General features: G+C 43.8%; 1 protein-coding gene and 1 non-coding gene across 4 annotated transcripts; both read right to left on the reverse strand.

Annotated features, from left to right (window-relative positions):
• Positions 1–975: 975 nt before the first annotated feature.
• SLC7A8 (solute carrier family 7 member 8) lies at positions 976–61040 on the reverse strand. Of its 3 annotated transcripts, XM_032179963.2 has the most exons (11): positions 60048–61040; positions 42909–43113; positions 41852–42003; positions 18750–18875; positions 16153–16306; positions 15107–15230; positions 13601–13704; positions 7138–7234; positions 5323–5472; positions 3691–3868; positions 976–3019 (listed from the first exon to the last, which is right to left on the reverse strand). In XM_032179963.2, the coding sequence occupies exons 1-11, from the start codon at positions 60196–60198 to the stop codon at positions 2853–2855; spliced, it is 1608 nt and encodes a 535-aa protein (XP_032035854.1). In that variant the 5' UTR covers positions 60199–61040; the 3' UTR covers positions 976–2852. The 3 variants fall into 3 exon arrangements, with proteins under 3 accessions (XP_032035854.1, XP_032035856.1, XP_032035855.1); XM_032179965.2 differs by lacking the exons at positions 41852–42003; positions 42909–43113; positions 60048–61040 and adding an exon at positions 31421–31713; XM_032179964.2 differs by lacking the exons at positions 41852–42003; positions 42909–43113; positions 60048–61040 and adding an exon at positions 30518–30681.
• On the reverse strand, positions 32563–32668 carry LOC116456379 (U6 spliceosomal RNA). Its single transcript, XR_004244620.1, has one exon. It is a non-coding gene; the product is annotated as a U6 spliceosomal RNA (small nuclear RNA).
• Positions 61041–126326: the final 65286 nt, after the last annotated feature.

Raw genomic sequence — 126326 nt, forward strand, 5'->3', positions numbered from 1 at the left:
TAAAGTTCCACATCACCAAATCTAAACTAAGTTGTTATCTGACCTTCCTAGAAATCAGGAGAGAGATGTAACAGCCAATTAAAACAGGCCAGTTTCAATATTCAATGGACATGATAATGAAGTTCCCTCTGCTTTAATCTTTACACAAAACAAGGTAGCCTGAAGGATCCTGATATGAACTAATCAGTTATTTTTCTATTGTTCTGTCTCCCTGTCCCCACCTTACAAGAAAAGTAAATTTGTTTTGTTTTTGAGACAGGGGCTTGCTCTTCCACCCAGGCTGGAGGGCAGTAGTGCGAGCATAGTTCACTGCAGCATCGACCTCCCAGGCTCAACCCATCCTCCTTTCGGCCTCAGCCTCCCAAGTAGCTGGGACTACAGGCACATACCACCATGCCCAGCTAATTTTATCTTTTGTAGAGACGAGGTCTTGCTATGTTGCCCAGGCTGGTCTCAAACTCCTGGGCTCAAGAGATCCTCCCTCCTGCACTCCAGCCTGGGTGAAAGAGCGAGACTCCATCTCAAAAAAAAAAAAAAGAGATCCTCCCTCTTCGGCCTCCCAAAGTGCTGGGATTACAGGAGTGAGCCACTGTGCCCAGCCAAGAAAAGCAACTTTGAAAAGTGACTAACCAGCTTTCTTCAGCCCTTCCCTGTCTGTAAAGCCAAACCTCTTCTGCTCAACTCATTGGAACATGTATTCTATTTTATGGAATGAAGTGTTGTCTGATTCTAGAATTACAGTAAACAATTGAGATCTGTAAATTCGTTGTACTTTTGTCTTTTGATGATGTTTTTGGTTCCGAATGAGAGTCAGTGGTTTGAATGCACTGGCACTGAGTCCCTAGGATAGCTAGAAGTTATAGAGAGCGAGAGGTTTTAGGAATGTCATTCTGGAAGGAACCTGGCAAGATCTCCTAAGAGGAAATGCCTGGTGACTCTGTCTCAAAAGGTTACTTAATTATCGACACCACCAACTTCATTTCCGTTTTAAATTTTATTACATCAAAAGAAAAAAACCTCTCCACAAAACAAATCTCTAAAACCTACACCAAATGAAAGAAATTATCATCAAGGTTCTAACTCCACCCCCCAAAACAACCTTACATTAAAAAAATCCAAAAGAAATAGAAATACCAGCTTCAAAAATATTTATCCAAAAAGTAAGGCATCAACTTTACAAAAAAATAATTGAAGGAGGGGAGGAAGTTGGGGGAATGAGAAAAGAGGGAACAAGAAGATGGTCTCCTGACCCTCCAGGGGCCAACCCCAGCCTGCCGGGCATCTACTCTGAAGGGGTCACAACTCAGACCAAACTTGGCATCTCACCAACTATGGGGCGGGCAAGCTGGGCGGGTAAGCTGGGAGACACCATCCAGGCCAGGAAGGGCTCCTGTATATTCCAGTTTAAGCAGACAGAATTCGGGGTGGGGGAGAGAATCTCGATTTGTGATAAAAGGATCCTAAGTCCTTAGTGCAGCAGGAGTGGCTGGGAAGGTTGCAGGGCCCACAGCACACTCCATGGCCTTCCTTTGAAGCCCAGGGAAAGGTCAGAGGCCGCCAGCCACAGAGAAGGGCCTTTTTTGAGGATCTCCAGAGTGGGCGCCCTGCTGCCACTGCCCTCTCACCCTGCCCCAAGACAGCATGACACTGAGACCTGAGAGGAGTGAGGGGCTATTGGAGTTGGGGACAGATGGGAAAGGAACTGGGCTTCAGCCAGTGCTCTCCTCAGTCTCCTAGGGTGTGGAATGGGCACCTCTAGGGAGGGGGAAAGTGCCCTTCCTCCCAGGGAAGGCATCTAATATCAGATCCGTCCTGAGGGTTAGAAATAGGGGATTATTTTTAGGCCAAGTTCTTGGATGGGAGGTGACTTAAGGCTGATCTGGCTCTGATCTCAGGCCTGAAGGGCTTGGGGATCCTTCATACCTCGTCCCAAGCCAAGGCCCAGAGAGGAGAAGTTCATGGTGGGGGCGGTGGTGCTGGCTGTGTGCGGGTGTGGTGGGAGTGGCTGCAGGGATAGCAGGGGACTGCTCCTTCCTGTGGCAGGGAGGTGGAGTTGCTGAGCGGCTTTGTCATTAGGAGAGAGATGCCCACTACCTTAAAAATCAGAAGCTTTTTGGCTTCTGGAAGCTTTGGCACCATGTTGGGGGCAGGATGCAGGAGGTAGGAGCAGGGCTGGGTTTCTGCAATCTGAGCCTTTCTCAATATGTTCCTCAACCGCCTGGCTTGGAGGTGGAGAGGCTGTTCTTCTCCTTGGTCCTTAGCTCTGGGAGTTGGCGTCCTGAGGAGAACCGAATTCTGGACAGGGAGCCCTGGCTGGGGTGGGTGCAGGTATGACAGGGAGGGGCAGGAAAGAGGGCAGAGGGAAGCATCCCCTTGGATTTTGGGTCCCTAGTGAACAGATAGGGTCTTGGGTCTCTCCAGCTGACCCCTTGATAGGGACAGAATTGCTTAAGCCTGTCCCCCCACAACGCAGCCCCTGTGGCCTCTCCTCTCTGAAGGGGCCTCCCTGGGAGGGAAGGCAGTAATGAGCTCCGGTTCCTGAAGAGGCAGCTGAGGGTGTGGCCTGGAGGGAGGTCCTGCGGGGCACCTTGGCATCTCCCCTCTCCTCCAGCAGCTGGGAGTGTGGGCAGCAGTGGAGTGGGGCCTGGGACATGGACCCTGGGGTGAGAGGCTGGTTCTTTGGGTATGAATGTCAGTTTTTGTTTACAATTTCTCACCACCCACACCAAAGTCCTACCACTGCCTGACAAAAGCAGAGAGGGTGTGTGTGTACTCACATGTGTTGGGGGGACCAAGGCAGGGAGGTAGGATAAAAGGGGAGGAAGGAGGGAGTAGCCAGGGAATGGTGATCCTCAGGGCTGGGGCTGCCCCGCCACGTCCTTGTCCTTGGTGGGAGTGGGTTGGTACATAGGCTGCTGCTGCTCCTCCATGTCTTCATTAGCCTCCTCTGTCCCTAAGCCCCGCTCCACCTCGGGGTACACGACCACACACATCTTCTGGCTCGCCAGGGTTAGCAGCTCTGTGGGAAGAGATCATACAGAAACCAGGCCAATGCTGAGTATCCCACCAACCTGGCCAAGTGGCTCCAGCCCTTCCTGGCTCTCCTGCTCCAGGTTCTGCCTCTTCAGAGCAGTCAGTGCCTTGAAGAGAATCCTCGCCACCTGGTCTGCCTCCTGCATCTCCCGCTGGCTACTCTTTGCCTATGAAGGCCCCAGCCTTCCACCTTCCCTGTGCCCACTGACCCCTAAGTCCAGGGTCTCCGCTGGTCTCCACCCAGCCTGGGGCAGCTCTCACAGGATGGCTGACAGGTTGCCTATTTTATTTTAAAATTTTTAATAATAGAGATGGGGTCTTGCTATGTTGACCGGGCTGGTCTCAAACTCCTGGGCTCAAGTGATCCTCTGTCTCAGCCTCCCAAAGTGCTGGGATTACAGGCATGAGCCACTGTGCCCAGCCCAGGTTGCCTATTCTTGCGGGTCTAAGGTCTGTGTGGAAATGCCAGCTGTTCTCCTCCCTCAGAGGTCTCTGGGAAAAGGCATCTGCTTCCCCTGCTCTGGACTCTTCCAGGGCTCTGTGGACTGAGGAGAAGGCGAGCCTAGGTCTCCTGGCCTGGTGGCTCCCCACCCCATCACTGACCACTGCATTCCAGCCCAGGAGGCCCTGAAGCCAGCCAGAGCCTCCAACACTCACCAATGAAGTCACTGAAACACTTGGGCTTGTGTTGCCAGTAAACACCCAGGAAATAGACAGGCACTCCTGTCAGCATGATGGCCAGGCCAATGCCACACACCACTGGCTCTGACCACAGGCTGAAGACCAGCAGGAAGGCCCAGAACAGCAAGTAGATGATGGGGAACAGCAGGTTGATCTGTGGAGCAGAGGCATGAGGCATGTGAATTGTGTAGGCCCCGTGGCCCCCAGGACTAGGGACCTGGGGTATTCTCTCTTCTTCACCCACAGAGAAACACCCTCAAGGGCAAAGGCTGGGCTTCCCTCAACTCTGTAGTCAGACACTCACCCCTGGTAGGGCAGGGGCTATATAAACAAACATTGATGAACATGGTCGGTCAGACAGGAAGAGGATGGGTGGGAGCTAGGGAGGAGACGATCCTCCTTGCCCATGTCCTCGCTCTTGGGTGTGATTAGAGAAGGCTTCATCATGCATGCCATGTGCCCGTGGCAGCCAGAGAAGCCCATAGGGATGGAGAAGCTTGCTGGCATACGGGTGTGTCTGCTGAGGTCCTAGGGTGGAGGGGAGGTGTGGCAATGCACAAGGTGCAGGCAGGAAACGATTCGAGTCACTCAGGCTCCCTGGTCCTCACCCACTTCTATGCAGGGCCCTTATGTGGGCACAATATGGCAAGTGTCAGCTCCTTATGGGCCACGTGTGGGGAGTTCCTGAGAGTATCCTCTTCAGGGCTCCAGGGGCAGTCCTGATTCGGCTGCCTTTCTCTTCCTTGTCTTCCTCGCTGAGAAGGGATGTGTGTGGTGGGGACATGGGGTTATTCTACCTCCTCTTCCCTCTAGCAGATTTTCTAAGTGTGAGAGTAGAAAATGGCAGTAGAAATGCCAGTGAGGAACTGAGAGATTTGGAGAGCCTTTGATTTGTCAGCTGGAAGGATCTTCTAGAAGCATCTAGTCACTGTTTCTAGAATAGGATTGTTCAAATAGCTCTGGAGTACACTCTATTCTTCTAATTTGTCGGAGAACTCACAGTGCTCTAGCACGTCCTGTTCTGAGCAATCCCTTTAATTCCTATCACAGAGTTATATCTTGTAGCAATATTAGGCTCACTGAGCGCCCTATATGTGTAGGGCTGTGGGAGTTTAAAAAGGGAGGATCATGGAAGCTTGCAGTAGACTGGAAAACTTCAAGAAAGAGGAGGTACTTGAGGCGCATTTGGAAAATGGTTAAAATGTAGATGGGCAGATGGGAGGAGGAAAGTCATTCTGGGATGGAGACATCGCACATAGTGAACCCAGCTATCTGGAGGGACAAGGAGGAAGTGTTGGGGAGATAAGAGAACCTTGAAAAGTCAGCTGGAGTTTCAGGCTTAGACTGGTAGGAAACAAAGGAATGTCATGATGAAAGTCACATTTGATCTGACTTATTCCCCAGCTGCAGTCTGCTCTGATCTCATCCCCAGTGGAGAATGGAAATGGTGGTCCCATTCACAAATGGCCCTTGCTTTCCAAAAGGGTCTGCTACCATCAGAGATGATGATGCGTGGTCAGCAGCTAAGAACAGAGGTGATTTAAAAATCTGAACTGCAGCTAGAACCATAGAGGAAGGGGAGGGGACCCCAAAGGGAGGTTCTCTCACCTTGATGGGGCGAGGGATATCAGGCTTCTTCCAGCGAAGGACTATCTGTCCAGCAACCGTGACCCCATAGAACAGGTAGTTGATGAAGCCCACGTAGTTGATGAGTGTGTACATGTCGCTGGTGACCAGCATCAGCAGGGTGGAGATGCACTGGGGAAGTGGGAGGAGCTCATCAGTAATCCGAAAGACATTCAGAGACTGGTATTATAGATTAAGGGCTGTCCCCCAGCCTCCAGGCAGATGATGCCATTGTATAATGGATGTCTCGAAATGGAGACTTTAGAACCTCCCCTAGTAACCCAGAATGTTACAACATCTTTATTGCTAAGAAGTCCTTTCTTATTACAGGGGTGATGATCAAAATATTTAACCACTGGTATGGCATGGGCACTAACCAATTAGAATGGATACCGGGCATAAGCAGCTAGACTGGCCACACTGGTATTACCTGGCTCTGTGTCAGCCCCGGTCTCATTTGTATGTCTCTGTTGGTTATAGCTCAAGCTAACTTCATTTTTTTTTAATCCCTTAGGGAAGATTGTTAACAACAGATTAAGGCTTTATTCCTGCCCTCATCCTTTTCTCCTGGCTGAGTCATCTATTTTTCTTCCTTCCTTTTCTTTATTAATTTCAAAACTGGTTACATAGCACTTACTGTGTGCCAGGTCTCTCTTTTTAGCATTTGACAAAGATTAACTCACTTAACCCTCATAACATCCCTATGAGGTTTTCTTGACAGAGTCTACTTTCCAACTTCAAAATCATCTCTGTGGCTCTCTCGGAACCATGCTCCTCCCCTCTGATAACTTATGAAGGTCAACAAAAGGTTCTGTTCTCTTGTGAGAACCGATGGTTAAAATAATCGAGACGATTTTAGTGGTTCTTGCTGCATCTGCCTTTTAGTCACACTACTGCACCAATAGCTCTAACTGGAAAAAACAAAACAAAACAAAACAAAACAAAAAAATGTGTGTGGCCCACTGGGAGTACTGTCTTCTCCAGCCACCTTCGACAACCAACCAGTCAAGGTGACCTTCATCCTGCATCTGAACATTCTGAAATTGTACAGCAATGCTGTAAAATGCTCTTGGCTCCCAAGAGCTCTGTTACTCTGATTTCTGACTGCTTCGCCAGTGGACCAAAGTCATTTTTAGTGTTTTATTCGGGATCCAGAAGGAAAATAAAAATGACTCAAAAGACTCAATGGGGACGAGTCTTTGTTCCTTCCTATAGCTCTCTCTAAATGATTCTACTCTGGGGATATTTTACTCCCAACTCTTTCCTGTCCCAAGTTTCCTTTTCACAGTTTCCAGTTTATCAGTCTTCCTCTATTCTTTTTCTTATTTGGTGTACTGTTAACACTAACTTCATTTCAGTGATGTTTCCCAAGAGACTGGCAGGCTGCCCTGAAGCTTGATGGGGGGAGTGGGTGTTTGCAGGGACCAACCAGCCAGGAGCAGAGGCTAGTGCTGCAACCCTGTGGTAACAGGTGCGAGGAGAGCCAAGGGAGACGTATTTTTTTGAGGCTGTAGAATCCTGAGGCAGTCAGTTCAGTCTGACCCAAAAGGATGGGAGAATGGCAATAAGTCAGCCTGAGAGCCTTAGGTATTTCAAGACTCAGGATCTTTCCTTGCTATATCTCTTGATATTAACAAAGCTGATGAGTATCATTTGCCAGATCATCTAAGATCCAGTGAGACCTGGCAGCAGACTGCAAGGGTAACAGGGGTGTGTGTGAAAAGCATGAACTCCCAGCTTAGACTAGGCACAAAGAGAGGGAGGTGTGTGGAGAGTTACAGCAGGAAGAGCCCTTACTGTGAAGAGCAGGGCTGGGATTGGGGTGCAGCGCTTCACGTGGATCATGGCCAACACACTGGGAAGGTGGCCCTCTCGGGCTCCAGCGAAGAACAGCCTGTCAGGGAGAAAAGCAGGTCAGCCTGGGTTAACCCAGGGACCACCAAGCCCCAGCTCCTTCATCCATGCCTACCTTCTGCCCACACAGGGGCATCCCCCCTCCAACCAGGCACCCACCTTCACATGCATACTTTCCACCCCACCAGTCACAGAACCTGTGTTCACAAATGCAGGTGCAAGCAAACCAGAGGCAGCCAGTGGAAAAGTGGATGAACCCTGGGTATGTTAGACACTGAATGTGGTATGGGTGGCTCAGGGTTACTGATAATTGTACTGTCACTCAGTGGGGTGCTCCCAATGCCTGGAAGGCTGCAGGAGCAGCCTCTGTCTGTTGCCTAAAGTCTTCATCTCTTTAAAAGCATTCCTCACATCCTCAAAGGATGCAGATTCCCTGATACACTGGGACTGAACTGCATATGGAAAGCTTTAAAAACACTCTTTCTTTTTTTTTTTGAGATGGAGTCTCACTCTGTCGCCCAGGCTGGAGTGCAGTGCTGCAGTCTCGGCTCACTGCAACCTCTGCCTCCCAGGTTTAAGCAATTCTTTGCTTCAGCCTCCCGAGAAGCTGGGATTACGGGTGTGTGCCACCACGCCCGGCTAATTTTTGTATTGTTAGTAGAGACGGGGTTTCACCATCTTGGCCAGGCTGGTCTTGAACTGCTGACCTCATGATCCACTTGCCTCAGCTTCCCAAAGTGCTGGGACTACAGGCGTGAGCCACTACGCCTGGCCTAAAAACACTCTTATCCTAGTCAGAGAGTAGTTAGTTGTCTTTGTGGGAGTGGGGAATTGGTGGTGGAAATGTTCTTTATCTTGTTTTGGGTAGTGGTTGAATTTTGACAACTGTCAAAATTCATCAAATGGAAGCCAGGCACAGTGGCACACACCTATATTTCTAGCTACTTGGGAGGCTGAAGTAGGAAGACTGCTTGAGCCCAGAAGTTCAAAGCCAGCCTGGGCAACATAGTGAGACTCTACCTCTAAAAAACTACAATAAAAAACAAAAACGAACAAACACAAACAAATATACCCCCACAAAACTCATCAAAATGAACATTTATGATCTGCTTTTTTTTTTTGAGATGGAGTTTCACTCTTGTTGCCCAGGCTGGAGTGCAATAGCGCGATCTTGGCTCACCGCAACCTCTGCCTCCCAGGTTCAAGCGATTCTCCTGCCTCAGCCTCCCGAGTAGCTGGGATTACAGGCATGCGCCACCACACCCAGCTAATTTTTGTATTTTTGGGGTTTCTCCATGTTGGCCAGGCTGGTCTTGAACTCCCGACCTCAGGTGATCTGCCCACCTTGACCTCCCAAAGTGCTGGGATTACAGGCATGAGCCACCATGCCCAGCCTATGATCTGCTTTTTTTAAAAAAAATTGAGGCAGGGTCTTGCCATGTTGCCCAGGCTGGTCTCGAACTTCTGGGCTCTAATGATCCTCCCGCCTCGGGCTCCCAAAGGGTTGGGATGACAGGCATGAGCCACCACGCCCAGCCTACATATTTTATTGTATGTAAATTGTACTTAAAAATTTATGTCCTGTCTTGTGAGATTGAGTTAAAAAAATTATATCCTGTCTGGGCACGGTGGCTAACACCTGCAATCCCAGCACTTTGGCAGGCTGAGGCAGGAGAATCATTTGAGCCCGGAAGTTTGAGACCAGTCTGGGCAAAATAGTGGACCCTTGTCTCTACAAAAAATAAAAATAAAAAAATTAGCCAGGCATGGTGGCGTGTGCCTGTTGTTCTAGTTACTCAGGAGGCTGAGGTGACAGGATCACATGAGCCTGGGAGGCTGAGGCTGCAGTGAGCTGTGATTGTGCCATTGCACTCCACCCTAGGCAACAGAGCAAGAACCTGTCTTAAAAAAAAGAAAAAAAAAAAAGAAAGAAAAAATTGGAAATATTGTACATGCCTAAAAGTAGGAGGTCGATAAAATAAATCTGGTATAAGATGAAATGTTATTGGCTAGGCACAGTGGCTCATGGCTGCAATCCCAGCTCTTTGGAAGGCCGAGGTGGGTGGATCACCTGAGGTCAGGAGTTTGAGACCAGCCTGGCCAACATGGCGAAACCCTGTCTCTACTAAAAATACAAAAATTAGCCAGATACAGTGGCACGTGCCTGTAATCCCAGCTACTCGGAAGGTTGAGGCAGAATTGCCTGAACCCGGGAGGTGGAGGTTGCAGTGAGCAGAGATCACGCCATTGCACTCCAACTTGGATGACAGAGTGAAACTCTGTCTCAAAGAAAAAAAAAAAGGAACATTATATAGTCATAATGTTTTTGAAAAAAATTGATTACATGAGAATATGCTCAAAACATAACATCAAATGAAAAAACAGGACTGAAAACTATAGTGCAAATAATTTTTTTTTTTTTTGGGACACGGTCTCGCTCTGTTGCCCAGGCTGGAGTGCAGTGGCACAATGGCAGCTCACTGTAGCCTTGACCTCCCAAACTCAAATGATCCTCCTGTCTCAGTCTTCCAAGTAGCTGGAACTACAGGTGTGCACCATCATGCCCAAATGCCAATTAATTTTAAGATTATTTATGGGCCTATTTGTTAAAATGCTAACTGATTATCTCTGGGTGGCGAAATTATGGTTAATTTTAATTTTCTTCCTTATACATTACAGAAAAAATTTTAAAAATTGTAAAATGCAGCCTGGGCAACATGGTGAAACCCTGTCTCTACAAAAAATACAAAAATTAGCCAGGCGTGGTAGAGCGTGCCTGTAGTTCTAGCTACTGAAGGGGCTGAAGTGGGAGGATGACTTGAGCCTGGGAGGTTGAGGCTGCAGTGAGCTGTATTTGCACCACTGCACTCCAGCCTGGGTGACAAAGTGAGACCCCGTCTCCAAAAAAAAAGAAGAAAGAAAGAAAAGGAAAAGGAAAAGATGAATAAAATTCTAAAACAGATGGAATATTTATGATCAGAATAAAGATTTTTTAACTTAAAAAAATTAAACTTTTTATTTTTCCAATTTTTAGAGATGGGGTCTTGCTCTGTCACCCAGGCTGGAGTAGAGTGGCATGATTATAGCTCACTGCAGCCTCCAATTCCTGGGCTCCAGTGATCCTCCAGTCTCAGCCTCCTGAGTAGCTGGGACTACCTGTACGTACCACCATGCTCAGTTAACTTAAAAAATGAAACTTTTTATTTTGAGATAATTGTAGATTCGCATTCAGTGAATCTTACAACCAAGTACAGTTGTAAGAAATAATAAAGAGAGATCCTATGTATCTTTTGCCCAGTTTCCTCCATTGGTAACATGCTACACAATTATATTATAATATCACAACTAGGATACTGACGTTTAAATCAATTTTATTTTTTACTTATTTTTCTTTGCTGATTTTTTGTAGTGACAAGGTCTTGCCTTGTTGCCCAGGCTGGTCTCGAACTACTGGGCTCAAGCAATGCTTCCACCTTGCCCTCACAAAGTACTGGGATTACAGGCGTGAGCCACCATGCCTAGCCCCAAAAGTTATCATTTAAAAAATTTTTTTTGAGACAGATTCTTTCTCTGTTGCCCAGGCTGGAGTGCAGTGGCATGATCTCGGCTCACTGCAACCTCCGCCTCCTCGGTTCAAGTGATTCTTCTGCCTCAGCCTCCTGGGTAGCTGGGAGTACAGGCACCTGCCACCACGCTCGGCTAATTTTTGTATTTTTTTTTTTAGTAGAGGTGGGGTTTCATTATATTGGCTGGGCTGGTCTCAAACTCCTGACCTTGTGATCCACCCGCCTCAGCCTCCCAAAGCGCTGGGATTATAGGTGTGAGCCACCGCGCCCAGATATAAAAGTTATTTTTAAAAAGAAAAGTTTTAGGCCAGGTGCGGTGGCTCACGCCTGTAATCACGCCTGTGCTGTAATCCCAGCACTTTGGGAGGCTGAGGCGGGCAGATCACGAGGTCAGGAGATCGAGACCATCCTGGCTAACACGGTGAAACCCCGTCTCTACTGAAAATACAAAAATTAGCCAGGCGTGGTGGCAGGCGCCTGTAGTCCCAGCTACTTGGGAGGCTGAGGCAGGAGAATGGCGTGAACCCGGGAGACAGCGTGTGCAGTGAGCCAAGATTGCACCACTGCACTCCAGCCTGGGTGACAGAGCGAGACTCCGCCTTAAAAAAAAAAAAAAGAAAAATTTTAAGAGAATAATTTGAATGTTCCTAGCATAAAGAAAGACAATATTAAAGGAGATGGGATATCTCAATTACTCTGATTTGATTTTTACACATTATATCAATGTACTGAAACATCATCTGTAGCTTGAAAATATGTACGTCTATTATATATATATGAATATGAAACTTGAACATAAAAATCAGCCCTCCTTCCCTTTTACTCTCCTAAGAGAAAAGTGAAATATTAGAAGCTGTCAACAGTAATTTACATGTCAGTGCAAACTGGACCACTTTTTTCTTTTTTCTGGGGAAAGGCTCACCTAAGGGATGACAGGCAGGGTACAGCTTGATAGGAACAGAAACGCACATATTCAGCACACTAGGAGTTCAGAGGAGAATTGTCATTTACTGTGTAATTTGTGTATGGAGTAGACTGAAGCTAATAGCAGCAACTTATCAGAAGTGTGGGAGTTGACTGTATCCCCAAGTACCCATAAGCGGTAACCATCATGAACTCCCTAGGCCAGTGTCACTACTTTCATGCAGCCATACGCATCCCCATCCCCTCTCCCATGCTACTGCCCCTCTACAGGGCAGTCTCATGCACCAGGTGCTCTGTGGGGCTTATCGTGCACATAGCCAGGGTCCTGCATTCACGTCCCTCCTACACATGCAGACAGGACCAAGTGTAATTGTCCAGATCCAACAGCATTTGCAAGTGTCAAGTTCACAAGAGACAGTCCTTGCCCAGCTAGCCGATAACGGAGGAGACGATGACATTAAGCATAACACACACCCACACACTCTGACTCTTCAGGAAGGACCATCCTCTCCCTACCCGACAACACAAAGGAGTGACAGAGAGATAAAGAAGGAGGGAAGGAGAAGGAAGGAAGAAGGAACTTGAAAGATGAGCAGAGGAGGCCTGGGTGGGTGAGGTCTTGCCTCTGAATCGGAGGTGGAGCACACCATGCGCCACCGTTTCCTGCATGCACACACAACTAGACCACATGCACGCAGACCGCTGCTAGGCCTGCCTGAGGGACAAACCCCACTCTAAAGTGACTGTAGCCAGTCACTCTCCTCCAATAGATCTCAGGGAGCCTCAGGGGTCACTGTTCTTCCACCGCTTGGCCTCGGCGGGGGCCTCCGTGTGGCCACTGCTCCTGTGTAACATGCACACGAGGTTGCTGTGGGTGAGCGTCATAGGGTCCCGGGGTACAGGGGACACCCACACCACCTCTTTCCAGCCCTGGGTCCTAAAAACATTGCACTACCTTGTTATTTCACAGGAACTCTTCCTGATGTGACGGCTTTGGAAGGAGCGGAACTCAGGGACTCATCTTTGGAGCAGGACTGTACCCTGAGGGCAGGGGGTGCTTTCTAAGAACCTGGGAGGACCCCTTGAACCACACAAATGGACATCATTCAACATCTGCTAGCCTCGACAGCCCCTTCTGAAGACAGCAAAAGAAAGGGCCGGGTCCTTGGATGCGTGGAGGTAGGACCTGGGACTCATGGACCCGCTCGCACTTCTGGCTTCTGAGAGAGCTCTGGGGTGGGGGTCATGGGTAAAAGCCTCTTTCTTTGGACAAATGTTTGCTTTCCACTTTCCCCCACCCTCTCACTTCACATTCTCCACCTGAGTCTCATGGGTGGCCTCGAAAAGGCCTGTACAGCCACCTCTCTGCTGAGCAGGGAGGAGCTCTGCATTCTTGGGGCAATCAGGGTGAAGCCATCCCACCTGCAGGCTAGTTCCAGAACATTCATGGGAGGCCAGACCCAGAGGCCCCAGGCACAAGTCTCCCTCTTGGTCCCTTTCCAAGTGGGGTCCTTTTCCAGCCAGCAGCAGCCTGTTTCCAGGTAAGTGGAAATGGGGGCTCTGGGACTGCAGCCAAGATACTGTCTTGCTGCCAACCACAGCCCCTGACTGGGGGCTGCATCAGGCAGGCTGGCGGCCTCCTCTGTCTTCTGCTCCTTTTGAAATGAGACAAGCCACTACATGTGAAGCACCTAGGACCCATATGCCACACACATCGCAGGTGACCACGTGAGCAGCACACACTCCTCGGCATCCACACTGACACACACGCCCTCATGTGAGCAATCACCCCCTGCAAGCCCAACATCCAGATGCCCACACAGACCCCTGCTGACAGAGACAAGCCCACCATATACAAACAGCAAAGTGCACAGCAGAGTGGCCCCTGGCCGGGGAAGGGCCCAGGCAGCACTCACCGAGAGGAGGTGAAGAGAGACCCATTAACTCCTCCAAATGTGGACAGGGCAACAGAAATGGGCATGATCCAGGCCATGACTCCTAGGAGCTTCTCTCCAAAAGTCTGGGAGAGGAAACAAGGAGATAAGCAAAGGAGAGGTTACCACTCCCCGACCCCTTAGCTCCCACTTCACTCTGGGAAACCATTTCTCCCATCTCCATCCACCCTTGCTAATTCTCTCTCGCCAAGTTTCTTAAGAGCCCCCACCCTCTCAAGGGTGGACCCCTACACAGGGGGGTTAATGCATGTTTTAGGCTAATTAACTGAAGGAGGTAGTACACACTGGTAATAATAATAATGAACTAACACTTACTAATCTTGTTTTGTGGATGAGGAACTGAGTCACATAGTGATTTAAGTAGCTTGCCTAAGATTACACACCCAGCGAGTGGAGGGGCCAGCATTGGAAGCCAGGTGGTGTGATCCAGGCCTTACATACATTATATGATTTCTCCAGCACAGGGAAGGGCACAGGCTTGTCAGGCAGATCTGTCAGGCAGATCCAGGCTCAAATCCTTGCCCTCCAGCTAGGAGCTGTGAGACCTTGAGCAAAGTTTATGATTTTTGAGCCTCCATTTCCCAACTGCAAAATAGGGATTAATCCAGAATCACAGGGTGAGAATTTCTCAATTCATCAAAACAGATGAGTTGGGGGTAAAATAATAAGAATGAGCCCCTCAGTCTGAGAAAGAAGAGGCTGTGAAGCTATAGATGAATCTTCATGTATTTAAGGACTATTACAATGCAGGGGACCAGCCTTTTCTATATTCCCCGAGTCAGGTTTACAGCACATTACTGAGGAGAGATTGTTCAGAATAGAAGGCTGTTGGTCATAAGAACAGGCTGCCCCAGGAGATGGGAGGACCTCTTTCTTTATAGTCTTTTGAGATAAGGCCAGTGAAGAGACTGGCAGGGTGGGTGGTGGCCCAGCCTGATGCCAGGTGAGGGAGCAAGGTGCCTCCCAGGTCCTTCTTAGATATCAAGGATCCCAACCCCTTGCACCAGCATGGTCTCTTTCCCCAAAGAGCACACCTGACTTCTGCTTCTGGAGGTGAAGGCAGAGAGAAACGGCATGTCTTGTGCAAGATTATGTCTTTCTGAGGAGGGGCCTGTCTGCTTCATACCACTCTCACATTTAGAGCTTTAAGTGCCCGAGATTAGGAGTTGGCAAACTTTTGCTGTAAAGGGCCAGATAGTAAATGTCTTATAGCTTCTCAGGCCACGCGGTCTCTGTGGCAATGACTCGGTTCTGCCATTGTAGCTGTTCTAGGTACAACCCAGCCACCTGTTTGCTCCTGGGCACTTAAAGATACCCCAGCCCATGACATATGTGGTTTCTGCCCTGAGAACTTGGGGGTGATTTCCACTTCCACAAGGCCATGGATCAGGGAAAAGCGAGTGGGGCTACAGCAGCAAGTCTATGTCCGCATTCCTGGTATGAGAGACTGGGACTTTCGTTTCTTACCACAGCGACGGCGTTGGATGCCAGCAGCTCCTGGGGGGACATTGCAGTGACATAAGCGACATTGGCAAAGACATACACAAATGTGACCAGTGGGATGGAGATGAAGATGGCTCTGGGAAGGTTCCTGCAGAGGGAGAGGAGGTGAGGGGAAGGGCTGGCACCCAGGACGCCCGCCTTGCCATGGAGTCCAGGGGGTATCGTCTGTCTTTCTGCATGCGTGTAGCCTTACAGCCTTCTGTGAGGCTTCCTTTCCCTGGGAGGCGGGCTTTGTCTCAATATGGGCAGGATAATTGAAAGGAAATGAGGCTGAGCATGGTGGTTCACACCTATTATCCCAGCCCTTTGTGAGGCCAAGGAGGGAGGATCGTTTGAGCCCAGGAGTTCGAGGCCAGCCCTGGCAACAAGGCAAGGCCTCTTCTTTACAAATTAAAAAATTAACTGGGCACGGTGGCATGTGCCTGTAGTCCCAGCTACTTAGGAGGCTGAGGTGGGAGGATTGCTTGAGCCCAGGAGATTGAGGCTGCAGTGAGCTATGACTGCACCGCTGGACTCCAGCCTGGGTGACAGGGTGAGACCCTGTCTAAAAACAAAACAAAACAAAAGAAAAAATAAGTTAAAAAAATGAAGGCAATATAACAACTCAGGTTGGAAATACGCTCCACACCTGTTGATCTTGACCTGAATCTCCACAGTGCACCTTTTCCCCCTGCCTCAAGACACCAAGACTGGCCTGTCCTGAAACAAGCAGATTCCCAGGAGGCTCTCAGGGCACAATTCATTCTCTAAGGCAGTGGTGTTACTGCAGGACAGTTTTCAGCTTCTAATCTGCTCTGGGAAAGTCACTGGATCCTTTTCTCCTCCTCGTGGGGTGAACGGCAAATGGTTTAAGTGCCTGGGAAATGAACTACGACTTCAGGATAGATCAAATCACAGTCAGAATGGGGCTGAGGAAGGCGAGGTGGGCAATGGACACCTGCTCCCTCTTTCCAGCAGCAGGTGCTGTGGCCCTTCAAGGGAGAGGGAATAGCTGGGTTCTTTCAACTCACTTGTAGGGATCAACAAGTTCCTCAGTCACGTAATTCAGAAAGTTCCAGCCTCCATAGGCAAAGGAGCCCTGAAGGAAAGCCAGTGCAACGAGGCCGATGTCAGGTTCCTGGAAATTCTCAAATGCATTCTTTGGCTCCAGCCAGAAGTATTCTCCTGTGGACACAAGCAACAGGAGGCTGCTCAGTGAGACAAGTCAGGGGCCCAGCAGCCCCTGGCCTGCCCTGGCCCACCTCTCACTCCTCCCTGTGGCAATGACACCAACTCTGTCTTGTCTCCAGTGAACCCAACATATTGGATAAATTGGGATAAAGGGAGCAGGGAAATTCAGGCCCAGGGCTTCCGAGACCCCGGAAACTATGAGTTCAAATGAGGGTTTAAGTGCAGTTCTGAATGCTCCTTTTGTAAAAGGCAAAGTTATTTAAAAGGAAAGGACACGGTAAATTGGGCTTTGGAAATACAGGATTGGAGTCATTGGTAATCTCCTGACCACTTTCTCTAAGTTTCTACATTTTCATGAAGAAAGCATCTAGGGTTGGGCACAGTGGCTCAGGCCTGTAATCGCCAACAATTTGGGAGGTCAAGGCAGAAGGAATGCTTGAGGCCAGGAGTTTGAGACCAGCCTGGGCAACATAGCGAGACCCCCATCTCCACCACTAATTTAAAAAGTTAGCTGGGTGTGGCGGTGCATGCCTATAGGCTCACCTATTTGAGAGGCTAAGGTGGGAGGATCACTTGAGCCCACGAGTTTGAGGCTGCAGTGAGCTATGATTGTGCCATTGCACTCCAGTGTGGATGACAGAGCAAGACCCTGTCTCCAAAAAAGAAAAAAGAAACAAACAAACAAACAAAAAATCAAGCATCTAGAACAACAAACACTCAAACGTAAGTTTCCATCATGCTATATTAGTTCAAGCTTGTTTTGCTGCTTGCTTTGTTGATATCCTCCTGTCTCTTTCTAACGTGTGTGTTTGGTCTCTCTTTTCTGTTTTTTTGAGACGGAGTCTCGCTCTGTCGCCCAGGCTGGAGTGCAGTGGCACGATCTCAGCTCACTGCAACCTCCGCCTCCCAGGTTCAAGCGATTCTCCTGCTTCGGCCTCCTGAGTAGCTGGAGTTACAGGCATGTGCCACCATGCCTGGCTAATTTTTTTTGTATTTTTTAGTAGATACAGGGTTTCATCATGTTGGCCAGGTTGGTCTCGAACTCCTGACCTCAAGTGATCTGCCTGCATTGGCCTCCCAAAGTGCTGTGATTACAGGCATGAGCCACCATGCCTGGCCATCTCTCTTTTCAAAATTCCCCAAGGACAGGAATTTTTAAGCAAAGAGCTGTTTAAACTGCCTTCCTAGCCCCTAGCACAGTGTGCTGCAGTCTGTGGGCCCTTGGAATCGTCTGCTGACTGGCTAAAATTTCAATGAGATAGAGAGTAACTGATCATATGTTACCTATTCATCTGTAGTTTAACCTTGGGACAGGAAATAAGGAGATTAGGGTGACCAGGAGAAAGAATTGAGGCCAGCTTAGGAGGGACTCACTATTTTTGACAAGATAGCGCAGTGATTTCCTTAAGTCTAAATGCCTGAAAGCAATATATAACCTGTTAAAGAACTTAATCCAACTGTTTAAAATAATCAGGCATATTATATAGCAGAAACTTAATTATGTTTCCTGGAGTAGAAGTCCAGGCTGCCCACACTGCCTTCAGGGCTTGTGGGAAATTTCCCTGTTTGTCACCTGACTTTCTCCATGAGGCAGTGACGCTGGGCAGAGCCTCATGGTGCCATGGGTCCCATGGAAACCAAATATAGCCTTAGGCTTGGAAAGGGCCAAATCCAGTGGGGAATGTTGGCAGGGGCCCCGGGAATGCAGAGCTCTCTCTCTCAGAAATTATAAGTAATTTTGAAACATAAAATACCTTTCTCTGTCCTCCACTTTAAGATGTGGACAAGATTCAGTAGAAGATGCAGGGAGCTTCCCTGGGGTTGGGGCAAAAAGACAATAGGAATCTAGAGATCTGGGGTTTTTGTTTGTTTATTTGTTTTTGAGACAAGGTCTTGCTCAGTCACCAGGCTGGAGTGCAGTGGCACAATCATAGCTCACTGCAGCCTCAAACTCCTGGGCTCAAGTGATCCTCCCACCTTAGCCTCCAGAGTAAGTGAGACCACAGCCATGCACCACCATGCCCCACTAATTTTTAAATTTTTTTGTAGAGATGGGATCTCACTATGCTGTTCAGGCTAGTCTCAAACTCCTGGGCTCAAGTGGTCCTCCTGCCTCATCCTTCCTAAGTGCTGGGATTACAGGCGTGAGCCACCACACTCGGCTGATATGTGGGGTCTTTACCTAGCTGTGCTAGAGCCTTGAGGTAAGCATGGGAGAGGTGACCTTTGCAGCCTAAAGGGAACATTTCCTACTCCCAACCACCTCGGGGAAAATGGTTTCTCCTTCCCTTTTGTCAAGCAAGGGAAGAAGAGAAGTCACTCAAGGCTAGAATGGGGGAAATCTCAGGGTGTGCATACTTCCAAAGCTGGGCTGAGAGGGTGTGTACATGCAAGGGGAGGAAAGCTGGGCAGCACCTGTTGTTCCTGTGATACTCACCTTTGCATATCTGTACAATCCCCATGATGATAATCAGGGCCAAGGCCAGGAGCTTCCCAGCTGTGAAGATGTCTTGAACCCGGGTGGCCCACCGCACACTGGAACAGTTGACCCATGTGAGGAGCACTGAAATGAAAGACCCCCAAACAGACCTTCGGGGGCTGTATCTGGCTGCATGATGCCCAAGGTACACAAGCAGAAGTGCTCCCTCATCCTGACGATGAGATTGTAGTAGGTGAGCCAGACATCCAGCAAGCTCAACCCCAGGGACCAGAGACTTTGGCTAGGTTAATGGGTTACAAATGGGGATTATATGTCCCAAATTAGAGCTTGGGCACAGCATGCCCTGCTGAGGGCTAGAAGCCAGGAGTAGGCATGGAAGTGTAGACACTGGCTTTGGGGGTAAGATCGCATCTGATCAGGGCACAAGTATGGGCTTTGTCTTCAAGTTATTATTTGTGCAAGAGAAGCTGTGAGCAGCTGGTGGGATTCAGGAAGCCACCTTCCTGAATCTGATTTTGGGGTAACAGAGGCTTAGGGGACTCTTATGTTACTTAGGTTTATTGAGATATAATCTACATCTTACTAAAACTCACCTTTTTAAAGTGTACAGTTTGATGAGATTTGACAAATGCATTTTTTTTTTTTGAGATGGAGTCTCACTCTGTTGCCCAGGCTGGAGTGCAGTGGTGCAATCTCGGCTCACTGCAAGCTCTGCCTCCCGAGTTCACGCCATTCTCCTGCCTCAGCCTCCTGAGTAGCTGGGACTACAGGCGCCTGCCACTATGCCCGGCTAATTTTTGTATTTTTAGTAGAGACGGGGTTTCACCATGTTAGCCAGGATGGTCTCGATCTCCTGACCTCGTGATCCTCCTGCCTCGGCCTCCCAAACTGCTGGGACTACAGGCTTGAGCCACCGCGCCCGGCCGACAAATGCATTTAATGGCTTAATCGCTTCAACACTTCATATATAGAACATTCCCAACACTCTAAAAAGTTTCCTTTTGCATCATGCTCCCTTGTAGTCAGTTAGGCAAATCTTCTTCCCCTACCTCTACAACCATTACTTTGACTTCTGTCCCTACAGCTTTGTCTTTTTCAAAATGTCACATAAATGGAATCATATAATATGTGGCTTCTTTCGCTTCACATAATGCTTTCGAGATCTACTCATGTTGTGGCATATATTACAATTTGTTCCTTTCATAGAATGCCAAATAGCATTCTGTGATATAAAGGTATCCGTTTGTTTTTCCATAGACATTTGGGTTGCTCACAGTGTGGGACTATTATGAATAGAGTTGTGATAAATACTTGTGGAGATGTCTTTTTTCTTTTTGTGGATTGTAGAGATCTTTGAGTGGGGTTTTCATTGCTCTTGAGTAAATCCCCAGGAATGAGATTCTGGGCCATAGAGTAAATGTGTTTAACTTTATAAGAAACTGCCAAATTGTCTTCCACAGTGGCTGTCTCATTTTGCATTCCTACTCTCATGTCAGAGTTCCTGTTGCTCTGCATCTTTCCCAGCATTTGGTATTGTCAGTTTAAACAAATTTTTTTTTTTTTTTTTTGCTAATAGGCATGTAGTTGTATTTCATTATGGTTTTGATTTGCATTTCCCTAATGGCTAATGATGTTGAGCAACTTTTCATGTGCTTATTTACCATCCATTTACAAATCTTCTTTGGTGGCATGGGGAGTTGTAATTCTCTACAAAAAATTTAAAAAATAAGCTGGGTGGTGTGGTGGCTCTGACTTCACTTGAATGGCTGATCAAGTTTTATCAATACCGTATTCTTAAATGGTACTTCTACTTTCCAAGTATTTCCCAACCTTACTTGATGCTGAGAACATTTGGTTAGGGTAGGATTGTCCTGACATTAACCATCTGTAACCTTGCTTCGTGCACTGTCTCCACCTGGCAAACCCCTTCTCCTCTTTCAAGATCCAGCTTAAATGTCACCTGTTCTGTGAATCTTTATAATTCAGCATGTTATTGGCCGGGCACGGTGGCTCACGCCTGTAATCCCAGCACTTTGGGAGGCCGAGGCGGGTGGATCATGAGGTCAGGAGATCGAGACCATCCTGGCTGACACGGTGAAACCCCGTCTCTACTAAAAATACAAAAAAAAAAATTAGCCGGGCGAGGTGGCGGGCGCCTATAGTCCCAGCTACGCAGGAGGATGAGGCAGGAGAATGGCGTGAACCCTGGGGGGCGGAGCTTGCAGTGAGCCGAGATCGCACCACTGCACTCCAGCCTGGGCGACAGTGAGACTCTGTTTCAAAAAAAAAAAAAGAAAACTAATTCAGCATGTTATTTATTCCTAACAATATGCCTGCAAAGGAAGATGTATCAGCTGTGTTTTGCAGACGAGGAACAAAGTTTGTTCCTTCTCTCTAGAACAATCCCAGACCACTTTGTTTATATCTAATGTTGGGATGTATTTCTTTTTTCTTTTTCTTTTTTTTTTTTTGAAACAGAGTCTCACTCTATTGCCCAGGCTGGAGTACAGTGGTGCGATCTCGGCTCACTGCAAGCTCTGCCTCCCAGGTTCATGCCATTCTCCTGCCTTAGCTGGGACTACAGGCGCCCGCCACCACACCCAGCTAATTTTTTGTATTTTTAGTAAAGATGGGGTTTCACCCTGTTAGCCAGAATGGTCTCGATCTCCTGACCTCGTGATCCTCAGCCTCCCAAAGTGCTGGGATTACAGGCAGGAGCCACCGCGCCCGGCCGGGATGTATTTCTTTGTATTAAAATGACCTGCTTCTGGCCGGGCATGGTGGCTCACGCTTGTAATCCCAGCACTTTGGGAGGTCAAGGTGGGCGGATCATGAGGTCAGGAGTTCGAGACCAGCTTGGCTAACACAGTGAAACCCGTCTCTACTAAAAATACAAAAATTAGCTGGGCGTGGGGGTGGGCGCCTGTAATCCCAGGTACTCGGGAGGCTGAGGCAGGAAAATCACTTGTACCCGGGAGGCGGAGGTTGCAGTGAGCCGAGATTGTGCCACCGTACTCCAGCGTGGGCGACAGAGCTAGACTACACCTCAAAAAAAAAATTTTTTTTTTTTTAAGACACCAAGGGCAAGTAAATGTTTTCATGTTTTTAAATCTCAGGACTTATCATTGGTGCCTGCAAATAGTAGATGCTCAGCAAGTATTTAATAAATGAATTTTAAAATATCACAATTCATTAGCCTTCCAATATCATCTCAGTCTACACATTCCACAACACACATCAACCTCTTCTGCTCCCCAGGAACCTCATCAAAAGGAGACACAATCCCTAGTTGGCTTCACGTTGCCAAAGGGCAACAGGAACTTGACTTCAAGAGTAGAAGCTCCTGACTCCTCATGGAAGAGCTATTATCCAAGATGATGTCATACAAGGAGAAGCAAAACATGTTGTCAGAGGAAGGATTTTAAGTGCCCGAGCAGGGAGAACACTTTGTAAATACTCGAATGTTCCAGATGGACTGACATCCTGATAAACACACATTTGGTTTGTCTTACTCAATTCAATAAGGATTTCAGGATCATGTGCCTGGTGACAAGCCAACCTAAGTCACTCTAAACAACTGGGTCTGTGATCTCAGCTTCTTCCCTAGGCCCCAAGGCATGCAAGGTACAAGGCTGGGCCCCTTCACCCAGGAATTCAGGCAGACACAGCAGTAACTCAAGGATAAAGAAGATTGATAAAAGGAAGGAAGGAAGATTAGGAAACAAACCCCATGAGCCTCAGGGATAGGTAAGGATTACACAATAAGGAACCGGATCTTGATCTCAGGGAAGAAAATCCTTCTCCAAGGGGAGGAGAGGGCAGGGCGAGGAAATGACAGAAAGTGCTTGAGGAAAATAAGGGCAGAACAGGACAACTCAAAGAAATCCCTCCTCCCCCAAGCAGACCACCTCCCTGTGTGCTAGGAAAGAAAACATGAAATCATTTCTTTACAAGATGGACTTTACTGAGTCACAGAAAGACACCTTCAAACTATCAGCTCAGTGGTCTTCCTGGGGTGACAGAGATAGGGATGCTTTGTAAAATAACCTATCTGTGGCTATCTTCTGTCTTGCCTAACCTTATCTCCATCACTTCCCAAGAACTCAGCCCTTGACTAATATTTAACCTTTCACCTTCACAGTAATCTTTCAGAAACAAAAAGAAATTCTGAGAATGAGGTGGGGATAGGCAGGCTGCCTGTGACACCTAATCTCCTTGGAACAATGGCTGCAGGCCCCAGATCTGGCCCTTCACCCTGCAGTTGGGTGATCACACCATGTGACTGAGGGGAAAGAGGGTATCAGTCTCCTGGTACCACAAGACAGCTTCCCTCACAGCAGGCTGAAACCTGAGCCTCCATCCAGAGAGGAAAGGTCAGTGGGTGCTTGCCAAGCTCCTGCCCTGGTCAGGAGCCCTGCTGCTGGCTAGCTACTGCCTGGCACTTGTCTGTTGCTGACTATGATATTCTAGAACCCTCTCTTCTTGGCTAGACCCTGAATTCCGCATTCCTGAGATACAGTGACCTCAGGGAAGCCACATGTAGATGAGGATCATTGGCCATTGCAGCTTTGAAATGTGAGGGGCTTTTCATCCATCCATCCATCCATCCATCCATCCATCCATCCATCCATCTATCATAGATCCATTCACCCATCCACCCATCCATCCACCCACCCATCTATCCATCCATCATCCATCCATCCACCCACCCATCCAACCATCTGTCATCCATCCATCCATCTGTCCATCCATCCACTCATCTACTCATCCGTCATTCATGCAGGGCCTACATGTACTAGGCCTTCTAGCTGGTGGGGAGGTCATTGATAAGACACAAGTCCCTGCCTTTAGGAAGTTGGCAGTGTAACAGGGACGACGGGTGAAGTAAGAGAGGCCCACAAAACAACGAGGTGATGGCAAAGCTATTCACGGAAGCTAGTGGGCATCAATGAGGAACCCCTAACTCAGCCCAGGGGAATCAGAGATGCCTTCTATAGGAGGAGGAGACCCTGGCAATATGGAGAAATTTATAATCCTGGTCGAACTGGACAAAATAACAAGTCATAAGACTGGTTCTTGTCCATTGTAACCTAGTTGTGGGAGTGGTTACTGCTTCTTTAGAGGCCCTCATGGAATTCCAGGCTTGTATGTATTTTTTGGGAATTTCCTCCCCTCTTTCTTTCTTGCTTCCTGGGTAAAAAATAAGATGAAAGACTATTAAGAAGACAAGAGTTCAAGAAGATGCTGAAGTCAGGGGCTGGTTAATTAATCCACCCAGTTTGAAGAACTCAACATCAAGGTGACAGAAGAGTTACAAATAATGAGTCAGGCAGGAGGAGGAAAACTCAGCTTCTAGCAATCTGGAACACTGCCCAGAGTCCAGGGCCTCCCAGCTGCCAAGCAGGAGAGATGGGCTCAATGCTTTCTGCAGGACTGGCAGAGGGATTCAGAGTCCTTGCTGCAGACCTGGAACTGGCTTGCCCACTGTGGAGGGCTGGGCTCCCTGCAGAGAAGGTACCCTCAGCCCCATCCCAGCTCTGACCCCAGACTTTGATCTCCAGGAATTACAGAAGTCTCTCCTTCACTTCCTCCCCTTGGCAATGACAGCAGATCTCTTTGGGATGGGGGCAGTTGAAGGCAGAATTATGGCCATCCAAGATATCAATGTTCTAATCCCTGAGATTTGTGACTATGTTATTTTAAATGACAGAAAGAACTCTGCAAATGTGATTAAGTTAAGGATTTTTTTTGAGACAGAGTTTCACTCTTGTTGCCCAGGCAGAGGGCAATGGTGCAGTCTCGGCTCACTGCAACCTCTGCCTCCCATGTTAAAACGATTCTCCTGCCTCAGCCTCCCAAGTACCTGGGATTACAGGTGTCCGCCACCACACCTGGCTAATTTTTGTATTTTTAGTTGAGATGGGTTTCACCATGTTGGCCAGGCTGGTCTCGAACTCCTGAGCTCAGGTGATCCACCCGCCTCGGCCTCACAAAGTGCTGGGATTACAGGCCTGAGCCACTGCACCCAGCCAAGTTAAGGATCTTGAGATGGGGAGATTATCCTGGATTATCCAGAGGGACCAGTGTTGTCACAGGAGTCCTTACAAGAGGGAGGCAAGAAGGTCAGAGTTACAAAAAGACATGTGATCATGGAAACATCAGACAGAGAGAAAGAGAGACTTGAAGATGCTACGCTGCTGGCTTTGAAGATGAAAGATGGGGCCATGAGCCAAAGAATGCAGGAGGTCCCTAGAAGCTAGAAAAGGCAAGGAATACTCCCCAGAGCCTCCGGAAGAAATTCAGGCCTGCTGACGCCAGAGTTTAGGACTTCTGACTTTCAGGACGAAGATAGTACATTTGTATAGTTTTAAACCACTAAGTTTGTGGTTACTTGTAACAGTAGCAATAGGAAATGGATACCAGACAGACATTATGCAGAAAGACCAGACAGCAGGGACATACCCTTAAAGAGAAAAGCTTTTAAACAACAGCCAGGCAACACACACCAGGAGCCCAAATGAGTGTCTGTCCACAGGCCTTGCGGGACACCAGTTGGTGGGAAGGGATGGCGCTCTCTAGAAGTGGGTAGTGAAGGTGAGGTCACCAGTGTATTCACCTGGTTAGCAAAGTTCCACACCACATAGCCGCTTCCCACTTCTTCCAATTTCCCAACCCTAGTTGGGATCCCACAGCTAGAGTGTTCCTATTTCCTCTTCCTCCATTTGGTAATTCAATACAGTAGCAAACAGCCTTGCGTTGTAACTCTAGCAGTGTTTTTCCTCTTTCCTTTTAGAGAAATCCAGGGCAAAAGACACAATATCCCTCCTTCATCTAATCCAGGTTCTCCTCCAGTCTCCCCTATATTCCTTACAACTTCAGACCCACCCACACAACCCAGATACACAACACTGGCCCAAGAATCACAAACTTCGTGCAAGGCGAGTGGAGTGCCAGGATGTTCACAGACATGAATCCTTTATTTTCTGCCCCCATGATGTTGTTGGTCTCCTTATTTTACTGGCCAGAAGCCACAATCAAAGGCCATAAAAGAAGTCAAGATAGAAAGCCATGAGATTATTATCCCAAGAGTCCCGAGTCTGAGTACACTCTTCACGTTGGAGGGTACAGAGTGGCCCCACCGTGTACTGCCCTGTGGTAGACAACACCAAAACACACCTTGGAAGAGCTTGCCCTGTATCCTTCTAGGCTGAGTCAACCCATTTTTAACCCTAAATCAATATACAGTCATGTGCTACATAATGACATTTTGGGCAACAACAGACTATTTATACCTTGGTGGTCCCACAAGATTATAAGACCATATTTTTACTGTATCTTTTCTCTGTTTAGATATGTTTAATGCACAAATACAACTGCCTACAGTGCTCAGTACAGTAACATGCTGTACAGGTTTGTAGACTAGGAGCAACAGGTTACACCATGTAGCCTAGGTGTGTAGTAGACTATGCCATCTAGTTTCATGTCAGTACACTCTATGATGTTTCAATAATGACTAAATCATCTAAAGATACATTTCTCAGAATGTATCCCCATCATTAAGCAATGCATGACAGTATTATAGATTATAGGTAAAAGAGACAATTTAAAATTAATTTCTTTAGTGCATTTTGAAATAGAACACCAATGAATCATTAGCATAAACAAATAAATCTTCATTTAGAAGGTTTTAAGGATGGGTTGGGGAGTTGTGGAGCTGGTTTTAAGTCCCTGCAATCGTCCAGAGCTGAGGCTGTGATCTTATCACTCTTCCCCTCAACCCTACCTAGTAGCACCTGGTAAGTGAAGGATGATGTGGGTTTCTGGAGTCTTTTTCCGGTGTAGAACAAGTGAGCAGAGCTCAGAGGAGCTTGTGTAAGGTGTGAAGTGGTAAGAATGGGGAGGAGGATCACCAGCAGCATGAAGGGAAGCAGCCAGAGTCGGCTCTCTCAGAGGGACCTGGCAGGTCTGAATCTGAGAATCACAGAACTTTTGAACTTGAAGAACTCAGCGGCCATGGTGCCCTTCCCAGCTTAGTCACGTACTCTCAGTTAACCTCTTTGAGCCTCCCTTTTCTCCATGTAAAACCTATGGTCCATTTGAATCATGTGACGATACTCTGTATCCTGTGTATTGTTGCATAAAATGTTAAATGGTTATTTTTATTGTTCATCTTAAGAGACTGTAGACTAAGAAAGTTAAAAAGAGCACGTGATTTGCTCAGGCTCATGCTGACACTCAGAGGCAAAGCAGAGTGGAGGGGAATGGGAATGGTTTGAAGGATTTTAGAGATCATATCATGCATCAGACCACATTGCACATTGTGCCCCTGACCATTCTCAATTTCTAATCTGTTTCATCTTTTTCTCTGGCGGATGCTCCTTCACAAATGACCTGCTCTGGGGTCCTTCAACCCAGCTGTCTGGAAGCTGGGAGTGGGTCACAGGCACAGGCTGTGGGGCTGGGGAGCACAGGCTAAGGCAATGGACCAGGAGCCCAGATGGTCAAACATATTCCCGTGCCTCAGTTTCCACTAGTGAAGAAAATACCACCGGGTCTTCTAAGTCACGTGCCTCTGTCTGCTAGGGAGGAACACCCTGCAGAAAGCTGAAGAGCTGCGCGGTTGCTGCCTGTGCTGCCCCACTCCTCAGGCCCCGCGGAGACTGTCCACAGCCAGTGGTGCACACGCAGCCATAAACAATCCCCTAGTGGCCGGTGTGGCCCTGAGGTCCTGTCTGGCACACAGTAGGTGCTAAAGCTTACTGAATGGAAATGACAGATAGATACATCTACACAGAAAATTCAGGGAGCGTGCACATAGAAGCCACTGTGCTTCTCTAGGGAGTAAATATCCGGTTTAATATGTCATAGGATGGCCCATGAAGCAAGGCCAGCAAGTGCCCCGGATGCCAGACAGAGTTGTGGGGAGAGGGTACATATTGTGGCTGTCTCTCCTTCCTCTAGGAAAGCTCACAAAGTACAGCCAGGCACAGTCACTCACACCTGTAATCCCAGTGACAGTAGAGGCTGAGGTGGGAGGATCAATTGAGGCCAGAAGTTCGAGACCAGCCTGGGCAATACAGCAAGATCCTATCTCTTAAAAAATAACAGAAAATTAGCCAGATGTGGTGACACGCACCTGTAGTCCCAGCTACAAGGGAGGCTGGGGTGGAAGGATCACTTGAGCCCAGGAATTCAAGGCTGCAGTAAGCTGTGATTGTGCCATTGCATGCTGGCCTGGGTAACCTTGTCTCTTAAAAAAAAAGCAAAAAGCTTGCTGGGCACGGTGGCTCACACCTATAATCCCAGCGCTTTGGGAAGCTGAGGCGGATAGATCACTTGAGGTCAGGAGTTTAAGACCAGCCTGGCCAATATAGCAAAACCCTGTATCTATTAAAAACACAAAAATTAGCACGCCTGTAATGCCAGCTACTCGGGAGGCTGAGAATCGCTTGAACCTGGGAGGCAGAGGTTGCAGTGAGCCAAGATCGTGCCTCTGCGCACCAGCCTGGGTGACAGAGATTCCACCTCAAACACAACAGAACAGAACAGAACAGAACAGAACAAAACCAAAGAAAAAAAAAAGCTCACTAAGAGTACACGTTATTCCCAGAGACAGACCACTTGATAACTGTTTTCTTTTTTTGAGATGGGACCTCATTCTGTCACCCAGGCTGGAATGCAGTGGCTTGATGTTGGCAAACTACAATCTCTGCCTCCTGGGCTCAAGCAATCCTCCCACCTCAGCCTCCTGAGTAGCTGGGACCACAGGCACGTGCCACCACACCCAGCTAATTTTTTGTATTTTTGGCAGAGATGGGGTTTCGCCATGTTGCCCAGGCTGGTCTTGAACTCCTGAGCTCTAGCAATCTGCCCACTTTGGCCTCTCAAAGTGCTGGGATTACAGGCATGAGCCACCAATGTTTTCCTTTTTTTGAGACAGGGTCTTACTGTCACCCAGCCTAGAGTGCAGTAGCATGATGATGGCTCACTGCAGTCTCAACCTCCCCAGACTCAGGTGATCCTCCCACCTCAGCCTCCTGAGTAGCTGAGACTACGGGCGTGTGCCACCAGGCCCAGCTAATTTTTGTATTTTTTGTAGAGACGGGTTTCGCCAGGTTGCCCAGGCTGGTCTAGAACTCCTGGGCTCAAGTGAGCCACCTGCCTTGGCCTCCTAAAGTGCTGGGATTACAGGCGTGAGTCGCCACACCTGGTGATGACTGTTTTCAGGTGCTCCCGTGCTTTGGATACAGGACTCTGGCTTCTCATTGAGCTGGGCCAGCAGGGGGTCATTTTGGGCCTTCTTCAGGGAGCCAGTGAACATTCCCACATGGATCCCTGAACCAATCTCATTTCTTCTACTAAGCCAGCTGCCACTCGATGAGCCACACTATTCTGGTCTGACAGGGTAAAGGTTGGGATAGGGCCACCTGGATATGGGGCTGGATTGGTTGTTATAAGGACAGTGCTAAGAAGAATGAACCATTTGGGACTCTCCTTGTAGCCAACTCTTGGCCCTAGAGGTAAATATTTGAAGCCTGCGCTCTACCACCCAAGGCTTGTGTCCAGCCTCATGGGTGATCAGAAGGCAGGAATGACCTTAGAGATCCAGAATCTCATTTTATTTTATTTTTCTTTTACAGATGGGGGTCTCATTCTGTCACCCAGGCTGAAGTGCAGTGGTGTGATCATAGCTCATTGCAGCTTCCAAGTCCTGGGCTCAAGCGATCTGCCTGACTTGGCTTCCCAAAGTGCTAGGATTACAGTTGTGAGCCACCATGGCAGCCCCAGAACCTCATTTTATATGTGAGTGAACTTAGACCCCAGCTAATTAGCAGCAAAGACCAGACTGGGACAGCCCAATTCCCAGTTGCTTGTTCTGCCTCTGCCCCGCCTTCCTTCATTATACACACATCACTCTGCTTTCCCTTGGCTGCTCCCACATCATCTCTCCTCCTGCTTGGGTCAGTGGTACCCATAGTCACTACTGCCAGTGCCACTTGTGACTCTGGGTCTGTCACCAAGACACTGGTTAGCCCCAGCCTGGACTGCTTTCTGGGCAGCAGGAAGGAAGATGCCAATATAGCAAAAGGGGAAGACTTTGACAGTTATGCCTCAGAAACCAAGAAAGGTGCATCCATTGCTCCCAGGGCTTTAGAAAGTCATTTCCCACAGGGATCTCCACCTTGGGCCCCTCCCACCAGCCCCCTTAATCAATGTCACCGTCACATGTTCTCTCCAAACTCCCAGAACTCCATTTGGATTTCTCGGTCTCGCTGGCTTGCACCTTTCTCAGGAGTGGACTGGACTGGCTTGGAAAGGCTTGGTTTTCCTTTAACATTTCCAGAACCAGGCCACTCCTCCTCGTCTGTTCAGATAAGTGAAAACAGGCAGTAGAAAGGGGGAAAAATGTCCAGACTTGCCAAAGTCCATAAAGACAGATGGTGAAGAAGAGAGGGAAAGAGCACAAGAAACCACAGGGCGGGAGGGAGCAAGGGGAGGACAATGCACATGAGTGGGAGAGAAAAAGGGCTTGAGAGGAGCAGAACAGAGAGAGGCCAGGACTGAAAACAGCAAGATGGAATGTACTAAGCAGACAGCTGCTGAAAAAGGAAGCAGTGACGCCACTTTGTAGAAATCAGAACGCCCTGTTCCTCTCCAAACCTGCAAAACAGGCACCTTTCCGGATGGAGCTCCCGAGCCCTCTGAAACGCCATAAATTTCACCTGGGTCATGGCCTGCCAGAAGGGTTGGCTTCTCAGCCTCACCTTTTGCTGGGGCGTGCACTTCTCTGCCTTCTGCCACGCTCTGGCCAGCTCCCACAGACTCCCTCCCCTCCAGCTGGAGCAAAAGGGGTGAGGCATGTCCCTCCCAGCAGACCTCTGGGTCTGGATGCCCAGGCTGGAGGTTGGAGCCGCGGGGCAGGGGAAGCCGGGCCTGCGGGGGCGTGGGTGTGGCTACGCTTGGCTCTGTGATTGGCTGTACCGAGCTCCTTGGGGGCCGCCTCCCCCGCTTGTGGAAGGAACTGAGCACGTGTTTCTAATTGTGGAAATGCCGCTTTGGCTTGGCCTGTCCAACCGCAGGCGTTTCCAGATCTAGGAGGTAAGCAATGCTTCTGCCAAAAGGCGCTGATAGGCAAAGAAAACACGGAGGCCTGTTTGACCTCTAACGCTCACAACCCAAGACTCTGATAGGTTCCAGTTCTGCCCACGCAGGCCACACGGAACAGTCTTTCCTCGTCAAAGACCCAGAGAGGCCTGGAGGTGTGGGGGAGTGGGGAGACACGGATCCAGTTTCACAGAACCCTCCTAGAATCCTTCTCTATTCCCCGCTAACCCCCACCTCAAGGCCAAGACATTTTTCATAGCAGGTGAGGAGCCACATTATAAAGTCTTTCCGCACCTTGATTATTGTACATGTAACATAACTTGTCTAATGAAGTTATACATATAACTTGACTGGTGAAAGACAAAAACATTAAAAAAAAAACCCGCAAAAAGCCACACAACAGCAACCAAAAAAAAATCAAAGCAGCCCTTCCTCATAAACTGCGCTTTGATCCCAGCTTCTATAAAGTGCACAGTGGGGAGTGTGGTTTTGAAACAGATCTTGCCTATCGCACTATAGTAACATTTCCCCTTCTCAAGCCCTTTTCATCTCGAAGCACTTACAACGTTTTAGAAATCTCGGAACCCCCTCCAAAGGAGAGGAGGTGCTCTGAGCCTTCCGGAAGTGCCTCTCTCTTCCAAGGACACACCGGCAGAGGAGGAGGGTGCAGAGAAGCTGTGAGGGCTGTGAGTGCTCCTGGAGGCGCACAGCTTTTACCAAACACTTCCAGCTAAGCTCCTGCCCATACTGCCCCATCCCCTCCCCTCCTCCCTTCCTGGCTCTCTCTTCCCCTTCCTTCTTATCCTGTTAGCTACTGTGCCAGCTGCTGGAGCTGGGGTTTCTGCTGAATCACCACCCAGCACTTAGCTCAGCCAAGAGGCAGGAATATCCAGCTCAGCATTTTCCAAGAGCTAAGTAGTTCTCTTCAGCATGAGCTAAACATGGCTCCTCAGCTGGCCTGGATAGGGGAGAAGCAAAAAACTGAAGACACCAAGAAATCCAGGGGTGGCCTGCCATGCCACCCTGGGGAACCCTATTTTAATCCTACTCATTACTTTTTCAGCCTGGGCCTGAAAAATTGCTATCTCACACCCCAATTCTCAGGGCTGACATCCCCCAGACATGGAGCAAGGTGGATGAGAACGGGTTCTGTTGAGTCTGCACTGAGCCCAGGAGGGCTAGCCTGACCCTCCATCGTATTTCAGTCTTGGAAGACAGGGTGTGGATCCTGTGAGGTTTAGTTGGTTCTTGGACCAGAAGGCTTATAGGCTCTGTTGGTGTTCACTAAATTCTATAAACCTGGACCCAGGCTGCAAAATGCCCCCAAAATGGTTCAGTTATAACCCAATTCCAAGGGTAGCTTGTACTCAAACTTGCTAAACTCTTTTTTCTTTTCTTTTCTTTTTTTTTTTGAGGTGGAGTTTCGCTCTTGTTGCCCAGGCTGGAGTGCAATGGCGCGATCTCGGCTCACCGCAACCTCTGCCTCCTGGGTTCAAGCGATTCTCCTGCCTCAGCCTCCCAAGTAGCTGGGATTACAGGCATGTGCCACCACTCCTGGCTAATTTTGTATTTTTAGTAGAGACAAGGTTTCTCCACGTTGGCCAGGCTCGTCTCGAACTCCCGACCTCAGGTGATCCGCCCGCCTCAGCCTCCCAAAGTGCTGGGATTACAGGCGCGAGCCACTGCGCCCGGACATTTTTCTTTTTTTAATATGGAACGCTTCGTGAATTTGCATGTCATCCGTACATGGTGCCATGCTAATCTTCTCTGTACTGCTCCAATTTTAGTATATGTGCTGCTAAAGTGAGCACAACTTGCTGAACTCTTATAATAGAGATGCCCTTTTTCCTTCCCCTAAAGCTCCAAGTACCATTGGGCCTCACTCCCATGAGCCTTCTGATTTTATGCTCTTAGGTATGCGATATAAATTTGGTGTGTCACATTAACCCTTAAAAGTTTGCCAGACACAATTAATGGGTGACTTTATTTAAACCATGGGCCCTGGCTCCTCTGAGAAAAACAAAGTGATCCTTGACAGTGAGCAACAAAAGGCCGGAGGAGAATTTAAGTTTCTAGCCTGGTACAAGAAAGTAGGCAAATCTCTACCATACCTGGTGGAAGCCGAACTCCAAAAGAGTCTCCTGTTTCAGGAAACCTCAATCCCATTCACTATTCTCCCAATCAGAAGTAGACATATTCCTAGAAACAAGCCCCTCATTCCTCAATTTCCAGGGTGTGGGCTGCGTAGGCACGCACACTCTCTGAACAGCAGAACTTCAGTCTGAGAGTAAAAGCTGAAGAGCAGAAGAGACACTATGGGAATCAGGAAAGAGGAGGTGATCTGGGCCAGCAGTTGAAGCACATTGAAACGAAGAAGACTGACTTCTCAGGTAACTTACTTAGTCTGCCATTATAGACAGAGTCCAAAAGCACAGGGGATGCTTCCTCAAGTTCCAGCAAGTCTTAAGTGTTGAAGAGTGAGTAGAAATGGTGACAAGGACAGAGGGGTCAACTTGACCAGTCTGAACCACACCAATTCAGACGATACAATACGTACAGACAATACAAACCAGTGTTGTCCTTGATTTACTTCACTTGTATCCCCAACAAGACCATGCAGTCCTTGACTCCTTCAACCTTAATCACCAAGGCCTACCAATTCTACCTCGTAAATGCCAAATGCATCTACTTTTCTCTACTCCCACTGCCCCAAGATGCATATGACGGTCATCTCTAATCTGAATCCCTACAACTGAATTGTAATCATCTTTTCTTGCCTCTGATCTTATTCCCTTCACCAATCCATCGTTTAGATTTGCAGCATGACTCTCCTAAAATACAAATATGATCATGTCGGTCTTCTGTCTGAAACCCTTCAAACCTCATTCCTCCTAGGGGAAAACTCAATCTCTTTATGGCCCATGAGGCCTTTCATGTTTTTTTTGAGACGGAGTCTCGCTCTGTCGCCCAGGCTGGAGTGCAGTGGCGCGATCTCGGCTCACTGCAAGCTCCGCCTCCTGGGTTCACGCCATTCTCCTGCCTCAGCCTCTCTGAGTAGCTGGGACTACAGGCGCCCGCCACCACACCCGGCTAATTTTTTTTGTATTTTTAGTAGAGACGGGGTTTCACCGTGGTCTCGATCTCCTGACCTCGTGATCCGCCCGCCTCGGCCTCCCAAAGTGCTGGGATTACAAGCGTGAGCCACCGCGCCCGGCGAGGCCTTTCATGATGGAGTCCTTGCTTCTATTATATATTTCTTGCCTCCTAGTCTGTGGTGTGGCTATACTGAACAACCGTTAGTTCCCACAAACAGCTGTGATTTTTCCTGACCTCAGACCTTGACACATGTTGATTCCTTCTGCTAGAACATTCTCCCCACCCCATTCTACTCCACCCTCCCTCCATGCTGAACATTGCCTACATCCAACTGGTCTTTCAGCCTCAATTTACATGTCACTTTCTCCAAGAGCTTCTTCAACCCCAGTCCCATCCTCACTTTTCTTGCAGGAGCTGCCTGGATGCTGTCCTCTTGGGGAACTGGAACTCCAGTTTGAACTGAAATTCCCTGTATGCTTGTCAGGAACATCCACTGGACTGTGAGTTCCTTGGTACAAAAAGTTAAGTATCTCCATGCCTGCTACAGTGCCTGGAGCAGAACAGACACTCAAATGTTTAATAACGTATTACTGATTGTGTATTACCTGTGGCAGCAATAGAGGACACACAGGTGGGTGTAGTATAATACGTGTTAAGAAAGAAGGCTAAATCTGCTGCTGCTGCTTCACATGAGAATGAGAGTCTTTTGGTTTATTATTGTCTCCCCTGTGCCAAGAACAGTAACTAGCCCATCATGGGCACTTGATAAATGTTTGTTGAGTGAATAAAGTGTTGCATTTATATAATGTTTCCCAAGAGTCCCAATCCCTTTCTAAGTTATACTGCTCTAGAGCAGGCAAAATTTTGAGCAGGATCCTGGGAGCACCACCCTGGGGAAGATTCTAACCAGAGACCTGCTCAGCACCCCTCAGGGCTCTAGGGAGGACATGGAAGGCAGACATAGAACACATTCTTTGTTTTTTTTTTTTGAGATGGAGTCTAGCTCTGTCGCCCAGGCTGGAGTGCAGTGGCGCAATCTCGGCTCACTGCAACCTCCACCTCCTGGGTTCAAGTGATTCTCCTACCTCAGCCTCCTGAGCAGCTGGGACTACAGGCCCCCACCACCATGCCCAGCTAATTTTTGTATTTTTAGTAGAGACGGGGTTTCACCATATAGGCCAGGCTGGTCTCGAACTCCTGACCTCGTGATCCACCCGCCTCGGCCTCCCAAAGTGCTGGGATTACAGGCGTGATCCACCACGCCCGGCCGACATAGAACACATTCTAACTGCTTGTCATCAATGCTGGGAACATTTAAGTTGAAACATTTCATTTTGATTTGGAGACAAACTTGATTCCTTCCCTTAGTAGTCAATTAATCAATACATCCAGCTGATTCTACTCCTAAATCGTTCTTGTTTTTGTCACCTCTCCATCCTTGTTACTTCATTCTTAGTTCAGGCTACCATCTCTCTGGCCCGGACAAATGCCTAGCCTGCTTGTCTCTCTGCTTCAAGTTGCAGTCTTTTCTTTCCCCAATGTGAACCTAATCATGTTACTCCTCTGCTCAAAATCTTTCAGGGATTCCCTGTTCCTTGGATAAAATCTACTTACCTTTCAACATTTAGCTCAAGCTGGGAGCCTTTCTAAGCACTCTCTTCCCAACTTTGAAGCCCCTTTCTCTGTGTTGCCCACATTTTTCCCCATCACATTGTATTGTAATTATGTGTTTTTGCATATGATTCTCTTCACTAGACTAATCTTTTCTAAGACTCTATAAATCATACCTTATCTCCTCTTAGTGTAGGAGTTCAGTATGCTAATTAGCTGATGGATGTTTTCAGTTTCTCTTTTCCAAAAAAAATCTGCTTACAGAATAATTTTCATCTTAATGCATCATAAAAATGAAAAATGAGATGTTAGTCAAACTGGCCATTGAGTAAAAATCAAGAGATTTTCAATGCATTTAGATTTTAAATGCTGGCTAGTTAGAAGGTGTACAGAGAAAAATAGAGTCTTGGATGTATGGGAATCAAATGTAGGCCAGTCTGTATTTGTCTGAATTCATATAAACAAGGCTGATCGGATACCTGAAGAACTCTCTGGGGACTAGGGAAGGGCAAGAAGGCAGTGCTGCGCAGGTACCTGAAGGAAAATGTTTAGTGTCTGGGGAGGAGAAGTTTGGGGGTAGAGAATGTGAGGGCTCAAGGGAAAATAAACTGAGGTTAAGGGATTTAGATGATAGGAAAGACTATTGAACGCTCTGATGTCAAGGGATTGATTAAATTTGCAAGAGACTTGCAAAACAACTCACGAGTTTCTCTGTGACAGCATTCTGCACCAGGCAGTTGGAGGCTTTCTGCAGAGGAATTGCAAAGCAACTCAGGAGTTTGAAGCAACACGTGAAGTCCTTTCCTTTCCAAATAGCTCAAGGAAAAAGAGATATTTGAAGCCCTGGAAAAAGCTAGCCTCTTAGGAATCTCAGTAGAAAGACAGAAAACGATTAGAAGCATTTTTTCCTTGAGAAATGCATACAGGATATTTCTTTCTCTTGAGGGTGAGGAAGGAGAAGGAGCTTCTTTAGGTCAAGACATTCAGGGAGAAGTGGGGAACTTGAATAAAAAGAATTGATTCCACTTCAGGTGCTGGACATGACTCCAACCCCAAATGAGAGGAAGGAGGCCAGGAGCTGACTTAATGAAAGGTGATCCAGGCTCCAAGAGAACAGGGGGCAAACAGATCCCAAAGGAAAATGCAGAGTTGCACAGATGGAAGCCTGAGAAAGGGTGTCCCCTGGACCCAGTGCTTCTTCTGGATCATTGTGGACACTTTGTTTACAACTAGAGACCCAGGTAACAGCCAAAAGATGTGGCTACAGGATAAAAGGGCAAGCTGTAGGCTGGGCGCGGTGGCTCACGCCTGTAATCCCAGCACTTTGGGAGACCAAGACGGGTGGATCACGAGGTCAGGAGATCGAGACCATTCTGGCTAACAAGGTGAAACCCCGTCTGTATTAAAAATACAAAAAATTAGCTGGGCGTGGTGGCGGGCGCCTATAGTCCCAGCTACTCGGGAGGCTGAGGCAGGAGAATGGCGTGAACTCGGAAGGCAGAGCTTGCAGTGAGCCGAGATCGCGCCACTGCACTCCAGCCCGGGTGATGGAGGGAGACTCCGTCTCAAAAAAAAAGGGCACGCTGTAGGAATAACCTGTCAATATATAGGTCTATGCAGCCAGATTTGTACAGTAATAGATGCACTTTATTTAGAACTATCCGCTATGACTGCAGCTACTGGCCAGGGGCTGATGATAAGGGTGGCTATCGCTGCTGACTCTTTTTATATCTTACTTGGATCTTTTATATGGGGAATATAGTCATTTACTCATGAAATAATACAAAAGGAGAAAAACACACAAGCAAATCACAAAAGGCATCAAAACCAAGTTCTAACACTTCCCAGTCCCCTCCTAACTCCCTCCACTCCCACTAATATACTTGTTCTGGAGAAGAGAGAAAGGCTTTTTATTTAATTAAAATGTAAAATACTTTCTCTCTCTCTCTTTTTTTTTTTCTTTTCTTTTTTACTGCCGGGTGGCTGGGGATATTCTGCTGACTCAGCAGTGAGTAATCAGCTTTGACCTAAATAATAGAATAACTCCAAGTGGCAGCTGCAGTTGCATAAGTGTGATCCAAGTCTGCAGTTCCTTCCCTCTCCCTCTCCTCTCCCCAACCCGCTCCAGGATCCGGCAGGCAAGCCAGTTTCAGCAGGTTCTTTCCACCTCTCCACCCCCACCACCTGGCTCGTCCCAACTTCATTTCTCATCAGTTCTCCTGCAAAATAGCCCCACCATGGAACCAGACTTGGCCTCATCTCCTCCCTCCCCCAGCAAACCCTCGTCACGGGCTTTACCACACGGGCTCTCCCTGCTGTGCCCTCTGCCTTGTCCTCCAGTGTCTCCATTATACACCAATGACCTCTCCACAGAGGGTGGCCTTTCCTCAAAACCTCTCGCTTCACAGTCATCAGCATGTCACCACAGGACAGCAGGAAGCAGAGTTCCCCATGTGCATATGTTCACGCCACACCCGAACTCTCTACTGCGTCTGTCTCTCGAAAGAGACACAGGCTGGGCTTATTTTATGCAGCTGGCTTGCCTGGCACCTGCTAAGAGGATGAGGAGGGCTGAATGATGGTGTGGGTAGGTGGGTGGGTGGTAGGGGTGCTGGAATAAAAAGTGCCAGCATTTAATGAAATATAGCATCTACCAGTCGGGCGCAGTGGCCTCACTTTGGGAGGCTGAGGCGGGTGGATCACTTGAGGTCAGGAGGTCGAGACCAGTCTGACCAACTTGGGGAAACCCCATCTCTACTAAAAATACAAAATTAGCTGGGCGTGGTGGCTCATGCCTGTAATCCCAGCAACCTGGAAGGCTGAGGCAGGAGAATTGCTTGAACCCAGGAGGCGGAGGTTGCAGTGAGCCAAGATGGTGCCACTGCACTCCAGCCTGGGTGACAGAGTGAGACTCCATCTCAAAAAAAAAAAAAAAAAAGCATCTACCAAGCCTTCCTGACAGCTTGGTTCTTGTTTTATTGAATACCTTATGAGAGGATTGGATGCTTATCTGGTATGGCCTGCCATAAAATTAAAAAAAAAAAAAAAAGAGGATTTGAGGGGCCTATAGAAGTGGATTAAAAAAAAAAAGTATTCAACAAACCGGAAAAGAGAACCTCTGTACACAGACTCAAAGCATCTGGGAGTGTCAGGCATAAGGAAAGGGAGAGAGGAAGTTTGTGTACAGCTAATGCATGTACGTGTGCACCCTGCTGGGCAGAGGGATGGCAGCTCCACATGGCCTTCACAGCTAGGAGGAAAGGGACACTGCAGCAGGACAGGTGTGGAGCTGGTTTCCATTTCCCCTAAAGGAAATAAGGAGGAATACGCTTGGGAATAAGAAGGATTTAAGATTTTTCTGCTTATGAAGGTAGACAAATATTTGAACACATATTTCAAGGACATTGAAAATTCTTATCTTTGGAGGACAAGATTGGCTACTGTTAAGTTGGAGACAATTTCCTTGCAGTTCTGCTGAGAAGGCAGAGGACAAACTTAGATAAGCTTTATTGAATCTTTGACTACAGGAATAGAGGAGGGGGGTCTTGTCATTTTTGTCATCAGCCGGTTTCTAAATTTCTCCTTGGCTTGGTGCTAGCAGTGTCTAGGTGAGGGGAAGGCTGTGGAGAGGACTGTGCAACCTGTCATTCTGGAGCAGGGCTACCGGCAGGTGCCGTTCTTATCTCCTAGGAGGGTTTGGACCTTTCTGGTCCGAGGGGACACCCAAAAGGCTACACTACTTTGGAGGGTCTTTGTGCAAGAGGTCAAACCCTTGGCAGATTTGGGGAATGCAAAGGAAGCCATGGGGTCTGGCTGCCCGGGAACTTCTTCAACCTGTGGCCTGGCTCCTCTCCGAGAGTGCAAACTGAACAGCCTCGGGGGTTCTTGATTTCTAGTAGGAGGGTAAGGGTGGCCTCTTGTCTGAGACACTTTAGCAGCATCAGCAGGAAAAAGGAAGCTGTCTGTGTGCAAAGAAACACCAAAACAGCAGTGGCCAGCACTTCTGTGGCCTTGCTTCCCACCCTCCCGTTAGCCGATCTGATGGCAGAAACAGCCCTCTTCCTGCATTCCCACGCCCTCACTCTTCCCCGCTCCCCATCTCAACTCTGGATCCAGCTAGGATGCAAGGATAAAGTGGCCCCAGCATCTTGCCCACCCCCAGTGACTGATATAACTGGGGTGCTGGGTGTCTAACACTGTGCTGAGGGTGTCCCCTTCCTTCTCTCTTGCAGTCCTTGTGACCACGACCTCTTGAGGCAACTAGGATTACACTCCCCATCTCACAGTAGGGTGGGCGAGTGATTTTGCCCAGCACTCACCCCTGCAGTTAGAAATGGTGAACTGGAGATGCAGGTGCAGGCAGCCTGGTTTTGGAGTCTGCATTCCTCTGCCTCCAGATCTGTGAGCAGGCCTGACCAAACACGAGGAATACACCCTCAAACAAATGTCTTGGCCCCATATTGCAAATGGCCTGGGTGGTGGGGCTCTGTCCCAGGGTTGACCAGCACTGCCAAAGAGGGCTCACTTGCCAAGGAGACCACCTCTTGGGTCCCAGCTGCCTGCCCTGTAAGAGGCTACTGAGGTGGGTGAGTGATCTCTTCCTCCCCCATCCCATAGCAGGACAGAAGGAAAAGTGTCAGGACCTGGGAAAGCATATGGCCAGGATGATCACTACCCTCAGCTAAGTGTATGTGTGTTAGAAGGTATGGGAAGGCAGGGACCGAGTGAACTCTAGAGGTGGAGCTCCTGAAACATATCTAAGTATTTACTTTAGAAATTAGTTTTTGATTAAAGATGTAAAATACCCCAATCCATTGAGATGACTAATATCAGAGATAAAGCTTTGAGACTTCCTAGAAATACGGCTCTGCAGAACTTCTCTAGAAAGCCTCTCTAACCTATTCCAGCCCACAGAGATCTTTTCCCCTTCTCTGAATTTTATTGTTACTGTTGTTTTTAATTTTTTTTTTTTTAGAAACAGGATCTCACTATGTTGCCCAGGCTGGAGTGCAGTGGCTATTATTCATAGGTGTGATCATAGCTCACTGCGGCCCAGAACTCCCAGGGTCAAGAGACCCTCCTACCTCAGCCTCCCAGGTACCTGGAACTACAGGTACCTAGCTCCCTTCTCTGAATTTTTACTGCAATTGAATCTTAACCACAGTATCTGTCTATATGACTTTTCTCCTAGTTAGAAAACTCATCGAGGGCAGGGACCATGGACAAACCCTTCTCCAAGAGAGTTAAAAGAGTGTGTGTGACTTGACAAGTTGAGGTAGAAGTAGATGTGGACCTACTGCCATGAAGCCAGAGTAATCTTCCTAGGAGCAGCTGGGAGTAGCCAGCACAGTGCAGTGCACTGGACAGACAAGAAATCAGGAGCCCTTGCACTCCACGCGGCCTGCCTCCCTGGGCAAGTCACTTGCCTGGCTCTCTGTTTCCTTATCTGTTCTGGGAAAATGTTAACACTGGCCCAGCTTACCTCATGGACTTGTCATTAGGCCCAAATCAGATAATATAGGTGAAAGTGCTTTGCGTAATGTCAAGAACCCTGCCAGTGAAAAGTACAGTGCCTCCAAGGAGCTACTTAAGTTACTTTCTTTTTTTTTTTTTTTTTTTTTTAACACCAGCCAATTGTATGCAGAATCCATTCATACAAAACACACTTGTAGGAAATGGAAAAGTAATGGGGAAAAGAAAAGGAGGCAGGGTGAGGTGGGTCAGGCCTGTAATCCCAGCACTTTGGGAGGCCAAGGTGGGCGGATCACTTGAGGTCAGGAGTTCGAAACCAGCCTGGCCAACAGGGTGAAACCCCATCTCTACAAAAAATACAAAAATTAGCCGGGCATGGTGGCTTATGCCTGTAATCCCAGCAACTCGGGAGTCTGAGGTGGGAGAATTGCTTGTACCTTGGAGACGGAGGTTGCAGTGAGTGGAGATCACGCCACTGCACTCCAGCCTGGGTGACAGAGTTAGACCCTGCCTCAAAAAAAAAAAAAAAAAAAAAAATGGAGAGAAGTTAGGAGAGTCAGAGACATGTAGACCACCAGGGAGGCTAAAAGAGGCTGTCCCTCAGACCGGGTGCAGTGGCTCACACCTGTAACTACAACACTTTGGGAGGCTGAGGCAGGAGGATCACTTGAGCCCAGGAGTTCAAGGCTGCAGTGAGCTATGATCATGTGGCTGCACTCCAGCCTGAGTGACAGAGTGAAGACTGTTTCTAAAAATAATAATAATAAATATAATAAAAGAGGCTGTCTTGCTACCAAGACCCAGATGACACTTACATAAGCAGATGGCAGCCAGGAGCCGAAGGCCAGACTCTGGGGGGAAGCAGGTGGGGAAGAGCGGCTGCAGCACGTAGTTGGAGAAGGTGAGGGCGATGACAGCCTGGTTGGTGGGGTAGATCACCAGCACAGCAATCCACAGCCTCAGGAACCTGAAGGAGGAATGGGACATCCCCGCCGACAGGCATGGCAGGGATGCAGAGCCATCAGGGGAGAGCCCGGGCAAGTCATGCATCTCTTTTTTATTTTCAGGGATGCTGAAGAGCCCAGCCTCTGCCCCCGCCCACAAATGAGACACCCAGCCCTCTGCAATGACAATAAAATGGTTTAATGATGAAGAGCTAAATTTCCACAAGCACTAACACAAGTCTCGGCATTCTTTCTTTCTCTCCTCTCCTTTCATGATCTCTTCTCCATCACTGTGGCCACCAGCATCCAATGGTGGAAAAACAAAATTTGCAACCCCAGAATGTTGATAGACAGGACATACTAAGGGTGTGGTTATGTAAACAACAATCAGGAGAGGTATCAAGTGGAGGTTTGCGGGGAAAGTGCCTTCTACACCCTTTGGCCCATTGGTGAGTGTTTACTAATGGCAGGGATGCAGAAATTGAGGAAATTTAAGATTAGGGCCCAGCTCTAGAGGGAGGCCGTTATCCTCGGTAGTGTGAGAAGAGGGTACACCCTACCTTAGGTGGCCACTCTCACTTGTCAAGATAGAAGGGCTTTGTTTCTGTGATTTGCTTTCTCTGGGAATCTGTGGTCAGTGTTGTTTTACAGTTCTGTTTGCTCTCACTCATAGAATCCTTCCCAATAAGATCAACATAGAGGTTAAAACTACAAACCTGGTCCCTCCGTCATTCTCAGGAGCCTCGAGAGGACACAAGGCTACACTAGCAACCATGGCAGGAAAGCAGAAAAGACATTCCATTCTCTAGCACTCCGTGGCACACTGGAGACTGGAAACCCCTGGCCTTGGCTTTTTACGATCTGACCTCCTTCTGAATGTCTTCTTCCTTTCCCCCTAGACCATTCAGGTCTCCACAGATCCTCTTACCCAGCCAGTCCTCCGAAGATGTCCTTGACATAGGAGTAGTCACCTCCAGATTTTGGGATGGTGACCCCGAGTTCAGCATAGCAGAGGGCTCCCACAACTGTGATGAAGCCTGTCACGATCCAGACGATGAGAGCAAGGCCCACAGAACCAGCATTCTCCAGCACTCCCTTTGGCGAGACAAAGATTCCAGAGCCGATGATGTTCCCTGCATAGGGCACCAAGGATAAGGAGGGGAGACAGTAGAGGCAGGACGGTTGGCAGGATTGGCATTTGGAGGGTGGTCTCATCTCTGATCTGATTCTGAAATGCCTTGGAGATACGTAAATGATCTGCAGAAAGGAGTGCCTAGCAATAATTCTCCCTGAAGTAGGGGAAAGAGGAGCAGAGAACTGACACATATTGACCAGGAACTTGGTCAGGTACTTTCCACATCTCATTTAATCCTCAGGATGACACTATGGAATCAGATATCATTTCTCACATTTTACAGAGGAGGAAACTGAGTCTCAGAGATACCAAGTGAGTTGCCTAGGTCCACATCGCAGTAAGTGATGGTGAAGTATTGAATCTCAGGACCCTCCAGCTGAGCAACACGTGGTCCACCCAAAGTGACAAGGGCCTCAAGACTCTCTGAAAATGGCAGGGCTGGAAAAGTGGGCTGTTTGCAGAGACCACCTGCCCGCTGGAAGGCTTCAAAAATGAGCCAAAGGGCAATATTTTTTGGACAGATTGTGGTCATACCCCAAGACTGGGGGCTTTCAAGACTTACAAGTGTGGAAAAGACTCCTGGAGGCTGGCTTCTACCCTAGACATGACGGCCCCACCCTTGGTGAAGAACATAAAATAACTCTAATAAAACAGTCCTAGTAGTTTAGAAGTGGTGTGTAGGAATGCAATACGTACAAAGCCTCAGTACTATATTCTTTCAAAGGTCATTACCCACCAATGTTTCATGTGACCCTCAAAACAACCTATGGAATTCAGGGAGAGGAGAGGGGCAGGTACTTCCCTCTCTATTTTACAAACTAAGAGATTAAGACATAGAGGGGTTAAGTGGCTTTCTCCAAATTCCACAGCTACTGATGGGTAAAATTGGATCTAGAAGTCAGTCTCCTGATACTTAATCCGGCGCAGTTTCCACTAATCCACTTCTGCTTGTGTGCAGGGGCTGGTTTTCTCCTGAGAGGTGAGGCCCGCAGCCAGTACTGAATGTCTGGCTGCTGGGTTGTGTGTGTTACGCAGAGGAGGAGTAGGAGTGTGGAGGCCGTTCCTGACATGCTTCCTCCCAAAAGTTCCTCTGTCCACTTCTCGTGGTAAGATAGGTCATCAGGTTCCATTGGGTGGGTGCTTTGAAAGTGCTGCTTCATGCTCTGCCCAGCTGCACCACTAAATGCCTGAGGAAAGGAGCAGAGACCAAACGGATCCAGGTGGAAAGGCAGAGCTAGAGTATCCTGAGGTCAGCTGGATTTGACTGTGTTCTAAGGACGTCTCAAGCCTCCATGATCTCTCTGTAGTGGTCTGGAACCAGTGAGATGGAGATTGTAAGGTCCTATGCTCAGCTTTTAAAAACTGACGTTCAGATCTCAACCATAACTCAACCTCAATCTAGCCCTGAGACTGAAATATAGAATTAGAGGGCACAGGCTGAAGTTAGATGCAGATGAAAAGGAAGCACATATTTGTCTCAAATATGTCTTCCTAATTTTGCTGCTAGCAGTCTTTCCCAACAGAATAGGGCTGCTTATAGAAATGAAACTAAGAGAAATAATTCCTCATCATCAAATTAGTGATAATAATTATCAGGCAAAGAGAAGATAGAAAAAGGAGATTCTGAGTGCCACCAATCCTTACAGACTTTTCCTCTTCTTGTAAGTTTATGTAAAGTTCTATGATAGGACAACAGGACACCTTTCAGCCCTCCTCTCTCAGACAGTCCCCATATGCTCTATTCAGAAGTACTGGGTTAGTAGAGACTAAAAGACCTGCTTGTAGTATTCCAGGACTTAGGACATGTTCCCCCTGTCAAATGATTCTTCCCCTGCCAAACTGCTGTTCTCTGGACGATATCAAGTGCGATATCAAGTGCTGGGAAATGAGAGATCTAGAGACAGGTTTGCTAATAGTGCTGAAAGATGATAGTAAATTCCTTGTCTAGCAGGAAGTTATCAAAAGAGTGATCTATAGGGAATTTCAAAGCCAGCCAAGACTAGAGCAATAAAACTAGGGTTATAAAACCAGCTCAGGGGGTTAGAAAAACAATCAATAGCAGCAGAAAAACAAGGTTTGACTTTGGTCTTTAAGGTACTGCAAAGGGAGGAATGTATAGCTAGGTGCTTCTGAGAGCCAAGAATAGCTGTTGCAAGAGGGAAAATGAGGATGGGTGTTATTTAATAGATCCAATATTCTCAGGAATGAAGAGTGCCAATGTTCCACTAAGGGTTCGTAGAAAACAAACACTGCAGCAGGGATCAGTAAGTGCTTCTCTTCTGTTTTCACTCTGACATTTCTAGTATGTTCCCTTGTTCTAGGCCACAGGAGCCACTGGAAGATGGGACGTGCAACACTAACTGCCCACTTCTTGCCTTCACTTCTTCTTGGAGGCCCCAACCTTTAAGAACTCTGGCAGAGAGCTGCCAGAGTGATTGCGAGGGTCACAGTAGATTGGCATTGGAATAAGAGTCCTCACTTCATGAAAATTGGGTTTCTGCCCCCAAAACCTTATTTTTGACCAAATTAAAATTACAAAGATAGGCCAGGTATTGGTGGCTCATGCCTGTAATCCCAGCACTTTGGGAGGCTGAGGCAGAAGGATCACTTCAGCCCAGGAGTTTGAGACCAGCCTGGGCGATATAGGGAGATCCTATCTCTAAAAAAAAATTTTTTTTTTTTTAAATTACCCAGACATGGTGGCATGCGCCTATAGTCCCAGATACTAGAGAGGCTGAGGTGGGAGGACTGCTTGAGCCTGGGAGGGCAAGACTGCAGTGAGCTGTGAGTGCACCACTGCACTCTAGTGACAGAGCAAGACCCTGTCTCAAATAAATAAATAAATAAATAAATAAAATTACAAAGATAAAAGCTAAAAAAATATTGAGCTACACTAGTATAAACTAAGTGCTAGGGAACAGCCTGTTGCCCAGGCTGGAGTGCAGTGGCACGATCTTGGCTCACTGCAACCTCTGCCTCCCAGGTTCAAGTGATTCTCGTGCTCAGCCTCCCGAGTAGCTGGGATTACAGGCATATGCCACCACACCTGGCTAATTTTTGTATTTTTAGTAGAGATGGGGTTTCACCATGTTGGCCAGGCTGGTCTCGAACTCCTGACCTCAAGTGATCCACCCGCCTCGACCTCCCAAAGTGCTAGGATTACAGGCGTGAGCCACTGTGCCTGGCCTACCATCTCCAACTTATAGGGGAAGAAAGTAGGACAATTATTATTCCTATTTTTCAAGTGGGGAAAATGAGGACGGTATTATTATCCCTATTTTATGGATGAAGAAACTGAGACCTAGAAAGGCAGCTATTTGCCTAAATCATAGGGTAAGTTTGTTGTAGCTGGACTGGAAGCTAAATCTTCTGTCACAGCCTCCAGCTTTTCCCTGATAATAAAAGGTCTTCCTAATACACTGGGGTCAGTCTTCCATGCTGTACTTTATAGGCAATGGGAATGGTTCACCGGAGGCACTTATTAAAGAGTCGGAACACAGATCTGATTCCTTCCTTCTATTGCAGTACCACCTTCAGTGGGGATTTATAAAACATTGATATCCATTACCTTACTTGATCTCCTAAATACTTTCTTAGGTGCACAGGGCAGGTCGTATCATTCCTATTTTACCATTGCAAAATCTGAGGCTCAGAGAGGTGAAGGGACTTTATCAAAGTCATGCACTGCATAAGTAGCAAGGCCTGGATGAGAAGCTAAGTCGTTGGACTCCTGGTCCAGACTTTCCTCCATGATTCCATGCTGCCTCCCCTCTGGAAACTGCACAACAGACACTTTAATAGTTGGGCTTTTCAACTTGGACACTGTCTAAGTGAGACTTTCCTGGAGTGGCTTTGAAAAAGACGAACTGGGAAAAGGCTTTTCTACTTTGGCTATGAACCAACCTTCCTTCCTTCCTTCCCTCCCTTCCTTCCTTCCTTCCTTCCTTCCTTCCTTCCTTCCTCTCTCTCTTTCTTTCGTTCTTTCTTTTTTTGTTGTTTTGAGACAGAGTCTCACTCTGTTGCCAAGGATGAAGTGCAGTGGCGCGATCTCAGCTCACTGCAACCTCCGCCTCACGAGTTCAAGTGATTCTCCTGCCTCAGCCTCCTGAGTAGCTGGGATTACAGGCATGTGCCACCATGTCAGGCTAATTTTTATATTATTAGTAGAGATGGGATTTCACCATGTTGGCCAGGCTGGTCTTGAACTCCTGACCTCAGGCGATCCGCCTGCCTCGGCCTCCCAAAGTGCTGGGATTACACGCTTGGCCGTGGGTCTCACCACTCTTTCACCCAAGCTGGAGTGCAGTGGTTTGATCATAGCTTACTGCAGCCTCAAACCCCCGGGCTCAAGTGATCCTCCTGTTTCAGCCTCCCGAGTAGCTAGGACTATGGGTGTGTGCCACTACACCCAGCTAATTTTTATTTTTTTAGATGGGGGGAGGGGGTCTCACTATGTTGCCCAGGCTGGTCTTGAATGCCTGGCCTCAAGTGATCCTCCTGCCTTGGCTTCCTAAAGTGCTGAGATTACAGGCATGAGCCATCCCGCCCGGCCGACACACGTTTCTTGATAAGATATAGGAAGAAAGTTGATTACTATGGGTTTTTTCCTCCAATGTTTTAGCTTAGACTCATCGTCCGTAAAGCCACTTAGAATGAGACGCACATCCATCTGGTATTGCTGAGGTATTCAAGGTTAGAGTTTTAGTCCTGCTTCTATCCTCCCCAACTAATAAAGTAATCATCTTATCACACAGATCTTCTTTAGTGAAGAATGAATTCTAGGATGCCTGGACAATGAAACCCAGTTTGGCTTGTTCTGTCAAAGAAAAACCAAGCAAATCATTTCATTAAAAAGGAGCCACGTTGTCTCAATGGGCAAGTCTTCACTAGAAAAATTGCCGGAATTGAGAAAACCTACATTTGCGTTAATAATCACTAACTCCCCCATCTGTAGACCAATACCCATGTGACTCCCATTAAAGCATTACTCACATCTAGGCTTGTCCACACTAGAATGTTACAGCCATCAAAGAATTTCCTAAGGCATAGAATTACAGACTTCTGACGCCCAACAGACCCTCAGATCCAAAAGGCTTTGGCCTTCCTTACTCATGCCAGCCTTAAAATCTAGCCACAGCCTCCTCCTGGGGCTTGGAGGTTTTGGCCACTTCCATGATGTCCAGAGAAAGCTAGGTGAACCTGCTTTGTGTTTCTTCCACAAAGTGGCTGAGAGGATCTCAGAGCTTTTCAGGACTAAGGGAACAGTGTGAAAGCAGGTCTGGCATGCGGGGCCCAGGCTTTGATCTTCACGCCAGGCCTGGAAGCTCACCATGCCTCTCACCCTGTTTACACTTTCCCATCGGGACTGTACAAACAGCTCCTCAGGGGTAGTAGCAGGTCAAGACTTTGACACATGCCCTGAGGAGTCAACATCTTCTGCAGATTGAGATGTGGAAGGCACTGCAGAACTCTGCTGTTCTGGATTCCTTATTGAAAACATGAAAAGGGCACTAGACTTAGAGCTGGAGCAGAAAATTTGTCCGTGCTTTGCTGTGTGACCTGAATTTTTCTGAAAATCACTCTCTTCATCTGCAGAATGATAGTAATTGTTCCTGCCCTGCCTACCGCAACAGGGTTTTGTGGGGAATCAAGGGAGAGTCTATATGTGAGGCACTTTATAATTTGTGAAATGCCAACAAATGCAAGGAATGGCTAGAATTTGTAGCAGTAGGGACAGAGACCAGCCCTAGAAGAATTCAATGGACTTGCTTTGGAGGCTTGGCTCCAAAACAGCACTGTACAGCCAGGACTATGAAACATTCTCTGAGTCATTTGTCTGCTGGTCTAGGTGTAATTTTTAGATGCCGCAGGTGGGCGGGCAGCAGGTAATTGCATCTCAAAAGGTATTTATTGAGCGCCCACTCTGTAATGCTTGTTTTGGAAGGTAATTGGGAAGCACTTGTTCACACATGGACTTTTATTGAAACGGATGGAGCCAACTACCAGCTACTGAAAGACAGGCATCGTAGCCTGGGGGTGGTGGGCGGCTGAGTGTTGAGCCCTCAAATAAGCCCATGAAGGACCCACATCTTGCCTCCAGCATTCCCAGCCCAGCTGGGGAGCCAGGCATCCACAGTGAGAGGCTTTGTCTTCCTCGGTGGTTTTCAACTGAGAGCAACTTGTCTACCACCTCCAGAAGACAGCTGGCCGTATCTGCAGACACTTTTGGTTGTCACAATGAGTGGGAGAGCTACCAGCACCTGGTGTGTAGAGGCCGGTAATGCTGCTAAACATCCTACCATAGACAGGACAGCCTCCCACAACAAAGTATCTGGGCTTCATTGAAGTTTGAAGGTAGAACAGGGCCTCTCAACCTCAGCACTGTTACCTTTTGGTTAAGCTCTAATCCCTTTCAAATTTGAGCCTGGATGATTTTTTTTTTAAAGCTAAGCACAAAAATGTATTATTCATGGGAATAACTCATTTTTAAACAGAACAAAATTTTCATTGTGGTAAAGACATGTAACAAAATTTACCATCTTAACCATTTTTAAGTCTATAGTTTAGCAGTGTTAAGTATATTCACATCATTGTGAGGCAATCTTGAATGATGATTTGTTTTTGACTGACTGCTATTATTCAATACTCACCATGTACTAGGTTATAGGATGTGAAAGTGAGACACAGTGCCTGGTTTCAAGGAACTGTGTGGAAAGGGAAGACACATGTGCACAGACACAGAACTGATACCACCATGCAGAGCAGAAGCTGCATGAGGGCTATTGCAATATATGACAAGATTTTAATGGGTGGAAAAAAAATCACTGGCTTGGGCTGTTCAGAAAAGTCTTCCTGGGAGAGGGAAGTGTCAGACTGATGCTGATGAGTGAGTAGAGTCAGCTCAGCAAAGAGAAAAGGAAAAGCAACCAGCTGGTTGCTAAGCAGATCAGACTTGGGCTGAAAAGGTCAGTCTTCTTACTGGATCAGTCCAGTTGAAATTTCAGAACCAAAATTATTGAGTGTGTGAGTTGGGGGTGGGAGCCACTAATCATCAATGGTTCCCCCCATTCTACAACATACTGATGCACTATGGTATCTTCCAATAAATATTAATTTCTTTCTCTCCTTGAGTTAAAGGAGTGCAAGGGCTTTGTTTTATTTTTTAAATTTTTACTTTTTTTTTTTTTTGAGACAAGGTCTCACTCTGTCACCCAGGCTGGAGTGCAGCAGCATGATCACAGCTCACTGCAACCTCTGCCTCCCGAGCTCAAGCAATCCTCCCACCTCAGCCTCCCTAGTGCTGGGACCACAGGCGTGTGCCACCCCACTCGACTAATTTTTAAATATTTTCTAGAGGCAGGGTCCCACTGTGTTGCCCAGGCTGGTCTTGAACTCCTGGATCCAAGTGATCCTCCCACCTCAGCCTCCCAAAGTGCTCGAATTACAGGTATGTGCCACCCCACCTGGCCAGCTTTGTTTAAATACTCCACAAGAAACTTCCATTGCACAGCTAAGTAAACTGATAATTCGCTTGCTCAAGGTTACGAAGATTGTAAACAGGGAAGCAGTTTGCAAACTTAAGACTATCTCTAAAGCCCATCTTTTCCTAATCAGTGGTTCCTCCCAGTCTATGGCATGCTGATGCAAATCATGGAAAAATTCACACTAAACTTTCTGCTTTCAGTATCAGGGTCCAAATACCACCTTAAGTCAACCTGACCTGTCTTTATCAGCTGCTTACTAAACACTCTTTGCAGAACTGTACTCTTAAAAAGCACTGAAGTATTTGTGCATTTCCTAAATGTACAAACAAGCACTTTTAAAACATGGAAACAGACGAGAAAAGTAATAATTCTGCAGCAGTAGTACTCTTTCTGAGTAGTCTGCTTTTGCAATGTGCAGTTCAGTGTGAGGTTGCCTGGTGCATCTTCAGACATTGTGAAACCTTCTCCCCAGAAGTGATGTCACTGCTAATGCTGAGGATATTTAAAGCAGGGAGCAAACCAATGGGAAGACATGTGACTGTGACAAAGATGAGGGATGAGATGTGATCAATAAAGCTTTTCAGCTCAAACTTCACTCATTCTATAAATAAAACAGCTTAAAATAGACTTGAGGGATTATTTTGCCTCCTAGAAATAAAATTCACCAGTGCTCAGGACAAGGCCTAGAATATAATGTGCTCGGTGAGTGTTTGTTAAAATGTGGAATAATTCTGAATCCTACGTCCAGCTGCTCCCACTCCTGCCGCAGACAGGAGCCTGCAGTTTGCCATTTCCAGATCTCCAGGGAGAAGGGATCTGGGGGCCTGCTCTGTAGACGTGTTCTGGAAGGGGAAAGAAGGCATGGTTCTCCATGCTCTGTATGCTCAGCAGGGAGTTAAACATTGGAAAGGAACAGTTTCTAGCCCCCTGGGTTCCTGAATGGCTCTTGTTTTCTGTAGTTTGGGATATACTTCTGGGGATCATTTGCGTGTGCCTGCTTTTCTAGATCCGTCTCCCTCTCCTACAATAACAACAAAACAACAACAGACATTCCTGAGGCATTTCTTTGAAGGCAGCTGTGCTGCTGGATTACCCATCAGAAAAGACAGAAAACTTCGGTAGCCTGGCAACTTGAGAAGCCCCAGCCAAGATGCCCCACACCTCTACGCCACTTCAATAAGCTGATTAAACTCAGAAAAGTGTGTATATGGTGCTGGCCACTCTGAGAAGGTTATTTGGTTTGGGTACAGTGGTGTTTTGTGTTTGTGGGTTTGTTTGTTGTTGTTTTGAGACAGAGTCCTGGAGTAAGCAATAGTGCAACTTGGCTCACTGCAACCTCCATCTCCTGGGTTCAAGCGATCCTCGTGCCTCAGCCTTCCAAGGAGCTGGGACTACAGGCGCCTGCCACCACACCTGGCTAATTTTTGTATTTTTAGTAGAGATGGGGTTTCACCATGTTGGCCAGGCTGGTCCCGATCTCCTGACCTCAAGCGATCCACCCGCCTCCGCCTCCCAAAGCGCTGGGATTACAGGCGTGAGCCACCGCACCCGGCCGGTACAGGGTGTTTTTAACTGTGATTGTTTAAAATGGCTGTCTGGTGTGTCTCTTGGACATAGTTTCTTAGCTGCCGGGTTCCTACTTTCTTTCCTCGACTCTAAGCATCTCCTGCTAGTCCATCATTCTGTGTAACTCTGCTCTTTGAAGAAATGTATTATCACTCTGACAGTAGCAGATTCAACCAAATTATTCCTTGAGCTCTCTGGTTCCTGGAGTCAGGAAGCGTCCAACAGGATCCCTGGTCCCAGCCACCTTGCACTCCAGACTGAGGAGCATTTTAGTTAAGCCCAGTTGCTTCAGATTTTAGTGACCTGGGTGGGAATCTAGGCTCTACCATCACCTAGCAATGTATGCTCAGTAAATGGTAGCTACTTATTATTATTACATTGCTGGATATATAGCCTTTCCCTACTCAACAAGATGTGTTTGTTTTGAAATACCTCCTAGCTGGCTTTTGTCCCAGAATTTTATTTGAGAACAATGAGGGTTTTAATCACATTTTCATCCTGAATGAACCAAATCGTAATCCTTCTATATTTTGTGTGAGTGTATTTGTATTTTTTAATTGAAGTACAAACTCAAGAAGCAGTTTTCACACTCCCTCCCTCTGGTCAACATCCAGTAGACATTTTTGGGATTAGAAGCTAATACATCATATTAGAGACTAAAATGCAAAATCTTCCAAAGTGGTATAGACCACATGGGTGTGAGATCTTTTATACTTGAAATTTTTCTAAGTCAGCCCAGAGCCATTTCAGTACAGTTATACCCATAGCCACACTTCCCTGTTGACAGAAACCCTTTAAATTTTTTTCCCCCAATTTTTTCAGTATCAGACATCCATGGTCTTTCTGGACCCCAGTCTCAGGGTTGTCTTTCTCCATGGCCAACTGCCCCACCATGCAATATATATCAGCCTCCTCCTGTCTTGGTTACCAATTAGAAATGAGAAATGGCTAAGTGTTTTGGCTATGGAGTCATCCCAGTTATCAGTGGTGTGACCCTAGGAAAATTAGCTACCAGCTCTGTGACTCAATTTCCCCATTTTTAACATACAGGTAATTATAATAAGTACTTTCTTAGGATTGTTGTGAAGATTGAATAAAATAATATATGTAAAGAGCTTGTAGCTCAGGAATTGGCATTTAGGCCGGGCGCGGTGACTGACGCCTATAATCCCAGCACTTTGGGAGGCTGAGGTGGGCAGATCACTTGAGGTCAGGAGTTTGAGACTAGCCTGGCCAACATGGTGAAACCCTGTCTTTACTAAAAATACAAAAATTAGCTGAGCGTGGTAGCTCGTGCCTGTAATCCCAGCTACTCAGGAGGCTGAGGCAGAAGAATCACTTGAATCTGGGAGGGAGAAGTTGCAGTGAGCCGAGATTGCGCCACTGCACTCCAGCCTGGGAGACTGAGCGAGACTCTGTCTCAAAAAAAAAAAAAAAAAAAGAAAAAGAATTGGCATTTAGTAAGAGCTCAATAAATACTATTTTAAAAAATCATGTTAATTGGGAGATAGTGGTCTAGTAGCTAAATCAGCATCCAGTATTGCTTTGTAGCAAATATACTAAGATCCCCCATAAACATAAATTGTGCTGAAAACAAAATGGTCTGACATTATATACTTTTTAATTTTATTATTACAGCTCTCCCGCCAGCTTCTTCACCTTTGTTAAGTTTAGCTTAAAGCTGCCTCCTTACATATTTTAAATTCCATTTAAAGGTTTCTCCATATGTAGTGAAACGTAACCTAACTGGATGTGTAAATAGACTGTAACCTACTTTTGTACCATTCACTGAGTTTCAGCCAATCAAAGGCAGCCAACTGTCCAACCCTTGTTCAAATAAGGCAAATGTAGAGCTGTAACCAATCCAGCTGTTTCTGTACCTTACTTCCATTTCCTGTATGTCACTTGCCTTTTTCTGCCCATAAATCTTCTTCAACCATGAGGCTGCCCCAGAAACTCTGAACCAGTTCTGGTTCAAGAGGCTGCCTGATACACAAATTGTTCTTTGCTCAATTAAACACTGTTGGCCGGGCGCGGTGGCTCACGCTTGTAATCCCAGCACTTTGGGAGGCCGAGGCGGGTGGATCACGAGGTCAAGAGATCGAGACCACGGTGAAACCCCATCTCTACTAAAAATACAAAAAAATTAGCCGGGCGTGGTGGCGGGCGCCTGTAGTCCCAGCTACTCGGAGAGGCTGAGGCAGGAGAATGGCGTGAACCCGGGAGGCGGAGCTTGCAGTGAGCCGAGATTGCACCACTGCACTCCAGCCTGGGCGACAGAGCGAGACTCCGTCTCAAAAAAAAAAAAAAAAAAATTAAACACTGTTAAATTTAATTTGTTTAAGGTTTTCCTTTTAATGCCTTCAAGACATAGATTCTGGTTACATACCTAGATATGTGACTGGTATAAAGTACCTAAATGGCCAGGAACTCTGTGGGCACCTCTAACATGGCTGGGAAGAACACTTGTCCATAAAGGAAAGGTGTGCACGTGCAGGAATGAATGCGAGCATGGTCTGTGCTGGCCAGATGCCCCTCAGGCTCACCCAAGTCTTCCCGCAACTGCACTGGGAATATTACTTTCTTCCACTCCCAGCTGACAGCCCAGCTCCCCCCTATACTGGGAACCTTCCTCACTGGGAACACAAAATTAATTGTTATACAATAAGTATTCATTCATCTATAAAAATGAATAAGGACCTCTCTCCAGATTCTAAAAGAAAATACTCCTTTAGGAGATAAAAATAGAAATAGCAAAGAATAATGCTTACAGGCTTGATTCAGGATTCAGACAAGCTCTGGGTTTGAATCCTAGCTCCAATATTTTTTAGTTGTGTGACTTTCAGCAAAGTGGCTTACCCCTTTGAACCTCTATTTCCTATCTAGAGGAAGAGATAATAAAGTGTCTACTAAATGAGTTATTGTGAATGACAAATAAGTTCAGATACGTTAGGTAATTGGATGAGTACCTGGCATATACTGAGAGTTTAATAAACACAGCTATTAACAGTAGCTTTGGGGCCGGGGGCGGTGGCTCACGCTTGTAATCCCAGCACTTTGGGAGGCCGAGGTGGGTGGATCACGAGGTCAGGAGATCGAGACCACAGTGAAACCCCGTCTCTACTAAAAATACAAAAAAATTAGCCGGGCGTGGTGGCGGGCGCCTGTAGTCCCAGCTACTCGGAGAGGCTGAGGCAGGAGAATGGCGTGAACCCGGGAGGCGGAGCTTGCAGTGAGCCGAGATCGGGCCACTGCACTCCAGCCTGGGTGATAGAGCAAGACTCCGTCTCAAAAAAAAAAAAAAAAAAAAAAAAAACAGTAGCTTTGGTATCATTAATAAATGAACTTTGCTGTCCTCCACACCCCCTTTCAACTTTGGGGGGAACTCCACATTCATAGTGAAATCTAAATTAATATGTTGCCAACAGGTTTCCCTAGCCAAGTACATGGAGAGCAAAAGCCTGGTTAGGTTGGGACAAGGGTGATGTTAAAAGATTAAAATGGGCCAACCTAATTGTCCAGGTTGATAAAACTACTCCTAGCTTAAAGATTTTCAAGCCAGGTTCCCAGCAGCCCTGCAGATAAATGTTTCCTCTTCATATTTTTGTGCTAGAGTCTGTTAAATTCAACAATCATTTGAGTAAGTATTCCTTAGCAGGCATTCTGTTAAACACTAAAGATTCAGAAATATATAAGACACTTGCTTTTTTTTTTTTTTTAAGAGGCAAGGTTTTGTTGGGCACGGTGGCCCACACCTGTAACCCCAACACTTTGGGAGGCTGAGGCAGGAGGATTGCTTGAGCCCAGGAGTTCAAGATAGCCTGGGCAACATAGGGAGACCCTGTCTCTAAAAAAAAGTAAAAATAATTTTAAAAATTATTAAGCTACTTGGGAGGCTGAGGTGGGAGAACTGCTTTCGAGGCTGCAGTGAGCTATGATTGCACCACTGTACTCCAGCCTGGTTAACAGAGTGAGATCTTGTCTCCAAAAAAAAAATGAAGATGAGGTCTTGCTCTGTTGCCTAGGCTGGCCTGAAACTCCTGGGCTAAAATGATCAAGTAGATGGGACTACAGGTATCCACCACCACACCTGGCTCAATTTTTCTCATAGTTCAATTTTTTTTTAAGGACACAATCTTTGATCTAGGAAATAGCAGTTTAGTCATTATGCTTTTACCTACGAAAACTCCCAGAATCAGCTTTTCTACTTCATCTTCTCAAACCCTTCAAGATGCTTCTTAATCCAGTTCTTAGTAAGAACCTCTCTCTCCTTGCTTCCCACCATTCACATAACTTTGCCCTACTTCAGCTCTTACACAACTAAACCATGTCATTAATTTTGAATGTTCTCTGTTTAGTACATCTGCATCTCATCTTAACAATCAGGATATAAGGAACTTTCTGGCATAAATCTTCTATTAATTCATTGTATATTTCCATAACACCTACCATTCTGTTATCCCTGCTTTCAATCATCCATGATGATTGTGAATGAAATTTTACAAAACATGTAGTTTAAATTATCCCTCTTAGTCAGTTAGGTATGAGAGAGATAGATTTAGGGCAAATGTAACTTTGCCACAGTCCCTGAAAAAAAAAAAAAAAGATCTGGGGGCCGGGCACGATGGCTCATGCCTGTAATCCCAGCACTGATAGGCCGAGGTGGGAGGATTTCTTGAGCCTAGGAGTTGGAGACCAGCCTGGGCAATATAGTGAGACCCTGTTTCTACAAGACAAAATTTAAAATTAGCTAGGTGTCGTGGTGCATGCCTGTGGTCACAGCTACTGAGGAAGCTGAGCTGGAAGGATCGCTTGAGCCCAGGAGTTTGAGGCTGCAGCGATGCAGTGAGCACGCCACAGCACTCCAGCCTAGGCAACACAGCGAGACCCTGTCTCAAAAAAAAAAAAAAAAAGAAAGAAAGAAAGATTTAGGACAAATTCTACTTTTCCATACCATGTCTCCTGATTCACTTAGAAAATCTCCTTTCTCTTTTTGACTTCTTTTTTTTTTTTTTTTTTTTTTTGAGATGGAGTCTCACTCTGTCACCCAGGCTGGAGTAGAGTGGCGCAACCTTGGCTCACTGCAACCTCTGCCTCCTGGGTTCAAGCAATTCTCCCGCCTCAGCCTTACAAGTAGCTGGGACTACAGGTGTGCGCCACGACGCCCAGCTAATTTTTTGTATTTTTAGTAGAGACGAGGTTTCACCGTGTCAGCCAGGATGGTCTTGATCTCCTGACCTCGTGATCCGCCCGCCTTGGCCTCCCAAAGTGCTGGGATTACACGCATGAGCCACCGCACCCGGCCCTCTTTTTGCCTTTTAGTTCTCTTTTTTTCTGCAGTGTTGACATTGAACACCATATCCCTGAAATCTACACAGAAAATGCCATTTCTATTTTTGCATTTGGTCTTGAAAACACTTGAATCACGATCATCCACTGAGAAACTTCTCCAGAAGAGGAAAGGGCAGTTCCTCAGCACATCTGTGACTCAACAGCAACTCAGGAGGGGAAGCAGAATGGATTTTGTCCCCTGTATCATCTTAAAGGGGAAATTTGTGTCTAGCCTAAATTGGGGTAGAATAGTGTCTATTAACTCTACAAAGATTCTCATGCTTTGCAAAAATATCCCAATTTCTCTGAAATCACATATTTGGAATCTCTTTTCATCACAGAACACCAGAGCTGCCATTCTTGTTACTGTAATGCCACCATGGGGAGCTTTGAGATTATTCTCCCATTGAAGTACCATCCATAAGGTTGTGGACAAATCTGTAGTAACACATACCCACAGAAATTGTACTTATTATACCCGAACACTCCCATTTCTTCATAGTCTTAGAAAAAGATGCTAAAGGAAGAGACAAAAACATCAGTATATAGGAAAATACCCTCTACCCTTGAATACCTGAACCTGGAGATCGAGACCATCCTGGCTAACACGGTGAAACCCCGTCTCTACTAAAATACAAAAAAAATTAGCCGGGCGTGGTGGCGGGCGCGGTGGCGGGCGCCTGTAGTCCCAGCTACTCGGGAGGCTGAAGCAGGAGAATGGCGAACCCGGGGGGTGGAACTTGCAGTGAGCCGAGATCGCGCCACTGCACTCCAGCCTGGGCGACAGAGTGAGACTCCGTCTCAAAAAAAAAAAAGAATACCTAAACCTATGTTGGGAAGGGCGAGCCAGGCTGAGGCTGGAAGAAGGATGTTTAATTGTGCTTGTATGCCTGTGGGCGTGCGCATCTGTGTATAAGTCAGAACTTTCCTAGAGGGGGAAAATGCTTAATTCTGTCAGTCAAATTGGTGAACGAGGTATCAGCCTCTGGGTTATTTATAGGCCTTAAACTGGCATGTGCTATACATACTGAATACTCGGCTGTTCTCATTTCTTTTGAGCAATTGAGATAAAGTAAAGGAGAGGCAAATAAAAATGTCATGAGAAAAAGTAAAGAGAGATTCAGATCATGACTATAATTTTTCTTATAACATTATCTTTCTTATAACTGTAGATGGCCTGGAAAACTTCCCAGAGTCAGAGAATCACATAAAATAGGATTCCAGAGGGTGGGAGGAGTTGGGGGGGGGTGGGGGGATGGGATTTCATTTTAGAAAGAGACTGAAGAGAGCTTGGTCACTGAAGTTCCGGGTGTAGAGGTGAAGAGGATTATCTGAATACTGTACTGATTTTATCTGATTTCCAGAGTGCTCTCCAGTGTCACTATTGCTCAGATGCCAAAATATCTCTGAGCTATTACATAGAACATGGCGTCAGCCAGAGAAACTGGTTCAGGGGCACCCGGACACAACGAGCTTTCATAAAGGAACTCTGGAGAGATGACAAAGAAGCATATCCATGCCTGACCGTCCTGCACTCCTTTTTCTGGGAAGAAAGTAAAGCCCTCTACCAAAGATAGCAGAACAATCTCTCACTCTGAAGTGAGGGCAGGAATAGTGAGCTATTGCCTGCCATCCATCTCCAAGGCTTCTGTGGAAAGAGGATGTGCCGTCTAGAGAGGAAGCTGTATTTGGGACTCCTGCCCTGCAAAGTACATTCAGGGGGTCTGAGTGGCCTGCACTGGCACTCTTGGGGCCACCCAGGTTCCCCACCTTCAGCACCTCCCAGCTAGGACACATATTTTACCCATCAGTTCCTCCTCAACTCCACATTCTAGTTACTCCTGATTCCCTCTGAGAGCCTCACCGGGTCTTCCGTGGCTGTTAAGAAATAGGTGGACCCCACCAGGCAACTGGAGAAACTGCAAACTCTCCACTTACCGAGAGGCACAATCTGTCCCCTCTTTTCTTCCATAACTTCCCCATCTGTGAAATGGGAATAACAGCCCTGTCACAGCTACTTCACACAGTAAGAGTGCTGCATAAGGTGGAAAACGCTAAAATAAAAAGGCAGGGCATTGCTGTTGCTATTTTTAATACCTATCCCATAGTTTCATTTAACATAAAACAGCAAAATAGCTACCAAATATACCTTAAAAGCCCATCCTCAGCCTGGGAATAATAGCTGCATAAAAACTTGTTCAGTTCCCTCAGTCCCTCCTTAAACCTATTGAACTAGAACCTCCAAGTGTAGAGACCAGGATCTGTACTTTTAAGGAGTTCCCAGGCAATGCTAATCATCAGCCGGGTTTCTGACCACGATTTGCTCCTTTCTACGAACACTGGGCAGAATCTTTGCCCGGTTTGGAGGAAAAGATATATGATGTATTTCCTATGCCTCTCAAACTTGACCAGTGGAGGTGGGTTACAGCTCAGGTGACTGACAACCTTTTCTAAAGAATAGGAAGAACAATAATGCTTTCGAAGGGTTAAGACCTCACAGGAGGACCACTAGAGGGGAGAGGAAGGGTCGGCGGGGAGGAATGGAACTCACCTACGATGATACCACAGGCACTGACCAATCCGATCTCTTTCTTCAGGGCTACTCCGCCCCCTCCGGAACCAGCCTCGGGGCTGGCGTCCGACTCGCCCCCACCTGGGTGTTTCTTTTCGGTGTTGTTTCGGTGCCTGGCTCCTTCTTCCATCCTTCTCGGTAGGATTGCAACCTCAAAAGCTGCCTCCCTTTCTAAATGCGTACTCGTGTAAATATATTGGGAGAGAGCTTTGAATTAGAACGTCCTTTTCCGAAATAGGAACCACTCCTACCCTCTAAAAAAAGGCAAGCAGATAAGAGAAAACGAAAAATATTCCTACTCCGTATTCACACTTTCTGATCACTCGTGTTGACAAACAAGAAAAGTGTTGCTTAAAAAAAAAAAGAAAAGAAAAAAAAAGGCCAGGGGAGACATACATTTAAATATAAAAATAGAACTGTGCCAGTGACTCCGGCTGGAATTCTGCTGAAAGGGATGTGTGTTCAGAAACCAGGATGGTTCTGCTCTGTGCACCAGGCAGTGGCTTATTCAGACAGAGAGCCTGGATTTCCCTTCACCTCTCCCCCTAATAAAACAGGAGATTGCCTTTACCTCCCCTTAGTTTTTTCTTTTATGATGAAGACAAAAGTAGTTTTCATTAAAGGTAGGAAAAAAGAGCAATCCTCAGGTACTTTCTTCTCTTCTAGAAAAAAAAACTGTGGACCTGACCGTGTTGCTCTAGATCTGGTTTCCACCTGCTATGGGTTTCTTTTCCTTTCCCCGTCTTCTGCTTCCGCCTTTCCCAGATGTCCCCTTCTTTCTCGCTCGTCTTCGTGCCCTTGTTGTCCTCTTTTCGATCCCCGTTCTACTGCACAGCCGGCCCCATCCCCCTGGGTTTCGGGAGAGTGGCTTCTCCACACGCTAACGTGCTTCTCTTTAGCGAGGGGTTTTATTCGCCCGCCGAGGCTCCGCCCCTGCCTCCTCTGCTCCCCTCCATCCTCAGTCCCGTCTCCTCCCTCCTCTGCAATTTAAGTATTAGCACAGAGCCCCCAAACAGCACTGAGAAAATGGACTAAGTTATTTCTTTTTGCAATCGTCTCTCGCTTTCTCCATCTTTCTCCTTGCAACCAAGTGGAAGTAAACTCCTTCCACGTCAACTGTTCCGGGAGAGCTCATTAGCTAGTATAATGTTACAGGTCATACAGCATCTGTGAGCTTTATAAATAAGGGAACAGTTGTGCAGATACTTTTAATGCCATCAGAAATAAACTAGCCAATGTGTTAAAAAATATTTAGGACTGGATCATTTGAGAATACAGGAGAGAACGTTGAAGGGACATCATCTTCGAGTTTCCTAAAAATAGGGGGAATCGACGGGTGGGGGAGGGAAGTGGAAGGGAAAAATGGGAATGAAACAATGAAACATGTTTTCCAATGAAAACAATGGGAAAAAGCTTCTTTCAGCGTAATTGTGAGCTACGAAGAGTACAGAGGAAACAAAATCGCCAGGCGCGGTGGCTTACGCCTGTAATCCCAGCACTTTAGGAGGCTGAGAGGGGAGGATCACGTGAGCCCAGGAGTCTGAGACCAGCCTGTGCAACAGAGCGAGACCCCGTCTACTAAAAAATTTAAAATTAGCCGGGTGCAGTGGTGCAGGCCTGTAGTCTTAGCTACTCAGGAGGCTGAGGCTGGAGGATTGCTTGAGCCCAGGAGGTCAAGGCTGCAGTGAGCTATGATGACGCCACTGCACTCCAGCCTGGGAGGTAGAGCAAGACCCTGTCACAAAAACAAAATGAAACAAAAAGCCAGAAAAACCACATGCACATACAAAAAGATAAAAAACAAAATTACCGGGTAGCCTTGTTGTTCACAGCTCTTATTTAGGGCTGGCTGAAACATGAAAAAAAATGACTCAAACCCTGGTCCTGCAACTTCTAATATTTTTGCACTTATAAACTATTTGAAAAGCACACATGGGGAATTATCAGTACATCGCTGATCATGAAACAGACTTGTTGATGTTAGAATAACTAGCTTATTACCATATTGAAATGATGCCTCTACTTTTTTGAAGAATTTCACTCAGAAACTGCTGCCTTAAGGTGAGAGCAACAATGTCTATTTATAATTGTCAAGTATTTTGAAAAAACAGCATGAAGCAATATAGTGGACAACACTATAAGTCTAAAATAGTTATTTTTAGCCTTATTAAATATATTATGCAAAATTATTTAATTTTAAAGTGGGCCTAAAAAATAAAGTTCCCCCAAACTGACCCCTAACTACAGAAATTTGGCCTCACTTTCTGGAAAATGTCCCAAAAGATTTTGGGTTTTAAGGAAAATAAATACTTAATTCCTTAAAATGAGGTTGGTTGAGCTATCATAGCGAAAGCTTTTTCAAATGGGGTAAAGTCCAATCAGCAGTCATCTGCCCCCTTGATCACTCAGCAAGTATTAAGAGGTTTCAAAGGTTGGGAGGAACTTCCTCTCCTCCTTTTGCTGGTTCAAGATATAGCAAATTGAAAGACTCAGCAAAAAAAAAAAACAAACATACAAAAAAAAACCAGACAAGGCAGGGAATATATAGCACAAAACTCCATGGGAGGGAATGAGTCATGGGAAATGAAAAAATGTTGAATTTGCCTCTAGCCTTTCCTAACAATCTCAGAAAACACTGAGGGAAAATTTGATAGATTCATTTGTAAACATTCAGATTTGAAGACTTCTGCTCCGATTTCAACATCACCGTATAAAACAAATAATGTTTCTGCTTCTCGAACGTGAGTTCTTTCAGTAATATTTGGTAGTTCTAATTTATATGATGCAGACTTAATGTGGGATAAAACATGAATGTGATAAATTTGAGGTCTCTTGCTAAAACCAGTGCAAACTGATAACAATATGGTAAGCTTTAGCCCTCTCAAATTATAAACTAAGAAGCTAAGGGGGTTATGGGATCAAATACATTCTTGGAATACAGTGGTACTAGGTGCACACGTTGGAAAGGAAGAGTTGCTGAAGATTAGTATTTCTATTTCTTTAGCACTTGGAATTTATAAGTGGCTTATTACCATCGATTACTGGTGCGATGTAATATCCAGGAAAGGGGCTGGGCATGGTGGCTCATGCCTGTAATTCCAGCACTTTGGGAGGCCGAAGCAGGTGGAGTGCTTGAGCTCAGGGGTTCAAGACCAGACTGGGCAATGTGGTGAAACTCCATCTCTACAAAAATTACAAAAATTAGCTGGGTGTGGTGGCTCATGCCTGTAGTCCCAGCTACTCAGGAGGCTGAGGTGGGAGGATCGTGTGAGCCCGGGAGGTTGAGGCTGCAATGAGCCAAGATCGCACCACTGCACTCCAGCCTGGGTGGCAAAGTGAGAACCTGCCTTTAAAAAAACCAAACCAAAACAAACAAACAAACAAACAAACAAAGCTAGGAAAGGAATCTCCCCACTTTCAAAGGGATCATTATATTAAGTGCCTCTCTTTAGATTGGAATCTTTTTGTAACATAAACTCTTAAGTGTGTCAAAATTCCATGTGACTAACATTGAACACAAGAGAGAAAGAAAAGCCTTGGTGTCATATGTTGACAAAAATCTGTAAAAAATTACAAACTAAAGGCCGGGCGTGGTGGCTCAAGCCTGTAATCCCAGCACTTTGGGAGGCTGAGGCGGGCGGATCACGAGGTCAGAAGATCGAGACCATCCTGGCTAACACGGTGAAACCCCGGCTCTACAAAAAATTAGCCGGGTGTGGTAGCGGGCGCCTGTAGTCCCAGCTACTCAGGAGGCTGAGGCAGGAGAATGACATGAACCCGGGAGGCGGAGCTTGCAGTGAGCCAAGATCGCGTCACCGCACTCCAGCCTGGGCAACAGAGCGAGACTCCATCTCAAAAAAAAAAAAAAAAAAAGAAATGTTAAAAAAAAAAAAATTACAAACTAATGTTTATTAAATTTTGAGCTTTTTTTTTTTTTTTTTTTTTGAGACTGAGTCTCGCTCTGTTGCTCTGGCTGGAGTGCAGTGGTGCGATCTCGGCTTTCGGCTCACTGCAACCTCTGGCTCCTAGGTTCAAGCGATTCTCCTGCCTCAGCCTCCTAAGTAGCTGGGATTACAGGCACCTGCCACCATGCCTGGCTAATTTTTGTGTTTTTAGTAGAGACGGGGTTTCACCCTGTTGGTTAGGCTCGTCTTGAACTCCTAACCTCGTGATCCACCCGCCTCGGCCTCCCAAAGTGCTGGGATTACTCTATTCCGCATTTGCCTTTATATTTTTATTCTATTCTCTACGTTTAAGTAGTGCTTTATAGCCTACAAATGGTTTTCTGAACAATATCTCAATTTTTTTCCTCGTCATGTAGTATCTTGGGCAGATGAGGCAGTTATTTTAAAGATTTTAAAAATTAGAAACCTGAGGCTTAAAGAAATATTTTATCTGAGGTAAAAAACAAGACAGTCTATTCAAGGGCAAATGGGAGATTGATAGTTTACACTGAGCACTTTTTCAGGATGCTATAGCTACTGGTCGAAGCCCCAACTTCTTTCACCTGAGGGAAACTCTGTGTTTTTGCTTTGGTGTCTTAATTGTGCCTTTTAGAAACTCACCTTGATCCTAACACTCACCTGCTCAGTGAGATCCACAGGACTTCACCTGGGCCCCCCCAACATTTGTCACCCCCTTCGCACAGTCCTCAGTGTGGCCATATCCCAAGTACGTAGTACAATTCTGTTTCCAATATCGGAGCCACTGTTTCAGTTGTTTTGCATGCTTCAGATCAGAAGAAATTGATCCCTTTAACTAGGGAAAATTATAGATGAAAGGCTGTTTTCTTACAACTATGGATTTAGAAAGAGAAAGGCTGTGCGTGGCTGACACCTACTGGACAGAAAGGTTATGGCTTGGGGTCATGCTGCTTGTGATAGTTAAAACACAAACACACACACAAACCCAACGCAGTCATATTCTAATATTCCCCTACTTCCCCTTTTTTTAGAGACAGGGTCTCACTCTGTCACCCAGGCTGGAGTGTAGTGGCGCAATCACAGCTCACAGCAGCCTCAAACTCCTGGGCTCAAGTGATCCTCCCGCCTCAGCCTCCCGAGTAGCTGGGACTACAGATGTGCGCCACCACACCCGGGTTAATATTCCCTTTCTGAAACAAGTTAGACGTGTCTGCTAATGCATAAGAATAGAGCACAAAGCTCATCCACTCCATTCCTGATTTTTTTTCTAGATCCAATAGACAGCACTTTATTCTTTCTTTTTGTAACAGAGCTGGGAAGTCTGAGGTTACCAACAAAGGACCCAAATCTCTCCCTGGAGTCAACTCACAGTCCATGCCCTCACTCCATCCTTCTTCTCATATCTATGTGCCCCATATCTATGTGCTTTAGTTTAAAGCAGAAGGAAACACTGCTTTAAATTAAAGCCAACTTTCTTCCCAGAGTCCCAGGGATCACTGCCTATGGTCGATTTGATGGGGGCTTCCTGAGCCAGTAGTTTTAGAAGACTTTACTTCAATAGAAAATGAAAAGCAGATGAAAATTAATGAGAAAAGAAGAAAAAAATAAAAAAAGAAAAGGCCAAAATAGGTCAGAAAGAAAGGAAGATGAAATGAGGATACTCGGTCAGTGATTAAGCTCTTTTTAGTGTATGCTCTGTTTGCCTTTTGGGCGTGTTCATAAGTTCAAAGGAAGTTGTGTCTTCTAGTGTTTATGCAGTCCTGAGAATTTGGATGCAGCAGACCCTGCTTTGTTATGATGGTTAATTAATTCAGCTCTTCTGGAGATAATGATGAATCCTTGCTCTGACACCAGAGACAAAAATTCCAGCAGATTACTCCTCTGTCTGCTGCACTTGGTGGGAATTCCATCGAGCCAGCCCAGCACTAGTGGGAAAGAAATAAAGAGGCACTGCCTGTGGCAGGCCAGATCTCCGCATTTTCTTGATTCTTTTGCTGGGCCCAATCTGTCATGGGGCCTTAACAGTCTTCTTTCTAAGGATTGAAGTGACTCCAGTTTTGAATACTTAAATATGGAAACTTCCCCTTCCTAATTGGTTTTCATTATGTTTAACAAAGATGAGGGTTTTTTTTTTTTTTTTTTAGAGATAGGGTCTCACTCTCACTCTGTCACTCAGGTTGGGGTGCAGTGGTATGATCACAGCTCACTGCAACCTCGAACTTCTGAGTTCAAGTGATCCTCCTGCCTCAGCCTCTCAAGTAGTTGGGACTACAGGTGCACACCACCATGCCTGGCAAATTTTTAAAAAATTTTTAGTAAAGATGAGGTCTTACTATGTTGCCTAGGCTGATCTCAAAGTCCTAGCCTGAAGAGTTCCTCCAGCCTCAGCTTCCCAAAGTGCTGGGAGCCACTGTGTGAGCCACTGTGCTGGGCCTCAGGTTTTTAAAGATGTAAATGACAAGTTCCCTGAGGACAAAGACCTGCTTTGCTCACTGCTATAACCCCAGTACCTAAAATGGTGCCTGGCACTCAATAAATATGATCGATTGAATGAATTAATGTATAAATAAGTGTTGATGTACATTAATGCATGATAAATAAAATAATTACCAAATGACTCCTTGATATACCAACTAACTGTAGCAAGACGTAGCCCTTGGTGCCTGTACAGGGGCTGGACCACAGAAAGAGAAGAAAAAGACAATCAAGGTTTTGACTTTGAAGATTATTTTATACAGAGCACAGATCTCAAGCAGGCCCTTAACACTGCCAGCAATCCTACCACAATCTTGTAGTTAACTGACCTTTCCACTTACCTGCTCCTCTCTTCAAACCAATACCACACCCCAAATCTTCACTTCTAGTTGACATCTTTGACTATTGTTTCATGGAGAAAATGGGAATAGGCAGAAGAGAACTTCCCCATCCTCCATTTACTAAATCTGTCAATCTACCTGTAGCTTTCCCCACATCCTCCACCTTCCCTCCCATTGAAATGAATGTGCTCTCTGTGATCCTATGTATCTCCCCTATTTGTGCACTAGCTTCCCTGTCCTATCTCCCTGGTCAGGGACTTTGCTCTTGAAATTATTCTGTTCTCTCCTACATCATCAGTTTTTCACTGTCCCTTGGATTATTCCTATCAGTATACGACGTGCTGTAATAACTCCCATTGAAAAACAAACAGGCCGGACTGGGTGGCTCATGTCTATAATCCCATCACTTTGGGAGGCCAAGGCAGGAGGATCACTTGAGTCCAGGAATTTGAGACCAGCCTGGGTAATACAGCAAAACCTTGTTTCTACTAAAAATTAAAAAGAAAATTAGCCGGGTGTGGTGGTGCATGCCCGTAGTACCAGGAACTCAGGAGGCTGACGTGGGAGGATTGCTTGAGCCACGGGGTTGGGGCTGCAGTGAGCCATGTTCGTGCCACTGCACTCCAGCCTGTACAACAGAGTGAGTTCGTATCTGAAAATATGTGACAAAATGAACAGAACTTCCCTTGATGCTACATTCCTTTCAGCTACCACCCAACTTCTCTGCTCCCGTCTCTACTTCCTCATCTACATTGGTGCTTGGAATTACTACATCAAAGCTTTTGTCCCCATCACCTTGTGGAATCCATTGTTGTCAAGGTCACCAACATCTACTCTATCAATTGTACCACTGGTGGTCTAATCTAGCAATCATTTCTCAGTCCTTATCTTGTTGATCTTACAGCAGCATGTGGCCAGCTAACGGCTCTGGAGCACCCACTCTCCTGGGTTTCCCCAACCTCATTTGTCTCTTTTTAGGCTGCTGGCTGGACCCTTTCCTTTCCCCAATCTCTTCTCTTCTCTATCCTCCCTCTCTAGCTGTGTGATCTCATCCAGTCCCATGGCTTTCAGTAGCAACTCTACACTGATATTTTCCAAATTTATAGATCCAGTTCTACTCTCTTGCATAAACTCTAGAATCAGCTATCTAGCCACCTAATTGATGTCTCTGTTTTGGATGTTTAATAGGCACCTCTAGCCTAATATGCCCAAAAGAGAGTGCGTGCTTTCCGCTCCAAACCTGATTTTTGCCCAGTATTCCCCACTTTAGTAAATGGCGCTAGTTGGTCAGGCCAAAATATCTTGGAGTCAACCTTGACTTATCTTTTTCTCATATATCCTACATTTGGTTTGTCAGCCAATCCCTGTTAGCTGTAGCTTCAAATCAAATCTCGCAAATATCGAGAGACTGATCACTTCTTACCATCTCCACTGCTACCACCCTGGTTCATCACCACTTCACCATCAGCTCTCACCCACGCTGTTTCAATAGCCTTCTAATTGGTCTCCCTATTTCCACATGTTTCTCCTACAAATGTTCTCCTACACTTTATTCTCTACATGGCAGCCAGAATGATCCTTCGTAATTATAGATCAGGTCACGTCCCTTCCCTGTTCAAAACCCTCCAACGCTGCCTGTCACAGCTAACTAGAATCAAACCTGCAGGTCCTGGTGGCCACTTGGACTTCATATCCTTCTCTTCCTTTCATGTGGTCCTCCAGTCTCATAGACCTCCTTCCTAGTCCTTGAACACTAAACTCTGCCTCAGGGCCTGGTAGTAGCTGAAGCCTCCGTCAGGGTCAGTCTTCCTGCAGACCGTCTTGGGGGCGTCCTCGCTTTCTCACATCATGCACATCCCTCTGCAAATATCACCTCCTCACGGGGGACTTCTCTCACCACCCAATAGAAAGTCCATCTCAGGCTGCGTGCAGTGGTTCACTCCTGTAATCCCAGCACTTTGGGAGGCTGAGGTGGGTGGATCGCCTGAGGTCAGGAGTTCAAGATCAGCCTGGTCAACATGGCAAAACTCCATCTCTACTAAAAATACAAAAATTAACCAGGCGTGGTGGCGGCGCACACCTGTAGTCCCAGCTACTTGGGAGGCTGAAGCAGGAGACTCGCCTGAACCTGGGAGGTGGAGGTTGTAGTGAGCTGAGATCGCACTGCACCCTGGGCGACGAAGTGAGACCCTGTCTCAAAAAAAAAAAAAAAAGAAAGTCCACCTCCATCCCATCACCTGTACCTTGCCTTTTATAATATCTGCCACTACTTAACATAATTTGTTTGTTTGTTTGTTCCTTGTTTGTCTTTCCTATTAAAATGTAAGCTCTGAATTATTGATGTTGTTAGTTGGTTTTTCTTGGGGGTAATGATATTACAGTTATTGTTAAAAAGTTTTATCTTTTAGAGATATATGCCAATATATTTATGGATGAAATAATCTGATATCTTGGATTTGTTTCAAATAATATAGAGAAAGAATAGAGGGAAGGATAGGTTACCAGTGAAAAAAGGCTGGGTTTATATTGTTTAAGTGGGATGATGGGTAATAGTCCATTAGACTGTCTTCTTTTGTATATGTTTAAATTTTTCTGTAATAAAAAACAAACAAATAAAACCTTTGCTTGTTTCTTCACCATTATTTCCCTAAGGCCTAGAGCAGTTCTTAGCATATAGAAGGCACTCAACAAATACATACTTATTTGATATTCATTGTATATTGAATCTTTGGGAGAGTAAAGGTATATTTTCAAGATAAATTTTATTCAATTACTGTAAATTATTGGAAATCTAAATTCTTGTTTCCAAAGGAGGATTTTACAGAGTCTGCCCTTTCAGGCTATGTATTCAAGAATATTCTAATTAAAAAGTCAGGAAACAACAGGTGCTGGAGAGGATGTGGAGAAATAGGAACACTTTTACACTGTTGGTGGGACTGTAAACTAGTTCAACCATTGTGGAAGATGGTGTGGCAATTCCTCAAGGATCCAGAACTAGAAATACCATTTAACCCAGCCATCCCATTACTGGATATATACCCAAAGGATTATAAATCATGCTGCTATAAAGACACATGCACACATATGTTTATTGCGGCACTATTCACAATAGCAAAGACTTGGAACCAACCCAAATGTCCATCAATGATAGACTGGATTAAGAAAATGTAGCACATATACACCAAGGAATACTATGCAGCTATAAAAAAGGATGAGTTCATATCCTTTGTAGGGACATGGATGAAGCTCATTCTCAGCAAACTATCGCAAGGACAAAAAACCAAACACCGCATGTTCTCACTCATAGGTGGGAATTAAACAATGAGAACACTTGGACACAGGAAGGGGAACATTACACACCGGGGCCTGTCGTGGGGTGGGGGGAAGGGGGAGGGATAGCATTAGGAGGTATACCTAATGTGAATGACGAGTTAATGGGTGCAGCACACCAACATGGCACATGTATACATATGTAACAAACCTGCACATTGCGCACATGTACCCTAAAACTTAAAGTATAATAATTTTAAAAAAAGAATATTCTAATTATGGGAATGCCAGAAACTATAGTCACTAATTTGGTGATAACTATGCCTTTATGCCTTTAATTATCTTCATAAGACCAATTTTTTTTAAAATATAGCTTTATGGCCAGGTGCGGTGGCTCATGCCTGTAATCCCAGCACTTTGAGAGGCCGAGGTGGGCGGATCACCTGAGGTCTGGAGTTCGAGACCAGCCTCACCAGCATGGAGAAACCCTGTCTCTACTAAAAATACAAAAATTAGCCGGGCATGGTGGCACATGCCTGTAATCCCAGCTACTAGGGAGGCTGAAGCAGGAGAATCGCTTGAACCTGGGAGGTGGAGGTTGCTGTGAGCCGAGATCGTGCCATTGCACTCCAGCCTGGGCAACAAGAGAGAAACTCTGTCTCAAAAAAAAAAAAAAAAAAATATATATATATATATATATATATATATATGTATATAGCTTTATTTGTCTTACCTCTTTTTCACCAAATCATAATGATCAGCTGTACTCTCCTGTACCAGAAATGTGTGACAAAGTTGGGGAGAAAACCCAAAAGTTTAGTAAGGGGAAAATTTATAGACCCAGTCACTTGAAACTTTGGCCGGACTATAGTTTGGAGATCACCGATACAGAATATAAAATCCATGGTAATAGAATGTGGCCTTTTTGATTTCTAGTACTATACAATTTATCAGACTGACAGAGAAAGCTATTCTACTAGAAAGTGGATTACAAACACCTGGATGTATTCAGTTAACTTCATTAACATATTCAGTCAATAGTGATCTACTGTTTACTGTGCTAGACACTGGGGATATTACGGTGAACAAAGACCATCTGCCTTCAAGGACCTCATAGACCTTAAATACAAACACTTTTGATCTTCTCTTTCCTCTTGAAGACCAGGTATAGCTTAGTTACCTAGAGTCCCCAACAAAGGAGCAGTGCACATTTGAGGTAAGCTCTGGCATGAAAGCCACAGACAATAACAAACATAGATGACGCTGGGGTGGAAAAAAACCTCTCTCAAATTGTACTTTTTATACTTAGAGGGGTAAGAGAAAGTGTTACTCCATAAAACAAAACAGGAACACTCATAAAACAATAGAAAGCTCTTAGAAATTAAAATACGATGAAAGAAGTTAATATTCTGTAGAAGGGTTAGAAAATAAAGTTGAGAAAACTCTAAAAGATAGGTTAAAAAGATGAAAAGACAAAATATAAAATTAGAGGACTAATTCAGGATTTTCCAACATCTGACTAATGGGAGTAAAACAACAGAAAACAGGAGAAAACAAAGAAATAATGCAAATAATGCAAAAACAATTCTGGAAGTGAAAAACACAAGTGTCCACGTTGAAACGGTACACTGAGCACCTAGAACAATAAAAGATAAAAAAAGAAAGTCCCACATCAAGGCACATCATGAGGAATGTTCATACTACTGAGAACCAAAGAGAAGATCCTGAAAACCTCCAGTGAAGAAAAATGGGTTATACATACAGAATGTTACCAGAGGCCGGGCGTGGTGGCTCACACCTGTAAACCCAGCACTTTGGGAGGCAGAGACAGGTGGATCACCTGAGGTCGGGAGTTCAGACCAGCCTGACCAACATGCAGAAACCCCGTCTCCCCTAAAAATACAAAATTAGCCGGCGTGGTGGTGCATGCCTATAATCCCAGCTACTCAGGAGGCTGAGGCAGGAGAATCGCTTGAACCCGGGAGGCGGAGGTTGCGGTGAGCCGAGACTGCGCCATTGCACTCCAGCTTGGGCAACAAGAGCGGAACTCCATCTTAAAAAAAAAAAAAAAAAAAGAATGTTACCAGAATGGCACTGCCTTTCTCAGCAGCAATACTATTATAGAAGTTTAAATAGAACAATGTCTTCAAAATTGAGAAGGAATATGATTTTCAACTTAGAAAATTATACATAGCCAAAGTATCAATCAAAAGTGGGTATAAAATAAAATCTCTATCAAAATATAAGATCTTACATTTACCTCTCTTGTGTTATTTTTCAGAAAGCTGTTGGAGAATGTGCACCATCAAAATAAGGGAATAAATAAAGGAGGAAGAAGACCCTGGGTTCAGGAATAAGGTACCACAACTAGAGACAGTCAAAGAGAATTCCTAGGATAAGAGGGTGAATTAGGACCAGACAGCCACCCCTTCAGAGGGAGGGCAGAATGGAGGACTCAAGAGGATGTCTCCCAGAAAATAAAAATGCAGCTGAGGATTACTTGATGTTTGACAGCCTGGAACATAGTATCCAGGGGGTGGATTTATGTTTTTATCAAATGAGTCTAAGAAGAACTAGCGATAGTGACAAGAAAAGCAAGCAAATGAAAACATGAGGCAAGTATTACCTTCAAGGAATTGTTTGATTTGGCTCAGCAATAAAGAATACATAGATAGTCATAATAATGCATAGTAACAGAAGATTTAACCAAAAAAAAGGAAGGATGGAAAGAGAAGAAGAGTGGGGGTAGTTATTATAAGTTTTATAGTACAATATGACTTTTAAAATCATATACTGTCTTTTTTTTTTTTTCTGAGATGGAGTGTCACTCTTGTTGCCCACGCTGGAGTGCAGTGGTGCGATCTCGGCTCACTGCAACCTCTGCCTCCTGGGTTCAAGCGATTCTCCTGCCTCAGCCTCCCAAGCAGATGGGATTATAGGAGCCTGCCACTACGCCTGGCTAATTTTTGTATTTTTAGTAGAGACAGGGTTTCACCATGTTGGCCAGGCTGGTCTGGAACTCCTGACCTCAGGTTATCCACCTGCCTCGGTCTCCCAAAGTGCTGGGTTTACAGGCGTGAGCCACCAGGCCTGGCCTCATATGCTATCACTTAAACATTAAAAACAAAAGAGGAAAATAGGTAGCAGACAAGCACTACATAAAAATGGCAGCAATGGTATTATCAGTCACATTAGAATTTAAGGCAAAAAGCATCAATATATATAAAGGAGGCCAATATAAGATAATTAAAAGAACACTCAAGAAGATATGACAATCTTGAACTTCTATGTACCTAAAAATAAGGCTTGAAATATATGAAGAAAAAATTGATAGAATTGAAAAACAAATTTGAAAAATTTGCAATCATTGGGAGAAATTTTAATGTATCTCTATCAGAAGCTGATAAATCAGCCAGGCACAGTGACACATTGAAGGGGTGGCCTGCCCCTCCACACCTGTGGGTGCTTCTCGTTAGGTGGGACGAAAGACTTGAGAAAAGGAATAAGACACAGAGACAAAGTGTAGAGAAAGAAAAGCGGGGCCCAGGGGACTGGTGCTGTGCTTACAGAGGACCCACACCGGCACCGCCTCTGAGTTTCCTTAGTATTTATTGACAATTATCTTTACCATCAAAAAGATAAGAGAGTGACTGGACAATAGGCCTGGTAACATCAATAAGTTTAAAAGAAAATGCTGTGCCTTTGAGATGCATATGCAAACATCTCCATAAACCTTTTAGCAGTATTGCTCCAGCAAGCCCCACCTTAATCCTAAAGGCGGGTTTTCTCCTTACTCAGTAAACAAAGCACACAAAGGGTTTTACCTGGAGATGTTCCATCGCCCAGGGACGGGCAGGAGACGAATGTTTTTCTTTTTCTCTAGATTTAAGAGAATGGTGATGACCTTTAACCATAAGCAGCCTTTAGGCACTTGTTTAACAAAGCACATCTGCACCGCCCAAAGTCCTTTTAACCTTAAGTCACCACAGCACATGTCTCTTGCAAGGACAAGGTTGGGGGTAGGGTCACAGATTAACAGCATCCCAAATACAGAACTAAATGGAGTCTCTTATGTCTACTTCCTTCTATATAGACACAGTAACAGGCTGATCTCTCTTTCTTTTCCCCACATTTCCCCCTTTTCTTTTCAACAAAACTACCATTGTCATCACGATACCGAGATTACATACTTCACAAGGTAATAGAATATCACAAAGCAAGTGGAGGCAGGATGAGTTCACAGGGCGGTGTAAAAATTGAAATTAAAATTGCCAACGAAATTTTTGGGCACGCATAGTCATTGATAACATTTTATCAGGAAATAGGGTTTGAGAGCAGACAACCTGACTGGCCAAAATTTATTAGGTGGGAATTTCCTCATCCTAATAAGCCTGGGAGCACTACAGGAGGCCGGGGCTTATTTCATCCCTTCGGCTTCAACCGTAAAAGGCGGCACGACTCCAAGGGGGTCGTTTATAGGCCTACCCTCAGAGCGCATTCTCTTTCTCAGGGATATTCCTTGCTGAGAAAAAGAATTCAGCAATATCTCTCCTATTTTTGTGCAAAAGGAGAAAAGATATGGCTCTGTTCCGTCCGGCTCACCGGCGGCCAGTTCAAGGTTACCTCCCTTGTTTCCTGAACACCGCTGTTATCTCGCTCTTTTTTCCAGATGCCCAGTTTTCGTATTGTTTAAACACACGTCCTCTACAAACAATTTGTGTAGTTAAGGCAATTATCACAGGGTCCTGAGGTGACATATATCCTCCTCAGCGTACAAAGAAAATGATGGGATTAAGAGATTACAGTAAAGACATAAGAAATTACAAAAGTATAAACTTTGGAGAACTAATAAAATGTCCATGAAATCCTCATATTTTATGTTTTTCTGCCGTGGCTTCAGCCAGTCCCTCAGTTCAAGGTCCCTGACTTCCCGCAACATTCTCCTTCCCTTTCCCTCTATATAAATGTGCCATGGCGATGAAGGCTTGTTCGTTCTCTCGATTTTGGCGCAGGATTTTTCGACTGGTCCGGCACACTAAAAACAAACCGATTAAACAGAGACACATAATTCCAAAATTTACTGTAGTAGAGTTTTCAATAGACTTAATCCAAGTCGTGGGGTTTAATCCATAAAGATTTTTTGCCACTTGATCTAACGCCTCAGCTCCAGGCACAATATTTAAGTGACTCTGAGACGCTTCAAAAATTTGTTCTTTTAATTTAGAAATGTCTAAAGTGAGATTATCTTCTCTTCCCTGTAAATGGCGTCTTACCATGTCCCAGTGATGTCTAGACTCATTATAAACTTGGGGTGTAATACAAAAATCTGACGTATTCCAGTCACACTGTAACTGGAAACGATGTTCCAAGCTCATGAGCCTATCTCCCATCCAAATGACAGTTTGTCTAAGGTCATTAATTTGATTAGCCAATTTTTGATCGATACCAGATTGTGAATTCCACAACCTTGTGGAATTCTTTTGCCAATTGTCAACAAAGCTTACTGTCTGAACAGAAGAGTGCAATGCGACTCCTGCCACAGCGGCTGTAGCTGTGACTGCAATTAATCCCATAATCACTGCAATTAAAGTAAAAATGAATCTTTTGGATCTATTTTAAATGCCTTTTAATACTTCAGTCAAAATATGAATGGATTGCGAGGCCTCCCATGGTCGATCCATGGACACAGGGATCCACACGCCTTCTCTTGACTTCAATGGGATTATCCATCCAAGTGACTGCCCGAATTAAGGGCGGGAAAGGCACATAGGCCCAGTAGGTATAATTAGCTGCAGCTGCTCCTGCAGGCATGGGGAGACTTACCACCGTTGATACAACCATTAAAGCTGCAAACAGCATTTTTTCTGAGGTTTGTGTCACCTTTGTGCTAGCTAGGCTTTTTCTAGCTAACAGTGTCAGCTTCTTTAACTGTGCCCAGGTTGACAGCTCCGCCTTCTTGGTGCGTGGTGACTTCATCTGTTTTTCTAATATCACCACTTGATTCATCCTGCGAGTCAATGGTGTCCGATTGCGGTGTTTCCGTCTCCGTGAAGGCGCTTTTCTTTGCATCTCCGATGGGTTCATTGTAGAACTTCAAATTTCTAGTGGGTATCCAAACAGGAAGCTGATTTTCTCCTGGTGAAACACAAGCAAAACCTCTTCCCCAGGTTATCACCTTCCCTATCTCCCATGTCCTATTTTTGTTGTCTTTCCACCAAATCAGTTTTCCTTCATGTGGACTGTTCTTTTTACCTGTAAGATGTTGTTCTGCAGAAGTAGTAGTCTGATTTCTATAAATGTTTAAAAAATTTAAAGTATAGAGTGCTAGATTAAGCTGCATCTGAGGAGAGGTACACTCCTTACTGTCTCCCCCTTTTTTTTGTTTAACTAACTGAGTTTTGAGTGTTCTATTAGTTCTTTCAACTATGGCCTGTCCTTGGGAATTATAAGGAATTCCTGTTGTATGTGTAATATTCCACTGATTTAAGAATCTTTGAAAAGCTTTACTACAATAACCTGGTCCATTGTCAGTTTTAATTTTTTCTGGAACTCCCATCACAGCAAAACAAGATAATAAATGTTTTTTTATATGGGAAGTACTTTCTCCTGTCTGGCATGTTGCCCATATGAAATGTGAATAAGTATCAACTGTTACATGAACATATGATAATTTTCCAAATGAAGGTACATGGGTAACATCCATTTGCCATAATGCGTTAGGACACAGACCTCTGGGATTAACTCCTGCCTCTTGGGTGGGCAGGTGTAGTACTTGACACTGGGTACAATGTTGTACAATATTTTTTGCCTGTTTCCACGTGACATCAAATTTGTTTTTTAACCCTGCTGCATTTACATGAGTCAAAGCATGAAGTTCTTGTGCTTTTATGAATGCAGAGGATACTAGTAAGTCAGCTTTTTCATTTGCTTTAGTTAAAGGTCCTGGTAAATTAGTATGTGCTCGAATATGAGTAATATAAAATGGGAAATTCCTTTTTCTTACAGTTTGTTGTAACAAATTGAACAGCTGGTTTAACTGATCATCCATGCTATATTTAATTAGAGCTGTCTCAACATCCCTTGTAGCCTGTACTACATATGCAGAATCTGATATAATATTAACAGGTTGATTAAAATCTTCTAACACTGTAATGACTGCAATCAACTCTGCCCTCTGAGCTGATTGATATTGAGTTTTGATTACTCGCTCCTTTGGCCCTGTGTAAGCCGCTTTTCCATTGCTGGAACCATCAGTAAATACTGTCAGAGCATTTTCTAAAGGTTCATGTCTAGTAATTTTAGGTAAGATCTAAGTAGTCAATTTTAAAAACTGGAAGATTTTTGTTTTTGGGTAATGATTATTAATAATTCCCACAAAATCAGCAAGGCCAATTTGCCATGCACCAGAATTGATAAAGGCTTGTTTAACTTGTTCCTTGGTTAAAGGAACAACTATTTTGTCTGGGTCGTTACCACACAATTTTATTATTCGTAATCTTGTCTGACCAATTAATGTAGCTATTTGGTCCAAGTACAATGTAAAAGTCTTAATTGTACTGTGAGGAAGGAATGACCACTCCACAAGATCAGTCTTTTGAACAATGATGCCTGTTGGAGAATGTGCAGTGGCAAAAATTAAAAGTTGGAGTGGAGCTAAAGAATCTATTCTATTTATTTGCGCTGACTGAATTTTTTTTTCCACTAATTTAATTTCTTTTGTTGCCTCTAGGGTTAATATTCTTTTACTATTTAAGTCTGGATCTCCTCTTAGGATAGAGAACAAATTTGACATGGCATAGGTAGGAATGCCTAGAGTTGGCCGAATCCAATTAATATCGCCTAACAATTTTTGAAAATCATTTAGTGTTTTTAACGTGTCTTTTCTTATTTTTATTTTTTGTGGCTTAATTTTTCTATTTTCTATTTGCATCCCCAAATAATGAAAAGGATCAGAGGTTTGGATCTTATCAGATGCTATTGTTAGTCCTGCGTTGGCAACCTCTGCTTGCAGAAATGTGTAACAGTCAATTAATTTGTCTCTTGTTTCTGCAGCACATAAAATATCATCAATATAGTGAATGATATAACAATCTGAAAATTTGTCTCTAACTGGTTGAAGGACTTGACCTACGAAAGTTTGACAAATAGTTGGACTATTAAGCATTCCCTGAGGTAATACTTTCCACTGAAACCTGGTGGCTGGTTCTTTATTATTTATGGCTGGTATAGTAAAGGCAAATTTTTCACAATCTTGCTCTGCCAGAGGAATGGTAAAAAAGCAATCCTTAAGATCAATTATAATTAAAGGCCAGTCTTTTGGGATCATGGCCGGAGAGGGCAATCCAGGTTGGAGAGGCCCCATGGGTTGAATTACAGCGTTTATGGCTCTTAAGTCCATTAACATACGCCATTTGCCTGACTTTTTCTGAATTACAAATACAGGAGAATTCCAGGGTGAGAATGAAGGCTCAATGTGTCCCTTTTCTAATTGTTCCTTTGCTAATAAGTGTAAAGCCTCCAGTTTTTGCTTTGGTAGCGGCCACTGATTTACCCATACCGGTTTTTTTGCTTTCCAAGTTAATGGAATGGGTTTAGGAGGCTCTACAGTGGCCGCCCCTAAAAAGGATACCCTATTCCTTTTCTTTGTTGATTTTTCTTGGTCTCAATTGGGACTTTAATGCCATTTTCATTTTTTCCTAATCCCTTCCCTGGTATATATCCCATCTTAGTCATGATTTTTTGACTCATGGGGCTGTATAATGGAGCGGGCATAATGATTTCTGCACCCCATTGTTGTAACAAATCTCGACCCCATAGATTAACAGGAATTGAAGTAATCATTGGCTGGACAGTACTTTCTTGATTATCTGGCCCTAAACAATGTAAAATCATTGTACTTTCATACACTTCTGAAGCTGTGCCTACGCCGACAAGTCTTGTTACAGCCTTTTGTTTAGGCCAATTTTTTGGCCACTGATATAAAGCAATTACAGAGATATCTGCTCCTGTGTCTACCAACCCTTCAAACTGTTTTCCTTGAATAATGGCCTTACACACAGGTCTGCTCTCAGAGACCAGACTTGCCCAGTATGCAGCCTTTCCTGCCAGATCAGTGCTTCTGAACCCTCCTGTTCTTTTTATCCCACTGTTTCCAATTTTAATATACGGTAGGGGTAATAATTGAGCGATCCTGTCTCCTGGACTGGCACTCCAAGGAATTGAGGAACTAATAACCAATTGAATTTCTCCTTCATAGTCTGAATTAACCACACCAGTATGAATTTGAACTCCTTTTAGATTTAAACTTGATCTTCCTAAGATTAGTCCTACAGTCCCCTCAGGCAATGGGCCGTATACCCCTGTGGGGATTTTTTGTGGAGGCTCCCCTGGAAGCAGAGAGACTGCTTGTAAAGTACACAAATCTACTGCTGCACTGCCAATTGTGGCGGGGGATAATTGCTGTATTGTGATAACTGGCTTATTCCCTGAGACACTTGCGACAGTGGGGGTTGTTGTTCCTGAAAACCCTGAGGAACAAAGGGTTGAATTTGGAACGCCCCAGTTTGTTGCAGGGCCTGAGGCTGGCACCTCCTCTCGTTTCCCAACAGTGGTTGCCCATTTTTATCAAATTTAGAACGACACTGATTACCCCAATGTTTTCCCCTTTTACATCTTGGACATAGGCCAGGTGGCCCTTTATCTGTTGTTGTAGTAGCTTGAGTAGTTACATTTGGCTTATTTGTGACTAGGCAATTCTTTTTTAGATGACCAATTTGACCACAATTATAACATTTTCCCCCAAATGTTTTCACTTGTCCTCCTAAAGCAACTCCTGTGATTGCCTGAGCCATAAGCATAGCTTTATGCATAGCTCCTCCAATTCCATCGCATGCTTTAACATACTCTGAGATTACATCTGATCCTGCGGGAACCCTTCCTTTTAATGGCTTAATGGCTGATTGACAATCCGGATTGGCGTTTTCATATGCCATCAACTCCACTATGACTTTACGGGCATTCTCATCGGTAATTGACTTTTGAGCAGCATCTTGAAGTTTTGCTACAAAATCAGGGTATGGCTCTTTAGAGCCTTGTCTTATTGTATTAAAGGAATGGCAGGCGGTTCCTGGGTCTTGGATTTTCTCCCAGGCCCTAAAGCAGATAGCCCTGATTTGCTCAATGGCCTCATTTGGCATTATTGCTTGTTGGTCAACAGTGCTCCAATTTTGATCTATTCCTAATAGTTGATCTGCATCTATGTTAATTGGAGGATTGGCAGTCCTATTTCTTCGGACCTGTACTTGTGCCCCATCAATCCACCAAGTCTTAAATTGTAAAAATTGAGAGGGTGAGAGTGATGACTTTGCCAGAATCTCCCAATCATAAGGAATGAGTCTATGTCCATGAGCAATGGAATCTAATAATGTTCTCATGTAAGGAGAGTTGGGTCCATACTGTTTTACTCCTTCTTTCATCTCTTTTAGCATTTTTATAGAAAAGGACTGATATCTGGCTTCAGCTACGGGAGGCTCTCCCTCTTGGGCCCCTTCTCCAGGTGGTCTTGCTTCTAATATTACTGGGAATTGCCACGCCTCAATATCTCCCTGTTTTCTTGCCTCATCAATAATTTTATGTATTGCACTACCCTGTGTACTAGGCGGTGCTGTAGGATTAAGTCTCATGGTGGGTGGCTGAGGATATGGCACCCTGCCCTGTGGCACTGGAAATGCTCCTGGCTGTCCATACGGATTTTCTGGAGGCTGCCGATACTGCAGTTCAGCTGGCGGCCAGTATTGATAGGCTACTGGCGGCTGGATCTTACTTTCTACCTGCTGATATTGTGAACACTGTATTTGGATTGGCATTGCCGCGACAGAGACTCTATCTTTTTCTACTTGATCTTTTTTTGGAGTTTGTACTTGTTTAACCTGCATTTGAGGTTCTAAGGTTGCAGGCATCTGAGCTGTTGTAAGAGGAGTTGGCCCTCGTGGTTTAGACTCTGATGGCTCTGTCAATTCTGGATCTTTTTCCTCTAATTTTAACGTTTCAGGATATATTGCCTCCTGTAATTGATTATTGTCAACATTTTGCGTTGACCGAGCCATTACCGGCTCTGCTACACATTTACAGTGTGAACTTCCTTTTCTTTTCCGGGACTCTATCCCTGCCTCTTTTTCACAATCTACTGCACAGCTTTTAGGGACATCGGAAACTGGAACGCTATCTTCTTCTGTTTGCAGCGGTTCTAAAGCTACTTTAATAATGACCCAATCATTCCATACTGTAAGTGGAATGATTTTACCTTCCCTACTTGCTTGTTTTAATTCTTTACCAATTTTTTCCCAATCTTTTAGATCTAAAGTTCCCTGTTCTGGAAACCATGGACAAAACTGTTCTATTGTTTGAAAGAGCGTATTTAGATTTCTCGTAGACACTTTAACTCCCCCTCTTTTTAAGAGAATTTTTATAAAGCTGCGATAAGAGGCATATTTACTTTTAGTTTGCCCCATTGTTACCCTAGGTTCTTCCGAGCTCACAAGCTTACCGCAAGGCTGACTGTAGACGTACTCGGGAGTCTCTTATGTCTACTTCCTTCTATATAGACACAGTAACAGGCTGATCTCTCTTTCTTTTCCCCACAACACATGCTTATAATCCCAGCACTTTGGGAGGCTGAGGTGGGCAGATCATCTGAGCTTGGGAGTTTGAGACCACCCTGGGCAACATGGTGAAACCACATCTCTACTAAAATAAAAAAAATTATCTGGGCATGGTAGTGGCCCACCTGTAGTCCCAGCTACGTGGGAGGCTGAGGCATGAGAATCGCATGAGTCTGGGAGGTGGAGGTTGCAGTGAGCCGAGATCGTGCCACAGCACTCCAGCTTGGGCTACAGAGAGAGACTCTGTCTCAAAAAACAAAACAAAACAAAAAAAACAACGCTGATATGTCAAACAGGCCAGAAAAATTAGTAAACAGATAAAATATTTGAACAAATTAGCAAGCTTGATCTAACAGATTTCTAAAGAACCATGCATTAAAAAATAGAGACTATACATTATTTCCAAGTACGTATGGTATATTTAAAAACATTTCGATTTACTGGGTCACAGAGGAACTCTAGAAATTTCAAAGATGTGAAATCATACAGCATCACACAGATTCCTGGGTCACAACGAAATTAAATTAGCAACCAACAATTAAAATAGGGCCGGGCGCGGTGGCTCAAGCCTGTAATCCCAGCACTTTGGGAGGCCGAGGTGGGCGGATCACAAGGTCAGGAGATCGAGACCATCCTGGCTAACACTGTGAAACCCCGTCTCTACTAAAAATACAAAAAAAATTAGCCGGGCGTGTTGGCGGGCGCCTGTAGTCCCAGCTACTTGGGAGGCTGAGGCAGGAGAATGGCGTGAACCCGGGAGGCGGAGCTTGCAGTGAGCCGAGATCGCGCCACTGCACTCCAGCCTGGGCGACAGAGAAAGACTCCGTCTCAAAAAAAAAACAAAAAAACAAACAAAACAAACAAACAAACAAAAACACAATTAAAATAGAAAATAAGGTAAAGACTTTTGGGAAATTTGAAAATGAACTAAATACCTCAGTTAAATAATAATAATGGAAATTATGAAATAACTAGAAGTTAACTGACAATGAAAGTACAGCATAAGGAGCCAGGTGTTGTGGTGCACGTCTACAGTCCCAGCTATTCGGGAGGCTGAGGTGGGAGGATTGCTTGATCCCAGGAGTTCAAGACCAGCTTGGGCAACATAATGACACTCTCTCTCTAAAGAAAAAAAAAACCCTTGGCTGGGCACGGTGGCTCACGCCTGTAATCCCAGTAGTTTGGGAGGCCAAGGCGGGTGGATCACGAGGTCAGGAGATCGAGACCACGGTGAAACCCCGTCTCTACTAAAAATACAAAAAATTAGCTGGGCGCGGTGGCGGTTGCCTGTAGTCCCAGCTACTCGGGAGGCTGAGGCAGGAGAACGGCGTGAACCCGGGAGGCGGAGCTTGCAGTGAGCCGAGATCGCACCACTGCACTCCAGCCTGGGCGACAGCGAGACCCCGTCTCAAAAAAAAAACAAACAAAAAAAACCCCATGAGATGCAGCTAAAGTAGTATTCTGAGGTAAATGTAAAGTCTTACAGATTTAGAAAACATGAAGTATTTATAATAAATGAATTAAGCTATCAGAGGAACCAAATGGAATTATAAGTGCTTGACTCATAGCCCATCTTCACCATGTCTCTTGTCTACCCCTAAGGCTTTGATCTCCTTTGTTCCGATGATTCACCCTCACTGCTCTAGGAGCAATTGTTTCGTAATGCTCTGCCTTGATTATAGTCTCATTTCTATTCAGTAATTCAATTTAGTGCTAATTCTCCCCTACTTCATGCACTCATTTCATGTGCTATCTTCTTCCAACACTCCCTGGACCTCCACACCTCAAATGAAACCTGTGCTCTCCCGACAGCACATCCACCCTCCTAATACTCCTCAGTAGAGATGGGTCCTTGCCATGTTCTGATGGCGCCTGGACGGTGGAAGGGACTAGCATGTATTGAGCAATCACTATGTGCCAGACACTTCATGTAACAAGGAATTTCGTCATGTTTAATCTCATGTAACCTTCCAAACAACCTTTCAAGGTAAATGTTGTTTTGCATTTTACAAAGGAGGAAACGGGTTCAAGATTATGTGACTTGCCAAGGACACACACAATGGCAGAGCTGTAATTGGACTATAAATCTTGATTGACCTCACTGCATTTGCTCTTTTCACTGTGCCACAGGAGAAAAAAGGTACATTCTTTTCTATCTCAGTTGCTTTCAATCATTACATTGTTATTTCTCAATTCTTCTCTGGATGCTTTGTACCACTTGGTCACATCCTCAATTGCTGCTGTTTACTGACCTCTGAAAACTTCCTTATGAACGGGAGCACCTGGCTTAGCATTTACTCTCCAAATCAGAGCCTAGACACTTAGCCACCATGGAAAAGTGCCTTTTACCAGGTGCCGAAAAATTTCTTTCTGATTGTAACTACCAATCCTCTGAGCGCCCACTGTCTCTCTGTCATTATTCTTTCTGCTCTTTCTCCAGCCTGCCCCGCTCTGCCATTCTTCACTCTGAGGCCTGAGTAATCATGCCAAAATGCATGGCCCAACCTCCGGCTGGCTTCCAAGCCCACACTGCGTCACCACTGCTCTCTGTGCCACAGCCACACCATCCTCCTTTCAGTCCTCAGATGACCTACCAAAGGGCTCAAAAAAAAAAAAAAAGAAATAGGGGCTTGCTCTGTCACATGGGCTGGAGGGCAGTGGAGTGATCATAGCTCACTACAGCCTTGAATTCCTGGGCTCAAGCAATCCTCCCGCCTCAGCCTCCTGAGTAGCTAGGACTTCAGGGCTGCACCATTATGCCCAGCTAATTTAAAAAATATTTTTATAGAGATGAGGTCCTGCTATGTTGCCCAGGCTGACCTTGAACTCCTGGTCTCAAGCAATCCTCCTGCCTAAGCCTCCTAAAGTGCTGAGATTACAGGCATGAGCCACTGTTCTAGGGCCCAAAGGGCTTTGTGTCCATGCTCTTCCTTCTGCCTAGAGGCTTCTCTTCCCCCTTAGCCTAGTTCACTGCTATTCATCCTTCTGATCTAGCACAAGTGTTACTTCCTCAAAGAAGCCCCTACCCACTCCATTCCCGGCCCTAGAGTGTGTTCTTTGTTTCAGAATCCTCACTTGTGATAACTAGAGTGATTTTATGATTAATGTCTACCTCCCCAACTAGACTGCAAACTCCATGAGTGCAGGGACAATGGCGCTTTTTTTGCTCACTAATGTCTCCAGGGCCCAGTACAGTGCCTAGGACTAAGTAGGTACCCAATTTAAAATTGCTGAATGAATGTATATAGGACATGTATGTGGTAACACTTGGTGGACAGTTGGATATGTGGTATCCCTAGCCCAGGAGAAAGATTTGGGCTAAAAAATCAGATTTAAGAATTATTAGTACATAAGTGGTCACTGATGTTATCATCCAGAAAGGGTGAGAAAAATATAATGAGAGGCCAGGCATCGTGGCTCACGGCTGTAAGCCCAGCACTTTGGGAGGCTGAGGCAGGTGGATTTCATGAGGCCAGGAGTTTGAGACCAGCCTGGCCAACATGGTGAAAACCTGTCTCTACTAAAAATACAAAAATTAGCCATGTGTGGTGGCACATGCCTGTAGTCCCAGCTACTTGGGAGGCCGAGGCATGGGAATTGCTTGAACCCAGGAGGAGGAGGTTTCAGTGAGCTAAGATCATGGCACTGCATTCCAGCCTGGCAACAGAGCGAGACTCCATCTCAAAAATAAACAAACAGACAAACAAACAAACAAAATACAAAAATTAAGCTGGGAGTGGCAGTGCATGCCTGTAGTCCCAGCTACTTGGGAGGCTGAGGCAGGAGAATCGCTTGAACCTGGGAGGCAGAGGTTGCAGGGAGCTGAGAGGGTGCCACTACACTCCAGCGTGGCCACAGAGTGAGACTCTGTCTCAAAAAAAAAAAAAAAAAAGGTTAATAAGGAAAATATGCCACGCAAAGGGAAACCACATGCACAGAGGCACACGGGTGAGACAGTCTGATTTAAATTTAATGTGACTGAAGTTTGGCAAAGGCTTTTACCAAATATTGAGAGATGCAAAAAGAAACGTAGATTATGAAGAGTTTAGTGCCATGCTCCTTAAATTGTCTTTAAAATGTTGGGTAATTTTAAGCAGAACAGTGATTGGATCTGGCAGCAGTGGTCGGATGGAATGGAGCTGGGCAAATCTAGGGGCAGGGAGCAGTTAAGAGGCAATTAATCAAAGCAAGGAATAAAGAAGGACTGAAATAAAGCAAGAGTGGCAAAAATGGAAAGAAATGGATTCAAGATATATTTATAAAATGTGTATAATCAATGAACAATTGTACTTCTAGAAAATTATTTTACATATAATTGCATGAGTGCTCAAAGATAAATGGATAAAGATGTTTATTACAGCATTTATTGCAATAATTAAAAATTGGGAACACTCTATAAGTACATCAATATGGGGTTGATTAATTAAATTAAGGTGTAATCAGGTAACTTTTGACAAGAACTATGTATAAAGATAAAAAGGAGCTATCAACTAAATAAATTATAGATATTATGTATTAATACTACATTTTAGTTTAAGTGTATATAATATATATGTATGTTGTGTGTTGGTATATGCATTGAAAGAAATTCTGGAAGGATTTATATAAAGGCTGTCAACCATATTTGTCTTTGGGGAATAAGATCAGAGGTGATGGGCTTTCGATTTCTAATTTATAAACCTGTGGCTGGGCGCGGTGGCTTACGCCTGTAATCCCAGCACTTTGGGAGGCCAAGGTGGGCGGATTACCTGTCTTGATACCACCAAAAGGAAATTTTAGATTACCTTTAGATAATGTTCCACGTTATCTCGGAATTTAGCCTAAAAGGTATAATTATAGGGATTTTAATTTCTTTTAAGGTTATTTGTGGCCGGGCGCAGTGGCCCATGCCTGTAATCCCAACACTTTGGGAGGCCAAGGAGGGTTGATCACTTGAGGTCAGGAGTTCGAGACCAGCCTGGCCAACATGGTGAAAGCCCATCTCTAATAAAAATACAAAAATTAGCCGGGTATGGTGCTGGGCGCCTGTAATCACAGCTACTTGGGAGGCTGAGGCAAGAGAATCGCTTGAACCTAGGGGGTGGAGGTTGCAGTGAACCGAGATTGCGCCACTGCACTCCAGTCGGGGTGACAGAGCAAGACTCTGTTTCTAAATAAATAAATAAATAAAATAACAATACTTTATAAACTTGTGTTTTAATCTTTTTTAACAACTAAAAGCAACGTGATTCTGGATTGGGAAAACACATTTTTTTCTCTCTTTTTCTTTCTCTCTTTTTTTGAGATGGAGTCTTGCTCTGTCACCCAGGCTGGATTGCAGTAGCACGATCTCGTCTCACTGCCAGCTCCGCCTCCCGGGTTCACGCCACGAGTAGCTGGGACAACAGGTGCCCACCACCATGCCTGGCTAATTTTTTTGTATTTTTAGTAGAGACGAGGTTTCACCGTGTGTTAGCCAGGATGGTCTCAATCTCTTGACCTCGTGATCCGCCCGCCTCGGCCTCCCAAAGTGCTGGGATTACAGGTGTGAGCCACTGTGCCCGGCATCTCTCTTTTTCTATAAAGGATATTTGTGGGAAAATTGGCAAAATTTGAATAAAGTTTCTAGATTAGACAATGCAAGATCAATGTTAATTTCTTGATTTTGATAATTGAACTTTGCTTATGTAAGAGAATGTCCTTGTTTCTAGGAAGTACACACTAGAAGTATTTAGGGGTAACAGGGCATTATGTCTGCAACTTATTCTCAAATAACACAGAAGAAAACAATAATGGAGAGAGAATAACAAAGCAAAGATGGTAAAATAACATTTGGAGAATCTGGATTATGGTAAACAGGAATTCTTTTTCTTTTCTTTTTTTCTTTTTTTTTTTTGCTAGTCAAGTGAAACAGTGGGAATGGAGAAAGAACAAAGAAATCTGTAAGTGGGGTCTGGGTGCCGTGGCTCACGCCTGTGATCCTAGCACTTTGCGAAGCTGAGGGGGAAGGACTGCTTGAGCCCAGGAGTTCAAGACCAGCCTGGGCAACATATGGAGAGCCCCACTATCTCTACAAAGAAAAAAAAATTTTTAATAGCCTGGGCCAGACGCGGTGGCTCATGTCTGTAATCCGAGCACTTTGGGAGGCCCAGGTGGGTGGATCACCTGAGGCCAGGAGTTCGAGACCTGCCTGGCCAACATGGTGAAATCTCGCCTCCACTTAAAATACAAAAATTAGCTGGGAGTGGTGGCGGGCGCCTGTAATCCCAGCTACTCGGGACGCTGAGACAGGAGAATTGCTTGAACCCTGGAGGCAGAGGTTGCAGTGAGCTGAAATTGTGCCATTGCACTCCAGCCTGGGTGACAAGAGCAAGACTCTGTCTTAAAAACAAACAAACAAAAAATTAGCCTGGCATGGTGATGTGCACCTGTAGTCCCAGCAACTTGGGAGGTTGAAGTGGGAGGACTGCATGAGCCCAGGAGGCAGAGACTGCAGTGAGCTGTGTTCATGCCACTGTGCTCCAGCCTGGGTGACAGAGTCAGATCCTGTCTCAAAAAAAAAGAAAAAAAAAAAGCAATCTATAAATGGTTGTGCTCAATTAGTTGTAAACACCACTGTGCTTGGACAGCCCAAAATTCTTTGTTCTACATTTGTACTTTTCTGTATGTCCGAAATTATAAATGGAATGTTTTAAAAAAGGTCTAGAACAAGATATAAAGTCGGCTACCATTCGTGTGTGTAAAAATGGAATATATGTAGATATTTGCAATATGCAAATGATCTGTGGAAAGATACACAAGAACTAGTGCTATTAATGGCCTTTGAAGTGAAAATTTGGTGGCTGAGAACAGAGGAAAAATGAAGACTAATTATTTATTGTATGCCTTTTGATAGCTTTTGAATTTTCACTAATTTGCCTATTTTAAAAGTAAATATAATTAAATAAGCAAATTAAAAATTATTTTAAAAAACAAATATAATTTAAAAATAATACAAAATATTGTATAATAAAGAATTTCAAACATTCCCCAAAGGAGAGAGAATAATACAATGAACTCTCATATATCAGAATCCTCACCCAGATTCTACAATTATCAAGATTTTGCTATGTTGTTTTATCTACCTATTTCCCCCTTCTGTGTCTTGTCTTCTTTACTGAAATGTTTAAAAAATAACTACAGACATCATGGTATTTCATCCCCACATATCTCAATAAACACCTCTGAAAAAAATTATGGAATTGTCTTACATAACTCAAGGTCATTATCACACCTAATGAAATTAACAATAATTCCTTGGTATCAACTAATATCCAGTTTATAATCAAATTTCTTCAAATATCAAAAAAGGTCCACATGTTGGAGCCAAGCGTGGTGGCTCACGCCTGAAATCCCAGCACTTTGGGAGGCTGAGGCGGGTGGATCACCTGAGGTCAGGAGACCAGCCTGGCCAACATAGTGCAACCCTCATCTCTACCAAAAATAAAAAAAATTAGCTGGGCATGGTGGCAGGTACCTGTAATCCCAGCTACTAGGGAGGCTGAAGCAGGAGAATCACTTGAACCTGAGAAACAGAGGAAGTGAGCCGAGATTGCGCCATGGTACTCCAGCCTGAGAACAAGAGCGAAACTCTGTCCCAAAAACAAACAAACAAACAAACAAACAAACAAACAAATAGGTCCACATACTGTATGTAAACACTATACCTTAGCTGGAAGTCTGTTTCTCATGGTATATGGGTTAATAGTCCTCAAACAGCGAACAAATAAGTAAATGTATAGCGGATTTTGGGAGGAAGGGTTTTCACTATCAGAAAGAGAAGTAACATACAAGCAAGGAGGGAAAAATAGAATGAGCCCTTGGGTACTGGCTTAGAGTTGGTTAGCTAGCTTGGTAAATATATAGACAGAAATATGTGTTTATACATGAGTCGGTATACACACAAATATTACCTAGTGCTATACCTCACGCTGCCCTCTGAGAGGGCCTAGAGGCAATGACACCCCCATAGCAATGGGCACATCTTGTGTCCAGATTTTGGTTTCAAAATACTGTGAACTCTGAAAATTTGAGACAGGTCTCAGTTAATTGTTTATTTTGCCAAGGTTGGGGACATGTGTCCGTGCCAGCCTCAGGAAGTCCTGAAGACTTGTGCCCAAGGTGGTTGGAGTACAGCTTAGTTTTATACATTTTAGGGAGGCATGAGACATCAATCAATATATGTAAGAAGTATATTGGTTCAGTCTGGAAAGGCAGGAAGACTTGAAGTGGGGAGGGGGCTTCCAGGTCACAGATAGGTGATACACAAATGGTTACATTCTTTTGAGTTTCTGTTAGCCTTTCCAAAGGAGGCAATCAGATATGCATCTATCTCAGTGAGCAGAGGGGTGACTTTGAATAGAATGGGAAGCAGGTTTGCCCTAAGCAGTTCCCAGCTTGACTATTCCCTTTAGCTTAGTGATTTGGGGGCCCCAAGCTTTATTTTCCTTTCATATTTCCCCCCTTTTCTTTTTAAAAATCTTTTGGAGAAGGCATTTTACAAGAAAATGAATCTCTGGTCTCAGGTTTCATTTGATCTCTCATGGCAAGGATGGTTTATTCCTAGAGAGGTAGGTCCCGAAAACTGATTTTTAGCAGGTTGTGAAGTCTCATGTCCTATGAAGGGAAAATAGTGGGGAGGAAGGGAGAAAAAACAACAACAAACAAAAGAACACTCCTGGAAAATCTATATAGGCTACATTTCTCTGAAGTCTATAGTCAGTAGGCAGGTATGAAAGTGGCTTATGTATGTAGACAGGTTGCTGTTATTTTCTTCTGAAGTTTAAGTTGTTTAGTTTCAGTTCGCAGGGCTTTAAGAAAGCACAGCTTAGTTTTCAGTGACTCCTAATTAGGAAAAATGGGAAAAAAAGAAGGAAAAAAAGAAAAAAGTTGAAAACATTATTTTGAAGACTTGTAGCCAAGAAACTAATTCAGCCCAAACAGTAGAACATAATAAAAATTAAAAAAAAAAAAAAAATTAGGCAAGACTAGACTCTAACGAGTGTACTATCGTCTTGAAACATATATTTTTTTCTCTCTCTCTAAGTTTCCCATTTTACTAAAGATAAATCATGGTAGGACTGGTTTGCTTATTATGCTTGGCCTAATTATTTTTTTACAGTGCAGCAAGAATAATTATTTTTTACATAGGCTTTTAAATGGGCTTTGTTGAAACTTTGTTCCATAGGAGGAATCTCAGATAAGATTTTAAAGCTGAGTCCAGCCAGGAATTTGTGCCATCAAATACCTACGAGTTCGGTGAATTTCCTCTCCCCCAACTTTTTTTTTTTTTGAGACAGATTCTTGCTCTGTCACCCAGGCTGGAGTGCAATGGCATGATCTTGGCTCACTGCAACCTCTGCCTCCCGGGTTCAAGCGATTCTCATGCCTCAGCCTGTCAAGTAGATGGGATTACAGGTGCGTGCCACCGTGTCTGGCTAGTGTTTGTAATTTCAGTAGAGATGGGGTTTCACCATGTTGGCCAGGCTGGTCTTGAACTCCTGGCCTCAAGTGATCCACCCGCCTCAGCCTCCCAAAGTGCTGGGATTACAGGTATGAGCCACTGCACTTGGTCTGAATTTCCTCTCCTCTTGAGGGTCCAAGATAAATCTGGGGCTTCTGTGCCTGTCAGAAAGTGATATTCTTTACTTACCACAGGCCAGAAACCCTGTACACGGACTGCGTACACAAAATATGAGGCCAGTTTTTCCAAGGGCTTTAGTGGCTTCCTAAGTCAAGTTTGATGCCTTATAGGAAAGCACACCATTCCAGTCAAAGCCTTGGTAAAGTTACCAGTTTCTTCAATTGTGTCCTTTTAAAAATGAAAACAGATTCTTACTGCACTTATGCAACTAACTGTATTGCCATAAGTTAAGAATACTCACAAATAGTTTTCAAATTCTGGAGAAAATCAATTAGAAACAAATATGCTCCAAATTTTGTTCATGTGAGTATATTAAATTGCTGAAAGCTGCCAATAGCTCAAAAGAAAAGTTTTAAAACTCCGAAAAACAGAACAAAGGATCAGCAACATTTTAAGGAAAAAGTCAAAAAGATTAGTTCAGTCCATGCAGTTAATTCCTGTTTTGCTTGATATTCATGAACATTTTAGCTCTCCATGAGTCCTGAAAGTTTTTTCTCTATTCTGATGTCATAATCTCCAAAGCTATCAGAAATCTGCATTCAAGATACCTGTTACAGTTTAATAGCTGGTTATAAAACCAACTTCTAAGGAGGACCAAAACAAGGCAACAATTGTCTGTGGATGACAAAAAGTTTTAGGGCAGCCATAGTCAAAAACATAATTGACAAGGGAATTTGTTACCTCTGTGGCACACAGTAATTTTAACTTAACATAACAATTATTGTTACTGATAATGTACACTAAGTTATATTAGAATTATAAGTTTCTCATAATTTTGGAACACATACCAATAACGTTTATACAAATACAGCTCAAAGAAACCAAACAACCATTTCATATTTGACAATGCTTCCTGTATAATTTTTATACCAAATAAGCCAAATTATGTTATTTTTGGACTTTAGGGAAACTAATATCTTAAAGGTTAGAACAAGACATAATTTATAACTTAACATTGGAAAGTTTGTCAGATATAAAAGGTTTAAAACACTTGATATTACAAAATAGGATTTCAGGTCATTGTAAAGTCATCTGTTTAACCAAAGTGATAATTCAAGGATTTCAAAAATAGTGAAAACCTTCATTCACTGAGAGAGGGGACTTAATTTTCTAAACCTGAAGCCCTAATAAAAACAGCCTGGGGATCGAGACCATCCTGGCTAACATGGTGAAACCCTGTCTCTACTAGAAACACAAAAAATTAGCTGGGCGTTATGGCGGGCGCCTGTAGTCCCAGCTACGCGGGAGGCTGAGGAAGGAGAATGGCGTGAACCCGGGAGGCGGAGCTTGCAGTGAGCAGAGATCGCGCCATGGCACTCCAGCCTGGGCGACAGAGCAAGACTCCGTCTTAAAAAAAAAAACAAAAAACATTATGGAGCCAACTCCATTTGCTTTTCCAAATTTTGTAAGCAATCTATAAAGTTTATTCTTGAGTATAAAATATAACTTCCATAAGCCTTTTATAACCTTTATAATCTTTATTAAGGGGTTGGAGGCCGGGCACAGTGGCTCATGCCTGTAATCCCAGCACTTTGAGAGGCCGAGGTGAGTGGACTGCTTGAGGTCAGAAGTTCGAGACCAGCTTGACCAACATGGTGAAACCCTATCTCTACTAAAAATACAAAAATCAGCCAAGCATGGTGGTGTGCACTTGTAATCCCAGCTATTCAGGAGTCTGAGGCAGGAGAACTGCTTGAACCCAAGAGGAGGAGCTTACAGTGAGCCGAGATTGCACAACTGCACTCTAGCCTGGGCAACAGAACAAGACACTGTCTTAAAAAAAAAAAAAGCAGTTGGTTAATGCTTCACAAAAAACTTGTTAATCTAATACAGGGGTCCACATACTGGTTTTTGCATCAGTGTGCTTTTGACACTAATGATTAATTTATAGAGGAACTAAACTATTTATCTTTCCAAATCGGCCCTTACAATCTTCGATCTTATGTGCCCACCTCTTCCGTGATAGTCCCTGAGCCTTGAGGAGTTGAATAGCTTTAATTTCTTGCCCTGTGTCTCAGGAATGCATTTTATTTTGATTGGCATCTTCTACAGGGCCTAAAGATGAGGGTTTAATTGCTGTCAGTGTTTAGGCTGGGCATGGTGGCTCACGCCTGTAACCCCAGCACTTTGGGAGGCCGAGGCAGGCGGATCACGAGGTCAGGAGATCGAGACCATCCTGGCTAACACGGTGAAACCCCATCTCTACTAAAAATATAAAAAATTAGCCGGGCATGGTGGTGGGCACCTGTAGTCCCAGCTACTCGAGAGGCTGAGGCAGGAGAATGGCGTGAACCTGGGAGGCGGAGCTTGCAGTGAGCCGAGATTGCATCACTGCACTCCAGCCTGGGCGACAGAGCGAGACTCCATCTCAAAAAACAAAACAAAACAACAACAAAAAAAATTGCTGTGAGTGTTTAAGATTTAACAGGACTTGGTGTCCATTTTAGACCCAGGAGTTAAAGCCCTCTAACTCAACGTTACAAGGACTTTATTTTATTTCATTTTATTTTGTTTTTTAATTTTTCCATAGGTTTTTTGGGGAGCAGGTAGTATTTGGTTACATGACTAAGTTATTTAGTGGTGATTTGTGAGATTTTGGTGCACTCATCACCCGAGCAGTATACACTGAACCCTATTTGTAGTCTTTTATCCCTCATCCCCCGACCCTTACCCCCAAGACCCCAAAGTCCCCAAAGTCCATTGTATCATTCTTACACTTTTGTGTCTTTATAGCTTAGCTTCCACAGATCAGTGAGAACATATGATGTTTGGTTTTCCATTCCTGGGCTACTTCACTAATAGTCTCCAATCTCATATACCACAGTTTCTTTATCCACTCGTTGATTGATGGGCATTTGGGTTGGTTCCGCAATTTTGCAATTGTGAATTGTGCTGCTATAAACATGTGTGTGCAAGTATCTTTTTCGTATAATGACTTCTTTTCCTCTGGGTCTATACCCAGTAGTGGTATTGCTGGATCGAATGGTAGTTCTACTTTTAGTCCCTTTTTTTTTTTTTTTTTTGAGATGGAGGCTTGCTCTGTCACCCAGGCTGGAGTGCAATGGCGCGATCTTGGCTCACTGCAATCTCCGCCTCCTGGGTTCAAGCAATTCTCATGCCTCAGCCTGTCAAGTAGCGGAGATTATAGGTGTGTGCCACCACACCTGGCTAATTTCGTATTTTTAGTAGAGATGGGGTTTCACCATGTTGGTCAGGCTGGTGTTGAACCCCTGACCTCATGTGATCCACCTGCCTCGGCCTCCCAAAGTGCTGGGATTACAAGCATGAGCCACCATGGTGGGCCTTACTTTAGTTATTTAAGGAATCTCCACACTGTTTTCCCTAGTGGCTGTACTAGTTTACATTACCACCAGTAGTGTAAAAGTGTTCTCTGATCACTGTATCCATGCCAACATCTACTGTTTTTTGATTTTTTGATTATAGCCATTCTTGCAGGAGTAAGGTGGTATTGCATTGTGATTTTGATTTGCATTTCCCTGATCACTAGTGATGCTGAGCATACGTTTGTTTGCCATTTGTACATCTTCTTTTGAGAATTGTCTATTCATGTCCTTAGCCCACTTTTTGATGGGATTGTTTGTTTTTTTCTTACTGATTTGTTTGAGTTCGTTGTAGATTCTGGATATTAGTCCTTTGTCAGATGGATAGATTGTGAAGATTTTCTCCCACTCTGTGGGTTGTCTGTTTACTCTGCTGACTGTTCCTTTTGCCGTGCAAAAAAGCTCTTTAGTTTAATTAAGTCCCAACTATTTATCTTTGTTTTTATTACATTTGCTTTTGGGTTCTTGGTCGTGAAATCCTTGCCTAAGCCAATGCTTAGAAGCATTTTTCCAAAATTATCTTCTAGAGTTTTTATAGTTTCAGGTCTTAGATTTAAGTCCTTAATACATCTTGAGTTGATTTTTGTATAAGGTGAGAGATGAAGATCTAGTTTCATTCTCCTACCTGTGGCTAGCCAATTATCCCAGCACCATTTATTAAAAAGTGTCCTTTCCCCGCTTATGTTTTTGTTTGCTTTGTCAAAGATCAGTTGGCTGTAAGTATTTGGGTTTATTTCTGGATTCTCTATTCTGTTCCATTGGTGTATGTGCCTATTTTTATACCAGTACCATGCTGTTTTGATGCCTATGACCTTATAGTATAGTTTGAAATCAGTTAGTGTGATACCTCCAGATTTGTCCTTTTTGCTTAGTCTTGCTTTGGCTATGCAGGCACTTTTTTCATTCCATATGAAGTTTAGAATTGTTTTTTCTAATTCTATGAAGAATGATGGTGGTATTTTGATGGGGATTGGGTTGAATTTGTAGATTGCTTTTGGCAGTATGGTCATTTTCATAATATTGATTCTACCCATCCATGAGCATGGGGTATATTTCCATTTGTTTCTGTCGTCTATGATTTCTCTCAGCAGTGTTTGGTACTTTTCCTTGTAGAGGTCAACAAGGACTTTAAAAGCACATATAGAAAGATACATGGATGAAATACCTTAGTTTAAAAAAAGTTTTATCTTAGTTTTTCTCCTAAGCAAACCAAAACTTAATAATATTTAGACTTTCTGGTTTGTCCTGAATATCCCTCCTTCTTAAACAACCAGTCATTTTATTTTAGGACTAAAAATTTACTATAAAAGATTCTTTCTCATATACAATTATTTCTCTTTAAGCTTTCTTACCACACACACAAAAAAATCTCTTTAGTTTTATAACTTTCTTTACATCTGTTTTATATTTCCTGGTTCCTTTTACCTTGTTTTATACATAACCTTTAAATAAGCTTTGAATTAGACAAAAATTTTTCACTTTTTTTTAAAAAAAGGACACCCTTTTTTTTTTAAGCAAGAATGTTTTCCTACAATATATATTTATTGGAAAATACCCCAATCATAAAATACCTATTGTTTAATATAACTTTATTTCTAAATTATGACCAGTTTGTCTACAAATATTTATCCCATTACATTTACCTAATTATTTTATTTGAATTGTTTACCCAGATTATTTGTGAAAACTGTGATAGTCATGATTTAAAACTATGAAGCTGCCATTGCAAAATTATAACTGAGACAGTGGAAAAGATTTGGCCTAACTGACTCCGTATTGCTCTTAACCTCCAAGCTGTCCTTGTTCATTCCTGGGCATAGGCTGAACTCACTTTGGACCAGACTGCCTAAAGCGACAGGATTAGAAGTTATGGCAATCTTATTAAACTCAAAATGCAGCTATTTTTATTAAACCCATATCAATATCTTATTTATTAAAAATTACACAAGCATAGATCATTCTGTTTTGGCCTAAGTTTATAGTTTTGTAACTCCTATGCCAAATTTTGACACCTTACAGTATTTGGCAGGGATAAGTATGAAATTTGCTTGATTAATAATGCAAACAAAGTGTATGCTGGAAATTCTTTAGACATTTCTAATAGTACTTTACCAGTAATTTTAAAGCTAGTTTATTTATTAATGATTTTACTTATTACATAAACCTGAAAAAGCATTTGACTAGTCTTTTTTTTTTTTTTTTTGAGATGGAGTCTTGCTCTGTCAGCCAGGCTGGAGTGCAGTGGCAGGATCTCAGCTCACTGCAACCTCTGCCTCCTGGGTTCAAGCCATTCTCCTGCCTCAGCCTCCCCAGTAGCTGGGATTACGGGTGCCCACTACCATGCCCAGCTAATTTTTGTATTTTTAGTAGAGACAGGGTTTCACTATGTTGGCCAGGCTGGTCTCGAACTCCTGACCTCTTGATCCACCTGCTTTGGCATCCCAAAGTTCTGGGATTACAGGCGTGAGCCACTGTGCCCGGCCTAGTCTTTTCTTTTTTAGTATCTGATTTACATGCTTGTATTTTTCTTTAAGCCAATTAATTAGAGCTCTTTCATATATTTTTAAGTAGTGAAACATTTTGTACACAACACATAAATACATATAAAGACATATTAGGCATGCCGACAGAAGTACATTTTATACATTTATAAAGACCCCCACCCCCCCCCTTTTTTTTTTTTTCCTATCTTAGACTTTCAGATTCTTGATAACCTGTTTCACAAACCTAGGCAGTTGTCAGCTAAATAGCCTTAAATTTGCACATTAAGGAAACAACTCAGGTGAAAACCAAATAGCAAAATTTACATCATAAGGTAGAGAGAGAAAAAATGTGGTGGTGCTAGAGGGAGACACTTTTATTTTTCTTTGAGTCAAATTAAACATAAAATTAAACTATACTCTGTCTTAAAAACCCAAGAGTAGCCTCTGTTGCAATAACTATTTTAGTAAAACAAACAAACAAACAAAAAATCAGGTGAAAACAAAATTCAGATAACTGAGAAGAAAAAGAAAAACAAACTTTTGTTAAAAAAAAGACAAGGTCTTAGAAGAGAAAAACAAACAACAACAAAAAACAAAAACACGAAGGCCTTTCAAATACAAACATGCACACATACACACACACATCTTGGGTGTGTTATCCTTTTAATTAAGCTGACTTTTAACCATTGAGCTCCTTAAAAATTTTTTTCTTTAAATCTTATTACCATATTCCAGCTAGGACAAAATGCTGCTATTTCAGAATTACAGCCAACAACGACAGCTAAGCAAAACTAACAATGATCACACAAGTTATACGATTTCTGCGTGTTCTAAGTGTAAGTAGGAATTAACACCAGCTGGCTGGTAAATGCTAACTTTAGTCATTTAAAAGGAATTTGCAAGACAGAATCCCAAACCAGTTTCTTTTTTTTTTTTCTTTTTCTTTTTTTTTTTTTGAGACAGAGTCTCACTCTGTCGCCCAGGCTGGAGTGCAGTGGCGCAATCTCGGCTCACTGCAAGCTCCGCCTCCCGGGTTCACGCCATTCTCCTGCCTCAGCCTCTCCGAGTAGCTGGGACTACAGGCGCCCGCTACCACGCCCGGCTAATTTTTTTGTATTTTTAGTAGAGACAGGGTTTCACCGTGGTCTCGATCTCCTGACCTCGTGATCCGCCTGCCTCGGCCTCCCAAAGTGCTGGGATCACAAGCGTGAGCCACCGTGCCCGGCCTAAACCAGTTTCTTACCTAGTGATGGGTCTCAGGCCGTAGACTGCTCTCTACCATTCTAGAGGCAGGAAAAAAGCCTCATCTTCCTGTTGGAAGCCAGCTCAAATTCCATAAAGGAGTCACCTGCCTTTCATTGTCATGGAAGCAGGAAAACTTGCCTTCCTGTTGGAAGCCAGTAAAACTCCAAAAAACAAAAAGAAGAGTTGTACAGCAAAATAAACTTTAGATCTCCACCAAATTTGGGGAGATCAGGCATTCTCTGTAGAGGGTATTTTCAGACCTCAGCAAAGTGTCCTATTGGTTTGAGCCATCGAGTTAGCTCATGCTGGTACCAAGCACCGATAGGAGATTTGTCAAAGGTGGGGGGCATCTCCACTCAGAATCCCCCCATGGTTACCAAAATGTGAATCCTGAAAATTTGAGACAGGTCTCAGTTAATTTAGAAAGTTCATTTTGCCAAGGTTGAGAACACGCCCCCCTGTGACACAGCCTCAGGAAGTCCTGACAACATGTGCCCAAGGTGGTCAGGGTACGGCTTAGTTTTACACATTTTAGGAAGACATAAGACATCAATCAATATATGTAAGAATAACATTGGTTCAGTCTGGAAAGGTGGGACAACTTGAAGCAAAGGTAGGCAGACTCTAAGCGCAGAGAGGGGGCTTCCAGGTCACAGATAGATGAGAGACATTGTATTCTTTTGAGTTTCTGTCAGCCTTTCCAAAGGAGGCAATCAGATATGCATCTATGTCAGTGAGTACAGGGGTGACTGAATAGAATGGGAGGCAGGTTTGCCCTAAGCAGTTCCCAGCTTGACTTTTCCCTTTAGCTTAGTGATTTGGGGACTCCAAGATTTATTCTCCTTTCACAATAAGGGCAACCTGGGCTCCTTGGAGAAATGGCTGATTTTAGAGCTGGGGCAAGGAAAGCACGAGATGAGTCTGGCACATTTCAAAAGACTTAGAAGTCAGCCGGATGTGGTGGCTCATACCTGTAATTCCAGCACATTGGACGAGAAGATCGCTGGAGGCCAGGAGTTTGAGACCCTGTCTCTCCAAAAATAAATAAATACATAAATTAGTCCGGAGTGATAGTGTGTGCCTGTAGTTCTAGCTACCTGGAAGATTGGAGCTGGAGAATAACTTGAGCCAGGAGTTCAAGACTGCAATGAGCTATGATCACACTGCACTCTAGACTGGGTGACAGAGTGAGATCCTATCTCTTAAAAAAATGACATAGGAGTCAACCTGAAAGTGCTCTTCCATGGCCAAAGCTGGAATAATTTGAGCAACAAAATAAGTAGCATAGTATTGTTACAGGAAAGGGGTCCAGACCCAGACCCCAAGAGAGGGTTCTTGGATCTCACGCAAGAAAGAACTCAGGGTGAGTCCGCAGTGCAAAGTGAAAGCAAGTTTATTAAAGGTCTATACAGACAGACACCCCAAGGGTTGCGTTTTTTTTTTTTTTTTTTTTTTTTTTTTTTTTGTGACGGATCTTGCATGGCGCGATCTCAGCTCACTGCAAGCTCCGCCTCCGGGGTTCACGCCATTCTCCTGCCTCAGCCTTCCGAGTAGCTGGGACTACAGGCGCCCGCCACCACGCCCGGCTAATTTTTTGTATTTTTAGTAGAGACGGGGTTTCATCGTGTTAGCCAGGATGGTCTCGATCTGCTGACCTCGTGATCCGCCCCCCTCGGCCTCCCAAAGTGCTGGGATTACAGGCGTGAGCCACAGTGCCCGGCCTGGTTGCCCATTTTTTATGGTTATTTATTGATGATACGCTAAACAAGGGGTGGATTATTCATGCCTCCCCTTTTTAGACCATATAAGGTAACTTCCTGACGTTGCCATGGCATTTGTAAACTGTCATGGTGCTGGTGGGAGTGTAGCACTAAGGACAACCAGTGGTCACTCTCCTAGCCATTTTGGTTTTGGTGGGTTTTGGCCGGCTCCTTTACTGCAACCTGTTTTACCAGCAAGGTCTTTATGACCTGTATTTTGTGCTGACCTCCTATCTCATCCTGTGACTTAGAATGCCTTAACCATCTGGGAATGCAGCCCAGTAGGTTTCAGCCTCATTTTACCCAGCTCCTATTCAAGATGGAGTTGCTCTGGTTCACACATCTCTGACAGTATTAGATTATAATCCAATGTATAAAATGTGTAAAATTATCTAATATTAGATATCCAGTGTATAAAATATACATGCATCCATACTCATATAAACAAATGATTGACTAAAAAACTAAATGGTGGAGTGGAAACAAATCTTTACAGAAGACTTTGACTTCCAAATTTTAAATAATATATGTAGATACTTTTTCTTGCAGGAGGTAATGCTTAACCACTTTGAGGGTAGGCTGGATTGAGGAACTCTCTTTCAAAGAATAGATGGAAAGGGAAAAATAGTAACTTTACAGTGGCAAACACTCTCTTAAACAAGTGCCGAAAATTAATATCACCAGTTAGATATGTGGATATCATGTACCCCTGATATGACATGATGACAGGGCACTTTGTGTCTGTGGTATTCTTTTAAAAAATCTATGACTGGCCCGGTGAGGTGACTCAAGCCTGTAGTCACAGCACTTTGGGAGGCCGAGGTGGGCGGATCACTTGAAGCCAGGAGTTTGAGACCAACCTGGCCAACATGATGAAACCCTGTCTCTGTTAAAAATACAAAAATTAGCCGGCATGGTGGTGCGTGCCTGTAATCCCAGCTACTGGGGAGGCTGAGGCAGGAAAATCGCTTGAACCTGGAAGGTGGAGGTTGCAGGGAGCCAAGATTGCACCACTGCACTCCAGCCTGGGCAATAGAGTGAGACTGTCTCAAAACACAAACAAACAAAATAAACAAATACCCCTATGACTAAGTTGAATCATGATACAAGCATCAGACAAGCCCAAACTGAGGGACATTCTACAAAACACCTGACCCATTTTCCTTAAAACCGTCAAGGTCATGAAACACAATGAAAGATTGAGAAACCATCACGGACCAGAGAATGCTAATGAGACATGACAATCATGCAATGTGGTATATAGGATTCGACTGTAGAACAGAGAAAGGATATTAGTAGGAAAATGAGATTTGAACAAAGTCTGGAGTTTAGTTAATCATAATGTGCCAATGTTGGTTTGTCAGTTTTGACAAATATCACATAGAAATGTAGGATGGGGTGGGCGTGGTGGCTCACGCCTATAATCCCAGAACTTTGGGAGGCCGAGGCGGGTGGATCACGAGGTCAGGAGTTTGAGACCAGTCTTGCCAACATAGTGAAACCCCGTCTCTACTAAAAATGCAAAAAATTAGCCAGGTGTGGTGGTGTGAGCCTGTAATCCCAGCTACTCAGGAGGCTGAGGCAGGAGAATTGCATGAACCCAGGAGGTGGAGGTTGCAGTGAGCTGGGATCACGCCATTGCACTCCAGCCCAGGTGACGGTGTGAGACTCCGTCTCAAAAAAAAACAAACAAAAAAAAGAAATGTAGGATGATAACATTAGGGAAAACTGAAACTGGGTGAAGGATATCCAGGAACTCTCTGTACTACCCTTGCAAACTTTTCTGTAAATCTAAAATTATTCCAAAATAAAAAGCTATTTTACAAAAAGATAATGAATAAGATAATATTATAAACAGTGTTAAAGCAACAAATTCACTTTGGGAGGCCCAGGTGGACAGATCACGAGGTCAGGACTTTGAGACCAGCCTGGTCAACATAGTGAAACCCCGTCTCTACTGAAAATAAAAAAATTAGCTGGTCGTGGTGGCATGTGCCTGTAATCCCAGCTACCTGGGAGGCTGAGGCAGGAGAATTGCTTGAACCTGGGAGGCGAAAGTTGCTGTGAGCCGAGATTGCGCCACTGCCCTCCAGCCTGGGCAACAGCGTGAGACTCTGTCTCAAAAAAAAAAAGAAAAAGAAAAAGCAACAAATTGAACAACTTAGATAAAAATGGACAAACTCTTTGAAAGACATAAACTACTAAAACACAGGCAAGATGAATAGATAACCTAAATATCTCTATACCTATTAAAATAATTGAATTTGTAGCTAAAAATCTTCCCACAAAGAAAACTCCAGGCTTAGATGGCTTCATGGTAAGTTCTACCAAACATTTAAGAAAAAAATAATGCCAATTCTACACAAATACTCCCCAAAAGTTAAAGAGAAAGAACAGTTCCCCAATGATTCTTAGAGGTCAGCATTATTCAGATACCAAAATCATACAAAGATCATACCAGAAAACTAAAGATCAGTTCCTCTCATGAACGTAAATGCAACAAATAAAATCAAACAATGCAGAAAAAGGATAACATGTCATGAACAAATTTATCCCAGGAACACATAATTGGTTTAACATGCAAAAACAATGTAGTTCACCATAAAGACACACTTAAAAAATAAAAATTATTATTATTATTATTATTATTATTATTATTATTATTATTATTATTTTTTTTTTTTTTTATTGAGACAGAGTCTCCCACTGTCGCCCAGGCTGGAGTGCAGTGATGCAATCTTGGCTCACTGAAACCTCTGCCTCGAGGATTCAAGCATTTCTCCTGCCTCAGTCTCCCAAGTAGCGAGGACGACAGGCACATGCCACCATGCCTGGCTAATTTTTTTGTATTTTTTTTTTTTAGTAGAGACAGGGTTTTGCCATGTTGGCCAGGCTGGTCTTGAAGTCCTGACCTCAAGTTATCTGCCCCCCTCAGCCTCCCAAAGTGCTGGGATTACAGGCATGAGCCACCATGCCTGACCAAAAAAGAAAAATTATATTAAGAGATACAGCAAAAGCATTTAACACAATCCAATATCCAATCCTGACTTAAAAAAAATCTCAACAAATTAGAAATAGAAGGGAACATCCTTGAAAGGGCACTTAGGAGAAAACTGTAGCCAGCTTTATACATAATGGTGAGATACTGAATGCTTTTTCCCTATGATCAAGACTAAGACAAGGATGTCTGCTTTCACCACTTCTCTTCAACATTATGCTGATGACTATGGCCACTGCAGGTAGGCAAGAAAAAATAAAGGTATACAAACTGGAAAGGAAGAAGGAAAACTGTTTTTCTTTTTTTGAGCTCTACTGCTTAAGAAGTAAAACTTAAAAGTGTTTTTACTCACGGATGGCATGATTATCTATCTAGAAAATCAAATGGAATCTGTGACAAAGCTCTATAATAATGAGTTTTGACAAGTTTGTAGAATACAAGATCAATAACAGAAAAATCAATTGTATTTCTGCACAATAAGCAATCAGAAATTTAAATTTTATTTTATTTTATTTATTTATTTTTTTTTGAGACAGAGTCTTGCTCTGTCGCCCAGGCTGGAGTGCAGTGGCACAATCTCGGCTCACTGCAAGCTCCGCCTCCTGGGTTCATGCCATTCTCCTTTATTTTTTAATTTAATAGAGATGGAGTCTTGCTATGTTGCCCAGGGTGGTCTCCTCCCACCTCAGCCTCCCAAAGTGCTGGGATTACAGGTGTGAGTCACCATGCCCAGCCAGAAATTTAAATTCTAAAAGACAATACCACTTTATAGTTTTTATTTTTCTAAAATTATTCGCTTTATTTCTTTTTACAATTTTTTGAAGTAATTTCTTTTTTGCCAGCCTAATAGTAGATTTCAGACAATATCATTTATGATAATATCAGCAAATATAAAATTATTAGGGATAAATCTGATAAAACATGGGAAAGACCTGTACACTAAAAATTATAAAACAGGCGGGGCACAGTAGCTCACGCCTGTAGTCCCAGCACTTTGGGAGGCCGAGGTGGGCATATCACAATGTCAGAAGATTGAGACCATCCTGGCTAACACAGTGAAAACTCGTCTCTACTAAAAAATGCAAAAAATTAGCCGGGCGTGGTGGCAGGCGTCTATAGTCCCAGCTACTCGGGAGGCTGAGGCAGGAAAATGGCGTGAACCCGGGAGGCGGAGCTTGCAGTGAGCCGAGATCGCGCCATTGCACTCCAGCCTGGGCGAGAGAGTGAGACACCATCTCAAAAAAAAAAAAAAAAAAAATATATATATATAAAACGTTACTGAGAGAAATTAAAGAAGACCTAAATAAGTGAAGAGATATACTTTGTTCATGAGATGGAAGACTCAATATTGTTAAGAAGTCAATTTTTCCCAATTCGATCTATAGATTCAATGCATTTCCAATAAAAATTCCACCAGGAGTCATGAGGTGGAAAGAAGAAGTATTAAGACAATTAATCCACACTCTCCTGTCCCTCTGGGTATCAGCAAATCGCTGCAGGGAGCTAAACTTCCACCCCGACTCGGCAGCAAGAAGGTGGTGGGAGTCAGTGCTCAGCTTTTCCTGGAAAGGTGTCAGTGGGTCCCAGTGGGGAGCTGAACATTTACCACTTTTAGGAACTGCGTGCTATACCTAAACAGGATGACTGCATGCCAAATGAAGAAAGAAAGAGAGAGAAGAAGTGAGGAAGAGAGGTAGAGAGAGAGAAAGAGAGGCAGAGAGAGAAAATGATTCAGCCTCACAAAATAATACTCAAAATGTCCAGTATATAATCAAAAAGCACTCATCATACAAGAACCAGGAAAATCTCAATTTAAATGGAAAAAACCCCAACAGTCAACAGGCATTAACATTTCAGTGTTACATAGATGTTAGCATTATGTAACAAGGATTTTAAAGGAGCCACCATAAAAAGTGCTTCAATGAATTGGGTGTACCTATAGTCCTAGCCACTTGAGAGGCTAGTGCAGGAGGATCACTTGAGCCCAGGAGTTCGAGGTTGTAGTGTGCTATAATGTAATCCATAGGCAACATAGTGAGACTCTGTAACTTTTTTTAAAAAGCTTCAATAAACAATTACAAAAACACTTATAAAATTTTTTTAAAGTAGAAAGTCTCAGCAAAGAAATAGAAGATACAAAGAAAAACTAAGGCTGGGCATGGTGGCTCAAGCCTGTAATCCCAGCATTTTGGGAGGCCAAGGCAGGTGGATCATTTTAGGTCAGGAGTCTGAGACCAGCCTGGCCAACATGGTGAAACCCCGTCTCTACTAAAAATACAAAAGTTAGCTGGGCATGGTGGTACATGCCTGTAATCTCAGCTACTTGGGAGGCCGAGGCAGTAGAATCGCTTGAACCCAGGAGGTGGAGGTTGCATGAGCCAAAATTGCACCAATATACTCCAGCCTGGGCAACAGAGTGAGACTCAGTTCCCCTAATAATTAAATTAAATTAAAATTTTAAAATTAAATTAATTTAATTAAAAAAAAGGAGAACCAAATAGAAACCTCAGACCTGAATAATATAACCAAAAAAAATGTTTAAACTTCATTGGATAGGATCAATAACAGAATGAATAAAGCATAGGAAAAAGTCAGTGACCTTGAAGATAAAATAATAATAATAATAATAATCAAAATAGAGAGAAAATGGGCCTAACTAATGTCAGGACTTCAGAAATCAGATTTAACATTTGTGTCATTGCAGTCCCAGAAAAAGAGGAGAAAAAGAGGAGAAAAAATGAAAATATATTAGAGGAAATAATGGCTGAAACCTTTCCAAATCTGGTGGAAGAAATAAGTCCATAAATTCAAAAAGCTGAATGAGCTTCAAGAAGAATAAACCCAAATAAATCCATGCCAAGACATAGCATAATTAACAGTAATAATTTTCAGAAAAAAATAAAGGCAAAGTCTTGATAGCTAGAGAGGAATGATACATTACTGATATGGTTTGGCTCTGAACCCCACACAAATCTCATCTTGAATTGCAATTCCAATGTGTTGAGGGAGGGACCTGGTAGCAGGTGATTGGATCATGGGGGCAGTTTCCCCCATACTGTTCTCAGGATAGTGAGTGAGTTCTCATGAGACATGATGGTTTAAAAGCGTTTGGCAGTTCCCCCCACCCCTCTGTCTCTCCTGTTGCCATGTAAGGTGTGCCTTGCTTCGCCTTCATTTTCCGCCATGATTGTAAGTTTCCTGAGGCCTCCCTAGCCGTGCAGAACTGTGAGTCAATTAAACCTCTTTTCTTTATAAATTTCCCAGTTCTTTATAGCCGCATCAAAACAGACTAATACAGTTTCCTATAGAGAAACAAAGATTCAAATGACAGTGTATCTCTCCTTAGAAACCATCAATGCTTAAACCCAGGAATTTGAGCTTACAATGAGCCATGATTGTGTCACAGCATTCTAGCCTGGGTGACAGAGCAAGACTCTCTATCTTTAAACAAACAAACAAACACACACACACAAACAAACAGAAATCATCAATGCCCAAAGAAAATTGCACAACATTCTTCAAGTGCGGAAAGAAAGGAACTGTCAATCCAGAATTCTATACCCAGCAAAAATATTCTTTAGGAATAAGATGAACTCAAGACATTCCCAGATGAAGGAAAACTAAGAAAAGGTGTCATGAGCAGATGTACCCTAAAAGAATGGCTTGAAGTTCTTCAAACAGAAAGGAAATGATAAACAAAAGACACATAGAACACAATTAGCGAAAAAAGAACAACAGAAAGAGTAAAAACATGGGTAAATGTTGACTATCCTTCTCCTAGTCCTTATCCATTCTTAATGAGTTATCTAATTATATTTCATATTGAATTATATTGACACCACTAGACTAAGTTATTTTATGCATGTATAATGTAATCTCTAGAGCAACCATTAAAACATTTGCCAGGTGTGATGGCTCACGCCTGTAATCCCAGCACTTTGGGAGGCCAAGGCGGGCAGATCACGAGGTCAGGAGATCGAGACCTTCCTGGCTAACACAGTGAAACCCCGTCTCTACTAAAAATACAAAAAATTAGCTGGGTGTGGTGGCGGGCACCTGTAGTCCCAGCTACTCCAGAGGCTGAGGCAGGAGAATGGTGTGAACCCGGGAGGCGGAGCTTGCAGTGAGTCGAGATCGAGCCACTGCACTCCAGTCTGGGTGACAGAGAGAGATTCCATTTCAAAAAAACAAAAACGAAAACAAAAACAAAACAAAACGAAACAAAATCTATACAAGATGATACATTCCAAAACATTATAAATAAATAAAAATGCAATTCTAAACAATGTTCAAGTAACCTACAAAAAAGCAAAAAGAAGTGAAACGGAATAAAAACAGAGGAACATACAGAAAACAAATAATAAAATAGCATACCAACCCCAACATATCAATAAGTACATTAAATTTAAATGGTCTAACTGTATCAATCAAAAGATAGACATCGACAGAACAGATTAAAAAACAAACATGACCCAGCACAATTTCCAAACAAATAAATTATGCTAAGTAAAAAAAAAAAATAAGGCCAATCTGGCTGGGTGTGGTGGCTCATGCCTGTAATCCCAGCACTTCGGGAGGCCAAGGTAGGCAGATTGCTTGAGCTCAGGAGTTCAAGACAAGTTTGGGCAACATGGTGAAACCCCATTTCTATCAAAAATCCAAAACTTAGTTGGATGTGGTGGCATGCATCTGTGGTCGCAGCCACTTGGGAAGCTGAGGTGGAAGGATTGCTCAAGCCTGGGGAACAGAGGCTGCAGTGAGCTCAGATTGCACTACTGCATCCTAGTCTGGGTGACTGAATGTGACCCTGTCTCAAAAACAAACAAACAAAAAAAGACCAATCTCGAAGGTTACATATTGTGTGATTCCACTTATACAACATTTTAAATGATAAAATTAAAGAACTGGAGAACAGATCAGTGACTGACAGATGTTAAGAATGGGGACAGGCACAGAAGGGTAAAGCAACAAGAAGGTTCCCGGGGTCCCTGAGTCCAGGCCTAGGCTCTTGGACAGCATTTCTGAACCTGCCATGGACCAGAGTGGAGCTCCCTGCCCTGAAGGGTGAGTCTTAGGCCTGGGAGAATTCACCACAAGCTGACAGAGAAGCTCCTGGGTTTTAAGTGAACATCAGCAGTGGCCTGGCAGAACCACCGTGGACCAGTGGTGGTAGTGGTGACCACATCGGGGGGGCTCCTCTGCCTATGGAAAAGGGAGGGAAGAGCAGGAAGAACTTTATAATGTGGTGTGAGTGCCAGCTTAGCTGCACTAGAACATCAGGTAAACTGCTAAGATTTTTAACTTCAATTCCTGGCTTCCAGAGAGCATCTCTGGACACCTCTGAGTCCCAGGGAACTCGCTACCCTGAAGAGAAGGGCCTTGGCCAAGAACTAGTGCTGTGCTGGCTTCATGTCTGACCCAGCGCAGTCCCAGTGGTGGTTGCCACATGGGTGCTTGCATCACCACACCCACAGCTCCATGTGGCTGAGCACGGAAAGAGAGAGATTCCATTTTGGGGTGGGGGAGAAAGTAAGGGAAAAGAATAAGAGTCTCTGCTTGGTAATCCATAGAATTCTTCCAGATCATATCCAAGACCACCAAGGTGGTACTTCTATGAGTCTGCAAAAATCACAGTATTACAGGGCTTGGGGCCCAAGTCTGTTTGAATACCTAGAAAGCCTTCCTAAGAAGGACAGGCACAAACAAGCCCAGACCATGAAGACTATAATAACTAACTAACTCACCAGTTCCCAGACACTGATGAACATCTACAAGCATCAACACCATCCAGGGAAACATGACCTTATCAAATGAACTAAATAAGGCACCAGGGATCAATACTGGAGAAACGGGGATATATGACTTTTGAGGCAGAGAATTCAAAATAGCTGTTTCAAGGAACTCAAAAAAAAATTCAAGATAATACAGAGAGGAAATTCAGAATTCTATTAGATACATTTAACAAAGAGATTGAAATAATTAAAAAGAATCAAGCAGAAATTCTGGAGTTGAAAACTGCAGGCCGGGCGCTGTGGCTCACGCCTGTAATCCCAGCACTTTGGGAGGCTGAGGTGGGCAGATCACGAGGTCAGGAGATCGAGACCATCCTGGCTAAGACGGTGAAACCCCGTCTCTACTAAAAATACAAAAGATTAGCTGGGCGTGGTGGCACACACCTGTAGTCCCAGCTACTCAGGAGGCTGAGACAGGAGAATTGCTTGAACCTGGGAGGCGGAGGTTGCAGTGAGCCAAGATTGCACCTCTGCACTATAGCCTGGGTGACAGAGCAAGACTCTATCTCAAAAAATAAATAAATAAACAAAAAGAAAAATGCAATTAACATGCTGAAGAAAGTCTCTTAAAAGTAGAATTGATCAAGCAGAAGAAAGAATTAGTGAGTTTGAAGACAGGCTATTTGAAAATACAGAGTCAGAGAAGAAGGAATCATGTGAGTCTGGGAAGTTGAGGCTGCAGTGAGCTGTGATCACACCACTGTACTCTAGCCTGGGTGACAGGAGTGAGATACTGTCTCAAAAGAAAATACAGAGTCAGAGGAGACAAAAGAAAAAAGAATAAAAAACAATAAAGCACACCTACAAGATCTAGAAAATAGCCTCAAAAGGGCAAATCTGAGTTATTGGCCTTAAAGAGGAGGTGGCCTTAAAGAGGAGGTAGAGAAAGAGAGCTAGGGATAGAAAGTTTATTCAAAGGATTATATCAGAGAACTTCCTAAACCTAGAGAAAGATATCAACATTCAAGTACAGGAAAGTTATAGAACACCAAACAGATTTAACCCAAAGAAGAGTACCTCAGGGCGTTTAATAATCAAACTCCCAAAGGTCGAGGATTTAAAAAAAAGGATTCTAAAAGTACGAGGAGAAAAGAAACAAATAACATACAATAGAGCACCAATATATCTGGCAGCAGACTTTTCAGTGAAGACTTACAAGCCCAGAGAGAGTGGCATGACATATTTAAAATGCTGAAAGAAAAAACTTTTACCTTAGAATAGTATATTCAGTGAAATATCCTTCAAACATGAAGGAGAAATAAAGGCCTTCCCAGACAAACAAAAGCTGAGGGATTTCATTAACACCAGACCTGTCCTACAAGAAATGCTAAAGGGAGTTCTTCAATCTGAAAGAAAAGGATGCTAACGCGCAAGAAGAACTCATCGCAAGGTCCAAAACTCACTGGTAATAGTAAGTACCTAGAAAACCACAGAATAGTATAACACTGCAATGATGGTAATTTCTACTCTTGTCTTAAATAGAAAGACTAAATGATGAGCTAATAAAAAATAACAACGACAACTCTTCAAGACATAGTGCAATAAAACATAAAGAGAAACAACAAAACGTTTAAAAGCAAAGGAATGAAGTTAAAGTGTAGCGCTCTCCTCCTCCTCCTCCTTCTTCTTCTTATTTTTATTTTTTATTTTTTTTTGAGACAGAGTCTCACTCTGTCGTGCAGACTGGAGTGCAGTGGCACGATCTCGGCTCACTGCAACCTCTGCACCCGGGTTCAAGTGATTCTTGTGCCTTAGCCTCCCAAGTAGCTGGAATGACAGGCGTGCACCACCACGCCCAGCAAAGTTTTGTATGGGTTTCACCATGTTGGTCAGGCTGGTCTCAAACTGCTGACCTCAGGTGATCTGCCTGCCTCAGCCTCCCAAAGTGCTGGGATTATAGACATGAGCCACCACTCCCAGCCTTTATTGGTTTTCTTTTAGTGTATTTGTTTGTATATGCAATCAGTGTTGTCATCAGTTTAAAATAATGGGTTCTAAGATAATATTTGCAAGCTTCATGATAACCTCAAATCAAAAAAAACACACAACAAGAGGCTGGGCATGGTGCCTCACGCCTGTAATCCCAGCATTTTGGGAAGCCGAGGCAGGCGGATCACTTGAGGTCAGGAGTTCGAGACCAGCCTAGCCAACATGGTGAAACTCCATCTCTACCAAAAATACAAAAATTAGCCAGACATGGTGGCACATGCCTGTAATCCCAGCTACTCCAGAGGCTGAGGCAGGAGTATCCCTTGAACCTGGGAGGCAGAGGTTGCAGTGAGCCCGGCACCATTGTACTCCAGCCTGGGCAACAAGAGCAAAACTCTGTCTCGGGAAAAACAAAAACAAAAACAAAAACCATACAAGGCCAGGCATGGTGGCTTATGCCTGTAATCTCAGCACTTTGGGAGGTCGAGGTGGGTGGATTGCTTGAGGCCCAGAGTTCAAGACCAGCCTGGCTAACATGGCAAAACCCCATCTTTACTAAAAATACAAAAGTTAGCTGGGTCTGGTGGTGCACACCTGTAGTTCCAGCTACTTGGGAGGCTGAGACACAAGAATTATTGGAACCCAGGAGATGGAGGTTGTTGTGAGCCGAGATCGCACCACTGCACTCCAGCCTGGGCAACATAGTGAGACTCTGCCTTAAAAAACCAAACAACCAGGCTCGGTGGCTCACACCTGTAATCCCAGCACTTTGGGATGCCGAGGTGGGCGGATCGCGAGGTCAGGAGATCGAAACCATCCTGGCTAACACGGTGAAACCCCATCTCTACTAAAAATACAGAAAATTAGCTGGGCGTGGTGGCGGGCGCCTGTAGTCCCAGCTACTGGGGAGGCTGAGGCAGGAGAATGGCGTGAACCCGGGAGACGGAACTTGCAGTGAGCCGAGATTGTGCCACTGCACCCCAGCCTGGGCGACAGAGCGAGATTCCGTCAAAAACAAAACAAAACAAAACAAAAAACAAATACACAAAAAATAAAAGCAAGAAATTAAAGCATACCACCAGAGAAAATCACCTTCACTAAAAGGAAGAGAGGAAGGAAGGAAAAAAGGAAGAGAAGACTACAAAACAACCAGAAAACAAATAAAATGGTAGGAGTAAGCTGCTATTTATCAATAATAACGTCGAATGTAAATGGACTAAACTCTCCAATCAAAAGTGGCTGAATGGATGAAAAAACAAGACACATTGATCTGTCACCTACAAGAAATACACTTCAGGCCAGGCGTAGTGGCTCACGCCTGTAATCCCAGCACTTTGGGAGGCTGAGGTGGGCGGATCACTTGAGGTCAGGAGTTTGAGACCAGCCTGGCCAGCATGGTGAAACCCCGTCTCTACTAAAAATAGGAAAAAAAAAAAAAGAAAAAAAAAGAAACACGCTTCATTTATAAAGATACACATAGATAAAGGGATGTAAAAAGATATGTAAAAAAAGAGCAAGAATAGCTATACTTACAAAAGACAAAACAGATTTCAAGACAAAAACTGTAAGAAGAGACAAAGAAGGTCATTCTATAATGATAAGGGGGTCAATTCAGCACGAGAGTATAACAATTGTAAGTATATATGCACCCAATGCTGGAGTGCTCAGATATATAAAGCAAATATTATTAGAGCTAAAGAGAGAGACAGACTCCAATACGGTAATAGCTGGACATATCAACACTCCATTTTCAGCATTGGACAGATCTCCCAGGTAAGAAATCAACAAACATCAGACTCAATTTGTAATACGGAACAAATGAACCTAATAAACATTTACAGAACATTTCATCCAACAGCTGTAGAATACACATTCTTCTTTTTAGCACATGGATAATTCTTAAGGATAGATGATATGTTAGGTCACCAGACAAATCTGAAAACTTAAAAAAAACTGAAATAATATCAGGCATCTTCCCTGACCACAATGGAATAAAACTAAAAATCAATAACAGGAGGAATTTTGGAAAGTATACGAACACATGGAAATTAAACAGTATGCTTCTGAATGAACAGTGGGCCAATGAAGATATTAAGAAGGAAACTGAAAAGTGTCTTGAAACAAGTGATAATGGAAACACAACATACCAAAACCTATGGGATATAGTGAAAGCAGTATTAAGAGGGAAATGTATAGCTGTAAGTGACTACATCAAAAAGGAAGAAAAACTTCAAACAAATAACCTAATGATTATCTTAAAGAATTAGAAAAGCAAGAGCAAACCAAACCCAAAATTAGGAGAAAAAAAGCAAAAATATGGATCAGAGCAGAACTAAATGAATTTGACATGAAGAAAACAATACAACAGGTCAATGAAACAAAAAAAACTTCTTTTGAAAAGATGAACAAAATTGATAAACATTTAGCCAGACTGAATAAGAAAAAAAAGAGAAGACCCAAATAAATAAAATCAGAGAAGAAAAAGGAGATATAACTGATACCACAGGAATTCAAAGGGTTATTAATGGCTACTATGAACAACTATATGTCAATAAATTGGAAAATCTAGAAGAAATGGATACATTTTTAGACATATACAACCTACCAAGATTGAACTATGAAGAAAACCAAAACCTAAACAGAAAAATAACAAGTAACAAGAAAGAAGTCACAATAAAAAGTCTCCCAATAAAGAAAAGCCCGAGACCCGATGGCTTCATTGCTGAATTCTACCAAACATTTAAAGAACTACTACCAATCCTATTCAAACTGTTCTGAAAAGTAGAGAAGGAGGGAATACTTCCAAACTCATTCTATGAGGCCAGTATTTCCCCTATACCAAAACCAGACAAAGAAACATCAAAAAAAGAAAACTATAGGCCAATATCTCTGATGAATATCGATGTGAAAATGCTAGTAAACCAAATTCAACAATACATTAAAAAGATTGTTCATCAGCTGGGTGAGGTGACTCACGCCTGTAATCCCAGCACTTTGGGAGGCTGAGGGGGGTGGATCACGAGGTCAGGAGATCGAGACCACGGTGAAACCCTGTCTCTACTAAAAATGCAAAAAATTAGCCTGGCGTGGTGGCGGGTGCCTGTAGTCCCAGCTACTCAGAGAGGCTGAGGCAGGAGAATGGCGTGACCCCGGGAGGCAGAGCTTGCAGTGAGCCGAGATTGCACCACTGCACTCCAGCCTGGGTGCCTGGGTGACTGAGCGAGACTCCGCCTCAAAAAAAACAACAAAAAACCTAGGTATAGAAAAATGATACCTCAATATAATAAAAGCCACATATGACAGACCCACAGCTAATATTACACTGAATGGAGAAAAACTGAAAGCCTTTCTTTTTTTTTTTTTTTTTTGAGATGGAGTCTTGCTCTGTTGCCCAGGCTGGAGTGCAGTGATGCAATCTCGGCTCACTGCAACCTCCACTTCACAGGTTCACGCCATTCTTCTGCCTCAGCCTCCTGAGTAGCTGGACTACAGGTGCCTGCCATCAAGCCCAGCTAATTTTTTCTATTTTTGGTAGAGACAGGGTTACACCATGTTAGTCAGGATGGTCTCGATCTCCTGACCTCGTGATCCGCCCACCTCGGCCTCCCAAAGTGCTGGGATTACAGGCGTGAGCCACCGTGCTGGGCCAAGCCTTTCCTTTTAGATCTGGAACGTGATAAGAATGCCCATTTTCACCACTGTTATTCAACATAGGACTGGAAGTCTTAGCTAGAGTAATCAGACAAGAGAAAGAAATAAAGGGCATCCAAATTGGAAAGGAAAAGATTAAATTATCCTTGTTTGCAGATGTCATAATTTTATATTTAGAAAAACTTAAAGACTCCACCAAAAACTATTAGAATTGATTTTTAAAAATCCAGTAAAGTTGCAGGATACAAAATCAGCATACAAAAACCAGTAACATTTTTACATGCCAACAGTGAACAATCTGAAAGAGAAATAAAAAAGTAATCTTATTTACAACAGCCACAGATAAAATTAATTACTGAGGAATTAACTAAAGAAGTAAAAGACCTCTACAATGAAAACTATAAAACATTGATGAAAGAAATTGAGGAGAACACACATACACACAAAGGAAAGATATTTCATGTTCATGGATTGGAAGAATCAATATTGTTAAAATGTCCATGCTACCCAAAGTAATCTACAGATTGAACGCAATTCTTATCAAAATACTGATGACATTCTTCACAAATATAGAATGTAAAAAAAAAAACTATCCTAAAATTTATATGAAATAACAAAAGACCCACAATAGGCAAAGCTATCCTGAGCAAAAAGAACAAAAAGGGAGGAATCATGTTATCTGACTTCAAATTATACTACAGAGCTATAGTAACCAAAACAGCATGCTACTAGCATAAAACCAGACACATAGACCAATGGAACAAACTAGAGAACCCAGAAACAAATCCACACACCAACAGTGAACTCATTTTGGGCAAGGATGCCAACAGCATACACTGGGGAAAAGACAGTCTCTTCAGCAAATAGTGCTGGGAAAACTTGATGTCCATATGCAAAAGAATGAAACGAAACCCCTAGCTCTTTCCCATACGCAAAAGTCAACTCAAAATGAATTAAAGAATTAAATCTAAGACCTCAAACTATGAAACTACTACAAGAAAACATTGTGGAAACTTTCCAGGACACTGGTCCTGGCAAAAATTTCTTGCGTAATACCCCACAAGCTCAGGCAACCAAAACAAAAATGGACAAATGGGATCACATCAAGTTAAAAAGCTTCTGCACAGCAAAGAAAACAATCAACAAGGTGAAGAGACAATCCACAGAATGAGAGAAAATATTTGCAAACTTTCCATCTGACAAGGGATTAATAACTAGACTATATATTGAGCTCAAACAACTCTATGGGAAAAATCTAATAATCTGATTTTTAAATAGGCAAAAGATTTGAATAGACATTTCTCAAAAGAAGACATACAAATGGCAAACAGGCATATGAAAAGGTGCTCAACATCATTGATACATAAATGCAAATCAAAACTACAGTGATCAGATTAAGACACCTTGATGCCCCTCTACAAAAAAAAAAAACCTACGATAAGATATCATCTCACCCCAGTTAAAATGACTTTTGTTCAAAAGTCAGGCAATAACAAGTGCTGGCGAGGATGTGGAGAAAAGAAAACCCTTGTACACTGTTGGTGGGAAGGTAAATTAGTACAACCACTGTGGATAACAGTTTGGGGATTCCTCAAAAAACTAAAAATAGAGCTACCACATGATCCAGCAATCCCACTACTGGGTATATACCCAAAAGAAAGGAAATCAGTATATCAAAGAGATATCTGCACTCCCTTGTGTGTTGCAGCACTGTTCACAATAGCCAAGATTTGGAAGCAACTTAAGTGTCCATCAACAGATGAATGGATAAAGAAAATGTGGTACTTATATGCAAGCAAGTACTATTCAGCCATAAACAAGAATGAGATTCTGTCATTTGTAGCAACATGGGTGGAACTGGAGGTCATTATGTTAAGTGAAAAAAACCAGGCACAGAAATACAAACATTTCATGTTCTCATTTATTTGTGGGATCAAAAATCAAAACAATTCATGAAGATAGAGAACAGAAGGATGGTTATTAGAGGCGGGGAAGGGTAGTGGGGATGGGGTGGGGAGGAGATGGGGATAGTTAATGCATACCAAAAAAAATAGAAAGAATAAATAAGACCTGGCATTTGATAGCATAACAGGGTGACTATAGTGAATAATAATTTAATCATACATTTAAAAATAACTAAAAGAGTATCATACATTTAAAAATAACTAAAAGTATAATTGGATTATTTGTAACATGAAGGATAAAAGCACGAGGGGATGGATACCCAATCTTCCATGATGTGAATATTACTCATTGCACTATTACACATTGCAAAATATCTCATGCACCCTGTAAATATATACACCAAGTAGGTACCCACAAAAATGAAAATTTTTTTTAAAAATTAAAAAACTCGGCCAGGCGCGGTGGCTCACGCCTGTAATCTCAGCACTCTGGGAGGCTGAGGCGGGTGGATCACGAGGTCAGGAGTTGGAGACCAGCCTGGCCAAGATGGTGAAACCCCGTCTTCACTAAAAATACAAAAATTAGCCGGGTGCGGTGGCAGGCGCCTGTAATCCCAGTTACTCGGGAGGCTGAGGCAGGAGAATCGCTTGAACCCGAGAGGCAGAGGTTGCAGTGAGCCGAGATCACTGCACTCTAGCCTGGGCGACAGAGCAAGACACAGTCTCAAAAAATAATAATAATAATAAATAAATGGGGACACGGGGCCGGGCGCGGTGGCTCAGGCCTGTAATCCCAGCACTTTGGGAAGCCGTGGCGGGCGAATCACGAGGTCAGGATATTGAGACCATCCTGGCTAACACGGTGGAACCCCGTCTCTACTAGAAATACAAAAAAAATTAGCCGGGCATGGCCGCGTGCGCCTGTAGGCCCAGCTGCTGGGGAGGCTGAGGCAGGACAATGGGGTGAACCCGGGAGGCGGAGCTTGCAGTGAGCCGAGATCCCGCCACTACACTCCAGCCTGGGTGACAGGGAGAGACTCTGTCTCAAAAACAAAACCAAAAAAATGGAGACACGGAAAACCGGTGGGTGATGGTAAGAGATGGCACAAGACATCTTCGTGGTGCTGGCCCAGTCTCGTCTGGTCTCGGCTAGTCCCCTCCCCTCTCCTCCCCTCTCCTCTCCTCTTCTCTCTTCTTTTTTTTCCTTTCCTTCCTTTTTTTTTTTTTTTTTTTTTTTTATAGAGAGGAGGTCTATGTTGCTCAGGCTGGTCTTGAACTCCTGAGCTCAGGTAATCCTCCAGCTTTGGCGTCGCAAATTGCTAAGATTACAGACATAAGCCATCACACCCGGCCCTTCAGTCTGTTTCTTGATTGTGGCGGTGGCTCCACAAATCTTTACATGTGATAAAATTGTGAACACACACAAAAATGAGCATATGTAAGACTAATGAAATCAGTAATGTCATGAGGTCTATGGATGGTACCAATGTCAATTTATTGGTTTTAATATTGTATTATAGTTATATAAGAAGTTATCGCTGGGGAAATAAATGAGTCAAGGGTATATGGAAACTTTCTACACTACTTTTGGCAATTTCCTATGAATCTATAGCTATTTTATTTTATTCTTTTTTTTTTTTTTTGGTAAACCGGAGTAGAAACTTTATTCGTTGATCAGGGAATGGAGAATAGGAGTTTGTGCTCAAAGCACCTTCTCTCTGTAATTATTTTAAAACAAAAAGTTACAATTTATGGTATTAGAAAGCAGGACAATGGTTGCCTTTAGGGGAGATGGTGTATGGAAGCAGGCACAGGGGTTTTCTGGGTGTGGGAATGTTATGATTTCTGATCAGGGTGGCTGATTACATGGGTGTGTTGAGTTTGTGGAAATTCAGTAAGCTATGTGTGTAAGAAATAGGCATACTTCTGTATGTATATTATACATCAATATACATTGAATATACATTAAATATCAGTATATATTGAATATATATTAAATCAAACAAAAAGTGTTTTTTTGTTTGTTTGTTTTGAGACTAGTTCTCGCCCTGTCACCCAGGCTGGAGGCAGTGGTGCAATCACCGCTCACTGCAGCCTCAACCTGCAGGCTCAAGAGATTCTCCCACCTCAACCTCCCTAGTAGCTGGGACTACAGGCATGCATCAGCACGCCTGGCTAATTTTGTATTTTTTGTAGAGACAGGATTTTACTACGTTGGCCAAACTGGTCTCAAACTCGACTCAGGTGATTCACCCACCTCAGCCCCCCAAAGTGCTGGGATTACAGTCTTGAGCCACCACACCTGGTCAACAAAAAGTTCTAAAAATATAAAAGTTTTTTAAAAATCTCATCAGGCAATGCCAGGCATGGTGGCTCAAGCCTGTAATCCCAGCACTTTGGGAGGCCGAGGCAGGTGGATCACCTGAGGTCAGGAGTTTGAGACCAGCCTGACCAACATGGAGAAACCTCGTCTCTACTAAAAATACAAAATTAGCCGGGCGTGGTGGCACATGCCTGTAATCCCAGCTACTCAGGAGGCTGAGGCAGGAGAATTGCTTGAAGGTGGTGGAGGTGGAGATTGCGGTGAGCCAAGATCGTGCCATCACACTCCAGCCTGGGTGACGAGAGCGAAACTCTGTCTAAAAAAAAAAAAAAAAACTCATCAGGCTCCTTTTAGAAATTATTTACCTGATAATAAAATTCACTTGGAAATGCAAATGAGTTAGAATGTCAAAGCAGCTCTGAAAAAGAACAGGCTGGCCAGGTGCAGTGGATCACAACTGTAATCCCAGAGCTTTGGGAGGCCAAGGCAGGAAAATCACTTGAGGCCAGGAGTTTGAGGCCAGCCTGGGCCACATAGTAAAACCCTATCTCTACTAAAAAAAAAAAAAAAAAAAAAAAATTAACAGGTGTGGTGGCATGTGCCCATAGTCCTAACTACTTGGGAGGATGAGCAGGAAGGATCATTTGAGACCAAGACTTCCAGGTTGCAGTGAGTTGTGATCACATTAATGCACTCCAGCCTGGGTGACAGAGCAAGACTCTCTCTAAAAATACAACAAAATAAAACAAAACAAAAACACAAGAAGAAGAAAGAACAAAGTTAGAGGATCAAGACTACATCATTTCAAGACTTATCATAAAGCTACAGTAAGTGACAGTATGGTATTGGCATCAAGACAGACAAATCAATCAGTGGAACAGAACAGAGCATGCAGAAATGGGCTTGAATATGTATAGACAACTGATTTTCCTTTTTATTTCGGTAAAATATATATAACATAAAATTTGCCATTTTAACCATTGTTAGTGTGCAATTCAGTGGCATTAGGTACATTCATAATGTTGTACAATCATCATCTCTATTTCCATAATTTTTCATAACCACTAACAGAAACTCTTCACCCATTAAGCAATTACTTCCTATCTCTCATTCCCCTAGTTCCTGCTAACCTCTAATCTACTTTCTGTCTCTATAAATCTGATTGTTCTAGATATTTCAGTGAGGTGATACAATATTTCTTTTTTTTGTGTCTGGCTTATTTCACTTAGCACAATTTTTTCAAGGTTCATCCATGTTGTAGCATGTATCAAAACTTTATTTCCTTTATGGCTGAATAATATTCTCTCTCTATATATACCACATTGTTTATCCATTCATCTACTAATGGGCATTTGGGTTGTTTCTATCTTTTGGTTATTGTGAATAATGCTGGTATGAATATTGGTGTACACATACCTGTTTGAGTCCCTGTCTTCAATTATTTTGTATACACCTAGGAATGGAATTGCTGGGTCACATGGCAGGATAGTTCTATTTTTCACTTTTTGAGGAACCACCAAATTGCTTTCCAAAGTAGGTGCATCATTATACATTCCCATCAGCAATGTACAAGGGTTCTGATTTCTCCATATCCTCCTAACACATATTTTCATTTAGAAAATTATAGCCACCCCACCACGTGTGAAATGATATTTCACTGTGGTTTTAATTTGCATTTCCCCTATGACTAATGATATGGAGCATCTTTTCATGTGTCTGCTGGACACTTCTATATCTTCTTTGTAGAAATGCCTATTCAAATCTTTTGCCTATTTTTAATTGGGTTGTTTGACTTTTTTGTTGTTGAGTTGTTCTTTTTTTTGAAACAAAAGTTCTCACATATTTATTACTGAACCCAGACTACTAGCGCACAGCAAATAAACAAACAGAAAAACTATATTCCCCATAAAACACGCCCAACTGTCCAGATAGTGGTGACATTTTTAGCTTGATATGGTAAGATGGTTATGAGCTTGATACTGCATAAATATGTGTGCCATCTCGTGTGCAGTTCCTTATAGATCCAGCTTGAATCTTCTCCAATGTCTCCTTTTAAAGTTGTACCTGATTTTATTATCAGTTTTCATCCAAATCCACTGGGGAATGGGATGATTTTGCTTTTGTTTCTTGGTAAGGAATTGCTTAATACTGAAAGTCTTGTGAGAAGACATGGCGAGAAATGGAGTCAAATACACACCACAATGGTGGAAAAAGGAAGAGAGAGAGAGTTGTAGTTCTTTGTATATTTTGAATATTAAACCCTTATCAGATATATGATTGACTAATATTTTATCCCATTCTGTGGGTTGCCTTTCACTTTCTTGATAGTATCCTTTGTTGCACAAAAGCTTTTAATTTTCACTAAGTCCCTTTTATTTATTTTTCTTTTGTTGCCTGTGCTATTTTTGTATTTAAAAAACCATTGCCAAATACAAGGTCATGAAGATTTTCCCCTATATTTTCTTTTAAGAGTTTTAGAGTTTTCACCCATACATTTAGGTCTTTGATCCATTTTGAGTTAATTTTTGTATATGGTGTAAGGTAAGGATTCAACTTTATTCTTTTGCATATGGACATAGTTTTCCCAGCACTGTTTGTTGCAGAGACTGTTCTTTCCTCTATTCAATGGCCTTCACACCCTTGTCAAAAATCAACTGACCATAGATGTGAGCGTTTATTTCTGGATTCTCAGTTCTATTCCGTTGGTCTATATATGTCTATCCTTATGCTAGAAACACACTGTTTTGATTACAGTAGCTTTGTAGTAGGTTTTGAAATTGGGAAATATGAGTCTTCCAAATTTTTTCCTTTTTAAGATTGTTTTGACTATTCTAAATTCTTTGAAATTTTATATTAATTTTAGGATGGATTTTTCAATTTCTGAAAAAAACAGTTGGAATTTTGATAGGGATGACATTGAATCTGTATATAGCTTTGGATGCTATTGTAAACAATATTAAGTAGCGTTCTATGTACAAACAAGTCTCATGCCTCTCCTTGATTAAATTTATTCCTAAATATTTTATCCTTCTTGATGCTCTCACAAATGGAATTATTTTCTCTGGGCAATCAATTTTTGACAAAGGCAATTTAGTTGAGAAAAGTTAATCTTTAAAAAAAATGGTGCTGAAACAATTGGATATCCACATGCAAAACACACCCACATATGCACATGCAAACTTTAATCCATACCTCACACCATGTAGAAAATTAAATGAATCATATACCTAAATGTAAAATCAAAATTACAAATCTAGATTTCTAGAGTTTTTGAAGAAAATGTCCAGAGGTACCCCATTTTCCTTTCAGAGTAGAAGAAAAAATAAGAATATTTAAAGAACAGAAAATTTTATCTGGGTTTGGTGGCTCATGCCTGTAATCGCAGCACTTTAGGAGGCTGAGGTGGGAGGATCAGTTGAGCCCAGGAGTTTGAGACCAGCCTGGACAACATGGTGAAACTCATGTCTCTACAAAAAAGAGCCCAGGAGTTTGAGACCAGCCTGGGCAACATGGTGAAAACCCATCTCTCCAAAAAAAAAAAAAAAAAAAAAGAAAAATTACCTGGATATGGTGGTGCATGCTTGTAGTTCCAGCTACTCGGGAGGCTGAGTTAGAGGAATCACTCGAGCCTGGGAGGTTGAGGCTGCAGTGAGCCATGATCATGACACTGCACTTCAGCCTGAGCAACAGAGTGAGACCCTGTCTCAAAAAAAAAAAAAAAAAAAGAATTCTCAAAACTCAACAACAAGAAAATAAACAACCCAATTAAAAATGGGTAGGTTGGGCATGGTGGCTCATGCCTGTAATCCCAGCACTTTGGGAAGCCAAGGTGGGCGGATCACCTGAGGTTAGGAGTTTGAGACCAGCCTGGCCAACACAGTGAAACCCTGTCTCTACTAAAAATACAAAAATTAGCCCGGCCTCTTGGTGCATGCCTGTAGTTCCAGCTACTCAGGAAGCTAAGGCAGGAGAATTGCTTGAACCTGGGAGGCAGAGGTTGCAGTGAGCTGAGATAGTACCACTGCACTTGCACTCCAGCCATGTATACCCTGTATACGAAAGAACACTCAAAACCAAGATGTTTTCTAGGAAAACTGTTAGTCTCTTTTTTTTTTTTTCAACTGTTCAAATTTCTATTAAATTGTTGGTTTTCTTTTTTAAAAAGCTCTTTGTATATTAAAGCTATTAGCCCTTTAGGATTTAAGTTGATTTTTTTTGTAATTTGTCACTTTGTGCTTTACTTTTCATGTGTGTGTGTGTGTACATGCAAAAAGTTTTTTTTAAATTACTTAATCAAATTTGTCAATCTTTTCTCTCTTCTAGATTTTTGGATCCTAGGAAGATTTTCTGCACATCTAGGTTATGAGAGTATTTACTAATATTTTCATCTGGTACTTGTCTGTTTATATTTCTGATCCATTTGAAATTCATCCTGGTAAACAGTATGAGAAACAGACTCAATTTTATATTTTTTCAAAGGGGTATTCATTTGTCCCAATTCTATGTATATAAAAATTCAATTCCCCATGGGCACTTACCAGTTAAAATGTATTAACATACTTGGTTCTATTTCTAGACTTGATTCTGTTTCATTGGTCTACATGTTTATGCACCAATACCACACTTTAAATTACAGATGTTTTATAATATATTTTAATATTGGATGGGGCTAACGCCCCACTCCACATGGCACTAAAATATTTTCCAGTGAAAACTTTTATTTAAGTAGAATTAAGATTACTCAGGCATGATGCCACGTGCCTGTAATCCCAGCTGCTGGGGAGGCTGAGGCAGGAAGATCGTTTGAGGTCAGGAATTTGAGACCAGCCTGGGCAACACAGTGAGACCTTGTCTCTTAAAAAAATATTAAAAATTAGGGCTGGGTGCGGTGGCTCATGCCTGTAATCCCAGCACTTTGGGAGGCCAAGGCAGGTGGATCACGAGGTCAAGAGTTCGAGACCAGCCTGGCCAACATGGTGAAACCCCATCTCAACTAAGAATACAAAAATTAGCCAGGCATGGTGGCGAATGCCTGTAATCCCAGCTACTTGGGAAGCTGAGGCAGGAGAATTGCTTGAACCCAGGGGGCGGAGATTGCAGTGAGCTGAGATGGCGCCACTGCGCTCCAGCCTGGGTGACAGAGCAATACTCCATCTCAGGAAAAAAAAAAAAAAAATAGCCAGGCAAGGTGGAGGAGGCTGAGGCAGAAGGATCCCTTGAGCCCAGGTATTCTAGGCTGTAGCAAGCTATGATTGTACCACTAAACTCTAGCCTGGGCAGCAGAGGGAGACGCCCATCTCTTAAAAACAATCATATTTAAGAAAACTATTTATGGAATAGTTTGATTTGTAACCTGAGCTAATCGCTTTTTTCATGGAATACTGTTTTTACTTGAAAGAACATCTAACATACAAACTATTCAGACTTGGGTATTTGGTAGGCATTTTCTCAAAAATAAACAAAATTGCCTTGTCACTTCAAGGAAAACCAGTGACAGTATTTGTTGCCAATGATAAAATTCAAACTTTCAGATGAAAATTAGACCTTTGGAAAACTTGTACCTGCGACTGTGAGCTTGACAGGTTCCCAAGACTCAAATACTTACCTGATGAGATAGTGATATTAACAAAAGTGATTTTTTATATTGTGTAATGAACTGTGTCAATATTTAATATTCTATAACAAAATGCACTGATATGTATAACTCAGTGAACCAAAATTTTTCAAATGACCAGTTTGGTCTAAATGTATGCTGTTACAAAATCGTGCATGGGCAAAAGATCCATTTAAAGTGCAAAACAGGCCGGGCACAGTGGCTCACGCCTGTAATCCCAGCACTTTGGGAGGCCAAGGCAGGCGGATCATGAGGTCAGGAGATCGAGACCATCCTGGCTAACACGGTGAAACCCCGTCTCTACTAAAAATACAAAAAAATTAGCCGGGCGAGGTGGCGGGTGCCTGTAGTCCCAGCTACACGGGAGGCTGAGACAGGAGAATGGCGTGAACCCTGGGGGGCGGAGCCTGCAGTGAGCCGAGATCGCGCCACTGCACTCCAGCCTGGGTGAAAGAGCGAGGCTCCTCAAAAATAAATAAATAAATAAATAAATAAATAAAAATAAATACATAAATAAATAAAGTGCAAAACAGACCAAATAATTTTAATGTAAAAGGCTGTAAAAAGTTCATTGTTATGGTTTCAGATCCCACTTTGCAATCAACTTTTAACTCAGACTTCCTGAATTTTGATGTGATATCAAAGAGAAATGTTCACAATTATCTGAAAAGGCCATTTAAATACCATTCTCTTTCCCCACATATTTGAGTGAATCCAAATGTTCTTCACGCACTCTAACCAAAACAGCGTACTGCAAAAGTTAATGCAGAAGCAAATGTAGGACTCCACCAGCTTTCTATTAAGCTACATAGTAAGAGATTACAAAAATGTAAAAACAATACCACTCTTCTCACTAAATTTTTCTTGTTTTGGAAAATATATTTTCCATAGATTATTTATATTAACATTTTGGCCAGGCGCGGTGGCTCACACCTGTAATCCCAGCACTTTGGGAGGCCAAGGCAGGTGGATCACGATGTCAGGAGTTGGAGAGCAGCCTGGCCAACACAGTGAAACCCCGTCTCTACTAAAAATACAAAAAATTAGCTGGTCGTAATGGCGGGTGCCTGTAATCCCAGCTACTCGGGAGGCTGAGGCAGGAGAATCGCTTGAACCCAGGAGGTGGAGGTTGCAGTGAGCCGAGATGGCGCCACTGCACTCCAGCCCTGGCGACAGAGTGAGACTCCGTCTCAAAAAACAACAACAAACAAACAAACACACATTTAATGGGTTTATTATTGTTTTCAAATAATAAGTATTTAAAATTTTCAAATAATAAATATTTAAAAAGTTCTCACTTTTAATTGCTAATTTGGTAAATATTGGTGTATGCAATTTACCTAAACAAAAGCTCTTTGGAGGGTCTTCAATAATTTTGTAAAGGAAACCTGAGACCAAAAAGTTTGAGAACTACTACTCTAAGTGGATTCCTCAGGAAAAGCTCATTTGCATGCTTTTTGCCAGTGGCCTTTATACCTGAACACAATATAAGGGGATATAAATTTTTTGGATCATAGTTTCCGTGAAAATCTGGAAAATGTTTCATTGTTAACTAGAATGCTTCTGTGGAAATCTGATGTCAATCTTATTTTCTCTCTGTTTTTTTTTTTGTTTGAGGCAGTGTCTTGCTCCCTCAACCAGGCTGGAGTGCAGTGGCGTGAATACAGCTCACTGCAGCCTCGACCCCCTGGGATTAAGTGATACACCTGCCTCAGCTTCCCTAAGTAGCCGGGACTACAGGCACCCGCCACCACACCCGGCTAATTTTTTTTTTCTTTTTTTTTTTTAAAGATGGAGTCTTGCTCTGTCTCCCAGATTGGAGTGCAGTGGCGCGATGTCGGCTCACTGCAACCTCCGCCTTCCGGGTTCAAACGATTCTCCTGCCTCA

Source organism: Hylobates moloch, unplaced genomic scaffold, assembly GCF_009828535.3.
Source record: "Hylobates moloch isolate HMO894 unplaced genomic scaffold, HMol_V3 SCAFFOLD_16, whole genome shotgun sequence".
NCBI lineage: Eukaryota > Metazoa > Chordata > Mammalia > Primates > Hylobatidae > Hylobates > Hylobates moloch.

Coding starts and splice junctions, on each gene's coding strand:
- SLC7A8 (XM_032179963.2), bottom strand. CDS start 60,198: ATGGAAGAAGGAGCCAGGCACCGAAACAACACCGAAAAGAAACACCCA. Junction 15,231..16,152: donor GAACTTGTTGATCCCTACAA/GTGAGTTGAAAG, acceptor CTCCCTCTGCAG/GAACCTTCCCAGAGCCATCT. Junction 5,473..7,137: donor TCCCAGCCCTGCTCTTCACA/GTAAGGGCTCTT, acceptor CCACTTCCCCAG/TGCATCTCCACCCTGCTGAT.